Genomic DNA, 101,898 nt, shown 5'->3' with positions numbered 1-101,898 from the left:
CCCAATTTTTCATCCTTATGGTTGGCCTTGGCACTGTCATGGCGCCAGTCAGTGTGTCATTTAGCTTGCTGATGTATTACAATGAGCATATACTGAGGCTCAAGGTCTAGTGGAAGTCGACTTGTCCACCATCTTGGACCCATTTGGTTCTCATCAGTTTATGTCATGTCCTCAGGCTATGTCATTCTTTCAAAGGTTGCGCCCTGCCCCCTTCCCTCCTGTTTCACCTTTCCTAACCACTGGCTGTATTTCAAATCCATAAGACGCACAACCTTACTTATGCTCTATACTTGTTTTCATTTCCCTCGATTGTTTAACTTACACGAATCCTCTTTCCCCACTTTGATAATTTGTGGGTTATTATTCATCGGCCCTCTGTCTACTATAGTGTATCTTTGTGTAACCAAGCAGACAAAAACTTCCAGGTGGATTAAGAGAATTGAACAAAAAAGAATTACTATCAGATGTTCTGATTTAACATACTTGAGTATTTAAAAGTTTAAAGACTCACATTGGTTCTTATTGTTTATGTTGTCTAAGTTTTTATCAGCCCAACTAGGGTGGGAGCTTCTTGAAAATAAAGACAAATGACTAACTTCTTCTGCATTCCCATAAACCTCCAACACATCATTAGTACTTCAGAGTAAAAACCTTAATACATCTTGGCTTTGAACAACAGAGCAATGATTTTTCAGGCAAGGCATATATCAACCCTCCACAGGGAAAGTTTCTCTAATTCAGATACTCCTTCCTAGGAGGATACTTCCTTCCCTCCCACTCTCTTCTCCCACAGTAAGAATTCTACTATAGTAAGCCACTGTGATTGATGAGCCCATGTCACAGTATTTAGTAGATATAGGTCAAATGTTTTAAAAAATGGGACAACACGGTTCTAATCAATATCAGAAGAAAAACAACTTCCAGCATCATCTATGGACAAATCCTCAAACACACCTACCATAATCAGCTGGTGTATAATTCAGAAGTTCAAATTTCCAGTGTTTGTAGCTTGAATAATTCTGATACATATCAAATATTTCCCGGGTAAATTGTTGGCAGATATCACCTAAGAGAAAATATAAAAATATTCAGTCAGCACACATTTCTCTAAAGAAGACATATAGATGGCCAGTAGGCACACGAAAAGATGCCCAACGTTGCTAATTATTAGAGAAATGCAAATCAAAACTACAATGAGGTATCACCTCACACTGCTCAGAATGGCTATCATCAAAAAGTCTACAAACAATAAATGCTGGAGAGGGTGTGGAGAAAAGGGAACTCTCCTGCCCTGTTGGTGGGAATGTAAATTGGTGCAGCCACTCTGGAAAACAGTATGGAGGTTCCTTCAAAAACTAAAAATAGAGTTGCCATATGACCCAGCAATCCCATTCTTGGGCATGTATCTGAAGCAAACTCTAATAAGAAAAGATAGATGCACCCCAATGTTCATAGCGGCACTATTTACAATAGCCAAAACATGGAAGCAACCTAAATGTCCATCAACAGAGGAATGGATAAAGATGTGGTACATATATACAATGGAATACCACTCAGTCATAAAAAAGAATGAAATAATGGCATTTGCAGCAACATGGATGGACCTAGAGATTATCATACTAAGTGAAGTAAGTCAGAAAGAGAAAGACAAGCACCATATGATATCACTTGCATGTGGAATCTAAAATATGACACAAATGAACTTATTTACAAAACAGAAACAGACTCACACACATAGAAATCAAATTTATGGTTACCAAAGGGAATAGGGGGTGGGGAGGGATAAATTAGGAGTTTGGGATTAGCAGATACAAACTACTACATATAAAATAGATAAACAACAAGGTCCTACTGTATAGCACAGTAGGATAGAAAATATTCAATATCCTGTAATAAACCAAAATAAAAAGAATATGAAAAAAATATTCATTTATAACTGAATCACTCTGCTGTACACCAGAAACTAACACAGCATTGTAAATCAACTATACTTCAATAAAAAATTTTTTAAAAATCAGCACAAATTTCTTAGAGAGTCCTCCTTAAGTAAAAACCCCTTAGGAGTTGAGAAATGACTACTTCCAAAGTGAAACACATTTAACAGACTTTTAAAGTTACAGTGTGTCATATCAAGGTAACATTTAAGTAGTTTTTAAGATCATTTACGATAAAACTATTTTATTGACCTCCAGTAGTTCTTCCAGATGTCACCTCTAAAATAACATCATTTTTGTCATATTTCTCCTTTGGCACTAGACTCTGGAGAAGCTGAAAAAGAAAAAAAAAAAATCAGTATTAGTGTGTATATTTTCCATGGTATACTGCTATTCCTTGAACTTAGATAAAAGACCCCCAAATACTAAAAAATCAGTAATTAACAAAATCATAGAGCATCTCAAAGAGGTCTGGTCCTAAAATGCTTTAATAAGTAGACCTAATTAGGCCTAAAATAAATGATGATTCATGTTAACAATGAAGTTACTTGTTGGCATATTTTCTACAATGCTATCAAATTATCTTAATTTTCTAAAATGCAAAAGTTTAGATCAAAGTCCAGTGTTCCATTCAATTTTCTTCAAATTTTGCTTCTGATTAGTCTTAAACAGTAGCTTCTTTCATGTAATGAAAGAAGTAAGCTCTGAAAGTCTTCATTTGGAGAAAATGAGGACTTTTAACATATAATTATATATTCTCTCCCACAATAAATGACAGCGGACGGACACCAGGCCGTGCCCTGTCTTCTCAGCAGAGTTGCTGTTTAAAGAGTAGATTGAGGATTCCCAAGGTAAGGCTCAAATAGTTTCTCAGTGTGACAAGAAAAAAAGGGGCTTTCTAATAAAGAAAGCAACCAACTTACCTCTTAGGAAGAAAAGGGAAGCAACTTTATTATTACTAAAAGGTCTTTCAAATCAAACTGAAAGTATCTATGTGTCATGATTCCCCCTACCGACAATTTTTGAAATAGTCCATCTCTGCTAGAAATGATATAGCCTGCAGGAGAGAGTAGTAGACTAAGAGTCAGATGTCCTACATCTGCTTTTGACTAGCTGTTTAAATCAGTGAAAACAATAACTGATACCTCCATCCTCATCCTCAAAAAGTCCCTCTAGAGATTATCATACTAAGTGAAGCAAGCCAGACAGAGAAAGACAAATATCATATGATACTGCTTGTATGTGAAATCTAAGAAAAAAAAGATACAAATGAACTTATTTACAAAACAGAAATAGACTCACAGACATAGAAAACAAACATATGGTTACCAAAGGGAAAAGGGGTTTGGGATTAACATACATCCACTACCATATATAAACTATATAACCAACAAGGACCTACTGTATAGCACAGGGAATTATACTGAATATTCTGTAACAACCTATAAGGGAAAAGAATCTAACAAAGAAGATATATGTATATGTGAATCACTGTGCTGTACACCTGAAACTAACATAACATTGTAAATCAACTATACTTCAAGGAAAAAACCGTCTCTCTACTGGATTCCCAGGGTAGGGAAGACTGAAGGTAGGAGGATGGCAAATATGACAAAGGGGAACATAGTACATAGCACCGTATTTTCATTTTCTTGTAGACAAACCATCCATTGAGCTAGAAGGGACTAAAGACTTGTATTAACCCACTGTCTCTATCCCTTGGATTCATTCCATTCTATCCTGAATGCAAATTTTCAATCCTTAATTAACCCAGTTACCATGTACCACTCCCTCTTTCTAAGACTTAAAACCCCCTGACTCTACTCCATGTTGAAGTAAATTTCTTCACTAGCATGTGTTTCCTTGTCTGCTAACTTAATAGATTCAGCTTTGGAATACTTTTGTCTGTGGGGGGGAGGGTGGTTTCATTCCTTGCCAACACAATCTCTTCAATCTCATTCTGTAGTAAATGACAGCACTAAACCCAATATTATCAATCATCATAAGAGAAGACTTAATCAACTGGTGTTTGGAAAATACTTTGAGCAGCAAAACATAGTCTAGCAAGAATAGTATTCCTTTACATTAACATTGCTGAGATTAGTTTACCTCTTAAAACATACCTCACTGTATAACATGTTGATTTTCTGAAGAATGGTTTGCCTCTCTTCCAAAGCAAGTTCTTGTAACTGCTTTTCATCTTCTTTATTTAGACCTACAAACCATCGACAGAAATAATGGTAAAAATGTTTAAATACTTACAAAGAAATTCTTAAATAGCTATCTAATCTCTACCTACTAGGTTTTATTTCACTTGAGAAGGCAAGGGATTATACAAAAGAACAGAATAGTTAGAGAATATAAAGTATTTGCTAAGTGTGTCCAAAAAACTCAACAAATACGATCTTGCCCCAATGAGCTGGTGATTTGAATGTCTGTAAGTAATTACAGAAATCAGTGATAAATCAAACAGGTTTAAAAAGGGACTGGCTAATTAAATGTAAACCCGAATAAGCTAAGTTTCAGGGTAAACTGGGGTGACCATTTCTTGTCTAAAGCTGGCAGCCATTACCCAGCACACTGTGAGTAATGTAGCATGGCTAGAAACGCCTCTTTTTTTTTTCAAGAGAAGTCAGAAATAAGACCTCTTTAAAATTCTGAAACCTCTTGAAATGTTCATACTTAGTAAACATTTTTTAAAAACACCACATGGGTCAAAAAACCACACATCCTTGCAAGCCTCTGCTTTATGGAAAGAATGGTCATTTTCACATCATTTCAAAGCAAAAAGTTAAATCATGGAGCTCTAATAACACAAGCTATCAATGAGATAGTGGCCAAGTAGGGTGGATCCCATAACCTTTGACTCCATTGCTTTAGATGCCCAGAGATTCCATTTGTCACTGGTGATGTGTGCTAGATGAGGTAGAAATTTTTAATTCTTAAAAATAAAGAAGAAAATAGAAATGAAGACTCATACAGGAGAGAAGGCTCTTTAAAATTCTTTTCTAGTCATGGAAGTCATGGGGGTCTGGCGGGATTCTATGCCTCATTCCTGCTTTCAACATTTCACACTTACTCTGTGCTAAATACTCTGCCAGTTGCTGGGGACACAAGGATGAATAAAACATGGTTCAGGGCTAAAGTGGTTCAGTCTGGTGGGAAAGGTGGACACATTCACTTGATGACAATATGTGGTGTGGGCAGCGCCATCGAGGCCTAAAGGGTGGTCTAACCCAGACTTCAACCCTTAAGGAAGGCTCCTAGATAAGGTGCCATCTGAACTCAATTCTAATTATGGATCACCTGTTGCAGAATTGTAGTATCGCTACTGGCCTCACCTTGTGCACATAAGTCTCGGGTCAGAGGTACCAGAAAAACCTGCTGATCTGCAATCATATAAAATTATTTTTGTGGCTTTTTATTATTTACTGAACTGTAAGATCCAATCTAGTTCAATTTCACTGTATCAACAGATTCAAGAGTCTATTATACCTTATGTTTGGTGCCGCAGGAAATAAAGATGAATAAGACACAGGCCCTGTACTTCCCTGGTGGCGCAGTGGATAGGACTCCATGCTCCCAATGCAGGGGGCCCGGGTTTGATCCCTGGTCAGGGAACTAGATCCCACATGCATGCTGCAACTAAGAGTTTGCATGCTACAACTAAGACCCAGTGCAACCAAATAAATAAATATTAAAAAAAAAAAAAGAGGGCTCATGTCGTTTAAAAAAAACAGGGAAAGGGACTGAAGTTAAGACAATTACATAATGGATCAGAATATAAAACAGAGAAAGGCAATCATACTTGTTTTACAGAGGGGAGTGAAGCCAAAGGATGATAGCCAAGCCATACTAATATTACACATGATACAAACGTGGCTGAAAGAGGTTATGTCAATTTAATTTGGAAAGCATTTAGTAAGCTCCTATTATGTGCAAGCAACTTTCCCAAACTAATTAATTACAAATTTGAGTGGCATTATGCGAAAGAGTAAAAAATAATCCTCATTAAAAGAGGTGAGAGGGAATTCCCTGGCGGTCCAGTGGTTAGGACTCTGCACTTCCACTGCAGGGGGCACATGTTCAATCTCTGGTCAGGGAACTAAGATCCCGCATGCCTCATGGCCAAAAAAAAAGTGAGAGACTTGCAGACCACTAATAGGAGGCAGAAAAAGGTAAGGCTTTGGACATCCAGGACTTTACAGGTATAGCTGTGACTGGCCTCGATGCTGCTTAACATCTCTAAGGCTTAATGAAACAGGATGGAGCACAAAAGAAAGTTTATAAATTAAACTAAAAGCCAATAGCAAGGGACTTTCCTGGTGGTCCAGTGGTTAAGACTCTGTGCTCCCAATGCAGGGGGCCTGGGTTCCATCACTGGTCACGAAACTAGATCCCGCATGCTGCAACTGAAGATGTGGTGTGCTGCAACTAAGACCCGGTGCAGCCAAATAAATAAATATTAAAAATAAAATACAATAAAAGCCAATAGCAAAATTTGGATCGGGACTTCCCTGGTGGCGCAGTGGATAGGACTCCATGCTCCCAATGCAGGGGGCCCGGGTTCGATCCCTGGTCAGGGAACTAGATCCCACATGCATGCCGCAACTAAGAGTTTGCATGCTACAACTAAGACCCAGTGCAACCAAATAAATAAATAAATATTAAAAAAAAAAAAAAAGAGGGCTCATGTCCTTTAAAAAAAAAAAAATTTGGATAAATGTTGAATCCCAGGTTAGTCCATTATACTTTTCTCTCAACTTCTGTATATTTTGGAAATTTTTCATAAAAGAAAAAATGTTAAGGCAATAAAATATTAAGAGATACTAAAATTAAAAATTAACACCTCTCACTTTATATATAAAATTAACTCAAATAGATCAATGACCTAAATGTAAGGACTAAAAATATAAAACCCTTGGAAGAAAACTCAGATGTGAACTTTTGTGACCTTGGATTATGCAATAATTTCTTAGATATGTCACCAAAACACAAACAAGAGAAAAAAAAGATAAACTGAACATCACCAAAATTAAAAACTGAGGTGCTTCAAGGGACAACCCACAGAATGGGAGAAAATTTTTGCAAATAATATATCTGATAAGGAACTTGTATCTGTAATATAAAGAACTCTTACAACTCAATAATAAAAAGACAACTTCATTAAAAAATGGGCAAAGGATCTAAACAGTCATTTAACCGAAGGTGATATACAACAGCCAATAGGCACATAAAAAGACACTCAACACCATTAATCAGGGAAATGCAAGTCAAAACCGCAGTAAGATACCACTTCACACACACCAGGAAGGCTAGAATCGAAAGGGCGGGTCACAAGGGTTGGAGAGGATGTAGAAACACCAGAACGCTCATACTCTGAGGATGGAATGTAAAATGGTTCAGCCACTTTGGAAAACCAGTCTGACAGTTCCTCAAAAAGTTAAACATGGAGTTACCACACAACTTAGCAATATATGTCTACACAAAAACTTGTACACAAATGTTCATAACAGCATTGTTCATAATAACCAAAACAGTGGAAAAACTCAATAACCAACAACTGATGAATGGATAAATAATATGTGGTATATCTATACAATGGGACATAATTCAGCAATAAAAAGAAATGAAGTACAGAAACATGCTACAACATAAATGAACCTTAAACATATGCTAAGTGAAAGAAGCCAGTCACATAGGGTAACATATTGTATGATTCCATTTATATAAAATGCCTGAAATAAGTAACTGTATAGAGACAGAAAGTAGATTAGTGGTTGTCTAGGGCTGGCAGGGATGGGGGGGATTGGCATGAGATGGCTAAAGGGTGTAGGGTTTCTTTTTGGGGTGATGAAATAATACCCATACCATATAAGCCCTCTGACGGGGTAGGAATTGTATTTTTGTGTCCCTGGTATGTAGCACATAGGACAGTGCCCAATAAAGATCTATTAATAAATTAAAAATTCTGAAAAGGTCAATATTTAGTCTCCCAGACCCTAAGTGCTTCTTGGCAAGTACCACAAGGACCTCGGTCTCTTAGTAGTTGCTCTTTAGTAGCTGAAATACTTCAAACACCCAGAGTACAGAGTCCTGTCCTTTCCAAGTGCAGGGCTTACTATGTGCAGGCTTTTTAAAAGACTGTATTCAATATACCTTTAACTTAGAAAATCAATCCTGTACTTGTACACACATATCTTTTACCTACTTTTACACATTGATTCTAATTCTTCAATGGCTTGTTCAGCCTCCTGAATTTCTTTGTAAATGACTGCAAGCGGAGCCAGCTCAGCATGCCGTTGATTCAAGGACCTCCGGTCCCCTTCACTCACAGAGACATGCTGCAAACAATGATCAAGTGTTTGGTACTCCTTACTCAGGTCCTCCATGTATTTCTGTAGTCCTTTATGCTTCCAGAGCATCCTGGTATCTTGATGACAATATCTCCTGGACCAATTCTCACTTAACAGACAATGGAGAATGTGATTCCTGTTTCGTCTAAAAACCCACAGCCTTGTGTCAAGAGGTATCTGTGTAAGTTGATGAGAATGGAGATGGACATGGCACTGGTGGTGACCATTAAGACACGGATGTCTAAAAAGCCAAACAAACAGGTGACGATTCATTTCAGCATCTGAAACAAAATAAACACAATCTGAGAAATATCAACTCCACAGATATAAAAGCTGAAGGAGCCTCAAGAAATCTTGCTCAGTTCACTGCCTCAGCCAGCTCCAAACACAGTCTCTAAATTCAATAACCCACAAGAAGAAAACAAATCTTCAAATCTGTGAATATAACAAAATAAATGAAGGTAGTGCTGTTTTCTACCCATTCAACATATATAATTAACTAAGGCAAATGAGTAGGAGTGTAACTAATAAATATATCAATAGAATGGGTTAAATCAGCTATTTTCTAGAAAGTACCCAGAATCTAAAATTGAGTGTGTGAATAAGCTCTTGACAAGTATGAAATAATCATGCAAACTTTAGATGGTTCGTATATTAATAGATTTTTAAAGTTTGAAGGAAACACTACTTCCTTGTCTAATTCTTAGGTATCCAGATGCCCAAGGAAGTCAAGTAACTTAATCATGATTATTCATTCTGCCAGATAGAGGCAGAGCTGAGGTGAATGCAGCTTGCCTGTTCAGACTTCAGTGCTTTTCATTCCCAACTATGCAATCACTCTTCGAAGGTGCTTCCCTTTTAACTGAGATCCTAAAGGACGGAAAATTTACACACTGACAGACTAAGAAAGTAGAAAGTTTGGTAAAAAAAAAAAAAAGACAATGATGATAATTATATTAAATGAAAAAAACAGAATCAAAACAATATAATCTCAATTAGGCTTTCAAATTTGTCTACAGTATATGGAATACATGGGTTTATGGGGACATAACTGCATCATAAGTTGAGGAAGAGCTTTATTTTGAAAAAAGAAAACTAAAAACATACCAAAACGTTAGTAAGATGATCTCTAGTTGTGGGATGATGGATTCCTTTTGCTTCCTTTTTTTTCCTACTTCTTCGTGTTTTCCAAGTTTCCTATACATTTAGCACATACTACTTTTACAGTCAGGAAGAAAAATTACTTTAAAAAATTACATGTTAGGTGAAATTAGTTATGTACAATAATAATTATCTGTTCTTCCTTCTAACAGAGATAATCAAAAGAGATAACAAATGTACATAATGGTTTTACTGAGTAAGAAAGAGAAGATAAAGTGTTCTAAGAAAAATACTTTGCCCCTAAAATCCTGAGGTTCAAAGTTGAAATAAGGGTCAAAATTGATCAGAATCAACCTTTATTGTCTCCAGTGTTTCTACTACGTTAGGTGTATTCATATATTAGCTCATTTGATCATTTGTAAGTCTGCTAACTTGGATATTGTTATCTCCTAGGAAATAAAATATTCAGAATAGTCTCTAAAATATTCACAGTTTGCAGGGTTGTACTAAGGAAATTTAACATACTGAATCACATTGAGAAAAGGACTGCGGGAAGCATGCACAAAGGCACAGTAGCCACAAATGTTACAGTCCTCCAGCAGGAGTTTCTGCCTGTCTTCACATTGAGACAAGCTGGGACCTGGGACCCTTTGCTGCAGTGCTGCAATGCTTGCACCTGGACAAATGTTTCCTTAAGCAACAAAATACAAAGAAACGAATACGGGCTAAAAATAACGGTGTGCATGGGCAGTTGGGGCAAATTCTGGACAACTAGATAAAAGGAGACCAAAAAGCCCAACTGGCACCTCTGAAGAGCTGGCAGCAAAAGCAGAGAGTGGGGAGCAAAAGCAGGGTACTGCGCATGCCCCCTGCACACAACGTAGCCAAGGGGATGGGTAGACCACTTAAGCCACCCCTCTGCTGGATCCCTGAACACACGCCTACCCTCACCCCATGTAAGGAACCTGCTCACTCCCCTCTGCTGCAGCAGGGGCCACGATATAGCCTTGCCTGAATTTCTTGTCTGGCCTCTGATCAATATCTATTGATTAAGGAGGCCAGGAACCCTGGTCTAAAACAACATCTAGTCACAGAAAGTGTGTCCATTTGAAAAAGGACGTAACCAAAAAAATGGCAAAAAGATTTTTGTTAAAACACCTCTAGCTAAATTTCCATTTTAGAAATAGTAGAAAAAGCAACTCTCAAGGTCATGAACCTCAATGTTAAGTAAATCCCAAGACATTTATCTTCTAGGTTTATCTATACCCTAGGTTTATCTATACCTGAGAATAGCAAGCCTTCTCCATCACTCCCCGACAGTAACAGGATTAAAATGATACTCTAGGGCCTTTCCTGGTGACTCTTTTCCAGTCGTTTAAGAGTCCGCCTGCCAAGGCAGGGAACATGGGTTCAAGCCCTGGTCCGGGAAGATCCCACATGCCGCGGAGCAACTAAGCCCGTGAGCCACAACTACTGAGCCCTCATGCCACAACTACTGAAGCCTGCGCGCCTGGAGCCCGTGATCGGCAACGAGAGAAGCCACCGCAATGAGAAGCCCGCGCACCGCAACGAAGAGTAACCCCCGCTCGCCGCAACTAGAGAAAGCCCGCGCGAAGCAACGAAGACCCAACGCAGCCAAAAATAAATAAATAAAATAAATGAAAATTAAAAATAAAATGATACTCTAGGGACAACTCTCAGCCTTGGCAAGTCAGAAGTGACACTAAGCCGGCACGAGAGGATCACGTGTAAGCCACACTAACTCGGTATACGGAGTGATCCCATAGGGAGACACCATGGGGAAAAAAAAAAAAAAAGCTGGAGAAGGAAAATAGACTTTTAAGACCAGAAAAGAGAAGTGAACTGTGAGCACGTTAAAAAAAAAAAAAAAAAAAAAGACAGAAAGGACGTTAGGTTTCCTTACGGAGGTCTGAACCTTCTGTGGTCCAATACGTTTCAGCCCGACAGGCACCGGATCACTTTCATTGCCAGGTTCACCCCTTCCGGCTTAGAGCTTGATCCCGCCTCTTCCGTCTCGACTCTTCTCCAGAAGAGTAGTCCTTGTGTGTGCCTAACAATAAGCTAACAGAGGAAACAAAAGAGAAAAATGGAAAAGCGAGAAAAATTCCCACGAGAGAGATGACTAGGCGACTTACTCATCCAGATTCTGAGCCCAGGGTGTAGGTTGCGATGGAAGGGGGAGGGGAGGTGCAGGGGCATTGGTGCCGCAGTGTTCACTGAACCACAACTCCCAAGAGCTCCTCACCCGGGAATCTTGGGAGTTGTAGTTTATCTCGGACGAACGCCCAGCCTCCAACCCCCTATGCCAAAGGTGGAGCTTTGGTTTTCACAGTTTCAGGCAAGCCCAAAAGGGAGATTCCCTACAGTTCTGATTAAGAGATCAAGATATACAAGAATTTTCGTGTATATAGAGCCACTAGAGCAGAGATTCCTGATTTTTTTAAATGAGGATCCCTTTTCATCATTCAAAAATGTGCAGGATTCTGCATGTTAATACTTGTACTTTCAGCTTCCATTGCCTGAGAAGATACCTAATGACTAATTGAGACTATAAAGTTGTATTTTTTTAAATCATAAGGAGGATCCAAAATATGAGAGACTATATATAGCCACAACTTAGTGAATTTATAGCTGTTGTATACATAAACACAATTTGGGGGCTCAATTTAAGTTTGTAGCTTGTAAACCATCAATTAAGTAAAGCATTAAAAATCCTAAATAATAAACAATTCCAGGAAAATGCAAATATATTGCCTTACTTTGAATATTCAAGTAGGATACACATTTACATTGGTCATCACATTTACAAGTCATTTGACCTCTGTGCCCTAGTATTTCTTCCTGAAAAGCAGAGGCAACAAGAATTCCACATTACCAACTTCACAAGATATTTTCTTAGTTTATGACCACATATATAAAAAGGAGAATTAGGCATAAATATAAATATCTAACATGTATTGCCTATTTCAAGGTATCTACTTCTACCAACTACATATTAGATACTACTCTAAATGGCTTAAGCCTATTTATTAATTAATTTAATCTTTACAACAACCCTAAAATACCCATTTTGCAGAAGAGAAAACTAAGGCACAGAGAGTTTAAGTAACTTGTCCAAGGTAAAAGAACTAGTAAGTGACAGAGCTGAGATTCAATAAAGACAATCTGTCTTAATAATCTATGGCTCCTAAGCTCTGATACTGCCTCCCTCCTCCAGAAAAAAGAAAAGAAAACATTCAGTCTTTCATGCAGTAAACACGGAGCACCAGTTATGTGTTAATCACTATTCTAGACATGAGACTTCAGCAATGAACAGAAAAGACAAAAATCTTTGCTCTCACGAATACCAAAGTACCCACATAAATCATTCTCCTAAATTATCCAACAAAATCTTTTAATTCTTTATTTTGATGTATATATAAAACTTCCTTCTTAAAAAATAAGCTTTAGTGCCATGGACTAATCCCTCCCAAATTCAGTATGTTGAAGCTAACCCCCAGTATGACCCCACTGGAAATAGGGCCTTTAAGGTGATTAAGGTTAAATAAGGTCATATAGAGGGAACCCTAATCTGACAGGACTAGTGCCCTTACAGGAAGAGACCAGAGAGCTTGTGTAGTCTCTTTCTGCCCCCCTCTTTCCCTCAACAAGCGAAAAGAGGTCAGGGGGTGAGCACACAGCAAGAGAGCAGCCACCTACAAGCCAAGAGAAGAGGCCTCAGAATGAAACCTACCTTGCCAGCACCTTGATCTTTCCAACCTCCAAAACTGTGAGAAATAAATTTCTGTTGTTTAAGCCACTCAGTATGGTACTTTGTTATGGCAGCCCAAGCAAAGACATTTACATATGTAAACATTTATTGAGATATACATGAAACGTTATACACTTTATGAATGTTATTTCTAAATTTAAAGAAAATCCCTAAAGACTATAAATAGTGCTTCCTCCTCCATGTGTTTTTAAAGAAAGTAATGTGGTTATAATTATATTTATTAATATGCAAAGATGTCCACAATATATTATTAAGTGAAAGAGAATGTTTAAAAAATTCATCAAACTATTTCACTTAAAAAACGTATGTGGGACTTCCCTGGTGGTGCAGTGGTTAAGAATCCACCTGCCAATGCAGGGGACACGGGTCGGAACTCTGGTCCGGGAAGACTGCACAGAGCAGCTAAGCTCACAAGCCACATCTACTGAGCCCTCATGCCACAACTACTGAAGCCCGCGTGCCTAGAGCCCATGCTCCGCCACAAGAGAAGCCACTGCAATGAGAAGCCCACGCACAGCAAGGAAGAGTAGCCCCTGCACACTACAACTAGAGAAAGCCCGCGTGCAACGACGAAGACCCAATGCAGCCAAAAATAAATAATTAATTAATTGATTTTTTAAAAAAGTATATGATGCATATTTAAAAGTCTGGAAGAGGGAATTCCCTGGTGGTCCAGTGGTTAGGACTTGGTGCTTTCACTGCTGTGGCCTGGGTTCAATCCCTGGTCGGGGAACTAAGATCCTACAAGCCGTGCAGTGCAGCCAAAAAAAAAGAAAAGAAAAGAAAAATCTGGTGGAATTATAGGTAATCTCTATTTTCCTTTTCATAGTACTATGAATTTCTTGAAATTTTGTGATGGGTATTGTAAACAAGAAAGCTATAAAAGAAAAAAGACATTCGTTCATGTTTGATTGAAAAGCCTTATGGAAGTTATTATTCTCAAATTGTTCTATGAAGTTAAACAACTTCTATTTGCAAGAAGTCTGATATATTACAGAATAAAAGTTTCCAGAAATAGTAATAAAAGAGGTTGATTCAGTGGGGGAAAAAGAATTAGCATTTTGATTAAACTAGAAACAAGCACTACCATGTCTGAAATATTTCTCACAATAAAGTCAACTATGAATACTTGCTTTGTTGAATGAATTTGTAATGGGCACTGACGATTTGGTATCTCTTTGTCAGAAACTAAATGACCTGTGTCCCCCTCCTCCAACTTGGAGCATGCTAACACAACAAAATACGTGGGGTCATTTTTCATCTCCATTTAGAGCAAATCAGTCCCAAACCCAAAGGGGTAGAGAATGGGGATTTTCACTTAACTTCCTCTCAGAGACCTCCGGATTCTTTTAAAGATTCTGAGGACACTCGCGTCTAGAGTACTAACAAGAGGTCGATTTGTGTCCTTCAGCAGAGATTTCACATCAGTAAACTGTCTGCTTAGGGCTTACCCCGAGAGAAGCAGAGCACCAGACTTTCCTCAGCCCTGGACGTTCTTTGGGGAGCTAGACAAGGGTGAGTGCAGAGATTGTTCCAGGCTAAGTTGAAACTTTGGTCCTATCTGGGAAATTTTCAGTGGCACTGAAAGCAACATAAAATCTCAGCACACAAGCCATAACACATTGTTTTTTTAGCACACTGTGAAGATACACCTGGCTTTCTGATTCCCGGTGGTTTAGCTCTTGACCAATGCCATCTTGAGACTGGCAATGGCTTGGGATTTGAATCAGATATATTTTACTATAGAAAAAGTGAAAGCAGGTAGCAATTTAATACAAAATTCAAGCTCTCAATATGGTGGAAAAGTAGAAAAACAGAGTTTATTTTATTTGTATCCTTATAAATTATTTTCCCTGAGAGAAGCGAAATATAAAGAATGAAAAAAGAGCATTTCTTATTTTCACATGTTCATACTGCTTCTCAAATTTTTCGGAGCTTGAAAAAAATAAAGCTAACAAACACGCCACCTGCTGGCATTAATGAAACTAGATCGCAAGTTATTTTCAGAGTTAAGAGGTGTTCAAGGAGTCTTGAGATGTCAACTTACAATGTATTTCTTTTACTCTAATAATAATAATAAAAGGGTAGATCCTGGAAACTCATCTTTTACCCCATAAACTGGTATTAGCCTAGGCTGAGGTCAGCTTTGTTAAAAAGCTCATTTAGTGTTGTCTCCTACAACTTCTTGGTAATTTCACCTCTTCCATTTTTCATCCTAAATTTCAGGCTAAATATTTTTCTTAAATTATTTCCTTCAGTTTTGAATTATACATTTTCAAATTTTCATTTCAATGAGTTTAGTTTTCCCATCTTTTTCTACTAACAGTAGTCTTCAAATACCCTTTATAAGCATTAAAGTACTTTCCAACTTAGATACAAATCTTCCCTTGAGGAATACAATGTAATCTATACTCTCTGTGTGTGTAGATATATATCTTTTTATTTTTTCCCTTTTTATTATGAAAAATTTCAAACATGTTCAAAAATAGAACAGTAAAATGACCCCTGTGCACTCATCATGAATTCTCAACATTATCAACTTAGTGCTCACCCTCCCTCCTCCCTCTCTCTTCTCATCCTCACTGGATTAATTGGAAGCAAATACAAGACATCGTAACTCTTCATCTGTAAATATTTTTGTATACATCTCCAGAAGATAAAGACTTTTAAAATATATGATCACTCCTAAAAATTAAAAATAGCTTCTTAATATTATCAAATATCTAGTCAGTATTTAAATTTCCCTGATTGTGCCAGATTTTTTGTCTTTTTCTTTTTTGGCAGGGGGAGGCAGTTTGCTTGTTCATATCAAGATTCAAATAAGGTCCATACATTGCAATTTGTTTCTATATATAATACTTGGTTTGTTTTAATCTACAGGATCCCCCCCTCTTTTTAATTTTTTTAATTTGCAATATATTTGTTGAAGAGACCAGATCTTTTCCCTTGAGGAGTTTCACACAGTCTAGATTTTTCTAGACTCGTGTTGTGGTGTTTATCATGTTCCTTTGTTTCCTGTATTTCCTATAAACTGGTCTGGAAGCTTGAACAGAGTCATATTTACTTTTTTTTTTTTTTCAAAACTAATTCATAGGTGGGTTAGATACTTACAAAGGAAGATGCAAAATATTTAGTTGTGATTTTTTAAAATACTAGAAGCTCTTGATTGCCTAGATCCATTATTCCATTAGAAGTTGCAAAATGGTGATATTTTATCATTCTGACTTCACTTATTTATTTATTTATTTGGTTGTGCCGGGACTTAGTCGCGGCTCGCAGGCTCCTTAGTTGCGGCATGCGAACTCTTAGTTGCGGCATGCTTGTGGGATCTGGTTGCCTGACCAAGGATGAAACCTGGGCTCCCTGCATTGCGAGCGTGGAGTCAACCACTGCGCCACGAGGGAAGTCCTCTGACTTCATTTATTATTTGGAATCTCTATAAAGAGAAACTTTTCCTCATCAACTATTTGTTGCCCTTGCTTTGAAATTTTTAAAAGAAAAAATTAAAACTTTGCCAAAGTGGAGAGGTGATCAAATTCAAAATTTTGCTTTCTGAACAATATCCAGGATTTCCAAATTCTATTTCAATCTTATCTTTTTTTTTTTACTTTAGTAATACAGCAATTCTCTGCAATTCTCATATCCCCAAAGCTCTGAAAAACCTTGTTTTCAATGCAAATATCAGAAGATCTCTGAAAACTGAAGGGTTTTTGGTAACTTATTTGATGGCCAAATCTGCCCTAACCCAAACCCAGTTTGGCAGGTATACCAACTGAGACTGAAGTGAGGCTATTTATATCTGTATTTATCCCACTTAGAATAAATATTCGTATTTTGAATGAAGAAATATTTATTCATGGGGGGAGGGATAAACTAGGAATTTAGGATTAACATGTACACACTACTGTATATAAAATAGATAACCAACAAGGACCTATTGTATAGCACAGGAAACTGTATTCAATATTTTCTAATAACCTACAAGGGAAAAGAATCTGAAAAAGAATATATGTCTGAATCACTTTGCTGTACACCTGAAACTAACACAACATTGTAAATCAACTATATTTCAATAAAAAATAAAATTTAATTTGATTTAATTAAAAAAAGAAATATTTGTTTGTTAGATTACAGGCTGCTTCTCCAGATCCCGCTGAAGGTGTTATAATGTACGGTATATGCATTTCCTTTCTCAATCCAAAGCATCCTGAAGTTTGAAAACATCTGGTCCAAGTGTTTCAGGTAAAGAACTGTGAACTGTAACAATAATATAGTAGTTAACATTCACTGAGTACTTATTCTTTACCAGGTAGTGCTCTAAATTTTTAACATTTAACTAACTCACTCAATCTTCCCAACAACCCTACGAATTGCTGAGGCACAGCATGGCTAGGTGACTTGCTCAAGATTGTGCCCAACAGACAGATGAAGAGTGGCCAAAGGGATTTGAACCAAAAAGGCTGGGTTGCACTGTGACCTTGGTTCTGCTGCCCGTACTCTCTCATTAACTTGCACATCGTTCTCCCAGCTCTCCAAGATCTGACTCCAATCTAGCTAGCCTCTTTTCATCTCTCATGATATCCTCCAAGAACCTCATATCCTCATGTTTCAGCTCAACCAGATAACTCCTTATTTCTTCCAAAACACATCTTCAACCTTGGCATTTTTGTTCATATTGCTAAAAGATATATATAAATATAAATATAAATATAAATATAAATATATATATATATATATATATATTTTTTTTTTTTTTGCGGTACGCGGGCCTCTCCCTGTTGTGGCCTCTCCCGTTGCGGAGTACAGGCTCCGGACGCGCAGGCTCAGCGGCCATGGCTCATGGGCCCAGCTGCTCCGCGGCATGTGGGATCTTCCCGGACCGGGGCACGCACCCGTGTCCCCTGCATCAACAGGTGGACTCTCAACCACTGCGCCACCAGGGAAGCCCTAAAAGATATTTTTAAAGGTAAGATTATGACTTTTGTATAAATATGAAATGTACAACTGTCAATTTTTTAAAAATTATTAATTAATGAGGGATGTTATAATTTGTTAAACAAAATCTAAAGAGAAAACATAAATACACCATAAGGAATGCTGAAATGAATTTGTTTAAAAGATGAAAAACTGGTCAGTACACGCAAGACATAACCACTTGCATCTCAGTTATACAAATTTGCATTTCTAGGGAAAAGAATCATGTGCAGGGCTTCTCTGGTGGCGCAGCGGTTAAGAATCCGCCTGCCAATCCAGGGGACAAGGGTTTGAGCCCTGTTCCGGGAAGATCCCACATGCCGAGGAGCAACTAAACCCCAGTGCCACAACTACTTAGCCTGCGCTCTAAAGCCTGCGAGCCACATCTACTGAAGCCCACGCGCCTATAGCCTGTGCTAGGCAACAAGAGAAGCCACCGCAATGAGAAGTCCACGCACTGCAACGAAGTGTAGCCCCCCGCTCACCGCAACTAAAGAAAGCCTGGCCCGCAGCCATGAAGACCCAACGCAGCCAAAAATAAATTAAGTAATTTTTTTAAAAAGGGCGATCTCAGTAAAAGAATCATGTACATTGTTAGCAGTTTTCTACAACATAAAACAGTTGTAAAATAGCTCAAAGACAATGAAAAAACACAATTCAACAGGAGGTCTTATAATCTCTTTGCCTATTTCAGCGTCTCCCAATTTTTCTTAACAATACTAATTCCTCTGCCTGGAGTGCAATTCATTGAAATTATCTTCATCAAATCAGTATTTACTGAATATCTACCATGTGCCAAGCGCTCTGCTAAGTGCTAGGGGTTCAATGGTGAGGAAAACAGACTCCATTCCAGCTGTCAGTGTCTTTGATAGATCAGCTCATCCACCTATCATAGTCCTTCATTTAAGCTCTCATATAATCTCAATTACAATTCTTGTAATATTGCTGAATCTTTCCTTGTATTATACTTAGCAATTTATTATTCACACTTCATTTTACAGTTCTGGGGAGCAAGATACAAGTCCCCAGTTCTGAATCTTTTTGGCAGAAGATGATATATTACTTTCCTATTCCTGAGGAGGTGAAAACAACTATAGCTCAATTTAGCAAATATGTTTTTGACTCTGTACTATACATAAGATATTATGCTATGTGCTACAGGAAGATGACTAATTCAGCAAAGATATTTTTGAGCAACAACTGTAAAACACAGGGAATGCACAGTTAAATAAGACATGGTGTCTGATCCAGAGGGACTTCAGTCTAATGGAGGAAATAGACGAGTAAGTTAGTGACTTCAACACAGTACGATGAGCACTGTATTAGAGGTGAGTAGTGAGTGTTTCGAGAGTGTAGAGGAGAGGCAGCCATATCAGGGTCAGGGACAGGGATGGCTTCTGGGAGAAGCTGACCCTTAATCTGAATTCCGAAGGACAAGTAGAAGTGAGCTAGGCACAGATAGGAAGGGCATCGCAGATACACACTGAGAATCTGGGAAATTTCAAGAGATAGGCAGGAACTAGATCATAAAGGGCTTCACATTCTCAGGTAAAGAGGCTCAGCTTTCTCCTGGAAGCCATGGAAGAAATTTAAGCAATAAGCATCATTAGGGACTTCCCTGGTGGGCCAGTGGGTAAGACTCTGAGCTCCCAGTGCAGGGGGCCTGGGTTCTATCCCTGGTCTGAGAACTAGCTCCCACGTGCATGCCACAACTAAGATTGCACTTGTCACAAGTAAGAAGTCCGCATGCTGCAACTGAACAGGCCACAACAAAGACCCCAAGTGCCGCAACTAAGACCCGGAGCAGCCAAAATAAATAAATTAATTAATACGTTGTAAAAAGCATCATTAGATTTGTATTTTACAAAGATCATGTAGTAGGCTGAATGTGTGTAACACTCTAATCACCGGGATCTGTGACTATGTTACCTTATATGGCAAAAAGAGATTTCGCAGATGTGATTAAATATATTAAGATGGGGAGATGATCCTGCATTATCTTCCTGGGCCCAGTGTGATCACAAGGGTCCTTATAAGAGAGAAGCAGTAGAGTTAGAGTCAGAGAGAAGATGTGAAGAGGAAGCAGAGGTCAGTGAGTAGAGGAGATGCTTTGCTGTTGGCTTTGAAGATGGAAGAAAGAGCCATGAGCCCAGAAATGCAGGTGGCCTGGAGAAGCTGGTAGAAGCAAGGAAATAAATTCTCTCCTAGAGCCTCCAAAAGGAACATGGTCCTGCAGACACGTTTCTGACTTCTGACATCCAGAACTGTGAGATAATAAATCTGTGTTGCTTTAAGACATAATTTGTGGCAATTTGTTACGGCACTGATAGAAAATTAATGCAGATTCCCATTAATACAGATTTTTCCCTTGGAAATTAATGCAAAAAATAAACTGAATGAGGCTGGCTAAGGATCTATGGAAACTCATTAGTAGGCTATGAAAAGCAGTTTAGCATAGTAGCTACAGGCATGAACTTTGGTGAGATGGCCCTTACTTAGTTTCATAATTGGGTATAAATTTACTTTTTTTAAGCTTCAGTTCTCATTTGTAAAAGGGGGATAACAGTATTTTTCTCATGGTGTTTTCATGAGGATTAAATAAGAAATAGCAAATTATACATAGGGTCTGGTACAGGGTATGTGCTCAATAACAGTTATTATTATTATTATTTTTTTTTTTTTTGCGGTACGCGGGCCTCTCCCTGTTGTGGCATCTCCCATTGCAGAGCACGGGCTCCGGACGCGCAGGCTCAGCGGCCATGGCTCATGGGCCCAGCCACTCCGCGGCATGTGGGATCTTCCCGGACTGGGGCACAAACCCGTGTCCCCTGCATCGGCAGGCGGACCCTCAACCACCGCGCCACCAGGGAAGCCCCCCAATAACAGTTATTATTAAATGATTACTGTAATTGAGAAGAGAAGGGAGAATAAGGAGAGAGAAGTAAAGTCTCCAAAGAAGGTAGAAATGTATTCCCTCCTAAGCACTGTTGGAGGAATTAATTCTGCAAAGGCCAGAAGGCACTGTTGTTTTTGTTTTTTGTTTTAATATTTATTTTTGGCTGCGTTGGGTCTTAGTTGCAGTACGCGGGATCTTTCGCTGAGGTGAGCGCGCTTCTCTCTAGTTGTGGCACACGGGCTTCTCTCTAGTTGTGGCGTGCAGGCTTAAGAGCACACAGGCTCAGTAGTTGCAGTGTGCAGGCTCTCTAGTTGTGGTGCGTGGGCTCAGTAGTTGCAGCCCACGGGCTTACTTGCCCCACTGCCTGTGGGATCTTAGCTCCCAGACCAGGGATTGAACCCGTGTCCCCTGCACTGGAAGGTGGATTCTTAACCACTGGACCACCAGGGAAGTCCAGAAGGCACTGTTTTTGCTGAGAGGGGAAGAAAGAAGAAAAGTGATGGGTGCTGAAGGGCATTCCACAAATGGGGGTTGAATGAGTGAACAGATAAGGAGAAAATAGCGTGATCCCCTGCATCTTGAAGAGTGAAAGCCTCTTATTAAGGAATCAGCAAATGCTTGTGGAAGAAAAGATAGGAGATTGTCATTAGAACATGAATTGTCCCTCAAAGAATCTGATTGAAGTCACTAGCATTAGAAATGATAGGTGTACACAGAACAACCCTATGAGAGCAACAGCCCTTGGGCTCATGCTGGAGGCAGGATGCTGGAACCTCAGTGCAATGGCAAAAAGGCTTCTCTCAGTGTCACCCTGCCAGGCTACTAATCCCAGAAGCTGGCATCTCATCTTCAATAACAGGGAGTTATGCCTGTTGAAACAAGTTTCCTTGGAGTTAAAAGGATATTGGTAAATCTCTTCTCATTTAAAAATAATTTAAGGGACTTCCCTGGTGGTCCAGTGCTTAAGACTCTGCACTTCCACTGCAGGGGGCACAGGTTCGATCCCTGGTCAGGGAACTGAGATGCCGCATGCTGTGCGGCGTGGTAAAATGAAATGAAATGAAATAAAATAAAATATAAGGTAGTAGATTGCTAGAATTTATGATTTAAGAGGAGGGGCAGGTCTTGCTGATTCTAAATTTGGCCATGGGAGTGGGTAGCTAAAATAGTGTAGAAGGTGAAGGTCTTTGTAGATGAAACCAAGGAACTGTAAGGCTAGGGATGTTTTAAAAAACGGATTGTATTTTTTAGAGCAGTTTTAGGTTCACAGAAAAATTAAGCTGAAGGTACAGAGATTTCCCCTATGGAAACCCCCTGTCCCCACATATGCATAGCCTCTTCCATTGTCAGTATCTCCCACCAGAGCAATACATTTGCTACAACTGATGAACCTACATTGACACCTCATTATCACCCACAGTCCATAGTTTACATTAGGGTTCACTCTTGGTGCTGTATACCCTATAGGTTTTGACAAGTGTATAATGATGTGTAGCCACCACTATAGTATCATACAGAATACTTTCACTGCCCTAAAAACCCTCTGTGCTTCACCTAGTCATCCCTTCCTCCCCCTAACCCTTGGCAATCACTGATCTTTTTACTGTCTCCATAGTTTTGTCTTTCCTAGAAAGTCATATAGTTGGAATCATACAGTATGCAGCCTTTTCAGATTGGCTTCTTTCACTTAGTAATATACATTTAAGATTCTTTGATGTCCTTTCATGGCTTGATAGCTCATTTCTTTTTAGTACTAAATAATATTCCATTGTCTAAATGTACCACAGTTTATTTATCCAAGGCTAGGGTTTTAAATCATACATATAGTTACTGGAATCATAGTAGATGGACGCTAGGAGTGAAGTTGAAATGACAACTATTGTCACTTGGCAAATGAACAAATGAAGGATAGTGACCAAGAGGAAAAGGAGAAGAGAACAACAAAGCTGGTGAGTATAGACTCAAGTATCCTGTCCTTAAATGAAGGTGAAGTATTATGATTTGGGGGGGGGGGCAGTGGGATGGGGAAAAAAGTGCTGATTTTTCCCTCACGAACTCCTACGGTAAGCAGAGGAAGATGCAAAACGAGAGACAATGTCCCTGATGAAGGGCTGGATATCAATGAAGGTAGGGAGGAAGAGAATGCTCAGTGAAAGGGTTGAGGATAAAGCCGAACAGCAAGGTGTGGCATAGAAAGGAGCAGTAGGAGGATGAGTTTGGAAAGAAAGCAGAGAGACAGACAAACAAGAATACAACAGAAGTGAGAGGACTGGAGGGCTGAATCTGTTGATAGTTTTGAGGGAACTCTTGGGTAAAGTTGTTTCTGCGCTGATCCAGAGTCTTTGAATGGTGCTAATTCTAGGTCACTTTCACTATCTGTGGTCCTATCTGCAATTTGCGGCTTTTGCCTAGGGTTCCAAATTGAATCTTGGTGGTGAGGGTTTTTTTGTTTATGTGCCTTATCTAAATTCAACCTCAAGAGGAATGGTGGCATGTTTAAGCCTGGATTTTGATGAAATGCCTTGAAACAGTGGTTCTCAACTCTGGTTGCACATTACAGCCATCCGGGAAGATCTGAAATGCCCCACCTCCACCCCACCCCAAGTGAATCAGAATTTATGGAGGTAGGACTCAGGCATCAGTAGATTTTTAAGCTCCTTAGATGATACAAAAGTGCAGACAAGGTTGAGAACCACTGTTTTCGAACAATTTACAATTTATAAAACATAAAACACACTAAGACTAAAGGCATAAAAGAAGGACAAAGTGCTACGTAAATATAGAGAAGAGAGAGATTAGATCTACTGGGAAGACTTGGGAAGATATGAAAGTCACGCCATTTGAGATGAAGAACTTACGAAGATAAAGATTAGGGTATTGGGAGAACAATCTCATAAAACTATCAGGTTGAGCAAAGTATGGAGTTTAGAAAATACTGGACCTGATGCACCCACTGGTTCCGCTGCTATATAAGGTAATTGTGGGAGCAAAGTGAAAGAAAAATCTGAGAATAGACTGAGTTCTAGACAATGGGTGGTCACTGAAAGTTTTTATACACTGAGTCTAGATAGAAAAGACAAATCTAGAGCAATGTGCAAAATGAAATGGAGGGGAGAGAGCCTGAAAGAGTTATGAGGTTACTGGGTTTTGCAATTATGAGGTTTTTGCAATATTTAATGTTAAGCTGGAGTGGGAATGGAAGGCAAGGAGGAAAGGGAGAAACATGACAGACCTAGAATTTAAAGGACTAGGCAACTTGAATGTGGAGGATAATAAAGGGGAGTCAAAACTAATCAGAAAATTTTAACTACAGAAGTGGTGTCATTAACAATAGTAGAGAAGTTGTTACTTAGTCCAAGTTCATACTGCTTGCCACATGACAGACCAATAAATCAGAGACCAGATGTTGGGGCAAGGAATAGTGACTTTATTTGGAAAGCTGGCAGACTGAGAAGATGGTGGACTCGTGTCCCAAAGAACCATCTTGCCTGAGTTAGAATTCAGGCTTCTTTTATACATAAAGGGGAGGGAGTAAAGTCAAACATTTCCTGGTTCCCATCAGCCTCCAGAGGGGATGTGTTAATTTCTTCCTCCCTGCAGTCATTCACAGGTGGGCCTAGTTAGGATGCTTCCTGTGAGCTAAACAAAGGTATTTTAGCATAATGCTCATTACCTGGGAGGCAGGGCTCCCAGAGATGGGCTATTATGTATAATTTAAGTTTATAGGCAACATCCCTTTAGTGAATAACTTGCAATAGAATACAAAGGTTCTTCCCTGTTACAAAGTCAGGACTTGAGCTGGCTTGATGGAAAGATGATAAGTTTTATTTTATTTTATTTTTTGTTTTTATTTCTAAAATAAATTTATTTATTTTTGGCTGAGTTGGCTCTTCATTGCTGCACTTGGGCTTTCTCTAGTTGCAGTGAGCAGGGGCTACTATTTGTTGCCGTGTGCGGGCTTCTCATTACAGTGGCTTCTCTTGTTGCAGAGCACAGGCTCTAGGCACGCAGGCTTCTGTAGTTGTGCCATGTGGGCCCAGTAGTTGTGGCTGGCGGGCTCTAGAGTGCAGGCTCAGTAGTTGTAGCACAGGGCTTAGTTGCTCTGCGGCATGCGGGATCTTCCTGGACCAGGGCTCGAACCCGTGTCCCCTGCACTGGGAGGCAGATTCTTAACCACTATGCCACCAGGGAAGCCCCGATAAGTTTTATTTTTACTGTTCAAGTAGAAAATGTTTATGAGACATCCAGGTGGAGATATTTAACAAACAAGTGGGCATGAAGGCTAAGAGATCAAGAGGGTTTGAAACTGGAGACAGATCTGTAATCTGCTCGGTGTTAATAATGGAGGCTATGGGGGCAGGAGAATTATTAATTTCATCTTGCTGCTGAGCAGCAGGTGCTTGATGAACAGGTTTTATTGCTGATGTTGAAAGAGAAAGCCAAGTTGTCTAGACAACCAACATTTAGAAAGAGGAGAAGGGGCTTCCCTGCTGGCACAGTGGTTAAGAATCCGCCTCCCAATGCAGGGGACACGGGTTCGAGCCCTGGTCCGGGAAGATCCCAAATGCAGCGGAGCAACTAAGCCCATGTGCCACAACTACTGAGCCCGCGCTCTAGAGCCTGCAAGCCACAACTACTGAGCCCGTGTGCCACAACTATTGAAGCCCATGCACCTAGAGGCCGTGCTCCGCAACAAGACAAGCCACCACAATGAGAAGTCCATGCACCACAACGAAGAGTAGCTTCCGCTCGCCACAACTAGAGAAAGCCTGTGTGCAGCAACGAGGACCCAACACAGCCAAAACTAAATAAATAAATTAATTTAAAAAAATAAAGAAAGAGGAGGAGATGATGGAGGACCCAGAGAATGACTAGGAGGAGAGACAGGCAGAAACCCAGGATTCTGTTGGGGCTTGGTGACTGAAGGCAGAAAAAATCAAGGACGGTGATCCACTGTGTGAAATGCTACAGAGAAGTTAAGGAAACTGTGAACTGAAAAAAATCTTTGGATTTGGCCACTAGGCAATCCTTAACATGTGAGCTTCATAAGGGCAGCTAGTTTTGTTTGTCAGAAGACTGTCACATTGTGCTCCATAACTAAGTACTGAACAAATGAATTGGTGAGATTTCAGAGAACATTTTCAAGAGGCAGAAGCCAAGTCTTAAGAAGGATTAGATTAGAATTGGCACTTTCCTAGAAGAAACCCCATTATCTCTTTCAGAGTGACCTTTTAAAAAAATAAAGCAGATCATGAAACTTTCCTGCTTCAAATGCTTCAATGGCTCCCTCACTGAGTTTAGGATGAAACCAAACCAAACCACATTGCCTAAGATGACAAACCGAAGACAACCTGGGCTACAGTTTCAACTGAACTGTACCATCTTCCTCCCCGCATGACCCCCCAGCCACCTCCTTGAACCTGTAGTTCTTAACCTGACTCTTTTAATCATAACCTGACTCTTTTAATCATGTTCTTTTAATCATGTTAACGTGACTCTTTTAATCATGTTTTAATGATTAATCTTTTAATCATTAAAAGAGTTCCTGACTCTTTTAATCATGCACGTGGTTCCCTTTCACTGGAAAGTGATGTTCCAATTTCTCATCTTGTTAATTCTCTTCTCATCCTTTAGGTCTCTGTTCATGTTATCACCTCTCCAGAAGCTGTTCTAGATCATTCCTGAGTACCTGAAGTATTTCGCGTATTTAAACACATTTGTTCTCTCCTCAACCCCCATTGCCCTCACATGACCTTGTTTTATTTCCTTCCCAGGACCTCCCACAGTCTGGAATAATCTTGTTTCTTTATGTGTTTTTTCTCCGCCTCCTCCCATAGAATATAAACTACATAAGGAGGGAGAAAATGCAAATAGTGGGGGGAATAACCGATGAATGAAAGTTCAGGAAAAGCAAAAGGAGACGGGATCAAGAGCTCCCAGGGAGGAATGAAGTACCCTCTTTTCTGAAACAAGAGCACGGAAGGGAGAAGTGAGCAGAAACATTACGCAATCTGATGAGCCCTTTTCCATCCCTTTGGTGGTGGGAATAGCAGCAAATGACTTGATTTTACCCTGTCAGCTGGCTTTGTAAGATATGCTATGTATATGGGGTGGAGACCATCCTTTTCTAGATTCTTTTCTCCTTGGCTCTACGAGACTTTGCAGGAGAATCACTGGCCCATATCCCGTATGTAAAAAGTGCTCCAGGAACTGTTCAGGTCTTCACAGGTGTTGCTACTGTTATTTTACCATGTGCATGATTCTAAAGGAGGTCCACCCCGCCTGAAGCACCAGGAGAGAACATCTGGGTAGAGGCCCTCAGTGGGATTTCAGCATTCTTCCTGAGAGACAACGAGTTCAGATTTACAGTGCATTTGTGTTTTTTTCTAAGGGCTTAGGAATGATTAAGCATTACATTCAAGTAACCCTGGTGTGCAAGATTACCATAATGTTATTATAACCCCATTTTCTGTTGAAAGGTGGAAATAAGATTTGCTCCAGACTAAACAGGAAGTCAGTGATAAAATTACAGTCATAGGGCTTCCCTGGTGGCGCAGTGGTTGGGAGTCCGCCTGCCGATGCAAGGGACACGGGTTCGTGCCCCGGTCCGGGAGGATCCCACATGACGCGGAGCGGCTGCGCCCGCGAGCCATGGCCGCTGAGCCTGCGCGTCCGGAGCCTGTGCTCCGCAACGCGAGAGGCCACAACAGTGAGAGGCCCGCGTACCGCACAAAACAACAAAAACAAAAACAAAAAATTACAGCCATGGGCTAATCCAGGCTTTCTCACTGTGTGCGCATCACGTCTTTTAGACACTCTAAGGTTCAGGCTGACAACTACCAGCTACGATATTGGCATTCTTTTCAATTCCCCACCTCTCCCTTCACCCCCACCCCCGCATCCCACTGTAGACAAACGAGGTGTGCGTGCACTCTTTTTTCAACTTGTCATTTTGAAGTCGGCATTGAGGTGAGGCAGAGTGGCTTGAGCTGGCTGAGGTACATTCCAGAAAAGTCCATGTCCTATGAGGATCAAGGGATAATCTGACTGGAGAACTGGAGCTTCTGCTCTTCCCACAATGAACCCTTTACATCTGAGGATGTAGATAAACTGGGAGCCAAAAAATTTTCAGCAATCAGTAATGTGAGCAAAGAGTAAGCAGGGACTATAGGAGTGGTGGAGTCGGAGGGTGCTGTGAGCAGGCACTCCCCTGTCCCTGCTGCTCGTCTAGGACAGCGGTCCCCAGCCTTTTTGGTACTAGGGACCAGTTTGGTGGAGGACAATTTTTCCATGGACCAGGGGCTGAGGGGGTGGGGGGATGGTTTTGGGATGATTCAAGCGCATTACATCTATTGTGCACTTTATTTCTATTATTATTACATTGTAATATATAATGAAATAATTATACAACTCACCATAATGCAGAATCAGTGGGAGCCCTGAGCTTGTTTTCCTGCAACTAGATGGTCCCATCTGGGGGTGATGGGAGACAGTGACACCCGAAGTGTGCTGCTTATGTCCAGTCTACTCTGTAAGATGCAGCTTCATTGTCACTTGCCACTCACTGATAGGGTTTTGATATGAGTCTGCAGGCAACTGATTTATTGTGGTCTCTGTGCAGCCAAACCTCTCTGCTAAGGATAATCTGTATTTGCAGCCGCTCCCCAGCGCTAGCATCACTGCCTTAGCTCCACCTCAGATCATCAGGCATCAGATTCTCATTAAGGAGAGTGAAGCCTAGATCCCTCGCATGCGCAGTTCACAGTAGGGTTTGCCCTCCTATAAGAATCTAATGCGGCCGCTGATGGAGCTCAGGCGGTAATGGGAGCAATAAAGCCCGGCTGTAAACACAGATGAAGCTTCACTCACCTGCCGCTCACCTCCTGCTGTGCAGCCGGGTTCCTAATAGGCCACGGACTGTTACCGGTCTGTGGCCCGGGGGTTGGGGACCCCTGGTCTAGGAGACCACCACCAGCTCAGGTGCCACTCAGCCACGTTTCCCATGAAGCCCTCTTTGCCTACTTCCTCTCTCATAGCTTGCGGAGCCTAGTTTCTGTCTAGAACACATAGGCCCTTCTGGACCTCCCCCATTTTAATAACAGTCCCTTCCTTATTTTAAAAGTGAGGTAATTCCCTGGCAGTCCAGCGGTTAGGACTCTGCACTTTCACTGCTGAGGGTGCGCGTCTGATCCATGGCTGGGGAACTAGTATGTGGCAAACCCTGCAGAGGGGCCAAAAAAAAGACTGAGGTGATACTTTCTCCCATCTCCGACCAACTCAGGCTACAGGGAAAAAAAATCAAGTAAGCCCGACCCAGTTCTGATTACAGCCCATTAAATGCAACTATGCATCAATTACCCTGTAGTCTCACAAACATGCACAAATGAAGATCCAGAACATGTATAAGTTTATGTACCTAATACTTACATATACCTTAATATTAAACCTACACCGTATGTACGGCTATTCTTGTCAACAATGTATGTCCAGATCTTTCTAGACTCACACATTTCTGTCACTATGCTGCCTTTCATGTATGGTAGAAAGCGCCCCAGAGTTGGAAGATCCTGGGTTTGAATCTTTTTTCTTTCATTATTATAGGGCTTGTATAAAGGAGAACCACCTGAGGAGAAAGCGTAGGTAGACCTGGGGAATCAGGCGCCCCATAAAACCACCGTAATTCTCACTGACAATGTTAGGTGTTCTAAACTGCTGAGAAAATTTTTCTCTGACATTTCAAACGTGCTTTCACATTAGCCCTTTTCAAGTCCTGCCCAGTGACCTCACGTACGTTGTCAATACTTCTTTGCTCTGCCCTGGAGAGAAAAGGCTTCTCTTAAAGACAAGTCGAGGGAGAAAATAAGGAAAACAAGTTCGTCCTACATCAAGAAATTTACTTTGTGTCCAGCACTGTTTAAATTCCTGACTGGAGAGAAATCAAAAAAGTCAGATTCTGATATAACTAACATTATCTTGGGCCAGAAGCCTTAACAACCAAAGCACAGTACAAGGCAGCGACTTACGAACGGCTACGGTGCAAGCTCCCTACCCGGAGCCTGGGTGCAGGTGACAGAAGCGACCGCCTGACACAGGGCCCCAGTTCCTCGCCGCGGGGCGCCCTGCGCATGCGCACGCCGCCTCGCTCGAGGGGGGCGGGTCCTAGCTGCCATCTTGCCCCGTACGGGAGCCGCCGCCGCTTACCCCAAAGCAAGGCTGGGGCTGAAGGGTATCCTACCCAGACCGGCTTCCTTTTCCATTGCCAGCCCTGCTCGGCAGCTCTGCCCAGGCTGCTCAGCCCCCAGTATGAACTGACCCGTCGCCCGCAGCACGACTCTTAGCCGCGGCTCGTCCCGGTGCCCATCCCGCGAAACGGAGCGCGCGGGCACCCAGCCTCCTCTCCAGCCGCGATGCCGAACGTGCAGCTGCCGCCAAAGGAGAGCAACCTCTTCAAACGCATCTTGGTAAGTGGCCAGTGGCTGCGCCGCCCACCCCCGGCAGCCCCGGGCCCGGCGCGGCGAGCTGTCTGGCGGCGATGGCGCCTGCGCGGCCGGGCCCGGCCCCCCTGGGTTCTTTGTTTGTGCGCGAACCCGCACGGCCCTACCCCCGCCTCGCAGGGCCTGCCACCCCGCTCTCCTCCCTCCCTCCGCGGCCGCTCCTTCCAGAATCTTCCCGCCGCAGTCACCCTGGGCCTGGGCGCGCCGGCCGGGAGTGGCCCGTGCCCTCTGCGGCGCCTGGCGGCCGGCCTCGCGACCTCCTCCCCCCGGTCCACCCCAGTTACTTTTGCCAGCATCCCTGCGTCCAGGTGTTCGTTCACTGCCTTATGTGGAATCTATTGCACAGCGCACCTCGACACCTTTGAAAGCGGGAGCGATCCTGTAATGGGGTGGGATCCGATTTATACCGGTTACGGGAAAACTAAAACCCCGGAGACTCATCCTCCCTTTGGTAGAGAGTTTGCCTATTTTGGGTGTGTCGTACTAAGCCTCTTTGGGAAGTACGTGACTCGAAATGCATTTCTAAGTTCAAAAGTCGAACATAGCTCTGATTGTTTTTAACTCGTACAGGCCCTGTAAGTGGTTAAAGCCGCGCGGACTGGCTGGTATTGCACTTGAGGGGTGCATTTACTTTGATTCCGAGCAGAAACCTGAATAATGGCCCCGTAATGATGACGGCTGCCGGGTGGAGAGGGGAGTTTTCTGTGGGTTATATGTCACCGTCCTGGTACCTTAATGGTTTTCCAGGGAGGAGGGGCAACATGCTTTTGCTTTTCTCAATAGACACTGGAGACTGATTGTCTTTCATCTGAAAACCAGTGTTTAGATTTTAAGGGTGAATTTATTAATCAGAGCTTGTGTTGGTTATATGACCATTAGCTGTTGCTTACCTTTATTATATATAAAATAAAGTATAAGCAATTGCAGATAAAAAAAAATCATAGTAGCCGTTCTGTTTCAAGCCAAATAGAAACGTCACACTTAGTTTTCAGAATGTTACAAAAGCTACATAGTAAATGGGATGAAAATTTTGTCTTAATTTTATATGGTGCTTAGTGTTGTGCAAATGATGAGAAACGAGTGTAAAAACATAAATCTAAAGCATTGTGGCAGATTGCTTCATTCGACTTTGCATATATTTTTTCTTTATTTTACTTTCATTTTTCTCATACCCTTGTATTTTTCGCAGTGTGGAATTGGAGAAGTGAACTTTTTTGCCCCTTTTGGGTAGGGTGTTTTGTTGTTATTTTTTTGGTCTAAGGAAACTGAAACATGTTAATGAAAAATTATCTATAAATTGTTGGATTTTAGGACATTTGGTATTATACCTAAAAGATGACACTTATTTTCTCTCTGTATGGATATTTTCTAGTTCAAATCATGTTATCAGTAGCATAATGAAAAACAATTATATGATTTATTATTACTCTAGTTATAAAAAAATGTAAAGACCACTGCAGAGTTAATTTTATCCCCAAATAAATTGGGAAATGCTAAACATTTTTTATCTGGGTATGTAATGCTTATTATAACGTTACATGAATTTAGGAGGATACTGCAAAAGTGAATGATTTGATTGTCTCAAATTGCAATAAGTGTGGGTAAAGTTTTACTATGACAAATTCCATAGCAAACAGAAGTCTATAATAAAATTATTCTTTAAAGTTTGGTTGGTGGACCAAAATGCTTTGCCACCAACAGTAATTTTTTAAAAATTATCATTTTACTGAAAGACACCCATACCAATTTCACCAAGTTGCTTATCACATGTTCTGCATGGCTTGTACCTGCCTATCTTATTCCCCAGATTGGCTGTTAGCGTTATGTTTTGTTGAATTTTGGAGCTATTGCAGGCCCTCTTTTACAAATGAGACAATCAAACCCAGGGATGGTAAATGACTAAGTATCTAAGCTTCTTGGTCTGGTTAGTAGCAAAGTTGAAACTAGAGTCTATCTTTTCTACTAAGTAGATATTCCTTACTGAACTTAAGACTTTTCTTTAACCTGAGTACTCGGATACTGGAGATGACCACCTGGGCTTGAATTGTGGCTCTGACACTTACTGGCTATGTAAACTCAGTAGCTGTGTAAACTCAGTAACTGTGCCTCAGTCTCTCCATCTACAATGTAGATAACGTGCATCTCATAGGCTTTCCTGGTATTTAAGTAAGGAATAAATGAGAACAGTGCCTGATACATAGTAAGTGCTTCCAATAAGTGTTAACTATTACTATTACTGTTATTGGTAGTATGATATTATTACTTCCAGATCACTTGGTAAGGCAGAAAAAAAATAATATTTCTCTTCTTTTCCTCTTCCCCAGTAGTTCCCTCTGCTTGTTTTTTGGTTTGTTTTTTTTTTAAATATTTTTGGAATACGTAATATATTCGCATGGTTCAAAATTCAGGTTTTCCTATCCTCTTTCCCAGCCACTAAGTTCTCTTCCCCATAGGCAATCAGGAAGCCTTAATATAAAGATGTTTTTCTGTGAATACTTTTCTAATTCTCCTCTCCATATCCCACCCCTGTTGGCAAGAATTAATCTCTTCCTCCTCCTTTGCTGGTACTGTTTTGCTTTGAACTTGAATGTATATATTGACTATGTATTGAGCAGTTCTTATTTGTCTAGAACCTGAGGATGCAGCAGTGTTTAAAGTAGGCAAGATCCCTGTTCTCAGGAGCTTACAGTATGGTGGGGAAGATAGACACTAAATAAATACAAAAATGAGTAAGAATGTCAGGAAATGATAGCGCTGTGTAGAAAATAGAGTAATATGATAGAGTGTTTTGGGGGTGCTGTAAGAGGCTGGCATTGTTAGAGTTGTCAGGTAGATGATATGTAAAACTTGATCGTAGGGAATCAGCCATGGGAAGATGTGGGGAGGAACAACATTTCAGGGGGTGGAAGGAACACAAGTGCAGAGGCCCTGAGGTGAGGATGAGCTTGGCACGCTGAGTACTAAAAAGAAAACCCGTAACCACGTAAGTGAAAGATTGAGTTAAAGATGCAGTGTTCTGGTGGTTAATGGCTGTGGAGGGCAGGCGTGATTACTTAGCCTGGCTGGTGGCATTGAGGAATAAAGAGGGTTTATTCCTAAATAAATCTAGTCTAATACAAGTGTAAGAGATTTGCTTACACTTGTATTAGACTACAAGTGATGGAAAAACCATAGTCTTGGAGTCAGAGGAGAGTTTGCAACTAAGCTGAGCCACTTGTAAATTAATCTAATGGACTTTTAAATTTCAGTTTCTACATCTGTAAGGTGGAGGTCATGACACCTACCTTAAGGAGTTGTTGTGAGTTATAGCAAGTTTTGTACAGACACATGGTAGTTGCCCAGTAAATAGCAGTATTTTTTTGTGTGTATGCCTTGGTTCCATTCTTGAAGTAGCAAAGACTTTTAATGCAGTTTCTAGTATTTTTCTGTGTTATCACATATGTTTTTGCTTTCGGATTTTGAATAAAAGAAAGCTGTAGCAGTGTGTTGGTTGACAATTAAGGTGTTTTTTTCTTTATCTTCTATAAAAGTAAAAATACTCAGATACCAGAATAGTTTGGCAAGGAGTAGGTTACAGAGGTAAACTTCATGTTATAACTGATACGAATTGATACAAAACCTTTCCATCACGTATGTTTTAGACCTAATTTTGGATCTTGAATTTAGAATTTATATAATGGAATGAAAAGTTGCTACATGTGTATTCATTTTATATAATAATTTTTGTTCATATTTCTTTACAGAAATGTTATGAACAGAAGCAATACAAAAATGGCCTCAAGTTTTGCAAGTTGATTCTTTCAAATCCAAAATTTGCTGAACATGGAGGTATTATCTCACCTATGAGAGATTACTTTGGGGAAATCTAATTCTAAAACCAGATGGATAGGATTCCCAACTGTGAGGGAAGAATACTTCCCAGATTCCATGGCCTTGTAGTTCTCTATTAGAGTGCATAAATGTTTAACGTTTTCAGATATGCCTCATATCATTCTTATTCTAGATTACTTCTTTTATGCTTAGGTGTATTTACAGTCTTTACTTTTAGATGAGAAATGATTGGTTGATGTATTGGTGAGTAATTGGCATATATACCTGTATTTTTATAGACCTGATTTCATTTGTTACTTTGAATAGAATTTAAGTTTATCCCTTGATTTCTCGTGTGTAAAATTAGAACAATATTTGCAACACCAAAGTAGTATGAAGATACAATCAAATGCATTTTATTTTTTGGTAGATGTATTTTTTTTTATCTATCTGCTAACCTTCATATGTAAATAAGATACTACTGATTTACCATTGTGTTATCTTGGGTTGTTTTTCTAGCACTGATGTTAGTAAGTCTGTATTTGCTTGTCTCATCCTTTTTCACTGGTTACCAGTGTTTGGTAAAAGGATGGATCAGGTTAGACATGTAAATTATGGTCCTGTAGCAGAGCAAAGCTGATTGGGGTTTCTGAATATTAGACGAGTAATTATTGAGACCATCTTTTTGGGAAAATAGACTGACCCTACTCGGCTTTCTAATAACACTTAAAACATTCTTTGAAGGAAATGGAAAGTAGTTTCATAGAATTTTAGAAATTAAAGCTTGTTTTCAAGCTGTTTAGCAGTGGAACCCTTATCCAAAGGGGAGCTTGTGGGGAAATTCATTATGTAAAAACAGATAAAAAAATAAGATGTTTGGTCATAGGGGCCTGGACTGCTGGATCACCCGTTCTGAAAACCATAGTCCATAGAGATCAGTTTGAAAACCATTGTTCTTGTCTAATTTCCTTGTTGTGGATTATTCAGAGAATTATTTCATTCTAAACAATCTTTGATTAACTACCTTCAACATATTCTTGGGTTGCCTTCAACATATTCTTGGGTTGCCACTCGTGCTTTTCAAATGCAAACTGATGTTAATTAGCCTAAGTGGGATTCATTGGAATAAACTTGCAGCCAAAAATGAAGTCTGTTCCAATAATGAGTAAGATGATTTTTAAATTCTGTACATCTCTTTAAGGTAGATTGAATGATTTTGTGGGGTATAAATCAGATGATTTGATTCTTAGTAGGCTTGATCTCAGGTGAAAGCTGAGGTCTGTTGCGGTAGATTTAACTCAACAGGACTCAGGACCCTGCTGTGCTACCTTTTTTCAGCAGAATAATCTTAACCTCCTTTATAGAGCCTTCAGAAAGACAGAAAGCATTTTACCAGCTCAGTCCCAGCCTGAGGAATTTCAGAGAAGGACTTGGGCTAAGCTTTAAGCAGATATGTAAATATACTTTTACTTTTTTTATTTGGAGAGAAATTCTTCTAACTATAGGATTAAAAGGATGAATAATGTAAGTATTGGTAGAGCTCAGATATTAAAATAGTGCTAAGAGAATAATCTGAATTTTTCATGTGTAAATAGAGGTTAAAAATGTTTTTCAGAGACTTTGGCTATGAAAGGATTAACACTGAACTGTTTAGGAAAAAAAGAAGAGGCGTATGAATTTGTTCGTAAAGGACTTCGTAATGATGTCAAGAGTCATGTCTGTATCCTTTTGCAGTAGTTGAGTAGTTTAATTTCATTTATGTATTTTCCATTTATGAGTTTTTTCTAACTCAAATTAAAAAAAACTTCACTATGAAAAAATTTTAAACTATATGGAAGAGTGAATGTAATGAACTTTATGTACCCATTATCAAGTTTCAATAATTATCAACATTTTTAATATTAGTTTCATCTGTTCCCTACTTCTTATTTTTTTTTGTTTATTAGAGTATTTTAAAGAGAATTATTATGAACTGTATATTTACTGCAGTTGTGCCTAGTGTGAGAGAATAGTAACTAATAATTATATGTGATTTAAAACCCATTTTTTTCCTATATATCCATAAACTGAGTGATACTTTCCTCATTCCAAATAATGACTTACCTGTATAGTACTTACCTGTATAGTAAAACTTGTGTTCCTTAAAAGTTCCTTAAACTTTCCTTTAGAAATTTTAGGAGAAAAATTCAGAAGCAACTTGATGTAAAATAGATTTTATTTAGTATTAAATATTATGTTGATTTTCAGCTTGGTTTCTGTTGCACAGGGACTTAGCTGTTACTTCACTGGGTACTTAACAATCGTATTTTTCATTGACTAGTATCCCAGTTTGTTAAAAAAACAAAAATATTCTTTAGGGATGGATCGTTGAAATTGTTTTAATCTCTGTTTTACCTATTTATATACTTACAACCTTTTCACATATTACCCTTGTACCTTAATTTTTAACATTTAAATCATCTAGCTATTGGCCAGTATTGAACGTCAGTAGTCTTAGTAGTGTTTTTACATATTTAGCTTAGGGTTCTCTCAAAATACTAAATACTTACTTCTTTATCCCAGTGCTTACCCCAGAGCGAAGAGGGCATGTAAGTATGATAGTTTTTTGGTTCCAAGATATCCTAAGACTTGACTTTACATTAAATAAAGACTTAATTTTTGTGGTCTTTAATATCACTAGTGAATTAATTGATGGTTACATGTTGTCTTATAATTGATTGAATATATACTTGTTTTAAAAGATAATTGCAATTTTTATATAATACATATTCTGTTTCCATACATAGTGTTTGAGAATAAGTGGGTGTTGAGGTGCTGGCATAGGAAAGTGAGGGGATAGGCAACGTGCAGAATTTTTACCAATAACTTTCTAAGGTTACTTAAAAATATATTACGGAAAATTTCAGACGTGTACAAAAGTAGAATAGAATAATGCACCCCTATCCGCCTATCACCTAGCTTCAATAATTTCACAGTTGTCAATCAAGGCTGATCTGGTTTCGTATTTTGTCACCTGCTTACTATCCCCCTCCCTCTGAGGCCAGATCATTCTGAAGTAAGTCCCAAACAAAATACCATATTGCTAAGGTAAGCTTTCTATTAGACATGTAGCATAGTATATTCTAGTAGCTGTGAATGTCTGTTTCCTTAACTTAATAGGTTGGCATGTATATGGACTCTTGCAGCGTTCTGATAAGAAGTATGATGAAGCTATTAAGTGTTACCGAAATGCCCTCAAATTAGATAAAGATAATCTGCAAATTTTGAGGGATCTCTCTCTGTTACAGATCCAAATGAGAGACCTTGAAGGTTATCGAGTAAGTACTTTAGTCTTAAATGTACATGTTTTTATAATAGATATAATTTAAAAGCATGTGAATTCAGAATGAGGTGAACTTAAGACGAGATCATGTAGACTTGATTGTTCATTACAGTCTGTAGTAGAAGGGAAAAGTCACTTTGGATCTTCCCTCCAATAATATTAGTGGAACTGCATACTTTTTAAAAAAATTAATTAATTTATTTATTCTTGGCTGCATTGGGTCTTCATTGCTGTGTGCAGGCTTTCTCTAGTTGCGACGAGCAGGGGCTTCTCTTCATTGGCAGTGTGCAGGCTTCTCATTGCGGTGGCTTCTCTTGTGGAACGTGGGTTCTAAGCGCGTGGGCTTCAGTAGTCGTGGTGCGTGGGCTCAGTAGTTGTAGCGCACTGGCTTGGTTGCTTTGCGACATGTGGGATCTTCCTGGACCAAGGATTGAACCCGTGTCCCCTGAATTGGCAGGCGGATTCTTAACCACTGTGCCACCAGGGAAGTCCCTGGAAGTGCATACTTGATCATCAGAAAAGGATAACTAGTTTATTCATTTTATGGTTTTTTACTTATTTTATTTAATTAAAAACATTTTTTTTGGCTGCGTTGGGTCTTCGTTGCTTTGTGTGGGCTTTCTCTAGTTGTGGCAAGCGGGGGCTACTCTTTGTTGCGGTGTGCGGGCTTCTCATTGCGGTGGCTTCTCTTGTTGTGGAGCATGGGCTCTAGGCACACGGGCTTCAGTAGTTGTGGCATGCAGTCCCTAGAGCACGCGAGCTTCAGTAGTTGTGGCGCACAGGCTCAGTAGTTGTGGGTGGCTCGTGGGCTTAGTTGATCCGTGACGTGTGGGATCTTCCTGGACCAGGGTTTGAACCCATGTCCTTTGCATTGGCAAGCGGATTCTTAACCACTGCACCACCAGGGAGGTCCCTCATTTAATGCTTTTTGAAAAGCTAGAATATCGCCTATGTGCTAATGCTGTACTATATTCTTTGTGGGCTTGATATTTACAGATTTGGTAAACAGAGCTTTTATAATTAAAATCTAAATGTGGAGATTAATTAGCTTTCTTCATTATGGTTTAGAAAATACAAAATATTGTGAGGATTGCCATAAATGTAGTCCCAGGCCTTTTCACACTGTTACCTTCAACTCTGCTGGGCATCTCCATGTGCTTACTCCACTTAGTTTCCTAAATTCAGTATGTCCAAAATGGAATTATCTCACTTTCTCATGTGAAGGAGGCTACCAACTCTTAATAGTTCTGTTTAGATAAGTCTTTTTTCATTTACTGTTGTCCTTCTACTGCCATGTAAGTCTTTGCATAGATTTTTGCAGAAGTTTCAAGGGTTCTGCTGAGCTTAATAATGGTACCATTCATCACAATTGTGTGATTTTTCTTCATTAGGACTTAGCAGCCTAAGTTTGGTGAGAGTTAAAATCAGTTATCTTTAGAAATAAAGAAATTAGTAATGGTGAGAGACTGGTTGCTAGGAGGGGTAGTGAAATAAATGAAGATAAAAGAGCTGGTGGTTAGAAGTGAAGGATTCAAGGAACTAGAGGTACTGGGGTGTCCAAGAACAAGGGCAGGAAGGTCACTGAGTGACCGTGTTGGCAGCATAGGAGCTGTAGCGAGAGTGAGTATCTGAATTTATGATTTCTGGGTGGCAGTAAGGTCTAGGGTGTGGTGGTGGAAGTGGGTCCCTGAAGTGGGGTGGAGATCATTGTAGATGAGGAAATCGTGGATCTAAGAAGATAGGTTATTGGATAGGTGATCCACAGTGTTGCATTTGCCCAGAATAATGGCAGAATTTGGTAGAGAGATGAAAGCTGAGTCAGACTTTAATGAAGTGGGGGAGTGACAGAGAAGCAACAGTGAAAGTAAGGGTGATACAGTGGTAGAGCTTAATGACATATGCCTAAAAGGAGCAGACATTTACACATGAATGTAGAGGAGTGATATTGTCTAAGTTGTTTTGTTGAAGGTATCTTTTTTTAAAAAGATCTGATCATGGTTCTCCTTGTGGCATGTAGCGTGGATGGACGGCACCCATTCCAACAACAGAGTCACAGAAGCTAAACATTACATTTTCAAAACTCGTTGCAGCTAGTGTTCTTCATGAGACCCTGTTCGGCCAAGCAAAGCTGCACTTGCCTAAAAGTTGGAGGCAGATATGAGCTATGAAGAAGTGGGGGCTGTGTAGGGAGGTTAGATTTTCTGCTGGTCTGAAGGCATCTTGATTCTTCTGGAGCAGTCATGGTGGAATTTCTGGTGTTTTCTCCCTAATGTCGTAGATATTGAACCGTCTTAGAGTAGCAGCAGTGGTGTTTCTGCTAGAAAAGTCCAGTCAGATGTTTGAGTGTTTTCCCTGGCTGTGTCCATCCTATCTCTGGGGCCTATTATAATAATGTAAAATATGTTGTGATTTCATATAACAATATTATAAACAGTAAACTCTAGTTTCATAAAAAGCTATCTTAGTCTCTCTTCTGAGATGTTTAGTTACCAGAAGAAATTCTCATTATATAAAGGTAATTTTATAGGGCAACCTAAAAGCATTGACCCCAAGGACATTACATTACAGGGTATTCTGGAACGTAAGTTTAGATCAGGAACATAAAAAGTATTTCTGTTTGTTCAGAGATGTTTGTTCATTGAATTCATTAGAAAGGAATTAAAGGTATTTTTTCTTAAAACTCTGTGATGAATTATATTTTAGAGAAACTTAAGAAAGTGAAAAAAATTTTAAAGAATTTTTTATTTTTTTAAAGGAGACGAGATATCAGCTTCTTCAGTTGCGCCCAACACAACGTGCATCCTGGATTGGATATGCTATTGCATACCACTTACTGAAAGATTATGATATGGCACTAAAACTATTGGAAGAATTTAGACAAACTCAGCAAGTAAGAACTGCATTTTAACATTTTCTTCTACCTTCACAAACTAAAATAGTTAACTTCTATATTGCCTCCACCCGCAAGCATGAATTAGTCTTTCAGACCTATGGAAGAGCTTGACAAATTTTTGAAATAATTGGAAGAAGTTAAAACAAAGAATTCTTAATACAAAATAAATAATATAAAGATTTTTGTATACTATAATTTCAGCAATATTCAAATGAATAAAGAAAAGAATACATGAAAATGAAAATAGTTTTGTGACTGTGGGAATTGTTTCTCTAATATATATTGCTTTATATTTTATATAAATACGTTAATACATACATTTTAATATGTATGTAAAATAGAAAAATACAAAAAATACACTGTGTATCACAAGAGAAATTAAAAAGATGTTAACATTTTGCCGTAATTGCTCCAGATTTAATTATTTTTTAAAGAAATGTTACAGAAACAGCTGAAGTCTTCCCACATCCCTCCCTAGAGGTAGCCACTATTCTGAAATTGGTATAGATCATTTCTCGTCATGTTTACATTATGTTTTAAGTCCATGAAAGTTACAAACTATTATTTTGTATATTTAAAATTTTACATGAATGACATGTAGTTTTTGAAATTCAACATTTCTTGAGATATATCTATGTTGATACATGTTGACTAGTTTATTCGTTTTAAACTGCTGTTTGGTGTTCTGTTATATAAATAAGCTAAAGTTAATCTACTTTACTTTGTCTGTATTAAAAAGTAGTGCTGCAGTGAATATTCTTGTCTGCTGTTTCATTAGCCACATTTGTGAGTTCCTCTTCAGTTTATACCTAAAACTGGAATTGCAGAGTTGTGGCTCTGTGTGTTTAGTTTTACTAATTTGAAGCACCTGTACTAATTTACATGCCCGCTAGCAAGGTTTTATGCTTATTGTTTGCCTATATCCTTACTGACACTTGATGTCAGCTTTATTATTTTTTCCATTCTTCTGGATGTGAAGAAGTTTATCTCATTATTTTTCTTTTTTTAACTTTTATTTATTTATTTATTTTTTGACTATGCTGCACGGCTTGCGGGATCTTAGTTCCCCGACCAGCGATTGAACCTGGGCCCTCAGCAGTGAAAGTTCCAAGTCCTAACCACTGGACCACCAGGGAATTCCCTCATTATTCTTTTAATTTGTGTTTCTTTGATTATTAGTGAGGGATATTGGAATAAGAGATATTATCTGTACTTTTCTTTTGATGTCTGTGTCTGGCCTCATGGCATGAGTTGGGAAGTGTTCCCTCTTTTGAAAGAGTTTGTGATAGATGGTGTTAGTTCTTATATAAATATTGGTCCATTTCATCTAGGTAATCTAATTTGTTGGCATACAACTTTTCATAATAGTCCCTTATCCTTTTTATTTTTGTAGGGTTTGTGGTAATGTCCCTCCTTTTATTCTCAATTTTAGTAGTCTTCTCTTTTTCTTTCTTGGTCATTCCAGCTAAAGGTTTGTCAATTTTGTAAATCTTGTCAAAGAACCAACTTGTAGTTTTGTTAAATTTCTCTGTGGGTGTGTTGGTGTATGTATGCTTTAGCACTCAGCCAGGCAGTTTACAACTCTACCTTAGCTTTCGCCTCAAGGTGAAAGGTCAGAGTCTCAAGGTCAGCAAGAGGTGAGAGTTTAGGGCTTTCTCAGGTCTTTCTTGAACGTGTGTGTAACTCTGTATGTGTGTGTGACTTTTCAAAGCCCCTGTGGACATCACATTTCCCAGCTTTTACTTTAAGGTTTTTGTTTAGTCTGTTGTTTGTCCTGGCTGTTAGCTGTCTTTCAGGCACTATAAAGGTAAAACACATGCCTGTAATCACTTTTAATAAGCACTTTTGGCCCTTCCCTTCCCCCCAAGGCTTTTTTGCTCTGGGCAAACTCTGAGGTAGGCTTGTACTTGGAGGCTTGCAGTGAACCAACAGATAGGTCAGTTAATTACGGTTCTTTGGGAATGAGGAAAGAGCTCCAGCTTTATTGTTCTCACTGGTGGCTGTCAAGCTGCTCTGGGAATACAAGCTTATTTTTCAAGGCTACTCTGTAGCTGGAGAGCACTGGACAGGATTAGGGCAAGTTAAAATGACACAAAACTCACTGGTCTTACTAAGATCTAGCTGTTTTCTTCAATAAATGCTCCCCAGGTGTGCTGTAAGCCTCTGGTTAATTTCCAGAGTTCTGAAAAAGGTGATTCTGACAGTTTTTGCCAGTTCTTTCCTCGCTCTTTTGGAGAGGTGAAGTTTTGGAGTTCTTTCTTTACTCTGCCGGTTTTCCTGACATCATCCTCTTTGTATTTTCTTGATGAAAACTTCTTCTTTTGACACATTACCCTAAAAGCAAGGTATTATTTTTTGGAATGATAGCCAAACTAATTTTACCTGCTAGAGTGGTAAACTTTTTTTCACTTTTCATTTATCCAGTAATTCTCATTACAGAGTACACATGGTAACAGTCCCCTATTCTACCTTTCTGTCCCTGCCTTGCTATCCAGAGTCTAGTTCAGAGAAGACATGGAAGAACACAGCCCGCCATATGTCTAAATAATGCACGTTCAACTTTTTTATATGTATTTTAGACATTCTCTACGGTTTTTGCTACAATAGAGTAGTAAACAGTTCTTTTATGTCACCTCACCGTCTCTTCCCCATTCTCCTGATAATAGTTATATGAATATTTCTGGTTCTTTAAGTGTTACCTTTATAACATTAGGGAATATACTTATACTTTTGTGTCCTAAGCCAGCAAATGGCAGGAATTCCTTGTTTCTCATGGCTGAATATTATTCTGTTGTATATATATATCACATCTTTATCCATTCATTTGTTGATGGACACTTAGGTTGTTTCCATATCTTGACTTTTGTGAATAATGCTGCAGTGAATATCTCCGCCCCCACCTTAGCATCCAGTTCTCTGGGGCTGTCTGCTTTCTTTGAAGAAGAGCTCTTGACTCTGAGTGGGATGGATGCCTGGTTACAGTGTAATATTTTAAACAAGGATTTGGCTGCTGAGTTGATGGAAATGGGGTCAGGGTCAGCCTTTCAGTTAATCCCTTAACCTTGAGCTCCATTTCTCATTCCTGCGCCCTCTGTTTACTTGTCATTTCAGAATCCTGACCCTGTTTGGTGATTTCCAGGGCAGATAGCCACCCTCCCTAAAGATTTCCTGTGTGTAGCTACTCTAGGCTTTAGCTTCTGCTTTACTTCATCCCTCATTCTTCATTTGCTTTCCGTTTCCCAGAAGTTTGTTGAAATCTCATATTTTCTATTTTCATAGGTTAATATATTTTTAAACCCTCTATTATTTTTATTCTCATAAGGGAGTGTGGTAAGTTCATCATGTTTACTTAGATTCTTAGCTTTTTACTGCGAACTAGAGAATTCTCTATTGAGACTAGTTCTTTGTCTTTATCCAGGAATCAAGTCCTTACCATAGGAAGGTGTACTGTACCATATTCACTGGGGTTTGATAAACACTCTTTCATTTTAAATACAATCTTATTGCAATTTGATGGTTAAAATTAGGTGTGTGGAATTTTCTTATTTTTTGTAATAATAAGTATAATTAAGAGGTATACAAGCTTTTTTGAGGTATAATACATGCCATAAAATTTACCCATGTTAGTTGTACATCTCAAAGATTTTTTTTTGTAAATTATAGTCATGTAGTCATTACCAGAGTCCAGTTTTAGAATGTTTCATCACCCCCCAAAAGATCTTTTGTGCCCATTTGTCAGTTTCCACTCATCCCCAGGCAACCACTGATCTGCTTTTTGTCTCTATAGATTTGCCCTTTTTGGAAACTTCGAATAAAGGCAATCAAATGCAGTGTTTTCTCTCTAAATTCTTTTATTCATAATGCTTTTGAGATTCACCTGTGTTAGAGCATGTATTAGTGGTTCATTCCTTTTTAATGCTGAATACTGTTTCATTTTATGGATACACTGTAGTCTATGGATAACACTTCGTTTATCCATTCATTAATTGATGGACATATATATTGTTTTTAGTTTTAGTTGTTATGAATAATGCTGCTATGAACATTTGTGCATAAGTTTTTGTGTGGACATATGTTTTTATTTCTTTTGGGTAGATACCTAGGAATGAAATTACTTGGTTATATGGTAAGTATATATTTAACTTTTTAATAAACTGCCCAGTTGTTTTCCTACGTGGCTGAACCATTTTACATTCCTACTAGCAATGTGTGAGAATTCCAGTTTCTACCCATCCCCACACCTGTTACTGTCCAATTTTTTGATGATAGCCATCTTAGTGGATATGTAGTAGTATCTGTTTTAGTTGTGTCTCTGCATTTTTCTAACAACTAATGCTATTGAGCATTTTATCATGTTCTTATTAGCCATTTATATTTCTTCTTTGATGAAATGTCTGTTCAACTCTTTTGCCCATTTTTTAGTTGGGTTATTTGTCTTACAGCTGAGTTGTAAGAGTTTCTTGAATATTCTCAATACAGGTTCCTTATCAGATAGATCATTTGCAAATATTTTCTCCTAGTCTATAACTTGTATTTTTATGTTATTAGTGGTGTCTTTTGAAGAGGAAAGTTTATAATTGTGTTGAAGTCCAATTTACCTGTTTTTTCTTTTATGCAAAGGGTCACAAAGATTTTCTCCTATTCCTCTAAGGTTTCTTTTATTGTTTTAGTGCTCACATTTAGGTCTGTGATCCATTTTGATTTAATTTTTGTAAATGGTATGAAGTATGTGTCTGTTTTTGCATATGGATATTAAATGTGTCCCACCATCATTTGTTGTAAAGACTAACCTGTCCCTGTTGAATTGTCTTGGCACATCTGTTGAAAATCAGTTGACCAGATTATAAGGGCTAATTTCTGAACCTTGTACTCTGTTCCATTGATCTATATGTGTATCCTTATGCCAATACCAACCACACTGTCTTGATTACTGTAATTTTAAAGGATGTTTGAAATTTGAAGTACATGTCTTCCTACTTTTTCTTTTTAAGATTCTTTTGTCCATGCAGGGTTCCTTTTATTTCCATTTGAATTTTAGCATCAGCTTATCAGTTTCTAAAAGCTTGCTGAGAGTTTGATAGGGATTGCATTGAATTTTTAGATCAATTTGGGGAAAATAAATATAGAGTCAAAAAAAGATTGAGTATTCTTTGGTATATGGGTCTTGTTTCTTAAATTTATTCCTGAATGTTTTGTTCGTTTTGATGCTATTGTGAAAATTATTTTACTTTCATTTTTGGGTTGTTCGTTCCTAGTATATAGAAGTATAATTGATTTTCATATATTGATCTTGTATTCTGTCACCTTGCTAAACTCCTTTATGGGTTCTAGTAGTTTTTTTTGGAAGATTCTTTAGGATTTTAATCATTGTTATACTTTCCTTTGGTAATAGGATTTGCTAACCTCTTCACTTTTCTGTAGGCAGAAGTCCCCACTCCTTTTTTTGTTTTAAAGAATATATTAATCTTCTTTGCTGTTAATCACTCTTCTATTTGTAACTGCTTGTGGGTTGCTTTTTAAAGTCTGTGTGAATGACTGTCCTGAGAAAGCAATTAAATTAAAGATCTGTAACTGCTTTATATTATTATATAAGTAAGATAATTTGGTTATTTTTTTCAGGTTTCTCCCAACAAAATAGACTATGAATATAGTGAACTGATACTGTACCAGAATCAAGTGATGAGGGAGGCAGATCTATTTCAGGAATCTTTGGAACATATAGAAACTTACGAGAAACAGATATGTGATAAACTTTTGGTGGAAGAAATTAAAGGTAAGTTGAACTGCTTTTTCTTTTTTATTGGCCTCAGTTAAAGAAAAGAATAAAACCTATATACTTTGTTATGTCTGAACACTTAAATGAGACTTACTATATATCAGGCAATGTTCTCAACACTTTATTATTAAGTCATTATTAATTAATGTAACGGTTTAATAATAAAATTAATGTAATCTTCATAACAACCCTATGATGTAGTTGTTACATCCATTTTAGAGATCAGGAACTGAGGAACAGAGAGGTAAGTGACTTGCCCAGAGTCACACAGCTAAGTAATCTGGGTAGTGCTGGATTTGAGTGCAGGGATTTTGACTCCAGATTCCATTTTCTTAAGCAGTATGTTATACTGCCTTCATATTCAACCCCCTCCCCCAGTATTTATCTCCATATATAGTAAAATGAGAAGAGTAAATGACACTTGGGATCCTCGTGAAAGCAAGATTCATTTATTTTCATTATGGGCTAATTAAGAAGACAGGATTCTGAGAAATAGTTTGTTAAGAATGTTTTTCAACAAAGTCAAACAAATTTTCTTTTTTATACATAGCTTTGCTCATCAATTACCCATTTCCTGAGCAACACCATATTAAATAGAATGTCCATCTAAATAAATAATTAGTTTAAAACTAAAATCTCATGTAGTTGCAGGACTTCTAAAGCTTAAAAATACTAGCTAAGGTTTATTTACTCTTCTGAGTTTCACAGTATGGTAACTGCTTAAACTGCTTAATTTCACTTAATTTTTAGCACCTCTAACATGGGTATTACTTATTGTCCCTTTTTATATTTGAAGAAACTAAGAGAGGTTAAGGACTTGCCCAAGTTGCCCAGCCTTTCAGGAGGTAGAGTTAATTTCTAAAAATATCTTTCTGACTTCAGAGCCTTTACTTTTTTTTTTTTTAATTTAAATAGACTTTATTTTTTAGAGCAGTTCTAGGTTCACAGCAAAACTGAGTGGAAGGTACAAAGATTTTCTATATACCCTCTGTCCCTGCACATGCACAGTTCCTCCTACCCTCACCCCCCATCCCCCCAAGCCTGTAGTTTATATTTGGGTTCATTCTTGGTGTTGTGTACCCTCTAGGTTTTAAAAAATGTATAATGACATTTTACATACTACCATTATAGTATCATACAGAGTAGTTTCACTGCCCTAAAAATCCTCTGCTCTGCCTGTTTCTCCTAGCCCCCAACCCTTGGCAACCGGTAATCCTTTTACTGTCTCCATAGTTGTGCCTTTTACAGAATGTATTAGAGGTGGAAGCATACAGTATGTAGCCTTTTCAGATTGGCTTCTTTCACTTAGCAATATGCATTTAAGGTTCTTTCATGTCTTTTCATGAATCCTTTTAACTGCTATCCTCTACTCTTGTGGAGGCATGGGGCACGATCATAGTTCTTTTTTTCTCCTTTTATTATTTTTTGAATTCAAGTATAGTTTAAGTTTAATGTACTGTTTATGGTTTTAACTAGTAAATGTTTATGTGTGTTCACTTTGTACCAAGTAGTGTGCTGACTGTTTTAAGTACATTATTTCAGTTGATTATCATAAAAACAGACTGATGTAGTTGATACTTTGCAGGTAAGGAAATGGATATTGGAAGTTTTGTAAGTTATTCAGTCACAAAGCTAGAAAGTGGTAAAACTGGTAGTTACACCTAGTTAGTCTTACTGTAGAGCTTGAGTAATATACAATATAATAAAATAAATAGTAAAATGATATATATAATAATCACTGTAATATGATGATGATGAAAGCTGAAATAGTATGTATAACTGAAGACATTTCAAAGGGTTGTTTGAAACAGATTCTGTAGGGAATGGGAAAGCTTAGGGATAGAAAGTTGAGATATATTTTTTGAGATGCTCCCTTTTATCTTGGTTAGGTGTGCTTTCCATTTTATCTGAAAAGGTCGTTATTTATTTATTTTGGCTACGCCGTGCAGCTTGCAGGATCTTAGTTCCCCCACAAGGGATTGAACCCGCACCCCCTGCAATGGAAGTGTGGAGTCTTAACCACTGGACCGCCAGGGAAGTCCCTGTCTGAGAAATTTAGATTCTCATTTCCCATACCCACTTGCAATTTGTATGGCTTAGTAAAAGAAATTGAGTCTTAGAGGTGACCCACCTGTGAACATGGTTTGTGTAGTTTCTTGCTGCGAAGTGATATTTAGTGTTATTATTTTGTGAGTTAAACTTCTCCAGTTTTAGTGACCTGGAAAGGACAGTAAGAGAATTGAATGGAGAATTGTTTAACATAAGAATTGATTAGGAAAAGTACATTAAAAATCTTGCAGTAGGAAGGCAGGGATATTTCATTAGAATTATTTACCAATCTATATCTAAGGTAACTTTAGTTACTTTAAAGGGTGTACAAAAATGTGCATAATGCAAAGATTTTTTACTAACAAGTTAATATATATACAGTGTGGGAGGGAGCCAAAAATGAATGTTAGTGTAATAGAATGTGTAAGTGAAGGTTCATCTCTGAAGACAAGCTGTGAATTAATCTATGTTTAGTTATTTAAACTGCAACAAGCCCTAAAGGGAAGCACCATACAGTTGTCTTTCATAAACATCTATTATACTAATAATGCTTAGTGAAATCTCTGGAATTAGAAAGGTATTTAATGTTTAAGCAAAATGAATGTGACATTTAAACTTAATTTTAGGGGAAATGCTGTTGAAATTGGGACGATTAAAAGAAGCGAGCGAAGTATTCAAAAACTTGATTGATCGGAATGCAGAAAATTGGTGTTACTATGAAGGCTTGGAAAAAGCTCTACAACTTAGTATGTAATGATTTTTCTCCTACCTTCTCTTAGCTAGTGTTCTTTTTTTTTTTAATTATTTATTTTTGGCTGCGATGGGTCTTCGTTGCTGCGCGTGGGCTTTTTCTCTAGTTGCGGTGAGCAGGGGCTTCTCTTGTTGTGCAGCACGGACTCTAGGCGTGCAGGCTTCAGTAGTTGTGGCTCGCGGGCTCTGGAGTGCAGGCTCAGTAGTTGTGTCGCACGGGCTTAGTTGCTCCGCGGCATGTGGGATCTTCCCGGACCAGAGATCGAACCCATCTCCCCTGCGTTGGCAGGTGGATTCTCAACCACTGTGCCACCAGGGAAGCCCTTAGCTACTGTTTGAAGTATAGTAAAATATAAAGTTGTAAGAATATTTGAGGATGCATATTTTTAGTTTTAGCATTCATGTTTCCATTTAGGAAGATTACAGGTTAAACATGGGAGTGAAAATGAATTCAGATATTTATATTTAAGTGATAAATGCTTACAGATTATTTTAGGTTTCTTGATCCATTAAAATGTTACCAATTTACACTAACTAGAGTGGTGGGGAAGAAAATGGGCATTCCCTTTCTGGGAAATGTCATAATTATTTAGTATTTTTAAAGAATTAGAGGACTGTTACTGTCAATCTCTAAGAATAAGAATTGGGCCAAAGAAATGTTGCTGAGAGTACGTTGTATATAGCATCAGCATAAAAACTATTCTTTTACTTTCAAACTAGGCTAATTTGTGTAGAATAAATTGTATACATCTTCTTTTGAAATTTGATAACCTTGACCCTTTTCAGAAATCTAGAATATTATTCTAAATTTTCCCTAATATTCTCATAAATAAATATCTTTAATATTGCTAAAATCATATTTAGTCATGGGTAAGTAAGTATATGGCTGAAATAATTATGAAACTTATATGAAATAATTATGAAACTCGAAGGTGTTGAAACAGCAGAATTTTTAAATTTAAAAAGAATGGTAAGTAGGTAGCTACCCATATTCATTTATAGTAGGAAGAGCTATGAGAAAAATTTATTTGTTGTATCTTAATTACTTGTATACATGAATCCAGGTTTTCTGTGTGTATTTAAAATTTTATATCACAAATTATTTAAAAAAGTTCCTTAAATAATTGTTTTTAAGAAAATAATGAAAATTAAAATATTGATTAGATCAATAGTCTGTCTTTAAAAAAAAACAGGACAAAAGTCATGTGTCTGAAGGTTGGAAATGTGAGATAACTGATTTTTCTTTAAACTACCAGTTACTGGCATGTTAATCACTTAACTGCTTTAGTAAAATGAACGTAATATGTTCCATATATCAGGATCCATGCTTACTATAAAATATATTGATTATAAAACTATTTTTTTAGGTTCCTTAGGACCTTTTCTCCCCCATGGTAGGTTCTGGAGCTCCAACTTGTGACTTCAAATAGGGCATTGAAATGGTTTGGTTTTTGTCTTAATGTAACTACATTTATAAGACTTGTTTTATCTGGATTAGTGGGAAAATATTTTTTATACTCATAGTTCGTCTCATTCTCTAAGATTAGGTATAAATATGAGAACTGCTTTTTAAAAATATGCAATAGGCTTCTTGTAAATTTTAGTATAAGGGTCCTTAATAGTTCATGAAGTCTCCAAATCATTAACAGAACGTGAAAATAATTTTTCACATATCCCAGTTTTTAAAATTCAACCACATTGGAGCTCCAAAGTGTATTACTGGGGGAAGGAAGGAGTCTAAACAAAATCGGACTTTACTTTTTAAAGTGCTGTGTTTATAATCTTGATACTGAACACTACATTTACGGTGGCTTGATTGCTAGCACCAAGGGTTATTTTTATAATAATTATATTTCTGTGGTTTGAATTAAAATCAACCTAGAACCTTATAGTTTAAAAATGGGTTTGCTTTTTCTTAAAAATTCTGCTGTAAGTTATCTTATTGCTTATGTAAAATAATGCATGTAATCTCTCTTTGTAAATTATGCTGGATATTATTTTAGAATAATAAACTAGACCCAGATCCGATTCTGCAGATTGTTAATGTAGTTTACATATAGATCCTGTATTTAGTACTATAAAATTAGGTTGGTCTTGACAGGGAAGATATAACTTTCTGTTAGAAGTATATTTTATATCATAATATTTGGGAGAAGTAATTGACACTTTAAAAGTCTGTTCTAATGGGGTTCTTTCTTTTGGCACCTGGACAGGGACATGAACTAATGGAGTTCTTTGTAATAGAGTTTCATTGAAGATTTTAAGTGTCAAGCCTCCTTAGAAACTGAGTTCATCTTTTAAAATATTGCATTCATGACCCTAAAACTATTGCTTCTTTAAGCCTATCTATAGGCATTATAGACTTTTGTTGGGTTTATGTGGGTTATATTGGGTTAGAGGATTTATGTAAGATATGTTATAAAGGAACATTTTCTTTTTCATGGGTTTTGCATGCAGGAATATCAGAGAAGTGCAGTGTATCTTGAGACTGTCTTGTGTGTATATGATTTGAGTGGTGAAATTTTGGTTTTCTCTGGACTTTGGGTTTAAAATGGTGATTTAATGATTATTTCATTGCCACAGAGTTTTTAATGTCATTCTTACAAAAATTGAGAGCAGCTTTAATATTGATAATGTGATTTTTAATTTATAACATAATTTTTAATATTTATTAGCATTTTATCATAGATAAAAGTTTTGATGCTTTGAATCTGACGCATATTTACTGATAATAGGCACTTTAGAAGAGAGGCTTCAAATTTATGAAGAAATTAGTAAGCAGCACCCCAGAGCAATTTCACCTAGAAGATTACCTTTGAATCTTGTCCCAGGTAATATTAGGATATCTTTTGTAACACTAATAATACTTGTTGAAATTACTCAACACCATTCACATTTTAAAAGCTTGTTTCTGGAATAGAGTTTACATCTACACCAGTCTTGGGGGTGGGAGTGATCAGTTATTTATTTGTTATGCATATGTTGTTTAAATAATTGTGTTATTTTCTTTTTATCAAAAGATTAATGGAAATTAAAAGCTTTTTATTTGACTGACTTTAAAAATACATGAAATACCTCTTAGAAGTGTACTGGGTTAGACAGTAGATACAAATTTATTTAAAAATAAATAAATAGTGCCTTTCATTTATGTAAATGATGAATAGTATTCTGATCCTCCCTGTTTTGTTTCAGCTTTGTGAAGTAGGCAGATTTCCTAATGTTTTCCAGGGAACATTAAGTCCCAGTGGATGTTAATAGGCTTGGTAGGGGGGATGCCTGTGTACTGAGATGTTCTTCATTCAAATGAGTTTGGGAAACTTTTGGTTAAACACAACAATCAGGCTTCTGCAGGACTTCCTAGAACTTTCAGTATATGAGTTGTGAATTTCCAAGGTGGGATGTACTGTGCAGAGGGGAGCATTTCCCTAGTAAAAGCGTTTTCTGGAAGATGCTCGAGCTCACATTTCTGTATCTCCTTTTTAAAAAAAAATAGCAGCCTGTTGAAGTATAACTCACATACCATAAAATGCACTTTTTAAAGTGTGCAACTCAGTGTTTTAATGTGCTCAGGGAGTTGCACAACCATCATCACTCCCTGGTTTCAGGAAATTTTTGTCACTCCAAAAAGAAAACTCATGTCCATTAGCAGTCACTCCCAGCCCCCAACCCCTGCACCAGGCAACCACTAACCTATGTACCTGTGGACTTGCTGGTTTTGGACATTTTGTATAATTGGAATCATACCATAGGTGGCCTTTTGTGTATAAGGTAGGAATTATATTTTTACTGAAAGATAACTTGGAGCCAGTTTTTGAATGTAAAGTGTGATTTGGGTAAAAGTGGGGTCATTCTGGACCCTCTAGGACATTGTCTTTGAAACGCTAAAAGGATCTTTTTACAAGCTAGGCCTCAGTTGAGGGGTATTGACGGCTTGGGCTTCAAGGTCAGCATCATTTGAGGTTCTAACATACATGTATTTACAAAGCTCTGGGGACCATATATAAAATTGTGCAACTACTTAATTGTACCTGTGCAACAGCTGAATACTTCATGAAGTGTTTTCGCGTCTTTAGAAATATTTTTATGTGTAATAAGAAAGGTATCTTAGCGTTATCGAAGGCAATAAGATCTTTCTCGAGAAACATGATGGAACTTGAGAATGCAAGTTTTGAAAAAGGCTTACTGGTTTTTAGATAAAAATGTTTATTACCTACGGATTAGTGAACAGCCAAAGTCCTGGGGAGATTCTCCAACAGCCTGAAATATTAAGTGCTGTGAAAACAGTACTTTTCAAAATAGCTAGTTTAATGCATCGTGATCTATTAGTCTTCACTGGCCAAGGAGGGAGAAAGAGGGAAGGAGATAATCCAGAGTATTAAATGAGAATGCTAATCCCATTTTGCTCCTATTTTATTTTTGTTTCATTGGATTGTTTTTATTTTTTATTGAGATATAGTTGACATACAATGTGTAAGTTTAAGGTGTATGATGTATTGATTGATACATTTATATATTCCAATATTATTATCACTGTAGTGTTAACTAACACCTCCATTAGGTCACATGATTATCATTTCTTTTTTGTAGTGAAAACATGCACCATTATTTAGAGTAAATTCCCAGGCTATCAGATACAGTCTGATCTTGCTATTTATGTTCATTATTTTAGCGGTGGTTTTTGGGATATCAGTTTTTATGTGAATCTGTACTACATCTAGTGAAGAATTAGCATAGCATCTCTGTAGTCAGATAACTTGTTTTACAAGCTGCAGTGCTAAACAGGCACATAATGATTTTTTTTTTAAGTGTAAAGGGTTTTTTTTTTATTATGTGTAACACAGACAAAGTTATTTAAGTCAATAAATTTTTAAGGAATTCCACACGTTCTGATTCTTTCCACTGCCAATCACCTTAGTTCCTCCAAACTCATAAATCTTCAAGATAAAATAGCCCTTTCAAAAAGAAGTTATCATATGAGTCAGCCCACAATTCTTTTAGTTAGGCTTCTTTGATCTCCAGTGAAATATGGACACATTTCAAAATTCCCCACCTGTAATCTTTGGGATCCAATTTCCTCAAGTGATTTACTTTAGGACCATGTTTAGGGTCAGGAGATGGATCTGCCTGGTTCTGAATTTGACATCCTCTAAAAATGTATTAGGTTCAAATCATATTCACTCCTAAGCCATCACACCCTAGAACAGTACAGATCATTGGGATATGCCAATACCTAAGATAAAAAGTTCGTTAGGTTTTTCATAGTTTACTTGGCAGCTCTGTCTTGTAGTTCTTTCCCACAGATCTAACAGGTAGTTCTATGAGTAAAGGAAACCACACAGTTAATCTATGAGGCGTTTCCAACGATGCAGGTTTACAGAAAAAGCCCCATCGGGATAGACCTCAACCTGATTTTTTTTTTTTAATTTTAGAATTTTATTTTTTTATACAGCAGGTTCTTATCAGTTATGCATTTTATACATATTAGTGTATATATGTCAATCCCAATCTCCCAGATCATCCCACCACCACCAGCCCTTCCCCACTTTCCCCCTTTGGTGTCCATATGTTTGTTCTCTACATCTGTGTCTCTATTTCTGCCCTGCAAACCGGTTCATCTGTACCATTTTTCTAGGTTCCACATATATGCATTAATATATGATATTTGTTTTTCTCTTTCTGACTTACTTCACTCTGTATGACAGTCTCTAGATCCATCCATGTCTCTACAAATGACCCAATTTTGTTCCTTTTTATGGCTGAGTTAGGCACATAATGATTGATAGCTTTTTTTTCCCCCTAAAGGAAAGACTATGGGAGTACTAAAGAATTATTTTAAAATAGTTAGGAAGAAGGGAGGTTATTTATTTTTGTGAAACAGTTTTTCTTATAAGTAAAGAAAAAAATTATGAGATGGGTAAATAGTAAGTAATTTGGGGATATAGTGTGTGACTGAGTAGTTGAGTAGCTGTGTAGGCTTCTGGTTTAGACAGTGCATTCATACAGTTCTGAATAAAAGGGTGCAAAACAGGTTTTAACTGAAAAGTCTTTTCTGTGTCTCTGTCCTCTGGCCACCAAGTTTACTTCCCCAGAGACAGCCATTGTTACTAGTAGATGGTTTAACTCTTCCAGAAATACATTGTGCATATACAAGCAAAAGTATGTGTTTGAGGGTTTATGTATAGTTTTCCCTTTTCCTCCACCTTTTGTACAAAAGTGACATAGATTGTTCTGCACCTTGTTTTCCTTTTCACTTAACTCTGTATCTGGAATTCAGTCCTATATCGGTATGTAAGACCTTCCTCATTCTTTATCATAGCTAGCTGCACAGTTGAAATGAAAGTTTAATGGGAGAAGAGGCTTGTAATATAGTGGATACTTGAGAGCTGAGTACATTGTCTTTTAAGTAGATTTGCCAGTATGATCTAAATAGATTGAGAAAGTTGAAGAGGAGTTCAGAGTACCCTCTGACATGAAGACAAAATGCTTGTTTTCTCAGTAGATGATGATAGCAAATGTGGAAAACTTTCTTAACTATAGAAATACAGTAGCTATCAGATGTCAAGGTGTAAATAATAGACGTTTATTGAGTGGTTACTGTGTGCTTATGCTGTTTACTTTTCATCTTGTGTGAGTCATGAAAGAGTACTCTTGAGGCTGGTGGTGTTACCGTCATCTTACAGTGGAGAAATTGAGGTTTTTAGTGGACAGTGTCACACGAAGTAAGCAACAACATCCCTGACTGCCTGCCACAATACTGTTAACCTTTGCTTTATATCGGAGAAAGTGCTGGAAAGATTTGATCTCTGAAACTTTTTGATTTTTAAGGAAGTAATGATGTATATTTAACCCAGAGTGAAATTTTGTGCAGTCCTGATAATCTGTGATTTTCAAAAGATTATATACAAAGTATACCGAAGGAACACAAAATACCACTCTGGGTTGAATATACATGATTACTTCCTTAAAATTCAAAAGTAGTTTTAGAGATCAAATCTTTCCAGCACTTCCTCTGTTATAAAGATTAGAGATCATCTGAAAACAGTCTTCGTAGTAAGTTGAGGTAACAAATGTTGATCCTGTTTTTATATTAGATAAAATTTTCACTCAATAAAATTTAAATTTCTCCTCTTAATATTTATGATATCTGTAATATGTTGAGATGCATGTTTTGTTCAGTAGTGTCAGTCACAACAAATAAAAATAACCACTTGGGTTGTTGAGTATTTTGGTAAAATGTGATTCATAAAGAAACCTTAAGGAAGGTCATTTCAGTAGTCTTACTTTAGCTTAAAACATTCATGACATATATGTATCTTTTTTTTTTCTTTTGAGTGGGCAAATCCATGTCCTTACATATTAACCCTTATTGTCAAAAAGTTAGAGCTTTTGTATTTAAAATTAATTTTTTCTGCTTTTAAAAAGTGACACTGAAACTTTTTGGTAAGGGTTTAGCAATAATAGGAGATTTATTTACTTGGTGTTACAAATAGGGTATTTATTTGATTCTAATGTTAGCATGCCTCAGGGCTCTGTCTGATGTCTTATGGATGTTATTTTACTTACTGTCTATCTCACCCACTAGAATGTTAATAATTTCCATGAGGGCAGAATTAAAAAAAATTTTTTTGTTTCAATCACGGCTATATCCTGGATACCTGGAACAATGCCTGGCACATAGTAGGTGCTCGATAGATGATTGTGGAATGAATGACTTGAAATAAATCACTAGTTGATTCGGAAAACATTTGTAAATACCGTGTTAGCGTTTAAAAAGATATTTTGACTGCTACTTAAATATAGTGCTGGTTACAGTAGAATCCTTATATAGTTTGCAGAGTGCCTTCTGAGATGTAGGATTGAGATAGTAGCATTGAGCCTCTGCTGGTCAGTGAGATTAGGAAAGGTACTTCCTATGGGGACTGTATTCAGAATAGATAGTACGTTACTTTTCCTCAAAGCTGCACAGTCATTTTGTTTACCTATCTTTTGAAGTGTTCCTTGAAGATAGTTTGAATCTGCATCTAGGGAAAATACACTTGCCAACCGAACCGAGATATTTGGTGTTATGCTTTTTGGTGGTAACAAATAATGCTGACTGACTTTTTGGGTTTAAACATTGGATAGGGGAATCATTGTTTCTGAAGGAGTTTTATTTTTATTTATGAAATAATTTTGCGAACTGTTTGCATCAGTCGAAGTATAACAAAGTACACTTTTGTTTCTAGGTGAAAAATTTAGAGAACTAATGGATAAGTTCCTGAGGGTTAACTTCAGTAAAGGCTGCCCACCCTTGTTTACTACTTTGAAATCTTTATATTACAATACAGAAAAGGTAAAATTTGGTCTTTATTCAATTTGCTGTAGTCTTTTTTACTAACTTAATTATTACAGAAGGATTTCCATGTAAATAATATGCTATGATTCAATCATTTTCTCTATTCTAATAATAGTGTGCACCTTAGTCTAATAATAGATGAACTGAAATTGTATGCATGTACTATAAGTAGTATCAAAGGAAATGTCAATCTGAAATTTACCGAGTAAAGGGTTTATAAAAGCACTAAAATAAAGGTTGTTGTTTTTAATGGGTATACTTTTGTAGTGGGATTTTAAGTTTGACCTATTGTCACCAGAGGTCTATATTTAACTATTTGATGATTATCTATTATTTTATGGTATGACTGTGGATTTTTAAATTCGTTATGCTTGCTTTAAAAGTTAGAGCTTGGGGCTTCCCTGGTGGCGCAGTGGTTGAGAGTCCGCCTGCCAATGCAGGGGACACGGGTTCGTGCCCCGGTCCGGGAAGATCCCACATGCCACGGAGCGGCTGGGCCCGTGAGCCATGGCCGCTGAGCCTGAGCGTCCGGAGCCTGTGCTCCGCAACGGGAGAGGCCACAGCAGTGAGAGGCCCGCGTATCACACAAAAAAATAAATAAATAAAATAAAATAAAGTTAGAGCATGGAAAATTGTTACTGCAACAGTAACATGTCATTTGACACTGTTAGTTTTAACTAATAGGCTACATTTTAATGTAGTTTTAGCTAGTTTTCAAATGAAGAGAATCACTTTCTGCTTTTTAAAATTAGGAAATAGACTTGGTTTTATATTAGAGAGATAATTAGAAAATTAAAAGTTAATAGAAAATAATTATACTTCTATTTCCAAGCATTGCTTCTTATTTCTTAAGGTCTAAAATCTTGTGTTCATTTCTGTAATCAGTTTTTGAAAGTTACTAGTGGATAAGGAAAAGATTTTATTACAAATGCTAAAATATTTTTAGTTAAACCTATATCACTTTATGTTTATTTAGTTTTGACCCATAATTATTTGTAAATTAGTAATAATTGTGAATAATAAAATATTGAAAAAAATCAGTGTTAGGTATAACTGACACTTTCTTCCTTTGGCAGCAGGTTTCATAAACTAAAAGGGACAACTGATAATATCTAGAGGGGAGTGGCTGAGGATGGCTAACAGAACTTCTGTACTCTGTTCCTACCATTGGTGCACCCAGTCTCCATGCCAATTGGGCAGATCCCCACTTCGGGAAAGAGACCTATAGTACCCGAATAGTAAAAAGTTTCATTTACATTAAAACAAACAAACAAACAAAACTTAACAATTATTTAATGTCTGTAGTATGCTTTATTTGATTGCAATGGTACTGTTATCAATTTTTTTCTGCAGTTGATTTTTTTCTGTTGATTTTTTTTTGATAGTGATTGATTCATATAAAAACATGTAGCAGTGCCTACCAGTAATTTTTGTAGGTTATTTAAATTAGCATTTGCCAAAATTCTTCTCTTACTCATTTAGGCAAGGGTGACAGAGAAGAAAGATGAGATAAAATGTCAGAAATAATAAAGAACATGTATGTGAATGAGAATAGAGTAGTGCTTTTGTAACACTGTCTTACAGCAAGTACTGAAGACAGAATTTGTTCCTTACAGAATTCCTTACAGAATTTGTTCCTCTTAAGCTATCACTGGGCTTTCACTGGCTTTCTCCGTTTTCATAAGAGGCATAGACTTAAAAAAAAAAATCTCTCCAATATTGATCCAAAATTACCATCTTAAAGGTGTTAAGCACTTGTTGGTATTTTATTTTATAAAGCTTGGAAATTGCATTTTTAAAGAAGGCAGTGAGAATACATTCATCTATATGTGAACCTTTGACATCTCTTTAGTGTTAATCTTTGAGCATGCAACAGGAATGTTTACCATGTGTTTTTGAGAATTGAATTAAGCTGCAGAAAATTGAGTTTAAGTTGTCAGAACTTAGTATAGTGAGAAAAAATGTACAAGTATGGGAAATCCTTCTCAAATCATTTTGGTCACATATTTGTGATTACTCTAGAGGGCGTTTTAAAATTTGCGTATTTCTAATCAGCAGTGAGTCCTGTTTTTAGCTAAGGGCTGCATTTTAACTCTCGAAGGATTTCAAAGAGGTTAAGGCTGATAAACAGTTATAGTTTTGTAAGCTTCCAAGTCTTAAAAAATAATCCATGTCAGGTACCATGAAAATAAAATTATCTTTTGAAGTTAGCTTAGGATATAGTACAAGTGTCAAAAAGTATTTAAAAAATGTCTCCAGCATTTTAAATTGTGAATTTTGACCATAAATATTTTGGGTTTTTTCCCCCCAGCAATTTCACAATCAATTAATGTGTTATTGTGTAGTCTCCAATATCTTCTTTTTAACGACAGCATAGTCTTTTATCAAAATCATACCTCCAACTGAACTTTGATTTTCAAAGTTTTTGCAGTTAAAAAAGTATATCTTTGTACATATAGCTTTACTTAGGATTTTTGTCTCATAAATTCTCAGAATAAATTAATGGGTAAAAGGTAAGAACATTTTGTTATTCTTGTTAAACATCAATTTGTATTGCCATTACCAAAGTGTGTGAAAGGCTCACTGTGCCCTCACCAGCATTAGGCAGTGTTAAATATTTTCTTATGCTTGCTTTTCTAATGAGATTTTATTTTAAAACATAAAGAAGCTAAATTTTAATGTAACCAGATTTGCTGATCTTTATTTCTGTTGTGGAAGTTCACCTATTGTTTCACAAGCAGTTTGGAAAGTCCTCTTCCTCTTGAGCAGTGCTTCTCATGGTGGGGCGGGGGAGGGAATTTTTTTGTCCCCCAGGGGACATTCTGCAATGTCTGGAGATGTTTTGGTTGTCAGCCTGGTGGGTGTGCTACTGATACCTAATGTGGGTGGAGCCCGGGGGACGCTGCTGAACACTCTTCAGTGCACAGGACAGCCCCCCACAGCAAAGAACTGCGTCACCAACATGTTGAGCTGCGTAATTCTAGGGGCTGTCCTGTGCATCACAGGATATTTGTGTCCTTGGCCTCTACCACTTAGCGTCAGCAGCTTACCCCCAGTATCTTTGTTGTTTTCTTAATAGCTTTATTGAGATGCAGTTCACATACAATAAAATTGACCTATTTGAAGTTTACAAATTCACTGATTTTTAGTATATTCAGAGTTTTGCAACCATCACCACAGTAATTTTAGAAAATTTTCATCACCCGAAAAAGAAACCCCATTCGTATCTGCCCGCTGCACTCCCCCAGTCAGGCAGCCACTAGTCTACTTTCTGTTTATGGATTTGCCTGTTCTGGGTATTTCATACAAACAGAATCAAACAATATGTGGCCTTTTTTTCTCTAGCTTCTTATACTTAGCATAAATATTTTGACCTATGTGGTAGCATGAGTACTTCATCGCCTTTTATGTCCAAATAATGTCCAGTTGTATGGCTGTACTACATTTTATCTATCAGTTGATGGACATTTTGGTTGTTTGTACCTTTTGGTATGAATAATGCTGTGAACATTTGTGTACATGTTTTTGCATGTACATGTTTTCATTTCTCTTGGGTGCATATACCCGGGATGGAATTGCTAGGTCAAATGGTAACTCCATGTTTAAACTTTTCAAAAACTTGTCAAGACTCTTTTCCAAAGTACCTTCACCATTTTACATTCCCACAAGTAGTGTATAAGGATTCTGATTTCTATACATCCTCACCAACAATCCACTTGTTATTATATGATATTTGATTATGGCCATCCTAGAGGGTGTGAAGTGGTCTATCTCCTTGTGGTTTTCGTTTGCATTTCCTTGATGACTGATTATTTTGAGCATTATTTCAAGTGCTTGTTGGCCATTTGTATATCTTCCCTGGAGAAACGTCAGTTCAGGTTCTTCTGCCAGTTTTTAATTGGGTTATTTGTCTCTTCATTATTAGTTGTAAGTTTTTAAATATATTCTAGGTACAAGTTTCTTACCAGATATATGATTTGAAAATATTTTCTACCGTTTTGTGGATTGTCTTTCCACTTTCTTAAAAGTGTCTTGATGAAGCCCATTTTATCTTTTTTCCCTTGTGTTGCTTGTGCTTTTGTGTTGTATATAAGAAACCTATTTCCAAATTCGGGGTCATGAAGATTTACACATATTTACTTCTAAGAGTTTTATACTTTTGGTTCTTATATTAAAGTCTTTGATTCATTTTGCATTCATTTTTGTATATGGTGTGAGGTGGGAGCCCAGCTTCATTCTTTTGCATGTGTTTGCCCAGTTTCCCAGCACCATTTGTTTTTTTTTTCCATTGAAAGTCTTGATAGCCTTGTTGAAAGTAAATTGATCATAAATGTGAGGGTTCACTTCTGGACTCTCATTTCTGTTCCATTGATCTGTATGTCTGTCCTGAGGCTAGTATCACGCTGTCTTGATTACTGTAGCTTTGGGGTAAATTTTGAAATTAGGAAGTGTGAATCTTCCTAGTTTTTTTTTTTAATATTCTTTTGGCCATTAAAGATTTATTTTATTTCCATATGAATTTTACGATCAATTGTTCAGCTTCTACAAAGAAGCCAGCTGGGATTTTATAGGGATTGCATTGAATCTGTATATCACTTTGGGAAGTATTTCCATCTTAACACTATTAAGTCTTTCAGTCTATGAACATTGGAAATTTTCCATTTATTGAGATTGTCTTTAATTTCTTTCAACAATTTTTTGTAGTTTTCAGTTTATAAGTCTTATACATCTTTTGTTAGATTTATTCCTAAGTATTTTATTTTTTTTATGCTATGCTAGATGGAAGTATTTTTTCTTTTTTTATTATATAGTTTTAGATGTATATCCTGAAACTTATATAGGGCCAATTATAATTTGACATCTTTGTACACTATAAGTTGTTCACCACTACAAGCCTAGTTACCATCCATCACCATACAGTTGACCCCCCCACCCCCCCTTCATCCATTTCACACCCACCCCGTAACCACCTTCCTCTCTGGTAACCACTAATCTGTTTTTTGTGTCTGAGTTTTTTTTTTTTTTTTAAATTTTTTTTAAGATTCCACATATGAGTGCAATCATGTGACATTTGTCTCTGTCTGATTTATTTCACTTAGCATAATACCGTCGAGGTCCATCCATGTTGTTGCAAATGGCAGGACTTCATTATGGCTGAGTAAATAGTCCATTGTATATATACATCACATCTTTATCCATTCATCCATTGATGGACATCTAAGTTGTTTCCATATTTTGGCTATTGTAAATAATCCTGCAGTGAACATAGGGGTGCATCTGTCTTTTTGGATTAGTGTTTTTGTGTTCTTTGGATTGGAATTTTTCTTAAATTTAGTTTTCAGGTTTTTTTATTGCTAGTATATAAAATACGGTAGATTTTTGTATATTGTTCTTATATTTTGTAACCTTGATGAACTTGTTTATTAGTTGTTATAGTTGGTGTAATGAATTTCTGTCATCTGCAAATAGAAAGTTTTATTTCTTCCTTTCCAGTTTGTATCCTTTTTATTCATTTTCTTGACTAATTGCCCTGTCTAGAACCTCCAGTCAGTGTTGAATAGAAATGATGAGCATTGACATTTTTGTTTTGTTCTTGATCTCAGTGGGAAAGCATCTAGTCTTTCTCCATTAAATATTGTGTTAACTATGGATTTTTTTGTATATGCCCTTTATAATGTTGAGGAAGTTCCCTCCTACTCCTAGTTTGTTGAGCATTTTTATTGTGAAAGGGTGTTGGATTGAGTCAAATGGTTTTTCTTTGTCTATTGAGATGATCATGTGTTTATTGTTTTTATTCTGTTGATATTGTAATTACATTAATTGATTTTCAGATGTTAAACAACCTTGCATTAGTGGGATAAAACCACTTGGTTGTGCTGTATAATTCTTTATATATGTTGCTAGGTTCAATTTGCTGGTATTTTATTAAGGATTTTTGCATCTATATTTCTAACAGATACTGGACTGTAGTTTTCTTGTGATGTCTTTGTCTGGTTTTGATATCAGGGTAATAATGGCCTTATAATGAGTTGGGAAGTGTTCTCCCCTGTTTTGTTTTTTATTTTTGAAAAGTTTGTGAAGATTGGTATTGGTATTAAATATTTGGTAGGATTTACCAGTGAAACTATCTGGGCCTGGACTTTTCTTTGTGGGTAGTTTAATTACCTGTTGAAACTCTTTACTTGTTATCGGTTTATTTATATCTCTATTTCTTCTTATTTGGTTTCTGAAATTTGTGTTTCTAGAAATTTGTCCATTTAAGTTATCCAGTATTGGCATATATGTTCATCATATTCCTTTATAATCATTTTATTTCCAGTCAGTAGTAAGTAATGTCTCTTCTTTAATTTTTAATTTTAATAACTTGAGTCTTCTTTTTTTCTTGGTCAGTCTAGCCAAAGGTTTGGCACTTTTGTCAATCTTTTCCGAAGACCAAGTTTTGGATTTGTTGATTTCCCCACCCCCCTTTTCTATTTTATTGGTTCCCAAATCTAATCTTTATTATACCCTTACTTATGCTGGTTTTAGGTTTAATTTGCTCATCTTTTTCCATTTTTTTTCCCTAATATGTGCTTAGTGTTCTGTATTTTTGTTTTTTACTTTGCAGTTTTAATCGATGAGAAAAATGTTTTTTCTAAGGATAAAGATCTCTATTTGCACAGAAAGATACTGAGTAAAATCAGTTTTTATTTAATTTTAGTTCAACTGTCAAGGCTACAGTATATACATTGAAAAAATTGTTTTAGTGTTTTAAAGGAAACCAGAATGACCCTAAATAAGAGGTGGAAATTAATTCTGGGCTTCCATTTTCACCTATAATGGAAAGTACTTTGCAGTTTTGTTCTGTAGCTATTCACTATGTCAGACTGTTGAGTGAAGGCAGTGAATCATCAAGGTTTGCTGGGTTGTTACAGGTGCATTTGATTCCATTGAAGCTGGACATCAGTGCACAGGTGCAGTGAATATGAGTAAGAACATGGAAATTGAGTACTTGACGAGACTGACTGGATGAAGCATAGATGTCTCAACAAAAAGTGTATGGCTGTCCATACACAGGAAAGGGAGGTAGGCTGTTTCCCAGAGGACGTTTTTTTTGTGTTAAATCTGCCCATACTATGAAAATATTCCAAGATCCTCATTCAGTTAAAGAACATGTAGAGGTTTGTGTGCCCTTTAGAAACTGGTGACTGTAGACCCAAAGAGTTACAAAAAACTTGGCCTGTTCAGTGAAGAAAGAGAATCATCATGAACTTCGTTGGAGTATTTCTACGGGAAGTACTAAATTGTTTGGCTGTTGTTAGTGGGAAACAACTATAATTTGTTGGTGGAGGTGGTGGGTAAACTAGATTTTGATCCTGGAATATATTGTCTGTAAGGTATCTTTGCTTCTTTCTTTATTTTTAATTAACTCAGGCAGGTATAAAATTTGAGTTTTGTGTCTGTTTACTACCTAACTGTAATTGTGAAGGTAAGTTAGGAAAAAAATGAAGCTAAACAGCATTATAAAAATGTTAGAATTCTGTTATCATTGTAAAAATGGCTTCACAGTTACTAGTCAAGCAAAATGATTCTAAAAATGCTTCATTTCATATATACTTTTGGAAAACTAGGTGTTTCAGAAGGTGATACAGGGGAATAATTAGCAAGGAAAGCAAGAGTTTGATTTGTATTTCAGAGCAATATAAGGAATTTTTTTCTTAGATGCTCTAAATAATAGAAGGACTACATTAAGAATGTTTCTTTGTGAGAATCCTGGATTTCTCACGAAAAGGAAAAAAATGAGTCAATAACAGTTCTATCTTTAAAAATTCCAGAAGGCATTATTTGCAGTGGTGACAGTATCAGAGTTAGTATTTTTCAGACATGCTGATCAACAGTTAATGGTAATTGTAATGATCATTAATTCATTTTTTGTTTGTTTAAAAACAGTTACATTTTGGGAGAAGAAAATAAAAGCAAGTATTGGCTTGGCCAGAAAGTTCTTTCGGTTTTTTCCATAACATCTTACAGAAAAACCCGAACAAACTTTTTGGCCAACCCAATACTTTTCCTAGGTATTCCAATACCTAGGAAGGTATCACAGTATACTATAGTGTCTGCTGACATTTATTAATCCCCTTCACAATTTTTGTCAAATCTACATAACACCTATAGTGTTATTTAAAAAATATTTTTCAGTAACTTTGATTACTTTTTTGTTTTTCGTAAAAACCACAGATTTGTGCTAGTATCATTTTTATAAAACACATAAAATTAAAATCTAACTTAAAAAGTTTCAGTTGGTGAATTAGCTGTAATCATCTCTTGTTCCAGCGTGGGCACCACTCTTTGGGAAATACTGGTATAGGGAAAGGAGCATTGCTTTGGAATCAGGCCTGGTTTGGAATCCTGACTCCATCACACATTTGCTTGAGCAACTACCTGAATCTGTTTCTGGATCATAAAGTTGGGGAAGATAATACTTAAGGAGTTGCTGTGTTCTTTAATTAAATGATAAAGTTTGTAAAGTGCTTGGTTCAGAGAGGGTTTTCAAGAACTGGTCGTTCTCTCACCATCCCCACCCATCACACCTCATCTCTGCAAGAAGTTACCTAGTTTCATTTTAGTGTCATAGTTCTTGGACAACTTATCTCTAACTAGCTCCTTTGGAACCAAAATTGTCACTGTTAATTGTACATTTATTAGAAATTAATCCAACAATTTTGGTCCTTGTTGATAAACTATTGTGCTTAGTTTTCTAATTTGGGTTTAAAAAAAATCTGAAAAGACAGTTTCAGTGCCTTTCATGTTACAGTAACATTTTAAATGGGATCTGTATTTATATTGTGAAAAGTTGTGTATCAGACGTGGTTTGTAGGGCTTTGTCTTTAAGGGTAGTAAAGAATTCTTTTAACTCATACATAAGAAAAGCTGGATAAGGGCAGTAATTTAGGAAATTATCTACAATAGTCACAACATTTGCCCAGGTTAGATTTTATTAGCAGAAACAAAGCTTTTTCAATCCTGGTCAAATTATAACTGTTAGAAGAAAATATTTAAATCAGGAGAAGGTGGTTGAACTTGGAAATTTTTTCAGTTCATAAAAAATTTTGACTGTATAATTTAAGCTGTTTTGAGGCTTAAAGTTTTATTGTGATCTTAGATACCTAACAAGTGGATTGGCTTTCTTGATTTTAATTGGCAGCGGCAGATAGCTATTTTCAACAAGAATAGCCATTACATGTTGTTTTGCAAGAAAGGAGTTGAATATACAGTTATATTGTACAATTGAATATAGTTATACAGTATACAATTATATAATTGAATATACAGTTATACAGTATTATTGAAATATAAATGGTAAGTAAACTTGAAGTAAAATGGGTCCTTTATACCTTAGTAAAACTCCTTAGACTAACTTTCATAGACAAGTTTGGAAAATTGAATTGTTCACTTAATTACTGAGTGAATGACTATAATATACATTTTTTAGATTCAATAAATATGCCTAATAAACCAGGAAGGACAGTGTTCTCTGCAGTTTTTTTATTTAGGACATTTCATGTGAACTTTCCATTACCTTGATTTATTTCCCCAATTAAATCTTGTTTTGAAGTTCTGAAGCTGGAGATTCTGTTTTATTCAGCAGTATTTTATACTCCTTTATGAAGAATTATGTGTAACTTCAGTATATATTTTGTTGTACTTTTTAAAATGATTAAAACTGATTTTAAAAATTTATTTCACCCTAGAGATGTAATTTATTACACCCTTATTTAAAGCTCTAGCTGTGGGTTTAGTAACTGCCAGTAGATGGCAGTGTAAGTTCATGGAAAACTATATCCTTCCATAAATTGAGTACTGAACGTTTTTTAAGTTACACATACTCTCAGTGAGATTGATCCTGGTGGGTTAAAAATGCCTATTACTTTTTTTTAAATAAATAAATATGTATTTATTTATTTATTTTTGGTTGTCTTGGGTCTTCGTTGCTGCACACAGGCGTTCTCTAGTTGCGGCGAGTGGGGGCTACTCTTCGTTGCGGTGCGTGGGCTTCTCATTGCGGTGGCTTCTCTTTTTGTGGAGCACAGGGTCTAGGCGTGTGGGCTTCAGTAGTTGTGGCACGCAGGCTCAGTAGTTGTGGCTCGTGGGCTCTAGAGCGCAGGCTCAGTAGTTGCTCCGCAGCACGTGGGATCTTCCTGGACCAGGGATCGAACCTGTGTCCCCTGCATTGGGAGGCGGATTCTTAACCACTGCACCACGAGGCAAGTCCCTAAAAATGCCTATTGGTTTTTATTTTGCTTTGTAGTAATAGTCTTATTGCAGCACTTTTAAAAATCAGTTCTCAAACTCTAGGGTATGTCAGAATTATCTGGCGGCTTGCTAAAAGCATTGCTAGACTCAGAGTTTCTGATTCTATAAATTTGGAGTTTGGTCAAAAATTTGCATCTCTAACAAACTACTAATGATGCTAATGCTGACATTTATGATATTGATGGTGAGGATTGCACTTTTAGAACCACCTTTTTGTTGTTGTTTTATTGCAGCAAAATACACTTAACATAGGGTTTACCATGTTGACCATTTTTAAGTGTACGGTTTAGTGGTATTAACTACATTCACATTTTTGTGCACCCATCACCACCATCCATCCCCATAACTCTTTTCATCTTGTATAACTGAAATTCTGTACCCTTTAAACAATAACTTTCTGTTCCCTCCCTCTAGCCCCCGGCAACAACCATTATACTTTATGTCTTTATGATTTTGACAACTCTAAGTAGGCTGATATAAGTGGAATCATACAGTAATTGTCTTTCTGTGACTAGGTTATTTCCCTTAGCGTAACGTCCATGTTGTAGCACATTTCAGAATTTCGGTTTCAAAGCTTAATAATATCCCATTATATGTCTATACCACATTTGCTCATCCATTCTTCCATCCATGGACACTTGGGTTGCTTCCACGTTTTGACTATTATGAACAATGATATGAACATGGATGTACAAATATTTCTTAGAGATCTGCTTTCAGTTCTTTTGGATATATAGCCAGAAGTGGAATTGCTGGATCATTTGGTAGTTGTATTTTTAACTTTCTGAGGAACTGCTGTATTGTTTTCCACAGCAGCTGTACCACTTTCCACCAGCAGTGCACAAGGGTTGCAGTTTTTTTCACATCCTTGTCTACAGTTGTTTTCAGTTTTGTTTTGTTTTAAGATAGCCATCCTCCTGGGTGTGAGGTGGCATCTCATTGTAGTTTTGATTTGCATTTCCTTAATGACTAGTGATGTTGCACATCTTTTCATGTGCTTACTGGCTATTTGTATATCTTTGGAGAAATATTTATTCAAGTATTTTATCAAACATTTTGAATTGGATTTTTGTTGTTGAATTTTAGTTCTCCATATATTTGGGGTATTAACCTCTTATCAGATACATGATTTGCAAATATTTTCTCCTATTCCGTGGGTTGCCTCTTTATGGATGGCATCTTGGTGTACAAATTTTAAAATTTTCATGAAGTCCAATTTGTCAGTTTTTTCTTTTGTTACCTGTGCCTTTGGTGTCATATCCAAGAAATCATTGCCAAATCTAATATTGTGAAGTTTTTGTCCTATGTTTTCTTTTAAGAGTTTTATTGTTTTAGGTCTTACATTTAGGTCCTTGATTCATTTTGAGTTAATTTTTGTACATGGTATTAGGTAAGGGTTCACCTGCATTCTTTTGCATGTGGATATGCAGTTTTCCCAATACCATTTGTTGAAAAGACTTCTGTTTCTCCAGTGATTGGTCTTGACACCCTTGTCAAAAATCATTTGACCATATATGCGAGGGTTTATTTCTGGACTCTCTGTTCTATTCCATTAGTCTCTACATCTGTCTTTAAGCCAGTACCACACTGTTTTGATTACAGTAACTTTGTAGTAAGTTTTGAAGTCAGGAGTGAGTCCTCTTGGTTTTGTTCTTTTTTAAGATTGTTTTGGCTCTTTGGGGTTCTTTGAGAGTCCATGTTAATTTTAGGGTGGGCTTTTCTTTTTCTGCAAAAAAAAAAAAGGCATTTGGATTTTGATGGAGATAATGTTGAATTTATAGATCTCTTTGGGTAGTATTGATATTTTAATAATATTAATTTTTCCAATTCATGAATATGGGATGGGTTTCCATTTATTTGTGTCATCTTGAATTTTTTTCAGCAATGTTTTATAGTTTTCATTTTACAAGTTTTTCACTTCCTTGGTTAAGTTAATTTCTAAGTATTTTATTCTTTTTGATGCTGTTGTGAATGAAATTGCTTTAGTAATTTCCTTTTCAGATTGTTCGTGTGTGTAAAAGTGCAGCTGATTTCTGTGTATTGACTTTTTGTATCTTGCTGCTTTGCTGAGTTCATTTATTCTAACAGGTTTTTCTGTGAAATCATTAGGGTTTTCTACTAGTAAGATCATATCATCTGCAGAGATAATTTTATTTCTTTCTTTACTATTTGAATACCTTTTATTTCTTTTTCTTGCCTTCCAGCAGTAGAACTTCCAGTACTGTGATGATAGATGTGATGAAAGTAGGCATCCTTGCCTTGTTCTTGATCATAGTGGAAATGTTTTCAGTCTCTCACCATTAAGTATGATGTTCATTGTGGGTTTTTCATATTTGGCATTCATTATATTGAGGTAGTTTCCTTCTATTCATAGTTTGGTGAATGTTTTTATAAGGAAAGGGTGGTGAATTTTGTCACATACTTTTTCTGCAGCAATTGAGATAATCACGTGGGTATTTTTCCTTCATTTTGTTGATGTGGCAAGTTATATTGATCAATTTTTATGTTAAACCATCCTTGCATTCCAGGAATAAATTCCTCTTGGTCATGGTGTATAATCCTTTTAATACGCTGCTGAGGCATGTTTGCTAGTATTTTGTTGAGGATTTTGCATCCATATTCATTAGGGGTATTGGTCAGTAGTTTTCTTGTGGTGCTTTTGTCTGGCTTTTGTCTGGCTTTGTTATGAGAGTAATGCTGGCCTCAGAATGAGTTTGGAAGTGTTCCCTTCTGTTTGGTTTTTTGGCAGAGTTTGGTATTAGTTTTTAAAATGTTGGGTAGAATTCACCTTTGAAGCCATTGGGTCTAGGGCTGTTCTTTGTTGGTAGGTTTTTTGTTTGTTTGTTTTTTTAATTAATTTTTATTGGAGTATAGTTGCTTTACAATGTTGTGTTAGTTTCTGCTGTACAGTGAAGTGAATCAGCTATATGTATACATTATCCCCTCTTTTTTGGATTTCCTTCCCATTTAGGTCACCACAGAGCATTGAGTAGAGTTCCCTGTGCTATACAGTAGGTTCTCATTAGTTAATCTGTTTTATACATAGCAGTGTATATATGTCAATCCCAGTTTCCCAATTCATCCCACTTGCCCTTCCCCCCTTGGTATCCATATGTTTGTTCTCTGGTAGGTTTTTGATTTCTGGTTGAATCTCCTTACTAGTTATAGGTCTATTCACATTTTAATAACCATTCTTTTTAAAGTCCTTTGCTTTAAAAATCTTATTAAAATAATACAGCATTATTGTGTTTTAAAAGAGTGTCCTCATATTCTACTACCCTAATCCATTTGATCATATTTCCAATGAGTATGTATCTATACATATGTTTTAGTGAAGTCACAATGTGTGTAACTTCTTTTCATGTTGTGTTTTTTATATGTTACTTACATATTTTCCCCCACTTTTAATGTGTACTGTCCCACCTATTCCTTATTGCCCTTCTATCTAAGAGAATTATGCCCTACAATGCAACATTCTTGTCAGAAAGAGATCATGTAAGCCTGAGAAGTGTTTTAATTTGATCTTTTTTGTTTTTTTGACTGCTGTCAGTGGGATGGTTTTAAAATAATATTGTATTGGTCACATACATATTATAAGTTTTAATGGTTTTTCTTCACTTTTGACCTTTGTTTTTCTGAAGTTCACAAATAAGGTGGTTATATTTTCTAACTCATTTTGAACAGGTAACATCAACAGACATTTAAAACAAGCCATGCATAGAAGCTACTTTTTTCCCCTGCCACTTCTAACTCATGTCACTTTTCTTTTGCACTTTCAGGGCATAGCATGTTTACAGTGTAGTGTATAATATTTCAGTCCTACCTAAGTGCAGCATTGGAATGAAAATCTATCAAAATGATCACTAAAAACAAAGGTAGTTTAAACATCTAGTTAGTTTACTTAACTTCTTCCATCAACTCACTGTATAATTTAGATGATTTCACTTGACTTTTTTGTAATGAGTGACATTTTAGAAAATCTGAGTATATAATGGCTTACAACTTCACCCTGTAACAATGGGAGGCAAAAGGCAAATAAATTGTTAATAATAATATATTATACAGGTGTGTTTTTTGGCCAAAAAGAAAAAGAGTGTGTGGTAACTAGTGATGATTTGTCCATCAAAACCTGAAACTATTGATATTTATTGAGATGAGAAATTAATGAGATTCTGTTTTACTATTAATAAAGAGAGCAGTACGTTTTCTGTTTTTCTCATTTTCCCCCAACACAGGGAGTAGGGAAAAGCAGACACCCCAATTTATAGTTAATTTATTGTACTGAAGTAAGCTGTATATTGCTTCCAAATCTAAATTAATCCATAGTAAATAAAAATACCTTCATAAAATATTTTTAAATTTTAAAACTATGTTTCTTTAACAGATTTCTATAATCCAGGAGCTTGTTACTAATTATGAAGCCTCTCTGAAAACGTGTGCCTTTTTTAGCCCTTATGGTAAGTTTAAATTAGATTGAGTTGAAATTTGATTACTCATTTCAATCCATTTTTAGTCGCTAACACTATCTTATGTTTATTATATATGTGCTACATGATAGCTGTTCCCTAAATAGTTTTTGAATTAGTGAATGAAATGAGAAGAACACTTGCAATCTTAAGTAATTAAAAATGTCCTAATCTTGTCGGGGGGAGTTAACTCCATTTTAATATGAATAAACAGAATTGAGAGGTTGAGCAGCTTGACCAAGATCAAGTAGTTAGTTTATGTTGAAATGTATTTTTTGGGAATTCCTACTTCTTTGTTCTTTCTACTCTTATATTACTTTAAATCCTGTATAATTTGGTTCTTTGTTTTTCTGTTTGTAGGGGCATATGTAAATCAAGGCAGCTTTATTTAGAAAACACTCTAGAATGCTTTCAGTCATGCAAATGGTAACTTTGGTTTCTTCTTGCATCTTTTATTTGTTATCATCCTTTTGTTCTTGTTAGTTTGAAACAAATTTCACAATAAAATAACAGACACAGAAGTAAATAATGAACCCTCGTGTCCGCATCACCTACCTTCTTTTATCAGTGTTTCACCAGTATTATTTGAAGTATCTTCTGTCGACTTTTTTTTCCTGGAGTATTTTTAAAGCAAACATACTGTTTCCCCTGTCAGTACCTTAGTATGCATCTCTAACTGTTTAAAACACTTAAACACAAGATGTAGCCACAGTGCTGTCTTACACAAAATTAACTCTCATACCACAGTATCTAACACCCAGTCCGCATGCAAATTTTCCCAATTATTTAAAAAATTGTAGAACTGGTTTATTTGAATATGGATCCAACTAAGGTCCACACTTGACATTTGATTGTTATGTCTCTGATATTCTTTTGATCTTGAGCAGTACTGTCCACTCCTTTCCCTTTTGTTTTGTTTGTCGAAAGGCCACGTGTCTTGTGGAACGTGCCATGTTTTGAATTTGGCTGATTGTCTTCTCATGGTATCATTACCTGCTTTTTTTTTTTTTTTTTTTTTGGCCTTGCCGTGTGGCAAGTGAGATCTTAGTTCCCCAACCAGGGATTGAACCCATGCCCCCTGCAGTGGAAACGTGGAGTCCTAACCCCTGGACTGCCAGGCAATTCCCCTAGATTTACAGGCTCGATTAGATTCAGGTTCCATATGAATACTTCATACGTGACACTTTGTGCTTCCTGTCATATCACATCTGAAGGCAGAAAACATTCTGGTTGTCTCTCTTTTTGTGATATTAAGATTGATGAGGATTTTGATGTTTGTCAGCCTAATCTGCCCATTAAAAGTTCTTCATTGGCCTAATGATTTTTGCAGCCACTGAGAATTGTTGCCTTCATCCCTTATTTCATTCTAATCATCATTCCTTCTGCATTTATTAGCTGGAATTCTTATAGAGAAGGTTTTTTTTTATTAGTTATCTATTTTATACGTATTAGTGTATATATTGTCAATCCCAAGTAAAGAACTTTTCTTCATCAAATATTTGGTTCCCCTGAAATATAGTTTATATGAGAGGAGCAAGATAAATGCTTGGCTCTTTGCCTATGTTTATTATTTGTGTTTTAATTTTATGCTAATCTGTGTGTTTTCATTGTTGTCATTTCATTTGGTCATCTAGTCCAGGAGACCTTCTGTGTTTTCTGAGGTGGCATGAGTAAATTCTCCTTTCTGCTCTTTCTACCTCATTTTATACCTGTGTGTCTTCCCTTCTGAAATCCATTTTGAGTGCTTGGTATTTCTTTATCTACTCTTCTGTAGCTTGAGTGTACAGAATGGGGAACCAGATGAAGCTCCGCTGATGCTGTGTGACCATCTTGTCAGGAATGTGTCCTCCTAATACCCTTCAATTTTGGGTTTCCCTGATGTAGTGTCGAGGCCTACTTACAATGCTAAGTAAGCCCTGGCCATTCTTGCCTTTGTAGAAATTTTGCAGTGGTAGTTAGGGGCATCTTTTCTTCAAGCTATTTTCCTTGACTTTTCCTGGACCTGCTGCCTTATGCTCTCAGCCTGAGAATTCGTAGTTAGATTGATTTACCTCTTTTCCCCAAACTATTTCTTTGGAGTGAGGTATGGGTAGAAGCCTATGAAACCAGCATCTTGTTTCTCTGTTTGGCTGCTACTTTTTGAACTTTACGACATGAAGTCATATCTCTTTCTGTTGAACTTGGTCATTTTTGCTGGATTTGTACTGCTTATCGTAATAGTTAATTTCAGTATGCATTGGGAGAAAGAAAGTATGTGAGTTGCTCTACTTTGCCTCATTCCCTGTAATGATGTTATATTTGTTTGATTGCAGAGAATGGGGAGACAGAACCCCCAACGACACTACTCTGGGTTCAGTATTTCCTGGCACAGCACTTTGATAAACTTGGGCAGTATTCTTTGGCTTTGGATTATATTAATGCTGCAATTGCTAGTACTCCAACTCTAATAGAATTATTCTATATGAAAGCAAAAATTTACAAGGTAAAATCTTTGTCATGTTTTTTGAGTAGTTGAAGAATTTGGCCATTTTAAGAACGCTTGGAGTTCTTTCTGTGTAGAGATAACTTTTAGGACACCCTGGTAATCTATTCCTAATATTCTAATAATCCTAAGGAGTTTTATGTTATATAGTTGTATAGTCAGTATTAATAGTTTCATTCAGCTCTTAGTAAATATGAATTGTAATGTATCTAAAGACTTCTAGATAAATTTGACAGAAATGTAACAGATTTCTAATTTGTCTTTAAGAACTTTTTCCATTATATTGTACCCATATTCTCTTAATCATAAACAGTGATTTCTTTAATACTTTCATTTCTTAAAGCATATAGGTAATCTCAGAGAAGCTGCCAAGTGGATGGATGAAGCTCAGTCTTTAGACACAGCCGATAGATTCATCAACTCCAAATGTGCAAAGTATATGCTTCGAGCAAATATGATAAAAGAAGCAGAGGAAATGTGCTCCAAGTTCACAAGGGTAGGACATAGGCGTGTAATTGTCTGAGTTAGTAAAATTAAAGTTAAGTTCTGTGGTGATGTGTGAAGTTTGCTGCTGAAGTTCCTAAGAATTCACTTTTGTTATTATTATTTTTTAATCTTGTTTAGCTCACATCCTAAGTATGGTTTCTTACTGTGGTTGATGTATATGTGTGTGCTTCTGGTTGGGAGATGATTAAAAAGCAATAACAGGAGCAAAATACCTTTATACAGAAATAAGCATTATGCCATACTTCAGTGCTCATATGCAAGATTTGATTTATTGTTCTTTTGTTTCACTAGTAATTTGTGACTGCTGTTTAATTTCTCAGTTACAGTGTCTTAACTTCGTAATAGCTCATAGAGTTCTTTTTCTGTAGAACTAACTTCTGAGGACTACTGGTCTCTGACATTAAGAATTTAAGTTCTTTCAAATTGTTAGGCTAAACATTTATTCCTTTGTTTCATCTTTCACCATCCTTTCATATCCTTTTCTACACAGACTTTCTGTTACATTGTAAAAACAGTACACGTTTATGGTTAAAAATATAAGGAGGCTAATGGAACAGAATAGAAAACTATTCACACATATTTGGAAACTTGGTATGTATCAGAGGTGCTTTAAAAATCAGAGATGAAAAGATACTGTTTGGATAATTATTTATTTGTGTTGAAAAAAATAAAATGACATCCTTATCTTACACTGCACACAGATCAGTTACAAGTGGATTAAAGATCTAAAAGCAAACCTTTCACACTTCTGGAAGAAAGTATAGAAGTTTATCTTTAGGGCTCAAGGTAGGAAACATTTCTTAAGACACCAAACACATAAAGGTACAAGAGTAAAATTGATACACTTGATTATATCAAAATTAAAGATAATGTATAGCAAACAATAATTATAAGCAAAATGACAAGGCAAACCATAGAATTGGAGAAGATATTTCCAACTCATATAAGAAGAAAAGAATTTATAAAGAAAGCCAAAGAATTCGCTGAAATAGTTACACATTGAATGTAACCTAGAGGCATTATGAGAAAACCATGTTTCAAGTTTGATTTCCAAGTTTTAATTAAGATACTTCAAAATAAATAATTTATATCTCCTAGTGCATTACAAACAAAGTGGAGGGCTTTAGTGCTGGTGTTTGTAAGTAAGTTGTTTAGGATGAAAATAAGTTACCACTGTGCTCTGTGATGCTAACGTATCACTGATACAGCACCAGTGTACCACCTTGTTTAAATGTTAACTAGAGTCTAGTTGTGTCTGGGTGTTCAGGGAAACCCCTTATAATTTAGAAGCCACAGAATAGCTTGAACTTTTTTTTTTTTTTTTGCACCATACAAGGAGTCCAGGACAGCTAACGCTCAGAAAACCTGAACTCCTCCATACAGTTCAGCACAGCCTTTTTAATTTATTTTTATTTTTGCTGTGTTGGGTCTTCGTTTCTGTGCGAGGGCTCTCTCTAGGTGGCAAGTGGGGGCCACCTTTCATCACGGTGTGCGAGCCTCTCACTATCGCGGCCTCTTGTTGCGAAGCGCAGGCTCAGTAGTTGTGGCTCACGGGCCCAGCTGCTCCGCGGCATGTGGGATCCTCCCGGACCAGGGCTCGAATCGTTGTCCCCTGCGTTAGCAGGCAGATTCTCAACTGCTGCGCCACCAGGGAAGCCCTAGCTTGAAGTTTTATTGTGAAAATTTAACTACTTGCAAGAATGATGTCATAGAAATTAAATACACATACACACACAATACTCAATAAGAAAAAGATGAGACAATACAAATATGGGCAAAGGAGATGAATAATTAGTTCACAGAAGTAGAATATGGAATGGCCAAAAGATACCTTCATTAATAATCAGGGAAAAAAGCAATATATCATTTTTTACCCATGAAATTACCCAGAAATTTAAGACTGACATTACTTGGTATTGACAAATGGTATGTCATTCATACACACACAAACACACACGTGCACACACATCTCACATACGTATACCATATATCTGTATTGTGTATATATTTATGATGAGAAAGAAACAACATATGGTCTATGCATGTGATGTACATGTACACATATAGGTTTAATTTTTCATTAAAAGCTACTACTTATGGACCATTTGTTGTTTCTCATCATAAAAGAGCTTTTTTTTTTAATTTTTAATTTATTTTTGGCTGTGTTGGGTCTTCATTGCTGCATGTGGGCTTTCTCTGGTTGTGGTGAGCAGGGGCTACTCTTTGTCGCAGTGCGCGGGCTTCTCATTGCAGTGGATTCTCTTGTTGTGGAGCAACAGGTTCTAGCCATGTGGGCTTTAGTAGCTGTGGCGCACGGACTCTAGAGCGCAGGCTCAGTAGTTGTGGCGCACGGGCTTTGTTGCTCAGTGGCATGTGGGATCTTCCTGAACCAGGGATCAAACCCATGTCCCCTGCATTGGCAGGTGGATTCTTAACCACTGCGCCACCAGGGAAGCCCTAGGTAGACTCTTTAAAACCCATGTTTTAGAATTGTGTAGTAGGATACAAACTAGTATTTCTAAAACTCATATGGCGTAGGATCAACTGTAATTGTAAAGTGGCAGTTGTAGTGGTGGTGCAGAGTATTAGCAAGAACGATGGTAATGATCAAGGGGTCAATCCAAGAAGAAGATATAGCAATCGTAAACATATATGTACCCAACATAGGAGCACCTAAATACATAAAGCAAATATTAATAGACATAAAGGGAGAAATGACAGTAACACAGTAATAGTAGGGGACTTTAATACCCCACTTACATCAATGGACGGATCATCCAGACAGAACATCAGTAATGTTCTAAATCATTTCTGAATGCTTTCTAAAGCTGAAAGCATTTCCTCTAAGGCCAGGAACAAGACAAGGATGCCCACTGATGCCACCTTTATTCAGCATGGTATTGGAAGTTCTAGCCACAACAGTCAGACAAGAAAAAGAAATAAAAGGAATCCAATTTAGAAAGAAAGTAAACTGTAACTGTTTGCAGATGACATGATACTATATATAGAAAATCCTAAATGTACCACCAGAAAACTGCTAAAGCTCATTAATGAATTGAGTTGCTGGATACAAAATTAATATACAGAAATCTGTTGCATTTCTATACACTAACAACAAACTATCAGAAAGAGAAATTAAGGAAACAATCCCATTTACCATAACATCAAAAAGAATAAAATACTTAGGAATAAACCTATCCAAGGAGGTAAAAGACTTGTACTCAGAAAACTGTAAGACACTGATGAAAGAAATTGAAGAGGTCATAAACAGATGGAAAGATATATTGTGTTCATGGATTGGAAGAGTTAATATTGTTAAAATGACCATACTACTGAAGGCAATCTATAGATTCAGTGCAGTTCCTTGGTATTAAAATACCAAGGGTATTTTTTTCACAGAACTAGGAACAAATAATTTAAAATTTTTATGGAAACTCAAAAGACCCTGAATAGCCAAAACAAGCTCCCTGACTTCAGACTGTACTACAAAGCTACAGTCATCAAAATAGAATGGTATTGGCACAAAAACAGACACATAGATCAGTGGAACAGAATAAAGCCCAGAAATAAATCCCACACACTTATGGTCAATTAATCTACAACAAAGGAGGCAATAATATACAGTGGAGAAAAGACAGTCTCTTCAGTAAGTAGTGCTGGGAAAACTGGACAACTACATGTAAAAGAATGAAATTGGAACATTCTCTAACACCGTATACAAAAATAAACTCAAGATGGATTGAAGATCTAAATGTAAGACTGGAAACCATAAAACTCCTAGAAGAAAACATAGGCAGAGCACTCTTTGACATAAATCATAGCAATTTTTTTGAATCTGTTTCCTAAAGCAAAGGAAATAAAAGCAAAAATAAACAAATGGTACCTAATTAGACTTAAAAGCTTTTTCACAGCAAAGGAGACCATCGACAAAATGAAAAAACAACCTACTGAATGGGAAAAAAGATTTGCTAATGATGTGACTCATAAGGGGTTAATATCCAAAATAAACAGCTCATACAACTCAACGTCAGAAAAACAAACAACATGATGAAAAAATGGGCAGAAGACTTGAATAGACATTTTCCAAAGAAGACGTACAGATGGCCAGCAGGCATATGAAGAGATGCTCAATGTTGTTAATCATCAGAGAAATGCAAATTAAAACCACAGTCAGGTGTCACCTCACACCTGTCATAATGGCTGCCCTCAAAAAGACCACAAATAAATGTTGGTGAGGATGTGGAGAAAAGGGAACACTGTTGGTGGGAATCTAAACTGGTGCAGCCAGTGTAGAAAACAGTATGGAGGTTTCTCAGAAAAAATAGAAATACCATATGACCCAGCAGTTCCACTCCTGGGTATAAATCCAGAAACAAATGAAAACACTGATTTGAAAAGCTATATGCACCCTAATGTTCATAGCATTATTTACAGTTGCCAATATATGGAAGCAACCAGTGTCCATCAACAGAAGAATGGACAAAGCAGATGCAGTATATATGTATATGCAGTGGAATACTACTCAGCCATAAAAAAGAATGAAATTTTGCCATTTGCAACAACATGGATGGACTTGGAGGGTATTATGCTAAGTGAAGTAAGTCAGACAGAGAAACACAAATACTGTATGATACTACTTATACATGGAATCTAAAAAATAGAGCTAGCGAATATATATAACAAAGCGGAAACAGACTCTCAGATATAGAGAACAAATTAATGGTTACCAGTGGGCTGGGAAAGAAGGGGACAGGGGCAAGATGGGGGTAAGGGATTAAGAGATACAAACTATTGTGTATAGAATAAATAAGCTACAAGAATATATTGTACAAAGGGAATGTAGCCAATATTTTATAACTGTATAAATGGAGTATAACCTTTAAAAATTGTGAATTACTGTTATACACCTATAACAAATTATTGTACATTAGCTATATCAATAAAAAAAGGATGACGGGTATTAGAGAAAAATAAAATTAGGAAAATAGTAGTACTGTTTATGTTCATATAGCACCTAATCCCATGTAAAATTACATGACATTTTACAGCAAGGTAATTAAGGCTCTGAAGAGGTTACTTGAATCATCTTTGGTCACATAGTCAGTAGTACCGGGGCTCAAACTCTTCAATGCCCTTTCCACTGTGTCACAATTTTGAAGATTAGAAATTAGAAGAAAGTCCAAGAGTAGATGTAAAAGCAGTGATGCTTGTAGAGAAAAGTACCACCTGGAAGGCCAAGCTAGATTAGAAATAAAGTACAATTAGAAATGAGTATATAAAACTTCTTAAGTTAAATAAATTCAGTGGTTTAAAAAAAATAAAAAACAGAAAACACCCACACAGCAAATCACAGCTGACTCGGGTATGTCTGAAAAGGCCCAGAAGAATGAAGGGGAAGAAAGAAGGGGAAAGGTTGGCTGTTCGAGGAGAGTAGTCCTCAAAGTCTGGGGCTCAGCTTGCTCCTCGTAATCATGTCCGATCATCCACTCTTGACAAGTTGCTGTGCCGTGTGGAGAGCCTGTTAGTGTATCCATACTGCTTCACTGGCCAGGCGTGTCCCTAATGTGTGGTGGATAACAGTGAACTGGGGGAGGAGAATTGCTAATGACTCTGATAATCAGTTTATATCTGCTTGGTAATAAGTGAGTGAAGTGCTCATATTTCCGTCTTGCAGATTTTTCACAGTTTAGAATGTTTGTAGAGTTGCTGATACAAGTTGGAAAGTTCTAGTTAGTAAAGTTTTGAGATGAAAAATGATGTAGATTTCTTATAAACATATGTAGTCATCAAAAAATGGAATATATATGCAGCCCTAAAGATGACATAAAATACCACCATAATTTCCTTTACCCAGAGATAACTAGTTTTTATACTTGAATTCTGAAAATTGAACTGATAACTCACAATGGGTGTGAAAGAGAAGTGAATATTAAACTTATATAAATGTACCCATATTTTTACTGTCTTTCCTGGGGTCACATAAAGTATATTTTAAATAACTGTTCTAAATTGTGACAAAACTCCAGTGCCCCTGCACTGAAACTAGGTACTCTATGTCTTACACTCTTCTAGAATACACACTGAGCCTGAGTTAACAAATACTCTTTTTTTTTTTTGCGGTACACGGGCCTCTCACTGTTGCGGCCTCTCCCGTTGCGGAGCACAGGCTCTGGACGTGCAGGCTCAGCGGCCATGGCTCACAGGCCCAGCCGCTCCACGGCATGTGGAATGTTCCCGGACCTGGGCACAAACCCGTGTCCCCTGCATTGGCAGGTGGACTCTCAACCACTGCGCCACCAGGGAAGCCCCACAAATATTCTTAATAAATTCCATTATTTGGTTTTGTCAGCCCACTGCAAAGAGTTGGCATGCTGTTAGAAGCAGACACATGGGTACAAAGGAAGTGACAACTGATAGCCTGACGTGGAGGGAGGAGACTTGGGAAACTGAAAAGCAGGCTTGGAACTACTAGTAAGCAATTTGAAAATGATGTTGTAAATAGCAGTGATCCTAAGTTGGCAAGGAAAGATTAAGTAGCTTTTGCTTAATAGACAAAAGATAGGCAGTGCTTCTTAGGATTACTGTCTTAAATAGATTGAGTAAAACCTTTGGTGTTTAAAACTTAGCTTCAGTAATCTGCAGTCTTTTCTTTGTAGGTTTTTGAATATCTCAACAGAGCTGGAAAATAAGACATGTAATTTTAAGTTGATAGGAGCCTTTTGGAAGCACATTGATATATTTGTTATATAATTTGTTAATACTATTTATTGTCGTAATAATCCTTGTAGACATAGTTGTAAAAGAGAAAATGGGATTTTTAGGATCTCTTTTATTTGTTTCCTTCCTTTATTTATGACTGCTTCCATTTCAGGAAGGAACATCTGCCATGGAAAATCTAAATGAAATGCAGTGTATGTGGTTTCAAACAGAATGCATTTCAGCTTATCAGCGTTTGGGAAGATATGGGGATGCTTTGAAAAAATGCCATGAAGTAGAAAGGGTAAGTTAATAGAGTTTTGGCTTTATTTTTCTCCTGTAAGGTGACAAAAAAAGCAGGTAGATTTCTGCATGGGATCATCTACCTCTTATAACTACTTTGGAAACTTCATTGTGAAAAAATTCTTGATCTTTAGCCTTTCAGACATTCAGAAGTTGTGAATAAATGATTGCTTTCTTTTGATCCTCAAATGGTTATGATTTCAACATGTCTGCATACTTTTGCCTGAAGGAAGAAGGAAAAGATTAGTAAGTTATTGTTGCTATGATTAACATATACTCAAAATTCCTATTCCCTAATCGGGCCATTACTGATTTTCACCTCTAGCCTAGAAAGGTGTACAAGCTGATGGCCACCTCTCTCCTCTTTATGTCAGGATCTGCTCTATAGTCAGCCTCTCTCCAGTTTGTCTTCCCAGGATATTTGTTCTCACATTCAGCACTTTGTACACAATGTGTGGCTGGTTTGCAAGCTTATTTTATTACTTGCTAGGATTATGTGTGTGATGTGCCTTAGTAAGGGGACTTTTCTTTTCCTTGTGTGTGAATTTTTGTTTTCCTGTTCTTTGTCATCTCTGAAGCACTCTCCTTCCAAATGGACCACAGGAGGAAAAGAGCCACAAATGCACCCCTGAGGCAGCCCTCAGCAGCCCTCAGCTGGGGGTCACTCGGCAGCACTGTCCCAAGCTGACGCAGTATAGAGCCACAGGCGTCGTAGTCAGGTGAGCCTGATGTCTGCACTCTGGCAGTCACTTTGGCCTTTTTCCCACATGAAACTTCTGAGGTTGCCCAAAAGGAAGGCTAAATCTTAGGGGGTGGCTTTGGTTGGGAACTGGAACTAGGATTCTACCTGAGCCCTTTTAGAAATAGCTTAGTTTTTGCTTTGCTTTGTTTTGCTTTGTTTTTTTCCTTTTTAAGCCTGGGCTTGATGGCTGGATTGCTGGGGAAAATCCTTCTCATCTTCTTGGAAAATATAAAGCCTTTGGATGATATATTCAGGCAGTATCCAAGCATTCTAAGTTTAAATCAGGCTCTTACTTCTGTGACAAAACCTAGATCACTAGCTTGCTTCGACACTCCTAGACGATGGTCACTCTAAAAGCATTCTGCTTGTTACTAAGGAAAGACATTTTCATTAACCAGGACATTCTCAGGGAGCGGTAGATTGTTTCCTGAGTGAACAGCCTACTCGGCACGTATGGACCAGTAATTCCAGCGAGACCATAATTAGAAATTTATCAGATTTTCTGCGAATGTCAAATTTGAACACCTGGGGGTCATCCTGAACTTTTCCAGCTCTAGTCCCATTCCTCCTAACATTAGTAACTGTACTACTTTATTCTTTTTAATATTTTTTGAAGATTGTTAGACTGATTGCTAGCTATTCCATTACTAAGTTTCATTCCCCTGAGTTTTCAGTGATTTTGAACTACTGCAGTTGAACCCTTGACCAAAGTGGGCGTTGGGGTGCCAGTGCTGTGTGAGGTTGAGAATCCCTCTGTGCCTTCTCGTTGCCTCTTTGTATGTGCGGTGCCTGCGCATCCGTGGTTCTGTATCCGTGGATGCAGCCAACCGTGGATTGTGTAGTACTGTAGTATTTACTGTTGAAAACAATTCACATATTGGTGGGCCCGCGTGGTGGTGTTCAAGGGTCAGCTGTACTTCCAGTTCAAGAAATATGTTTCGACTGGTAGAAAGCATTTTTGAAGGAAAACAAATTAGAGGAAATCATTGGTTATCAGAGATTAAAACATGGTAGAAATCGTCACCCTCTGGTCATGTTATATAACTGTTATTGCTAGAAACTTTACAAAGTGTCTTTAGGGTTTGCTGTTGGTGCTTGAAAATATAACCAGAAGCAGATAAGTAAGAAAAGGTCCTTCATATTCCACTTGTAAGCTAGTCTTTATAGTGAATAATTTATACTAAAAAGTAAATATTATAAGACTTAGCTCTTCTAGTGGTTATGTGTAAAAACATTAGTGTATAGTACAAATAGGGTGATTAAATGTTTGCTGATTAATGCTTCTGAAATTAATTTCTAATAAAATTAATATAATCTAAAAGAAAATTCTTGATATAATTGTAAGGATTTACGAGTAATTACAGAAATCAAAGATATAATAGGTATCTGTTTGAGTTACTTTTGTGCCTAGGTTTTAACTATTTTAGTAAAGAAATGAGCACCTTTCAGACATAAAATTTTGCAGTTGACCTTCTAAATAGAAGGTCATTGAATAGAGAAATAAGTTCCAAGAAGGGCCAAGTCCTTCTCCCTTCAAGAATTCATTCAAGAGTTCTTTCACTGAAGGCAGTTTCAGCTTAGGACATACTGCTGTATGCTCTTACTAATTGGATTTGAAACATTAGATTTCTAGAATGGCCCACTGTAGTTCTTCTTCTGCCTTCATCTTACCCCCCTTATAGGATTTTAGGATTATATATAACGATTATGTAGTCCAACCCAATCCGATGTTTAGAACTTGTTTTATTAAAGACAAGACAAAATGACCACCTTCAAAGTATTGGCTGTAAACTTGTGTTCAGAATAATATTTTTAACTATTTTATCTTTCAAGAATTGAGCTTTCTTTTCCTTTTTTTTTCAGGTGATTAGTTTCTCATTATTTTAGTGTGTTGATTTATATCTGAAATAGGAACAATGTATATTTCTAAAACTTTTTGATAAGATCTAAGATTTCTGATAGATCAAAACCATAGGAAGTTCATAAATTTATCTTCTAGTGCATCTTAATCTTTATCAAATTGACATGTGCTTTTATTTATTTTTAAAAATTTATTTATTTTAATTAATTTATTTTTGGCTGCATTGGGTCTTCGTTGCTCCATGCGGACTTTCTCTAATTGTGGCGAATGGGGGCTACTCTTATTTGCCATGCGTGGGCTTCTCATTGCGGTGTCTTCTCTTGTTGCAGAGCACAGGCTTTAGGCACGCAGGCTTCAGCAGTTGTGGTGCGTGGGCTCAGTAGCTGTGGCTCACAGGCTCTAGAGCACAGGCTCAGTACTTGTGGTGCACGGGCTTAGTTGCTCCATGGCATGTGGGATCTTCCCAGACCGGGGATTGAAGTCAGTCATGTTCCTTGCATTGGCCGGCGGATTCCTAACCACTGTGCCACCAGGGAAGTCCTGACACATGCTTTTATAACAACCGATTTTCTATAAAGAAAATACAGTTGCTTATTGCCCTAGTTGGTCTAGTTATTATTATTTAAGTCCAGAGATTTTTGTAGCCTTTCCATGTATGAGCTCCTATTAGTCTCCTGCAGCAACTCTGAGAAGTACTGGGTGGGAGAATCTGGGTCAGAAGAGAAGGCCTAATAGGAAATTCCTAAAGAAAACCATACTTTTAAGCTGTGAATAGCATTTCTTAATTTTTTGATGACTTGTCTTACTTCGATACAAGCCTAATTTTGACAACTTAAGCAATTCCTGTCAGCATTCCCGCCGCATTTTCCCTCACCCCCAAAAGAGAGAACTAGTGTTCATGATGAGGGGGAAAGTGAGTTAAGGGCATAGGCTGTATGTTAAAATTAGGGTGCCTAATTTCTGCGTGACCTAAGTGACCATATCATGTTCATGTTTGGCTGAAGTGCAGGGAAGGTAACTTTACCTGTTTGCCTGTTTTTGTTATCTAGTATATTTTTATGTTTTATAAATTTGGAGACTTAAACATCACCCCAAGGTAGTTCTAGGGAGTTCTTTGTGGTAATGGACTAGTTCTTTATCTTGATTGTGGTGGTGGTTACACAAATCTACACACGATAAAATCACATGGAACTATACACACACATTAAGCCAATGTCAGGTTTTTGTTTTGATAGTTACTATAGGATATAACCTTGTGGGGAAGCTGAGGGAAGAGTATATGGGACATCTCTGTACTATCTTTGCAACTTCCTTTACCTATAATTATTCCAAAATTAAAAGTTAAAAAAGAAAATCAACCTAAGATTATTTAATTGTTTTTAAGTAGGAATATGCCATTCCTGAGCAGGTTCCTGAGACACAGGGCTTTCAGTGGAAAAACTGAGAAAGGCTCAGACAAACTGGGATTAAGTTGGTTACCCTATTTATGGAAGACATTAACTGGAGAGAGGCAGCCTATGGGCTGTTACTGATACAGAGGCGGCTTAAATGTTTGTGGTTCCATATGGCTCCCTCTAAGACTTGACTTAAATCTACGTCTACTAATGCTATAGGAATATCTCTTGAAACTTGTGTCTGCCGTTTTACACATAAATGTTTCTCACCCTTAAAAAAAGGTCCTGTAATCTCTCAGATGCTTTCATCTCATTATGTGTGCCATGATTTTGGGCACTGCCATTTTTCCTCAGTCAGTTGTATTGAATTTTAAGATATTATAGTGCTAGATATAACTTGATTTATATTAGCCGTGAACAACTATGTAATTCCTTGATTTAAAAAAAGTTTATGTTATTATTTGTCTTATTAATGGGAGGAATGCAACTTTCAAATATAACATTAAAGCATGATTCTTGAACTAGGAAATATAAACTAATTTAAAATGTTCATTTTTTTTCTTCCCCATTTCTTTCCTTCACAATGTATACTTTTATTCTTTTTATCTTAGTATTCTTCCCTTAAAGTCTCAGGTACTTAGAGTAATTCTGTGTATATCTAATTACCAAGATAACTAAAATTATCAAATGATATGGACAATTACTAATGTGTTCTCTGCACAGTGAGTTACTAGGCCTCCAGGACAGAGGGAAAATGAAGTAGTAGCAGAGTTTGATCTGTGTTTGTGTAGTGAATCATTCATTTTCCTATATATTTTTGGCGAAGCTAAAATAGGGGAAAAGAAAGAAGATGGAGGTAGAGATGCATGTAGGGAAGAAAATAAAAGTATAAATTGTTTTGTCAGAGGGTTAGTTGTCTTTTTTCCGTGTAGGGGATTAGTTCTTAACCCTTTTTGGGCCACGGACCCTTTGAGAATTGGATGAAAGCCTCAAGCTCTCTCCTTAGGAAAATGTTATTATGCTTGTTTGTAAGTAGACTCCAGATTAAGAACTTTTGCTAAAGTGGAATGTAAGTAGATAAATGGGAGTTTAATGAGTGAGAGAAAACCATAATGTTCTGCCTTGTAAAGCAGTTTACTGTTCAGAATGAACTTTAAAATAATTATTTGATCCCTTAGCAACCTTATGAAATTAGCTGTGTATATTGATATTTCTTTATTCCTAACTTAGGTTAAATAATTGAGGCTCTAGGAAATTAACAAGTCACACGAATGATAAGCAGCTTCTCTCCTGAGTTGGCAGATACTGTGCTTATTGAATGTCTGCTGTGCTAGGCCCTGTGCCAGGTAGTGGGGATGGATATGATAGGCTTGTCCTTGAAGAGCTCTTGGTTGAGTAGAACCATCTAATTTGTAGACATTCAGTGTGAACCTATATATATTTAGTCTCCGTTCAGCTCAGTTTAACTCTGCGTTGCTGATTTTGGGGGGAATACTGAGGAGAAGTATTTCATTAAAACGAAAATATCAGTATGTTGTAATTTCCAGGTCTAAAAAATAACCTGATCATCTGACTTTAGTTCCCTGAACTTTAGTTCCCTGAACCTGAGCAGGTTGAATTTGGGACTGGCAGTGAAAGCGCTGAGTTCTAACAACTGGACCAACAGGGAATTCCCTTCATCTGACTTATTTCATAGAAATTGAGTATCATAATAAAACATGATGTATAGAGAATGGGCATGGATCGTAGGAAGAGAAACTTAAGTTTAATGCAAAGAACACCTTGAGGTCCTTCATATGTTAAACACTGGAGAGGGCAACTAAGTGAAATTGTGACTGCTTACATTATCTTTCGGGCTTTTTATGATTTTCTTTTCAAAAGTAGACATTATTGACATAAACGTAAGGGATAATTTTGTGGTTTTGTTTTTAAGCATTTTTTTGAGATAACCGACGATCAATTTGACTTCCATACTTATTGCATGAGAAAGATGACCCTTCGTGCCTACGTTGACCTTTTGAGATTAGAAGATATACTCAGGAGACATGCCTTCTATTTCAAGGCCGCTAGATCAGCTATTGAAATATATTTGAAATTGTATGATAATCCCTTGACCAATGAAAGCAAACAACAAGAAATAAATTCAGGTAACTGAAAAGGGACTTGCTGAAAGAGATTTGAAAAGAACACAAAATTTCAGAACATCATTAACATAACGATGAAAAAGTATATTATCAGATGGATGTGAAGACAACATTAGATAACTGATAATACCCAAAAAAGTGGGGGGAAGACTTAGAAAAAGTCGACAGGATGATGTCCTGTAACTGATGCTTCTAAATTACCCTAATGGAATGACCTGTAGTCATTCTAATTTTTATCATTGGTAGGGCCCATTCAGGAAAAATAGAAATGTTTATGGGCTGTTTTTTTTATTTTTTTTTTTCTTAAATAGGAATTGAAGATAGTTTTGAGCTTTTTAGGGGAAAAAATATATATTTGTACAACTTCGAATACCTACTTGATTGAAAATAGTAATACCAATGAGAATATCTGTATAGAGCCTTTTATTCACTAAAATGTTAATATCTAAGAATATTTGAGAAATAGCATGGAGGCAAATTTCTGATCAGATCACGGGTGTTTATGTGCATTGCACTTATCCTTGATATATTCATATTCCAAGAGGATAGTCATCAGCCCCACTTTATACAGTTTGGGACTTCAGCCTGAGAGAAGATGATTTGCCTAAACCCATGTATTGTGTAGGAAGCAGAACCAGGCTAGAATTGGTTAATTTTAGTTGATGCAGCATTTGCTATTGCATTTTGTGTGCCAGGTTTGAGCTAGTCATTAGGAGTACACTTTCTAAAAACTTCTATATAGTTGCCCCCCAAAAAACTATACTAATAGTATGTATTGAATAAGAATATGAGGAAATTGGAAACATTGACTCAGAATTTTCATTCATTTGGATATTTATAGAAAACCTGTCAGCCAAAGAATTGAAGAAAATGCTTAGCAAGCAGAGAAGAGCTCAAAAAAAGGCTAAATTAGAAGAAGAGAAAAAGCATGTGGAAAGGGAACGTCAACAAAAAAATCAAAAGAAAAAACGGGATGAAGAAGAAGAAGAAACCAGTGGTCTCAGAGAAGAACTTATACCTGAAAAATTAGAAAGGGTGAGATGAACTTACTGTCTTGGTAAAATTTATGTTATTTTGTTCTGTTCTGACCGTAAACATAATTTATTTAAATCTGTAAATCAGAAGCTATTTGTAGTATTAGCCAAGATCATTATGATAGTCATCAATTGTTTTTGAGTGATAATATGCACATTTTGGCTAATGCAAATTATAGATAGAACTGTAGTTGTGGTAGGCAGAATAATGGCCCTCCAAAGGTGTCTGTGTTCTAATCCCTGGAAACTGTGAACATGTTATATATTTCATGGCAAAGGGAATTAAGGTGGCAGATGGAATTTAAGGTTGCCCTTAGCTGGCCTTTAAATAGGGAGAGTAGCCTAGATTATCCAGCTAAACCCAATGTAATTAATCACCAGGGGCCTTAAACGTGGGGGAGGGAAGCAGGAGAGGAGGGCTGAGTGGTGGGAAAAGGACTCAATACTCTGTTTTTGCTTTGAAGGGGGTGGGGTGGGAGCCACAAGCCAGAGGGTGTGGGCATCCTTGAGAAGCTGGAAAAACGCATTGAAACATATTCTCCCGTAAAGCCTCCAAAAGGAAATGCAGTCCTGTTGACACTTTGATTTTAAGCCCAGTGAGACCCATGTTGGACTTTTAACTTACAGAACTACAGGCTAATAAATTTGTGTTAATACAGTAAATTTTTGGTAATTTGTTAGAGCAGCAATACAATTAAATATGGAAACATTTCATATACCTTGCTAGATAATGTTTTAGCTACAAAGAGAATAGCATCTTATCTCCAGGATTTTCTCAAAGTGTTAATAGTTACTTAGGAACCAGATTTAGGGAAATATTTCCTATTTAGGGAAATAGCTTTCTGGTTTATTCACTATGAATCTAGTATAAGTATTTTAAACTTGTCCTTTTTTTCAACTATGTAGTGCAATTATATTTGCCTCCTTTAAATGTTTGTAGTTTAAGGGGCTTGGTAGCATAATGGTACTTGTAGTATAATGGTACTTGTAGTACCATTTCATCAAGTCTGTGGAATAATTTCCTGTATTTTTTTTTGATTTCTATAAAATTATCTTGATTTTATAATCAGAAAAGCAATAGAACTATTTCCGTTTTTGAAAAGTATTGACTATTTGTTTATAGTTGATAGTTTTAAAATTTTTTCTTGCTTACTTGGTTATATGAAGAGAACTGTCTAAATTACTTCAGCTATGTATTAATATAAAATTTGGGGGAAATTTGACTTGTGTAACTGCTTTTTAAATACAATAATTTTTCTTTCTGTTTCAAAATAGATAGAAAATCCATTAGAAGAAGCTATCAAGTTTCTTATACCTCTTAAGAACCTTGTTGCTGATAACATTGACACTCATCTATTAGCATTTGAAATATATTTTAGAAAAGGTAATAGTTTGAATTCAGATTTTAATCCTCGATTTTATTGGTGGCCATATTCAATAGAATCTTTGTGAATTAGATCTATTTTTGTTTCTTAGAGTTTCATTTCAGCCTTCCACAAAGGCTCTTAATTCCTTTTTCCTTTGCTACTCAAAACTTTACTGAGTAATAAATTAGAATATTATGATCAAATGAATAATTTGAATAGTCATACAAGTTGTTTACCTGAATCAATTCTTCATGATTTTTCAAGCATTTCTTTAGAAAATAATATTATCTTTGATAACCAAAGGCAGCTTTGAATTTTGCTTTTGAATGTTACAGGAAAGGTAACACTTTGTTACTGGATTTTAAGTGAGGCTAAAATAAAGTGAAGAAAAAACATACATAAATATTGATGCTGTTACTTTTATAATTTTTTCTGACATAGGAAAGTTTCTGTTAATGCTGCAGTCTGTCAAACGAGCTTTTGCCATCAACAGGAATAACCCATGGTTACATGAATGTTTAATTAAATTTTCTAAATCTGGTAAGTATAAAAAAGGTAATATTTATGTAAAAGTAAATATAACAGTTCAGCTGTCTTCCATTAAGCTGGACATTACAGAGATTTGTAACAATGTAAAGCAAAAAAAGTATAATGTTTATAGTATTTAAATGGAGATTTATCTATAAAATGAACATGCTAGCAAAGATATGTTAGAAATTAGTGCATTTTAAGCTAGAATGTATTTATATTCCAAAGGAATAATACTATTTTTATTATGTAAACTATATCAAGTTTAATAATAAATATAAATGTATTTCAATTGATTTTGTTTCAAAGTACAGACCAAAAATTTTATAAACTTCACATGTTCTCTTTTTATAGTGTCTAATCATAGTAATCTTCCAGACGTTGTGAGCAAAGTTCTGTCTCAAGAAATGCAGAAAATATTTGTTAACAAGGATTTGGAAAGTTTTAATGAGGATTTTCTCAAACATAATGCTACCTCTCTTCAGCATCTACTTTCAGGTTCGTATTTAGTTCCCAGGGTTAAAATGTTTATGGAAAAAAGTTAGAATGTGACGAAAAAAGAAAAGTTTGGAAAGATTATCAACCTCACTAACTATCAGAGAAAAAGAAATGAACACAATACCATTTTGATCTTTCAAATTAGGAAAGATTATTTTTAAACACAACCATACAAAATCTGTGGGATGCAGCAAAAGCTTAGTTCTTAGAGGGAAGTTCAAAGTGATACAGGCCTTCCTCAAAAGAAACAAGAAAAGTCTCAAATAAACAACCTAACCTACCACCTAAAAGGAAAGATTATTTTTGTGTGGGAGAAGGAGACTAAAGTATGGGAAAGATGTGGTATATAAGCACTCTTGTATTTTACTGCTGCAGGTGTGAATTGCCCTGGCCATGTAGGAAAACAATTTGTCATTCTTACCAAGAGCTTCATTACAACTGTGCCTTTTGCTGTAGTCACACATATTTGTGTAAATAATTTTAAAGAATTAATCCAAAGCAAAGAAAGAGCTTTAAGGGCAAAGATATTAACTGGAATGCTCTGTGTAAGGATGGGGAAAAGACTGGAAACATATTTAATGATGTCCAGTAATAGGGAAAACAGTAGTAGGTAGGTTCATATAAAATGACAGGTAGTCATATAAAGTAATATTTATTCAAAAGATTTGTAATAACGGGTACTTTTGTAATATATATGCAGAATTAACATATAATCTCAGCTATGTAAAAATACACATGGCATAAAAGCTGAAAAGAAGCATCAAAGCTTTAATGGTTGACTTTGGATGTTGAGGTTATGTGACACTTATTTTTTCTTGTATTTTTTATTACTGTATGTATTTTGTGTTTGTGGGTTTGTTTGTTTTCTTTTTCACTTTTTGGCCACACCTCATGGCATGCATGTGGGATCTTAGTTCCCTGCGCCCCCTGCAGTGGAAGCGTGGATTCTTAACCACTGAACCGCCAGGGAAGTCCCCGTATTTTGTGTTTTGAGGATTTACTGTATCCTGTCTTGTTACAGGAAGGATTTTAGGCAGCATATACAAATTCATAAAATGACAAGATGGCAAAATGGAAACTGGAAAAAGATTGCGGAAAAGCAGTTGGGGACAAAATGAATGGAGTACATAATATAATTAACTATGCTCCTACTTTAAATATTTTAACCTGAGCTTTCTTGTTGTAAAGGGATACCGCTTGGTTGTGATATCTATGGAAAAAAAGTTAATTCCTGTGAAAAATTACAGCACTTCTTGGTAGTAAGGGCAAATAAGAATTTCTCGTCAAGAACACAGAATAATGGAGGGAGACATTTCTTTATTATAATAATGGGACATGCCTTTCTAAACATCATATGAAATTCTAAGGAAAAGATAATTTTTGCCACATTAAAAAAAAAAAGCCATAAAGTCAGGCGGCCAAGTGGGAAAAATACATTAGATATGTAACTAATTAAAAGCTAATAATATACATACTACTCTTATAAATTAACAATAGAAATATAAATTAATAAAAGCCCAATAGAAAAATGAGCATAGAACATGGACCATGTAATTTATAGGGGGAATATAAACTGGATTTTACTTTAAAACAGCTTTAAAAATTATTTTCTTTGTGAATATGCAAACATTTTCCTGTTGTCCGTCTGTCACACTGCTCTCTTTTTTAAAAAAATAAATTTATTTATTTATTTTTGCTGTGTTGGGTCTTCACTGCTGCGCGTGGGCTTTCTCTAGTTGCGGCGAGCGGGGGCTACTCTTCGTTGTAGTGCACGGGCTTCTCATTGCGGTGGCTTCTCTTGTTGTGGAGCACGGGCTCTAGGTGTGCGGGCTTCAGTAGTTGTGGCACATGGGCTCAGTAGTTGTGGCTCGTGGGCTCTAGAGCGCAGGCTCGGTAGTTGTGACGCACGGGCTTAGTTGCTCTGCGGCATGTGGGATCTTCCCGGACCAGAGATCGAACCCGTCTCCCCTGCATTGGCAGGTGGATTCTTAACCACTGTGCCACCAGGGAAGTCTCTGGAACCATGTTTTAAGTCACTGATAAGTATAAATCAACTCAAATGTAAGACATAGGAATGCACTCATTTTGTAATGTCTTGGTATTTCAGGTGCTAAAATGATGTATTTTCTGGACAAGTCAAGGCAAGAGAAAGCAATTGCTATTGCCACTAGACTGGATGAAACCATAAAAGATAAAAATGTAAAGGTAAGAGTTTTCACACACTGATTCCCAGAGATTGTGGATACTGAGTGATCTAACAAAACATATCTTTACAACATAATTCTTGAGTGGCCCTTCGGAGTTATGTGTAGATTTGGATCTCAGCTCTTCTACCAATTATGAGCTGTGTCATGTTAGGCAAGTTACCTTTCTTAGCTTCCTTTTCCTCATTTATAAAGTGAGGATGAAAATACTGTCTATCTCAGAGTTGGTGTTAACTGAAATAGTAAACTGTGACGTGCTTGGCATATAGTAAGCACTCAGTAAATGGGAACTATTGTTATTAATAAAGGACACTTTCAGTGGTCACAGTTTCAGAGACTCACTTTTTTTAAGTATTAGAATTCTATCGACCCCCCTTTTTTTTTTTTTTGACTGTTGGGTCTTCATTGCTGGGCGCGGGCTGCTCTTCATTGTGGTGTGCAGGCTTCTCATTGCAGTGGCTTCTCTTGTTGTGGAGCACGGGCCCTAGAGCACGCAGGCTTCAGTAGTTGTGGTGCTTGGGCTCAGTAGTTGTGGCGCATGGGCTTAGTTGCTCTGCAGCATGTGGGATCTTCCCGGACCAGGGATCAAACCTGTGTCCCCTGCATTGGCAGGTGGATTCTTAACCACTGCACCAGCAGGCAAGTTCCCTATTGCTTTTTTAAGGTTTTGTAGAATTGATTTTTTAAATATTCTTTTTTTTGTGGTGATTACTTACTATAGATAGCAAGAAGTTATTTTAGAGTGTGGCATTGTTGGTTTTCTCTTGCTTAATTAACAAATTGCATCTTTTGATTAAAATAGTTATTAACCAGAGTTTTTTTAAAAAATAATTTTTATTTTTCCCTTGTTTAAATAGACTTTAATAAAGGTTTCTGAGGCACTGCTTGATGGCAGCTTTGGGAACTGTAATTCTCAGTATGAAGAATACAGGATGGCCTGTCATAACCTGCTTCCTTTCACTTCTGCTTTCCTGCCTGCTGGGAGCGAAGTCGGCGGTCATAGCGCAGCTCTAAACCACACAGCTAACTGTGATGTCTTGGCAAGTGAAATTTGAAATCCCGTAGAAAGTTGACTTCTGTAAAACTCAAAGTTGAATTCAGATCAGGGTTTCTTTTCCAGCTTGTATGTTAACATAGATATGAAATGAAGTACAGTTGACCCTTGAACAACATGGGTTTGAATTTCGAGGGTCCACTTATATGTGGATTTTTTCAATAGGAGATACTACAGTACTATGCGATCTTCAGTTGGTTGAATCCAGGGATGCAGAACCTCAGATAGGGAAGGACTGCTTATACAGAGGGCCACCTGTATGTTAAGTGTGGATTTTTGACTGCTTGGAGGGAGGGTCAGTGCACCTAACTCTTGCTTTTGTTCAAAGATCAACTGTATTGGATAGAATTTTTAAATGGAGTATCCTGTAAGCTTGTTTTATTCTTTATCCGTCTATGCCAATTTACATTAAAAGCTCTTAAATTACCTGTTATATACTTGTACCGCTTTCTTAAACTTTTGAATTATCAGCATTGTGATTGGTGCTGTCACTTCGTATCATAACTATAATTTCTTAATTAACCTAAGTTGCATACAGCTCTGCTGTATTATTTTTTTTAGATCTGGGTTTCGTTTCAGAATCTTATGTTTTGATCCCTTATTGGTTTGTTATTGTTTGTTTGCTTTTTATTAAAGCACATCAATATTAAAGTGTTAACTATATGTCAGAAGTGATATGGAACTCCTTTTGACAGGTATTTATTTAAAATTTACTTCAGTTTGACCTTTTGTCCACCTTACTTTTTTTGTGATTTACCGTTTTCCTTTTTAATAGCCGTGAAAATGCTATTTTCTGTTGAACAGGGATACTCCAGTTTTATATTGATGATTCAGAATATGGGGATCTGTTTGCCTCTTAATCATGGAAGTTCACTGGTAAATTTGTTGCGTATCTAGATCAGTCTTAAAGACCCCCAGGCAAGAGTTATGCTTTCTTGGCTAAATTGCTTTGCGTTACCAAGTGGTTTGTACATGAGTGCTTCAAGGGAGCGTAATAGGGTAAAACACAAATTACAAGGAGGCATTCTTGCTCTTACAGCCGTGCATTGACTATTAAATACATTTTTATATCAGCAAAATGAGAATTTAAACTGTCAGCTAGTTTAACTATTAAAATATAGTATTGTTGAGCAATATTTTTGGGGGGGGGTAGTAGCTTTTGTTCTATCTTGTACAGAAACAGTAATAGAATCATTGAATATGTTTCTTTCAGAACTGTATAAATGTCTGTAACATTAATACTTCCTTTTAAAGGCAAATATAAATTCAAAAGGGGAGATTTTATTTAGAGAAACAATTAATTAAAATGGTTTTCCTTCACTCTGAGCTAATATTTAGATTCATAATTGTTGAGAGAAAAAAACTTACTGTAAAATAATGCCAACCTATGTAATGCTATAATAAATTATTTTGTACACAGTTGCTTATTTGTGTTTGTGTTGTTTCACACTATCAAAATATTTTTTTTAAGGAATTCCTTTATTTTCTTTATTATTATTTATTTATTTATTTTTGGCTGTGTTAGGTCTTCGTTTCTGTGCGAGGGCTTTCTCTAGTTGCGGCAAGCCAGGGCCACTCTTCATCGTGGTGCGCGAGTCTCTCACTATCGGGGCCTCTCTTGTTGCAGAGCACAAGCTCCAGATGCGCAGGCTCAGTAGTTGTGGCTCACGGGCCTAGTTGCTCCACGGCATGTGGGATCCTCCCAGACCAGGGCTCGAACCCGTGTCCCCTGCACTGGCAGGCAGACTCTCAACCACTGTGCCACCAGGGAAGCCCGTCGGACATTTTTTTAAAGCTTCCTTTAAGGAACTAATTTTGATGTTGAGACGCTCTGTCCTGGGAGCTGATAAGATAGGAGGTGAGGGGTTTGTAGACCGTGGGGTGGCTGTGCTGGAGGGAAGTAGCAGGAGGATCAGGGAGACCATTCATTGCTTTATTTAGGAACATCTTCCTAGTTCTTCACAGATCTCTTCCCAGCACAAGATCTGAGACCAGGGCATTGAGGAAAGAACACAGGTTTTGGAGGAAGACGGGCATTGCCTTTCAAGTTGGTTGTTGATGCTCTTCAAGCTGGATGACTTTGGGCAAGTCATTTCCCCACCGTACTTTGTTGGTAATAGCCTGCCTCTGCTGTGCAGCAGTCTGTAAATGGGAGCTGTTTGCTTTAGTTCAGTAAATGTTTGAATCTGTTTTTTATTCCTCTGCAAGGTAGTTTGTTGGAGCCTTCTGAGCCCAAAGAAGAAATTGCTTCTTCAAAGCTCACCCAACTTGAATCGGAAACTACAGCCAGCTCTTCCAACAGTCCACAAATGACCTGGATCAGGACTGTCCCCAATACAGTGGCTGTGTTTCCTGAACCAAAGACCCAGGCTAAACCTCATAAATCATATTAAAAATTGTGAATGGTTATAGGAAAAGGATTATGAAAAGGTAAATATTCAATGACTTTAGGTAACAAATTTAGGGTTTTGATACAATAGGTAATTATTTAAAATTGGAACCAGCCTGGAAAATTCAACTTGCGGGTTCTAACAGGTCATCTTCATATTTTTCACAGCACCTGGGTACTCAGATAATGAAAAAAGAGAAAGAAACCAAATTCAGAGATATACGGAGAGAGATTAAAAATCCCAAGGCTCTGAGTTTCCGGTCTCCTTTATCTATAGTCTCTATTGTTTGGAATATAAATAATCTATTGCTAATAATTCTTTTTTTCATTTCTAATATCCTACTGGTCTTATTTATTTATTTTTTTTTTAAATTTTTTTGGCTGCGTTGGGTCTTCGTTGCTGTGCGCGGGCTTTCTCTGGTTGCGGTGAGCGGGGGCTACTCTTGCGGTGCATGGGCTTCTCATTGCTGTGGCTTCTCTCGTTGCGCAGCACAGGCTCTAGGCACGTGGGCTTCAGTAGTTGTGGTGCACGGGCTCAGTAGTTGTGGCTCGTGGGCTCTAGAGCACAGGCTCAGAAGTTGTGGCACACGGGCTTAGTTGCTCCGTGGGATGTAGGATCTTCCCGGACCGGGGCTCGAACCCGTGTCCCCTGCATTGGCAGGTGGATTATTAACCACTGTGCCACCAGAGAAGACCCCTACTGGTCTTTCGAGTAACTATTACCACTGCCCATATCCACCCTTTCCAATACATATTATGAAACCCCCCAGGCTAGCCTGTGAGGGTCCTTATGAATAATGGAGCCTATAACAAGTGCTACTCTCTAGGTTATATGCTACTTTTGTTATTTACTTTAAAAAAATTATATTTTTAAAAAGCCATAGCCTGCCTTGTTTCCACTTCATCTTCTGTTTTGTTATTTCTTGTCCTTAAAATCTGGTTGGCAAAAGTGAAGGGAAAAGATTAGAAGTAGAGAAGGAGAGCCAATCAATTACAGTTGGGAGGGTGGCTGGGGAGGAGGTGGCAGGGGGGAGTGTGGGGTGTCGGGGGAAGAGCCCCTGCTTTGGAGTCATAAGAACTGGGCTGCAGCTTTCACTCAGTCTTGTCCTGCAGTTAGTGGTTTTGTTTGGCTTTTCTCATGAGTAAATTGTTTACATTAAGGACTAGTGTAGAGAGAAAATGGAGTAATACATGCAAAAAGTCTGTTGTGTCCTGGTAGATGTTTAATAAATGGCTCTGAGGTTGAGGGGGAGAGGGGAGAAAGCCCTGATTTGGAGAATGTGCTGGTGTTGTGGTGCAAATACTCCTCTTATGGCTGTTTTCAAGCTGCCCGTTTAGCGTCCCTGAATACAGAGTTGGGAAGTTGGGAAGAGAAGCCACAGTAGGCTCTTTGGAGCCTGGATGAGCCACCTCCAGCACACCACTGGAAAGTGTACCCCAAGGAGTTTGAAAACCCCACTATCCTCATATAAGCAATTGTGTTAACAGTAAATCCTCATAGAACCACAAAAAAGTCCATGGCAGGTTTCGTGTTGCTAATTTTTAGTAGCACACAATAGGAGTTCAGCAAATGGGGGGTCAACCAGTGATTGAGTGCATGCAAGACCTCTATTAATTTCCCAAAGGAAAAGCAGTCAAAGGGGAAGAAGAGCAGGAAATCTTAATAATGGCAAAAGCAACGGGACTTCCCTGCCTGTGCAGTGGTTAAGAATCCGCCTGCCAATGCAGGGAACATGGGTTCGATCCCTGATCTGGGAAGATCCCACATGCCGCGGAGCAACTAAGCCTGTGCGCCACAACTACTGAGCCTGTGCTCTAGAGCCCGCGAGCCACAACTACTGAGCCCACATGCCACAACTACTGAAGCCCGCATGTCTAGAGCCCGTGCTCTGCAACAAGAGAAGCCACCACAGTGAGAAGCCCGCGCATGGCAACAAAGAGTAGCCCCCGCTCACCACAATTAGAGAAAGCCCGTGTGCAGCAACGAAGACCCAACGCAGCCAAAGATAAATAAAATAAATAAAAATTAAAAAATAACAGCAAACACCCACATTTAGGATATAATTTAAGCCTGTTGTTTGAAAATAGGTTGTTGGGGGATTTGGTAACAGGCCCTGGAGCCATTCATCTTGAGGTCACCACTTCACATTTTTCAGGGATGTCAGTGACCTAGAAGGAGCCTAAGTGAAATTGAAGGGGGAGAGAAAAGGATCTTGTCTATCTGTCTTGATACAGAGATCTGGCTTTAGAAGGAAAATCAAAGATGGAATCAGCAAGGCTTAGTACGTTAGAACTGGGCGGGTAAGTGCACTCTGATGCTGTGGCCAGGGCTCCGGAGACCAAGTCTTTATTTTAGCAGCAGTTTGACCATGCATCCCTCCATCTGTTTATTAATCTATCTATTCATCATCCATCCAATCAGGGTCTTCAGTTGAACAAAGTAATTTAAACTTGAAATACTTTGGGAGCAACAAATACCTCTTAAATACATTTTAAATATAATTTGGTACATCTGGCTACATGATAATCAATTAGGCAATTTAAAAATTCTTTATTATGGAAATTTTCAAATATACAAAAAAGTAGAGAGAATAGGATAAAAAAATCCCATGTACCCATCACGCAGGTTCAACTGAGTGAAATGAATTGGGGAAGGGTTGAGAAAAGGGGTCCATGTCCACTTGACTTGGCCCCAGCGGCTGCCATTATGATTTCATCTGTTCCTCTATCTCCCCCAACCCATTTATGGAACAGTATGATTCTAGTAATGCTGTCCTTTCTCTGGTTTTTCTCTCCTCTATAACCACCATACCATTACCACCTCACATGAAATGTTTTGAGATTAAAGTTTCTACAACACAGGAAAGAATGAGATAATGTCATTTGCAGCAACATGGATGGACCTAGAGATTATCATACTAAGCGAAGTAAGTCAGACAAAGACAAATATCATATCACTTATTTATGGAATCTAAAAAAATAATACAAATGAACTTATTTACAAAACAGACTCACAGACATAGATAACAGTCTCATGGTTACCAAAGGGGAAGTGGAGGGGGAGGGATAAATTAGGAGTTTGGGATTAACAGATACATTATATATAAAATAGATAAACAACAAAAACTGTATAGCACAGGGAACTATATTCAATATCTTGTAATAACCTCTAGTGGAAAAGAATCTGAAAAATATATATATATATCTCCTTCTCCTGAACTCAGACTAGATATATGTAACTAAATCACTTTGCTGTACACCTGAAACTAACACAACATTGTAAATCGACTATAGCTCAAAAAAAACCAAAAAGCAAAACGCTTACACAATACAGGAGAGAACAGTAAACTTTAAAAGGCCACATGCTTCCAAAGGGATTTGTCAGAGGCAATCTTGTAAGGGTACCTACCTTCATGGATGTAAACTGTACAACAGGATGGTTACGACTGTACACTTTCCAGTCAAGGCTCCAGAAAGACGAGCAGGTAGGAGTTTCTCCTGAGTGTTCTCAGCCCCCAGGTTTTTCTGACCAGTTTTAAACCACTCTGGTGAGCATGTCGTCTACCTCCATCAACAGCTTCTCTGGTCTGTCGGTACCTTTCTTAATTAACAGCTGCCAACTAGGAGAGTATATAGGCTCAAGGCTAGGGTCAGGATTTCATCTGCCAACCTGAATCGGAAATACAGGACCTAATGGGGGGTGGGATGGAATTGATTGTTTTGAAGAAAGAACACCAAGTTTCTGATATCTGTTTCCATTCTGCCTTCTCCCCCTCAGGCCCACCCTCCACCCCACTGTGCATCTTAGCTCTCCAGCCTCTCCACCCATTGGTCTTCTGGAATATATGCTTTCTTTCCTTCTCTGGCCACTATTTCTCCATCCTTCCCCTGGACTCAGATGTCACACCTTGGGACCCCCTCCTGTGTGGTTCATCTCCCCACCTGGGCAGAGAGGTTCTAGGTATGGGATCCTGTATCCCCTGTCTCATCTGTACCCCACCTTGCCTGGCGCAGTCCAGAGGGAAGGGCTCAGTAACTCTTCATGGCAGGAAAGAGCTTGTGGTTTTTCAGGAACTGGTTATTCTCAGCTGGGATTTTCCAGCCCTCCTTTCTGCAGCCCACAGGTAGCCTGGGTACCTTGTTTCTGCTTCTTAGTATTTGTCACCAGCGTTTGGGAAGAGGAGGCGAGTGGCACAGACCGTGGATGCTGCTACTGTCTTTAGGAAGGTTGAATTTTTGGCAGTGTGTTTTTTTTATAGTAATTTCTTATATTTATTTTTTATTGAGAGATAACACAAATTTTAAGGATGCAATATGAGGGATACACATGTACACACACATATACATACATACACACGTGTGTGTGTGTGTGTGTGTGTGTGTGTGTGTCTAACCACCAGTCAGGTCAAGATATAGAACATTTTCTTTTTTACTGTCTTGTTAAATGCCATCA

At 37.3% G+C, this 101,898-nt stretch overlaps 2 protein-coding genes across 9 annotated transcripts in view; one reads left to right on the top strand and one right to left on the bottom strand.

Annotated features, from left to right (window-relative positions):
- MTRF1 (mitochondrial translation release factor 1) overlaps positions 1 to 11,635 on the bottom strand; it is a 52,360-nt gene extending 40,725 nt beyond the window's left edge. For 3 of the 4 annotated variants that reach the window (XR_014326916.1, XR_014326917.1, XM_082859565.1), the window contains exons 1-6: positions 11,316 to 11,582; positions 9,398 to 9,487; positions 8,146 to 8,571; positions 4,058 to 4,149; positions 2,187 to 2,268; positions 959 to 1,066 (exon numbers count right to left, since the gene is read on the bottom strand). Coding sequence is in view for 2 of the 4 variants with exons in the window: in XM_082859565.1 (XP_082715691.1) it covers positions 959 to 1,066; positions 2,187 to 2,268; positions 4,058 to 4,149; positions 8,146 to 8,563 (700 nt within the window). In the remaining 2 variants the exon portion in view is untranslated. Of the gene's footprint in view, positions 1 to 958; positions 1,067 to 2,186; positions 2,269 to 4,057; positions 4,150 to 8,145; positions 8,572 to 9,397; positions 9,488 to 11,315 lie in introns of all 4 variants that reach the window. The other variant, XM_082859566.1, reaches the window with a different exon arrangement.
- Positions 11,636 to 30,230: 18,595 nt separating this feature from the next.
- NAA16 (N-alpha-acetyltransferase 16, NatA auxiliary subunit) lies at positions 30,231 to 96,435 on the top strand. 5 transcript variants are annotated; one of them, XM_082859512.1, is made up of 20 exons: positions 30,231 to 30,515; positions 34,292 to 34,376; positions 35,974 to 36,078; positions 37,518 to 37,675; positions 40,436 to 40,570; positions 46,193 to 46,346; positions 49,025 to 49,144; positions 51,884 to 51,979; positions 57,374 to 57,480; positions 72,161 to 72,233; positions 74,555 to 74,724; positions 75,068 to 75,220; positions 82,103 to 82,231; positions 88,161 to 88,374; positions 89,213 to 89,406; positions 90,681 to 90,789; positions 91,214 to 91,312; positions 91,655 to 91,798; positions 93,906 to 94,003; positions 95,222 to 96,435. In XM_082859512.1, the coding sequence occupies exons 1-20, from the start codon at positions 30,462 to 30,464 to the stop codon at positions 95,282 to 95,284; spliced, it is 2,460 nt and encodes an 819-aa protein (XP_082715638.1). In that variant the 5' UTR covers positions 30,231 to 30,461; the 3' UTR covers positions 95,285 to 96,435. The 5 variants fall into 5 exon arrangements, 4 of the variants coding, with proteins under 4 accessions (XP_082715638.1, XP_082715637.1, XP_082715640.1 ...); XM_082859511.1 differs by having other exon boundaries at positions 94,860 to 96,435; XM_082859513.1 differs by lacking the exons at positions 30,231 to 30,515; positions 34,292 to 34,376; positions 35,974 to 36,078 and adding an exon at positions 36,259 to 36,950 and having other exon boundaries at positions 37,544 to 37,675; positions 94,860 to 96,435.
- Positions 96,436 to 101,898: the final 5,463 nt, after the last annotated feature.

This window comes from Leucopleurus acutus (assembly GCF_964270905.1).
Source record: "Leucopleurus acutus genome assembly, chromosome: 18".
In the NCBI taxonomy this organism is placed as follows: domain Eukaryota; kingdom Metazoa; phylum Chordata; class Mammalia; order Artiodactyla; family Delphinidae; genus Leucopleurus; species Leucopleurus acutus.
The sequence above is the reverse complement of the archived record's forward strand: the minus strand, read 5'-3'. Positions and strand labels throughout refer to the sequence as shown.

Excerpts from the sequence above, each read along its gene's own strand:
- NAA16 (XM_082859511.1), top strand. The coding sequence starts at position 30,462 with ATGCCGAACGTGCAGCTGCCGCCAAAGGAGAGCAACCTCTTCAAACGC. Across the intron at positions 82,232-88,160 it reads AATGCCATGAAGTAGAAAGG|CATTTTTTTGAGATAACCGA; the intron begins GTAAGTTAATAG and ends TTTGTTTTTAAG. Across the intron at positions 90,790-91,213 it reads TGAAATATATTTTAGAAAAG|GAAAGTTTCTGTTAATGCTG; the intron begins GTAATAGTTTGA and ends TTTCTGACATAG.